General features: G+C 57.9%; 12 protein-coding genes and 1 long non-coding RNA gene across 18 annotated transcripts in view; 8 read left to right on the forward strand and 5 right to left on the reverse strand.

The window, feature by feature from the left end:
• Positions 1 to 76, forward strand: part of LOC139000060 (leukocyte immunoglobulin-like receptor subfamily B member 3) — a 9,994-nt gene extending 9,918 nt beyond the window's left edge. For all 3 annotated transcript variants that reach the window (XM_070402325.1, XM_070402326.1, XM_070402327.1), the window contains exon 15: positions 1 to 76. This exon is cut by the window's left edge and continues 636 nt beyond it. The gene's annotated coding sequence lies outside the window, so the exon portion shown is untranslated.
• A 7,761-nt stretch (positions 77 to 7,837) lies between these two features.
• LOC139000068 (leukocyte immunoglobulin-like receptor subfamily B member 4) lies at positions 7,838 to 13,848 on the forward strand. Its single transcript, XM_070402336.1, has 7 exons — positions 7,838 to 7,949; positions 8,163 to 8,198; positions 8,387 to 8,674; positions 8,829 to 9,134; positions 10,572 to 10,688; positions 11,646 to 11,698; positions 12,498 to 13,848. The coding sequence occupies exons 1-7, from the start codon at positions 7,901 to 7,903 to the stop codon at positions 12,642 to 12,644; spliced, it is 996 nt and encodes a 331-aa protein (XP_070258437.1). The 5' UTR covers positions 7,838 to 7,900; the 3' UTR covers positions 12,645 to 13,848.
• Positions 13,849 to 15,341: 1,493 nt separating this feature from the next.
• RPS9 (ribosomal protein S9) lies at positions 15,342 to 19,335 on the reverse strand. Its single transcript, XM_070402341.1, has 5 exons — positions 19,272 to 19,335; positions 18,893 to 19,008; positions 18,517 to 18,639; positions 16,638 to 16,824; positions 15,342 to 15,590 (listed from the first exon to the last, which is right to left on the reverse strand). The coding sequence occupies exons 2-5, from the start codon at positions 18,987 to 18,989 to the stop codon at positions 15,413 to 15,415; spliced, it is 585 nt and encodes a 194-aa protein (XP_070258442.1). The 5' UTR covers positions 18,990 to 19,008; positions 19,272 to 19,335; the 3' UTR covers positions 15,342 to 15,412.
• Positions 19,336 to 19,621: 286 nt separating this feature from the next.
• On the forward strand, positions 19,622 to 26,893 carry LOC139000075 (uncharacterized). The gene is made up of 3 exons (XR_011469518.1): positions 19,622 to 20,421; positions 20,874 to 21,043; positions 26,736 to 26,893. It is a non-coding gene; the product is annotated as an uncharacterized lncRNA (long non-coding RNA).
• TSEN34 (tRNA splicing endonuclease subunit 34) lies at positions 23,163 to 28,741 on the reverse strand. Of its 2 annotated transcripts, none has more exons than XM_070402337.1 (5): positions 28,496 to 28,741; positions 27,642 to 27,888; positions 27,244 to 27,487; positions 26,830 to 27,087; positions 23,163 to 23,659 (listed from the first exon to the last, which is right to left on the reverse strand). In XM_070402337.1, exons 2-5 carry the CDS (start codon positions 27,882 to 27,884, stop codon positions 23,472 to 23,474), a joined length of 933 nt encoding a protein of 310 aa, XP_070258438.1. In that variant the 5' UTR covers positions 27,885 to 27,888; positions 28,496 to 28,741; the 3' UTR covers positions 23,163 to 23,471. The 2 variants fall into 2 exon arrangements, with proteins under 2 accessions (XP_070258438.1, XP_070258439.1); XM_070402338.1 differs by lacking the exon at positions 28,496 to 28,741 and adding an exon at positions 28,183 to 28,353.
• MBOAT7 (membrane bound O-acyltransferase domain containing 7) lies at positions 28,241 to 42,324 on the forward strand. Of its 2 annotated transcripts, XM_070402333.1 has the most exons (9): positions 28,241 to 28,319; positions 29,002 to 29,495; positions 30,051 to 30,129; positions 30,224 to 30,353; positions 30,907 to 31,033; positions 34,053 to 34,212; positions 35,974 to 36,334; positions 38,107 to 38,283; positions 41,511 to 42,324. In XM_070402333.1, exons 3-9 carry the CDS (start codon positions 30,054 to 30,056, stop codon positions 41,896 to 41,898), a joined length of 1,419 nt encoding a protein of 472 aa, XP_070258434.1. In that variant the 5' UTR covers positions 28,241 to 28,319; positions 29,002 to 29,495; positions 30,051 to 30,053; the 3' UTR covers positions 41,899 to 42,324. The 2 variants fall into 2 exon arrangements, with proteins under 2 accessions (XP_070258434.1, XP_070258435.1); XM_070402334.1 differs by lacking the exon at positions 28,241 to 28,319 and having other exon boundaries at positions 28,879 to 29,495.
• A 189-nt stretch (positions 42,325 to 42,513) lies between these two features.
• TMC4 (transmembrane channel like 4) lies at positions 42,514 to 53,995 on the forward strand. Its single transcript, XM_070402329.1, has 15 exons — positions 42,514 to 42,631; positions 44,408 to 44,618; positions 46,255 to 46,400; positions 47,253 to 47,485; positions 47,572 to 47,693; positions 49,386 to 49,533; positions 50,440 to 50,607; positions 50,837 to 51,000; positions 51,724 to 51,850; positions 52,034 to 52,131; positions 52,420 to 52,600; positions 52,939 to 53,069; positions 53,171 to 53,326; positions 53,556 to 53,634; positions 53,738 to 53,995. The coding sequence occupies exons 1-15, from the start codon at positions 42,553 to 42,555 to the stop codon at positions 53,804 to 53,806; spliced, it is 2,112 nt and encodes a 703-aa protein (XP_070258430.1). The 5' UTR covers positions 42,514 to 42,552; the 3' UTR covers positions 53,807 to 53,995.
• A 60-nt stretch (positions 53,996 to 54,055) lies between these two features.
• On the forward strand, positions 54,056 to 57,646 carry LENG1 (leukocyte receptor cluster member 1). The gene is made up of 4 exons (XM_070402339.1): positions 54,056 to 54,448; positions 55,680 to 55,859; positions 56,464 to 56,723; positions 57,365 to 57,646. The coding sequence occupies exons 1-4, from the start codon at positions 54,317 to 54,319 to the stop codon at positions 57,576 to 57,578; spliced, it is 786 nt and encodes a 261-aa protein (XP_070258440.1). The 5' UTR covers positions 54,056 to 54,316; the 3' UTR covers positions 57,579 to 57,646.
• Positions 57,615 to 73,206, reverse strand: CNOT3 (CCR4-NOT transcription complex subunit 3). Its single transcript, XM_070402328.1, is given in 19 exon segments — positions 57,615 to 57,979; positions 59,262 to 59,387; positions 59,952 to 60,029; positions 60,031 to 60,085; positions 60,361 to 60,559; positions 60,648 to 60,747; positions 62,107 to 62,305; positions 63,097 to 63,217; positions 63,295 to 63,664; positions 64,891 to 64,947; positions 65,307 to 65,440; positions 65,533 to 65,752; positions 67,560 to 67,655; positions 67,747 to 67,875; positions 67,968 to 68,057; positions 68,196 to 68,270; positions 68,472 to 68,539; positions 68,643 to 68,720; positions 72,980 to 73,206. Coding segments are annotated over 18 exon segments (2,241 nt in total). The 5' UTR covers positions 68,668 to 68,720; positions 72,980 to 73,206; the 3' UTR covers positions 57,615 to 57,880.
• A 4,086-nt stretch (positions 73,207 to 77,292) lies between these two features.
• Positions 77,293 to 89,901, reverse strand: PRPF31 (pre-mRNA processing factor 31). Of its 2 annotated transcripts, none has more exons than XM_070402332.1 (14): positions 89,829 to 89,901; positions 87,661 to 87,848; positions 87,510 to 87,570; positions 85,799 to 85,882; positions 84,880 to 84,977; positions 83,946 to 84,052; positions 83,218 to 83,387; positions 81,722 to 81,879; positions 80,630 to 80,719; positions 79,141 to 79,268; positions 78,979 to 79,051; positions 78,370 to 78,498; positions 77,690 to 77,788; positions 77,293 to 77,505 (listed from the first exon to the last, which is right to left on the reverse strand). In XM_070402332.1, the coding sequence occupies exons 2-14, from the start codon at positions 87,835 to 87,837 to the stop codon at positions 77,380 to 77,382; spliced, it is 1,500 nt and encodes a 499-aa protein (XP_070258433.1). In that variant the 5' UTR covers positions 87,838 to 87,848; positions 89,829 to 89,901; the 3' UTR covers positions 77,293 to 77,379. The 2 variants fall into 2 exon arrangements, with proteins under 2 accessions (XP_070258433.1, XP_070258431.1); XM_070402330.1 differs by having other exon boundaries at positions 87,661 to 87,845; positions 89,829 to 89,899.
• Positions 89,902 to 89,974: 73 nt separating this feature from the next.
• TFPT (TCF3 fusion partner) lies at positions 89,975 to 94,448 on the forward strand. The gene is made up of 6 exons (XM_070402340.1): positions 89,975 to 90,397; positions 91,002 to 91,260; positions 91,644 to 91,714; positions 93,618 to 93,687; positions 93,772 to 93,990; positions 94,323 to 94,448. The coding sequence occupies exons 1-6, from the start codon at positions 90,375 to 90,377 to the stop codon at positions 94,440 to 94,442; spliced, it is 762 nt and encodes a 253-aa protein (XP_070258441.1). The 5' UTR covers positions 89,975 to 90,374; the 3' UTR covers positions 94,443 to 94,448.
• A 76-nt stretch (positions 94,449 to 94,524) lies between these two features.
• On the reverse strand, positions 94,525 to 97,399 carry NDUFA3 (NADH:ubiquinone oxidoreductase subunit A3). The gene is made up of 4 exons (XM_070402342.1): positions 97,293 to 97,399; positions 97,004 to 97,078; positions 94,902 to 94,979; positions 94,525 to 94,690 (listed from the first exon to the last, which is right to left on the reverse strand). The coding sequence occupies exons 1-4, from the start codon at positions 97,300 to 97,302 to the stop codon at positions 94,599 to 94,601; spliced, it is 255 nt and encodes an 84-aa protein (XP_070258443.1). The 5' UTR covers positions 97,303 to 97,399; the 3' UTR covers positions 94,525 to 94,598.
• Positions 97,400 to 98,253: 854 nt separating this feature from the next.
• OSCAR (osteoclast associated Ig-like receptor) lies at positions 98,254 to 105,314 on the forward strand. The gene is given in 6 exon segments (XM_070402335.1): positions 98,254 to 98,293; positions 98,997 to 99,029; positions 102,735 to 103,330; positions 103,332 to 103,566; positions 104,034 to 104,312; positions 105,078 to 105,314. Coding segments are annotated over 6 exon segments (1,344 nt in total). The 3' UTR covers positions 105,239 to 105,314.
• Positions 105,315 to 113,528: the final 8,214 nt, after the last annotated feature.

Below are 113,528 nucleotides of genomic sequence, written 5' to 3' on the forward strand. Positions count from 1 at the left end.
TGGGTGAAATATGAACCTGAAGTGCCATGTATGTTAAATACATTGAATCTGTAATTAAAACTTTCCTGCAGCCCTAGCCAGTTTGGCTCAGTGGATACAGCATTGGCCTGTGGACTCAGGTTCAATTCTGGTCAGGGGCACATGCCTGGGTTGCAGGCGTGATCTCCAGTGGGAAGCCTGCAGGAGGCAGCAGATCAGTGATTCTCTCTCGTCATTGATGTTTCTCTCGCTCTCTCTCCCTCTCCTTTCCTCTCCAAAATCAATATATATATATTTAAAAAAAGAAAGAAACTTTCCACCCTAACTGGTTTGGCTCAGTGGATAGGGCTTCAGCCTGCAGACTGAAAAGTCCCAGGTCCGATTCTGGTCAAGGGCATGTACCTTGGTTGCAGGCACATCCCCAGTAGGGGGTGTGCAGGAGGCAGCTGATTGATGTTTCTCTCTCATCGATGTTTCTAACTCTCTATCCCTCTCCCTTCCTCTCTGCAAAAAATCAATAAAATATATTTTTTTTAAAACTTTCCTGCAAATGACCTTAGAGTTCAGAAAGTTTCTCTGCTAAATGCTTCTGAACACTTATGCACATATGAAATACACCCACATATATACCTGCATGTATGAAATCCACACATATATACATGGACATACACATGGGCACACATGGGCATATACACAAACATACACGGACATATACATAGGCACACATGGACACACACACCAACATACACACACAGACATAGACATGGACACACACATAGACATACACACACACACAAAATCTAAAATAATATAAAGAGCTATTATTCTAATTTGAAAAGGATGTATCCAATGTCACTGGATACATCATTAATATCTAAAAACCAATTGTGTTTCAGACTTCCAATTTTAGACCAAGGGGAAGCAGACCTATGTCTCCCTCACCCCTCCTAGCAAAACCCCTGGTTATTGCACATACATCAAACAAAACCCCACGCCTGGCTTGGGCCTAGAGCTGGGAGGTGCGGCCTCCTGACCACAGCAACCTGGACACCAGAAGTGGAGCTGGCAGCTCCTGGGACTCTCTGGGAGTTACCATGTTCTATAAGCAATATGCCTACTTTTAAAAAAAAATTACTGATTAAGTTATTACATATGTGTCCTTATCCCCACATTACTCCCCCATCCTGCCCCACTCATGCCCTCACCCCCCTGTTGTCTGTGTCCATTGGTTAGGCCTGTATGGATGCATATAAGTCCTTTGGTTGATCTCTCCCCCTTACCCGCACCTTCCCCTACCTTCCCTCTGAGGTTTGACAGTCTGATCGATGTTTCTCTGTCTTTGGATCTGTTTTTGTTCATCAGTTTATGTTGTTCACTATATTCCATAAATGAGTGAGATCTATGCCTACATTTTGAAATCAAATCAAGACTTCTCAACAATCAATGTGTGAACTTAGAACAAAATAGAAGCGAGAGAATGTTTTAAGTGAATGAGGGGCAGCAGCTGCCATGCAGATTTCAAGGTGGAGGCAGAGTATGTGGAAGCTACTACACTCACCTCCTCCCAGGACCAAACTGGAATTACAACTAAATAAAAGAGCAATCACCCTGAATAACCACCTGAACACTAGCTGAGGAGGAGTCACAGAGCCAAGGATTTACAGAAGCCACATGGAGACTGGCAGGAAGGGCAGGCATGAGAAAAGGGTCGCCCCGTCTCACAGGCAGTGGCTGACCTTGGCTTGCACCAGAGTCCCTCCCAAAAGGCCCAGAACCAACCCTCCAGTGGCCAGCTTCACACGACATCAGAGCGGGACCCAACTAGCCTCACAAGTGGCACATCCAAAGGGAGATCTCCCAGACCACAGGCCCTGCTGAGGCCAATGCCGCTTAGTCTGGTCAGCATCTGCCCAGCAGTTTGCCTCACATTCAGTCAGCCTGAGGGTCGATCCCAGCACAAACACAATAGCCATCAGGACTCAATTACACAGGTCTGGTGTGGAGAGCCCCTCGCCATTCTTGGGGAACCTGGTGCGAAACCATTCCTAGACGACCTGCTTTTGAGTTGGGGTTTCGTATGTAGCAGAGCAGCTCCCTCGCTGGCTGGGGGAAGGCCAAGGGGGGGAAAAAAGGAGACATATGTACTACTCTTTGTAATATTTTAAGCAATAAAACAAAATTTAAAAAAAGAAATAACATAAATATAGATTTTAAATTCAAAAAGTAAAAAAAAAAGAGAGAGAGAGAGAAGAAGGAGTAGAAAGTCAGCCCTCAACACAAGGGTTTGTCCTGGCCTCTCTCCTTCCCCTGAGAAGGCTGCCCGCCAGCCTAAGTGGCAGCCCGGTGGTGGAGGGAAGGAAGGGGGCGAGGGGGGGAAGGAAAGGGGGGAACGCGCCTGTGGAGCCAACAGCGGCGGCATCCGTTCCTTCCTTTCGCAGCACGGGGACCTTCGCCTCCTCTCGCGACCCCGCCGGGCTGGGACGGGGAAGTGGGGGTGGGTGGCGGCGGACGCGGCCCCTTTCCCAAGGGGCCCGAGGGCCGGCACCCTCCTCCCCATTTTTTCCTCCCCCTCCAAGGAGCCTGGTCGACCAGCACGCCCAAAACCGCAGGCGCAGGACGGCCGCGAGGACGAACGTTTGCGCGATGGCTCCGGTGGACCAGATGGCCCGGACTTAGACTCGAGTAACAGCAAGAGATGGGGTCGACCAGATAGCTGGCCCAGATTTAGTCTCTTGCGGTAGTGGAATTACAAGTGATGGGGTCAACCAGATAGCCTGGCCCAGACTTTATCTCTGGCATTGGGTCAGAGTGATGGGATTGACCAGTTGTCTGTGGAGAGATTGAAGACAAGGGACTGGTGATCCAGCAAGGGTAGTAGGCCAGGGGCGGGGCAGGAGGCGGTGCCAGGGGAAGGGTGGGGCCGGACCAAAAAAGGAGGAAGAGCAAATAAATGTCGACAGAATATATATATATATATATATATATATATTTTTTTTTTTTTTTAAAAACATTCTATTACAGTCCTAGCTAATTTGGCTCAGTGGATAGAGCGTCAGCCTGCAGACTCAAGGGTCCCAGGTTCGATTCTGGTCAAGGGCATGTACCTTGGTTGTGGGCACATCCCCAGTGGGGAGTGTGCAGTAGGCAGCTGATCGATGTTTCTAACTCTCTATCCCTCTCCCTTCTTCTCTGTAAAAAATCAATAAAATATTTAAAAAAAAAAAAAGACTGCCCTAGCCTGAGCAGTCTCTGAGTGAGGTTTGGCTCACTGGATAGAGCGTTGGCCTGCGGACTGAAGGGTCCCAGGTTCGATTCCGGTCAAGGGCATGTACCTTGGTTGCAGGCACATCCCCAGTAGGGGGTGTGCAGGAGGCAGCTGATCAATGTTTCTCTCTCATCGATGTTTCTAACTCTCTATCCCTCTCCCTTCCTCTCTGTAAAAAATCAATAAAATATATTTTTTTAAAAAGATAAAAGACTCAATTACAAGAGGAGGGCCCACATAACCCACTAAAGGGACATCCCTAGAGCACCCAGCTTAGGTGATCAAAGAGACTAGGCCACTTAGTCCCACAGGACACCTACCACATTAGGCCACCCCACCAAGCTGGGAGTCATGGCAGACCTAGCTAAGACACAGAAACAAACACAAAGATGCAGGCAAAATAGGGAGACAGAGAAACAGACCCCAAGTGAAAAAAAAAAAACAGTAGAAATCTTTAAAAAAAAAACAAAAAACAGCTAAATCAAATGGAAGCAAGCAGTTTATCAGGTATACAGTTCAAAGTAATGGTTATAAGGATGTTCCAGGAACTTAGGGAAAGTTATAACAGCATGAAAAAAAACTTTTTTAAAAGTCAGAAATGAAGAATACAATATATGACATCATGAATACACTGGCCGGGGCTGGGTGGCTCATTCAATTGGTGCATTATCACATACACCGAAAGGCTGTGGGTTCAATTCCTATTCTGGGAACATACCTAGTCGTGGGTTTGGTCCCGGGTTAGGGTGCCTATGGGAGGCAGCCAATCAATGTTTCTCTCTCCCTCTCTCCTTCCCTCTTGTCTCAAAAATCACTTTTAGCCTTGACTGGTGTTCCTCAGTGGGTAGAGCATAGGCCCCTGCACCACAGAGGCTCAGGTTCAATTCCAGGTCAAGGGCACATACATAGGTTTCAGGTTTGATCCCCAGCCCCAGTTGGGGCATGGAAGGGTGTAAGAGGCCATGGGGCTCCAGGAAAGGCCTGACCGCACTCCAAGTCATGTAAAGGACATGAACTTGGCTTGCACCCCAGTTCTTGTGATCTAGGCAAGCAGACATTTTTGTCATAGCAACTGTTTGTCATAGCAACTGTCAAACATAGATGGAACTAGACAAAGCTTGCCCAGTCTTGCCCAGTCTGTAACGATCTGCTACTTCCCCATGAGAGGCCAAGCCCTAGAGTGATCTATGAAGCATGACCAGCCACAGCTTAGCTATAAAACAGTGTGTGTAAAAAATAAAGTGGCTGGTGCCTTGTGCCAGTCCTCCTAAACCCCGGTCTCTGGTGCTTTCATCCCACGCCGCCATTACCCTAAGGGACCTTTTGGGAGCGGGTCTCCACAGGAGGGAGGCAACCAGTTGATGTGTCTCTCTCACACTGATGTTTCTCTCTCCCCAAGCCCCCCACCTCCCTTCCACTCTCTGAAAAGCAATGGAAAAATTATCCTCTGGTGAGGATTAACAAAAATAAAATAAAATAATTTTTTAAAAATATCCTCAGTTGCCGAAACCGGTTTGGCTCAGTGGATAGAGCGTCGGCCTGCAGACTGAAAGGTCCCAGGTTCGATTCCGGTTAAGGGCATGTACCTGGGTTGCGGGCATATCCCCAGTAGGAGGTGTGCAGGAGGCAGCTGATCGATGTTTCTCTCTCATCGATGTTTCTAACTCTCTATCTCTCTCCCTTCCTCTCTGTAAAAAATCAATAAAATATATTTTTTTAAAAAAAATATCCTCAGTTGAGGATTTTGAAAAAGAATACACTGGAAGGAATAAATAACAGGTTAAATAAAGCAGAAGATCAGCCAAAACCGGTTTGGCTCAGTGGATAGAGAGTCGACCTGTGGACTCAGGGGTCCCAGGTTCGATTCCGGTCAAGGGCATGTACCTGGGTTGCGGGCACATCCCCAGTGGGAGATGTGCAGGAGGCAGCTGATCGATGTTTCTAACTCTCTATCTCTCTCCCTTCATCTCTGTGAAAAATCAATAAAATATATTTTTTTAAAAAGCAGAAGATCAAATGAGTGATTTGGAAGACAAGGAAGAATAAAAAAAAATCAGAGTAGCAAAAAGAAAAAAAGTTAAAAGAATGAGGATAGTTTAAGGGACCTTTGGGACAACATGAAGTAGAACAACATCAGCATCATAGGGGTACCAGAAGGAGAAGAGAGAGAGCAAGGGATTGAGAATTTATTTGAAGAAATAATGACCAAAAACTTCCCTAAACTAGAGAAGAAAAAAGACACACAAGTCCCAAACAAGAAAAATCCAAAGAGGCCCACACCAAGCTACATTATAATTAAAAAGGCAAAGGTTAAAGACAAAAAGAGAAACTTTTAAAAAAAATTTTTATTGATTTCAGAACGGAAGAAAGAGGGAGAGATAGAAAAACATCAATGTTGAGAGAATCACTGATCAGCTGCCTACTGTCTGCCCCACACTGGGGATCGAGCCCACAACCGGGCGTGTGCCCTCACCAAGAATCAAACCACGACCTCATGTTCATAGGTCAACTCAACTACTGAGCCACACCGGCTGGGCTTTAAATATTTATAGCTGAGTACCTTGGATGTGTAAATGTATGACTTTCAACAAATGTTTGAAATGGTCACTATCTAATTGTTCAAATCTGTTTTTTCTTCATTGACATCATTCTCCTTTGCTGGGAGATCAATAACATAAATTGTCATACAGGTCCCCGAGTCTGTCTGTCTGTCCATGTTGAAATCTGGATTGCCTCCCATGCAGGTGCTTGACCAGTGCTGGAGACCAAATTCCCAGTGTGAAGGAGGAGCTCTACTCAGGGGTGGAGGGGCTCAGAAAAGGCAGCAATGACTCAGAGGTTTCTTTCGAAGGAGAGCCATGAAGAAACAGATGGTGCTGACCCACAGAAACAGGAAGTCAGTGAAGGGAAGTGTGTGGGGAAAGTCCACAGTGCCAGTGGGGCCCTGCTTTCCTCTGAGAAATGGAGAACAGTCTTCTCAGCACCTCCCAGGCCTCCCTCTCCTTTGGGGTGTCCTCCCTGGGATGGCCCCACTGGCTCCTCGAGGCACCAAGGAGTGTGGAGCAGCCTTCACTTCCTCATTGGAGCACTTCACATCGACCATCAACTCACTCCATGTGCCCCATTGAGCCCCTCTGAGCAGTGCCCCCACCCACCACAGACTCAAGATGTGTCATCTGTGTCATCCAATCAGCCTCCTTCCTGGTCCTCCAACCCAGGCCACACTCTTTCTCCTCTCCCCACCTCCTGAGGACCCTTCCTGTAGCCCCACCTGGTCTCAGCTCAGCCAGCCTGCTGCACCCCTTCCACTAGTTTCCACCTTCAAAAGAGATCCAAGTTGCACATCTGACATTCAAGGCTGTGAATGGTCAGGTTGAGCTAAAAACACCAGCCCCAGCAAACAGGACTCTCTCTCCACAACCCAACTCATCCAGTTACCCACACTCCCCTCCACACCAAACCACACGCAGAAACTGAGCTGTTTAGAAATTCTGTGCCTTCCTCTGCTGCTCCCTCAGCCAATGGGAACCTAGCCACCTCCTTCCCAACCTGCTGGACCAAGCCTGTCCTGTCTCATCACACTCAACTGAAAATGTACTTTCTGTTACAGGTTTGTGTAAGAGTTATACGCAGAAACCACATGAATGACTTAAAATACTGATCAGCATGCCCTCCAAGAGCCAGGTGAACGTTGGAGTTTTATTACTGATGGAGTGAATTTTCAACAGAGCAGGCCTGCATAACATCTTCACATAGTGGTAGCCTTTAAAAACCGAAATATCTTCGTTCAACCTGTTGCTAAAAATTTTTCCCATTGACTTCAAGAATATATTCCAAATATTTGCATGGTGCGCTAGCCTCTGTGTAACCACCCTGTGCCTTCGCCTGACTGCTCTCATTTCTGACAAAAGATCCAGATCTTTCTGGTCCTCTGGGCTGGTCACTGCTTATGCCTTGGGTCAGTCCATCCCCAAGAAGGACCCCTGCAGCCAGAACCCAGGTTGCATGGCCTCTACCAGTTATTGAACTTCACTGTCTCGTTTCCTTTATTCTCCCAACGTGTACACGAAACTGTAACTGAACTGTCTGCTGTCTAAATATCTGTAACATCTGCTTCATTCATCTCAGCCCCATGAGTCCAGGGAAGGGATCCCTGAGCTTCGGCTACGACTCTCCAGAGCCTGGCCAGTGACAGCCCAGGGTCACTGCTCAGTACGTACTGCCTCATTGCCTGGCCAGTGAGAGAAGGGAAGAACAATTGCATTTACAGAGGCTCAGGAAAGGGAAGTGTCTTACACAAGCTCACAGAGGTTCTAGAAAAGGCAGAGTCAGAATTGGGCCAGAAATTGGGTGGGGTCCTCTCCTGCCCTGTTCCTCCGCCCTCCTCACCTGGGACGGCTGTCACCGTCTGGATTTGGGTTTGGCATGAGGTGGAAGCAGAGCATGTGGGGTCTGGTGAGACTCAGGTCGGTCTCAGAGGTCCCACGGCTTGCTGTCCCCTAAGGCCCACCCTTCAGGGAGGGGCTACTTCCCTTCCTGTGAGTCCACTGATGAGGAACCAGTGACATGTCACATGAAGCCTGGACCCTGTCACACCCCATTCACCTATCCTGGGAGGCTCTGCGGAGTTTACACATCGTCTGCACACTGGGGACCATGGGAGGACGATCCATGACTTCTACCCTCACTGCCCTTCTCTGTCTCAGTGAGCTCTGGGGAAAGGAGGTGGGATGGGGTCCCCTCTCCTCCCAGGTCCTGGCCTTTCGAGACCCCAGGACTCAGGAGGCTCAGTGGGGACAGGACTCTGGGGGGAGGAGACGTGCCCAGCCCCAGGTCTGCCCCCAGTGCTCAGGGGCCCAGACCAGGCCTGGAGATTCTGTGTCAGTCGGGGACGGTTCTCACAGGGACTCTCTTCCAGGGCTGTGTCAGGGCCCGTGGGACCAGGTCCAGGCAGGTGAGTCTCCCCCCCCCCTACCACCCCCTGTCCTCCTGACCTCCTGCTTCAGCACAGTCCCCCCTGGGCAGCTGGGGAGACACAGGGTTTGGAATAATGGTGACCAATCTGGGAGGAGCCTGGGAGTGACAGCTGGGGAAGGTGGGGAGAAGGACGCCCCTTACATTTCATGTCTGATTCCTTTCCAGGAGACGTCCCCAAACCCTCCATCTGGGCTGCCCCAGGCCCCATCGTCACCAATGGAAGCCCCGTGACCATCTGGTGTCAGGGGTCTCTGCAGACTAGTGCCTACGTTCTGTATAAAGAGAGGGGCTCTGAGCCCTTTGATACAAGGACCCCACAGGACTCCGGCAACAAGGCCAGTTTCCTCATTGAAAACACGACCCAATCCCATGCAGGGCTGTACCAGTGCGCATATTACATCACTGGGGACATACTCTCAGAGCGGAGTGACCCCCTGCTCCTGGTGGTGACAGGTAAGGGAGACACCGGGTCCCCTCCCCACTGTGGGCTCCAGGTCACAGGCAGAGGGAATAAAGTGTGGCCTCAAGGGACCTCACCCCTCACAGAACACACCTGGGGCATGAGGGTGACGGTCCCTTTAACACAGACCCTTTTCTCCTCCCTCAGGAGTGTACAGCGCACCCTCCCTCTCAGCCCAGCCAAGCCCTGTAGTGGACTCAGGAGAGAACGTGTCCCTCTCCTGTAGCTCTAACCTCACATCAGGCCTTTTCCATCTCCTGAAGGAGGGAAGGGCTGACCCACCGCGACACATGGAAGCAAATCCCAGGACCTATGATGGGAGATGGAGGGCCATCTTCCCTCTGGGCCCCGTGAGCACCTCCCATGGGGGGACCTACAGATGCTATGGTTCTTCCAGGTCCTACCCCAACGTGTGGTCACAGCCCAGTGACCCCCTGGAGCTCATGGTCTCAGGTGAGGAGTCCTATCCATGTGTCCTCAGGTCAGTTCAGGGCTCTGTCCCCAGGGGATCTTGGGGTGCAATGGGTGTGCAGTAGTACCAAGAGGAGGGCCACCCAGAGGGGACTCTCACCTCCCAGAGGAATGGAAAGAGCCAGAGCCACTCACATCCCTGCCTCATCCCCATCCTCCTCTCTGAGGCCCAGACATGCTCCCGTGGGCAGAGGGAGGCTGGAGAGGATGGGGCTGATCGGAAGGAGAAAGGCCAGAGGCGCCCATCCCCACCCTCTAGTCCCCAGTCCTGTGGCCTCAGCCAGAGAGACCAAGACAGGAGTGTGACCAGCAGAGGCCGGATCCCCAGAGAGAGCAGGACACCCTGCTGGGGCTCAGCCTGTCTCCCAGAGGGGTTGAGGGGCGGAGACGCTCAGGGCACCAGGGCTCTGAGGCTGACAGGTGACAGGTGGGTGGTCATGCAGAGGGAGATGCTGGGGGACCACCAGGGGAGGAGCAGCCCCCACCCCTCACCTCCCATCCTGATTGAGGAGCCTCTGAGGATTGGTCCCCCAACAGAAAGTCAGGCCCGCAGAGGACTAAGAGAGGGTCTGGGGGGAGGTGGTGGGTGGGAGGAGCTCAGTGTTGGTCTTGGCTCAGCCACTTCCTGGGTAATGGCCTGAGGAACGTTCCTCCTCCTCACTGGGACCAAGTTCTCCAAAAGCTGAATATTTAGTGTGGCCGTGTCTGTGTGCGCATGTGTGTGTGTGTGTGTGTGTGTGTGTGTGTGTGTGTGTGTGTTGGGGACTCAGGTGGTGTCTGAGTCTCCTCCACAGCCTTCCAAGGAGCAGCCGTGGAGTCAGGAGAAGCAGCCTCAGCCCTGGTTCAAATCCCAGCTCTGCTCCTTCCTGCCTGTAGGACCTTGGACACGTCTGTTCCTCCAAGTCCTGGTCCATGGGCTGTGGGTCAGGCCCCCACCTCCCTCACAGGGAAGGCCCTCAGCACGCAGCCCGGCCATGGTTAGAGCTTAGAGAGGACACAGCCCTCCCTCCTGCCCTTTCCGGAGGTGCCCCACATGCACAGGCCCCACTGTGGGTTGGGGTCAGGCTGCAGAGTGGGACAGGGATCTGGGGTAGAGAGGGGTGGTGACTGGGTTTGGTAACAGGTCTCTGCACTGGTGTTCTACTGGGAAGGACAGAGACAGCTTAAGTAATAACAACAACAACACGTAAGGGAATTCACAGTCCTGGGTTCCAGGCCCAGCCTGCCCCGTCCAGGCTGGGTGACCCAGGGCACATGATTAACCTCTCTGAGCCTCCGTGAAATGGATGAGGTCAGCAATCCTGGTGGATGACTGTTGTGAGGGTAAAATTAGTGACAGACCCCAGCAAGTGCCTCGCACACAGTAGGTGCTCATTTGATTGCATCACTGGCTCATTCATGATGTCACTCATGTTCAAGGTCTCAAATGGTACCTGATTGTCCTGATCGGGGTCTCAGTGGCCCTGGTCCTGCTGCTCTCGCTCTTCTTCCTCCTCCTCCGACACCAGCGGCGTCAGAGCAAAGGCAGGACATCAGGTGAGTAGGGATGACCTGGGTCACAGAAGGGGGGGTGGGGGGCTTAGGGCGCCAGCCAGCGTGAAACCAAACAGATGAGGAAGGTCAATGGTAAAACCTCCTGCAGCGTTTCCCAAGGGAAATTAAACGTGGATGTGTAAGTAAGTAGTCTCAAGTATTCTTTTGGCTTTTTCAACCTTATCAGGTGTGTGGGAACATGTGCAAGTTTTGTTTTTTATCACTTAGAATGGCTTTCTCTTCATTTTTAAAAAATATATTTTATTGATTCTTTACCAAGAGGAAGGGAGAGGGATAGAGAGTTAGAAACATCGATGAGAGAGAAACATCCATCAGCTGCCTCCTGCACACCCGCTACTGGGGATGTGCCCGCAACCAAAGTACATGCCCTTGACCAGAATCGAACCTGGGACCCTTCAGTCCTCAGGCCAAGGCTCTATCCACTGAGCCACACCAGTCAGGGGCTTTCTCTTCATTGTGAGGTGAGAGGGGATGTGACCTTCTCAGTTGTTAGGTCCTCTGCTCATCTTAGTGCAGCCCCAGGGGAAGGCTCTTGGGGGCTGGAGGCTGACCCCACCTTCCCGCAGTGGCTGCAGCATCAGAGCAAGAAGACAGAGGCCTGCAGAAGAAGTGCGCCCTCTCCCTAAAAACCCGAGCCCCACCCGTCCGGTCCGAGGCCCCCTCTCAGCCCCCTAATGCTCTGTCTCCTCCCTCAGCTCCCGCCCAGCTGCTGAGGTCCAGGAAGAGCGTTTGTGTAATAGAAAGCAGCTGGAGGGGCAGGTCCAGGGAACATGGATGGGCTGTGGAGACCGGGGATCGGTTGGAAATGCTTCTGGGCTTGGTGGTGAGACAGCTAGAAGCTCCTACTGTGTGTCCTTGGCCACGTCACTGAGCCTCTGCCGGGTGAGATCTCAGGGAATCTTGGCAAGAGATGAGATGGTCTTGTTCTGTCCCCACCAGATGCTGTCGCGAAAGACACACAGCCTGAGCGGGACAGACAGCTGGACAGTCAGGTGAGCTCCATCTGGCCCTGAGCAGGGCGCCCACACCTTGTCCACACACTACATCCAGTGAACGCAGGGGCAGTCTGAGCCCCACACAAGGGGCTGAAACCCAAGCTCTGGGCCTGCAGAGGATGCTTCTAAAACCCACACACAGGGTCCTAAAGCCTCCCTCAGCCCTCGCTGGGTCCACCTCCTGCCTGGCCCAGGAGCCACACAGGTGCCAACAGGCTCTGTACATGGCAGGCTCCCTCAGCTCACCTTAGGGCAGTGATGGCGAACCTTTTGAGCTTGGCGTGCCAGCATTTTGAAAAACCCTAACTTAATTCTGGTGCCGTGTCACATATAGAAATGTTTTGATATTTGCAACCATAGTCAAACAAAGACTTATATTTTTGATATTTATTTTATATATTTAAATGCCATTTAACAAAGAAAAATCAACCAAAAAAAATGAGTTCGCGTGTCACCTCTGACACGCGTGTCATAGGTTCGCCATCACTGCCCTAGGGAATGGACGGCACTCCGTTGAGGGCAGCAGTGGGGTCTGGCCCCCCATGGTGACGGCTCCACGCCCAATTCCTGTCTCCCCAGCACCAGACTCACACCTCCAACCTTCCAACCTCACATCCCTCCTCCCCTAGACCCCCGAAGACACGATGACTGGTGCAGGGCAAGACTAGAACCAAGGAGACCACCCCTCACTGTGTCCAGCAGAGCCCTGGCCACTAAGGCCCCAGGACTGTGTCCTGTCCTCCCTGGCCTCAGGCTCCCCCACCCCAACCACGGGTTTTCATTCTCCCCACCACAGGCTGCGGCAACTGAAGACCCCCAGGATGTGACCTACGCCCAGCTCAAGCCCTTGACCCTCAGCCAGGAGTCAAGTGCACCCCCTTCCTCCCCATCAGAGGAGCCCCGAGAAGAGCCCAGCTTGTATGCTTCTCTGGCCATGCACTAGCCCAGCAAAGACCCAGACCCCACACTCCAGGGAGGTCCCTGCAGGGACCCTAAAAGGCGTGAAAGCTGCCGCCATGGACACTCAGGTAGTGACCCCTGCCAGCCTGGAGACCTGACGTGGCCCCAGCAGCTCCTGGAAGTTAACTGCTTCCAGGAACTGCGTCGTTACTCAGCTGACTTACGGACCCCACCACTGGGACCCCGCTGACTGCAAGGACCCCAGGGAACTGCCATTGAGGCAGTAAGTATACAAGTGGCAATCTCAGGCTGAGGGAGGGCCTACTGCCCGGCCACTGTCACTGTGCACTTGACTGAGCCCAAAAGTTCCCAGACGGGGACCAACCACAGGACGCAAGGTGGCTGCACCACAGAGGGGTTGCTCAACTTCGTGTTCCTCATTTCCCAAGACTCAGCCACTTCCTCCCCTGTCTGAGAAAGCGTCTCAGCCAGGAAAAGGGAAGCCTGCTCCCTCCTGACCACTTCTTCATCCCCCCAGACCCAGGGGGAGGGGCGCTTCTCCATAGGCCACTAACCATTCCCCACTTCACTTAAATCTCAAGACAGAACTGGGAATCCACCCATCAACCATCCTGTAACCAGCTGTGAAATGAGCCTGTCGATCTTGTCAATTAAAACTCATCAGCAAACCAAGGTGGATGGATCCGGAACAGCTCTCAGCTCCCACCCCCTCCTCACCCAGACTTCTTGCCAGGGACCAGGGTCAAAAGCTGTAAGTGGGAGCTGACCCGACCTCCACTTGCTACTTCCTCTACATCAGTGGTTCCCAAACTTATTTGGCCTACCGCCCCCTTTCCAGAAAAAATATTACTCAGCCCTGGAAATTTATTTTTAATTTTAATAGCAGTTACTCATCGCCCCCAAATGCACCTGTGGCCATCACCGCACCCCTGGATCGCTGCAGCGCCCACCGGGGGGCGGTAGCGCCCACTTTGGGAATCACTGCTCTACATGCAAATGACTCCAGCTTTCAGAACTTCCTGGTTTTTATTCAGAATGCTCATCTTTAAACTTAAAATGATTTCCACCATAGCTAATTTGGCTGTGGCTAGAGCGTCAGCCTACAGCAGTGATGGCGAACCTTGACACGCGTGTCAAAGGTGACATGCAAACTCATTTTTTTGGTTGATTTTTCTTTGTTAAATGGCATTTAAATATCTATATATATAAAAGACTAATATGCTGTGTCCCTCCCACTGTCTGACTGGTTGCTATGATGCACACTGACCACCAGGGGGTACTCACTGCAGGAGTTGCCGAGCTGCAGTGACTTGACAGCTGCATTTCTCGGGTGACGCACCCCAAAACCAGAGAGGAGGGAGCCCAATTCCTCAGGGGGCTTCTCGATTCCCCCTTTGGCCATGGGTTACGTTGCTGCTGGGGCACTATCAGCCCAGAATCTGGTTCACTGCACACTTGTGTTTGTGTTCCACACCCTGTAGGAAAGCAACTTTGCAGAGTGCCCTCTTACCCTGGGACCCCTCGGGGGATGTTGGAGAGCTGGTTCTGGCCTGATCTCTGCAGGCCAGCCCAAGGGACCCCACCTAAGGGACCCCCGCTCACTCCACAGATGCCCGCGAGGGAACTTAGGAGGTTGGTTTCAGGGAATGTCCCACCTGTCTCACCCAGTCCCGCCCCGCCAGCCACCTTCTAATTAATTCCTGTTCAATGTGCACGAACCTGTGCACCAGGGTCACTAGCATAAAATATAAAAAATGTCTGTTTTACTATGGTTGCAAATATCAAAAAATTTCTATATGTGACAGGACACCAGAGTTGTTAGGGTTTTTCAAAGTGCTGACACGCTGAGCTCAAAGGGTTCGCCATCACTGGCCTACAGACCATAGGGTCCCAGCCTTGATTCCAGTCAAGGGCATATACCTGGCTTTGTGCAGGCAACCAACCAATGTTCGTCCTTCCCTCTCTCCCTAAAAATCAAATTGAAAAATACCCTCAGGCAAGGATTAACTAAAAATTTGCTTGAAAATAGTTATCAAGTTTTGATTTCAAAGAACCTTCCCGTTATAGCCTTGGTCTCCCTGCTGTGGTGTGAATGTTTTGTTCAGTAGCGCAGGCCCCACCTTAAGACAAGGACTGGCACCTACAGGCTGTCACAAGCACCTACAGTGGTGGCTTCAGCAGCAGCACATACTAACAGTGGACAGACAGATCAGCATGGCTCCTGGCGAGGATGACATGCAGGTTCATGAAGCATCCCCAATTTTTTGATGAACAGCAACTAGACTTTAGGTCAGGGGTGGGCAAACTTTTTGACTGGAGGGCCACAATGGGTTCTTAAACTGGACCGGAGGGCCGGAACAAAAGCATGGATGGAGTGTTTGTGTGAACTAATATAAATTCAAAGTAAACATCATTACATAAAAGGGTACGGTCTTTTTTTTTTAGTTTTATTCATTTCAAATGGGCCGAATCCAGCCCGCAGGGCCATAGTTTGCCCACAGCTGCTTTAGGTGGTGATAACTTTGTAGTGTACATGAATGTTGAATTGTTTTACACCAGAAATAAAAGCCCACACGGATGTGACCAAACCAGGTTAGCCAGGCCCCCTGTGCAGAAAGCAACATTTGACAGGTGTGTAACCTGGTGAAGAACCCAGGCCACGCTTTTCCCAGCTACAGACTATGTTCGGAACAGGGAGGGAAAGAGATCACCAGAGAGAGCAGTTTCAAAGTGTTTTATTATCTGAATGAAAAACTAGACACCCCCCCAGTCCAGGGGGGATGAGGGGACCTAATCCTCCTCCTCGTCATCACCGGCTCCAGCCCCGCCCTGGCCCTTCTTGGCGTTCTTCCTCTTCACTCGGCCTGGGCGGCCACCCCCGTATGGAGACCGGAGGGAGAAGTCGATGTGCTTCTGAGAGTCCAGACGGACAATGAAGGACGGGATGTTCACCACCTGCTTGCGGACCCTGGAGGGGGGATGGCAGGTCAAGGGGGAGTAGGACCCCACACTGGACAAGACACCAGTCTCCTCACTTGTGCCTCAAGCTGACAGGTTTGGCATTTACAGCTGCACTCACACAGCTAAGCTGGCCGGGCCTCCTGACCCTATGGCCTCCGGGTCCATCTAATCTAACACATACAGATACTCTGTGAGATGAGCTTCTCTCATTTCACACAACAGGGAGATTCAGAGGTAACCACACAAGGCCACAAAGCCAATGAGGTGAGGTGGCAGTGTATAAATCCGAGATCTGATTTTCCAATATTCTGAATTTTGCCAGACACGGAGCTTCGTTTTCCTGCAGTTTCACTGCCCTGGAAGCAGCAGCCGGGAGGCTGGGCTCTATGAAGTCATTTCCAACAAGAATGTGACTGAGGCTCTTGCCCGTGGGTCGTCGCAGGCCCACAGGGCTAGGGAAGGGCTCAGGCAGCAATTCCATAAAGCAGCATCCTGGCCACTTACTGCATAGCTCCCCCCGAGTGGTGCCCATTTACAGAAAGGGCAAGACCCGCTGCCCTGACTGTCTTCACTGCACCAGGCACCACCCTGAGCCAGCATCTGCGCCGCACCAGACCCTGGACTGTGGTCCATTAGCCAAGTTAACACCCACAGTGCAAGAATCCAAGAGGATCAGGGTCTGGAACAACTTCACGAGTGGGCCCGGGATCCAGCTGAGCCCACCCAAGCAAACTGAGGCCCAATGACTTCTCTCTCAACTGGGACACCAGAGCTGTTACCTGTCCAGCTGCCTGCATGCCTGGCAGAGGCCTTCGCAAGGTGTACGGCTCAAGCCGCAGTGACCCTTGCGCTGGGCTATGGGGGGGTGAGGCGGCCCCCAGCTCCCCACAAGCTGTTTGTAGGGGTCACTCAGTACCCTCAAGGTGAGCTCACACCTTTGTCACCTCCGAGGGCTGCACAGGAGACAGGGACAGCAGGCTTAGTCAGAGCAACCTTCAGAAGGGGTGGGGGTGGCGGGGGCTGAGGGATGCAGGGAGCCTGGCATAGGTGGTACCTGATGTGGCGCTGGCGGATCAGCACACGGGCATGGTGGATGGACTTGGCCAAGCCGAGCTTGAAGACCTGGGTCTGCAGGCGCCTCTCCAAGAAATCCTCGATCTTCAGGCCCAGGATGTAATCCAGCTTCATCTTGCCCTCGTCCAGCACCCCAATGCGGACCAGGCGCCGCAGCAGGGCATTGCCTGGTGAAGGGGAAGCATGAGCCACGGTTCTGGCTGAGCTCACACTTGATGGGTGCAAGTCCTCCCCGCTGCGCTGACCGTGCTGGTGGGACATCAGTGCACGTACGAGCTAATTCTGACATAGGAGTCAACATGCCAGCCACCATGTGACTGGTGTGACCCTCACACAACCCTAAGGCAGGTCCCTATGGCTGCATCCATCTCACCAGCGAGGGCATGTGACCACATACAGCTATGTCCTCATCTGGAAAAAGAGAGCCTTCCTCAGAGTTGTCAGGAAGGAAAATGACAACCCACTAAAAGGGCTCAGCATTCACCTTCAAGACTAAGGGCTGCTGTTATCAAACTACGACCCAGGACAAAGCACGGGGTTAAGCTAATATTCTGCAGTTAAGAAAGCCCTACCAGCTTCACAGCACAGGCTATAGCTAATTAGCACCTTAACATGGAGATAAAAGCCCAAAACTTTCGTCCTTGGAAAGGTTTAGCTTCACTTCTCCCCCTCCCTTTCCTGTGGCTAAATGGCTTCATTTACTAGAAAGTGAAGGTCCTGACTTCCCCTTGCAATTTCCATTTCTACCCTGGAAAACCACAATCCTTGGACACCTACAGATCACCTGTCATCTCTGCCACATGACTGTCATCTAACTACAGCCTTGAATAAGTTTCACTGTGACTAGCTATGAGTCCTGAAACCAGAACCAGCAGTGGCCTGCTCCCTACAACCTCCGGGATTAAGTCTGACCCAATACCAGTGTCATGAGACTGTAAAAGGGAGGCCTCTCTCACCATTTGTTCTTACAGGTATCAGTAGCCATCGCTATGAGGTGCTGTGCAGATTAAATAACACATACTGCCAAAACCGGTTTGGCTCAGCCTGTGGACTGAAAGGTCCCAGGTTCGATTCCAGTCAAGGGCATGTACCTGGGTTGCGGGCACATCCCCAGTAGATGTGCAGGAGGCAGCTGATGGATGTTTCTCTCTCATCGATGTTTCTAACTCTCTATCTCTCTCCCTTCCTCTCTGTAAAAAATAAAATATACTTAAAAATAAAAAATAAATTAAAAAAACTCTGAGTTCTTTAAAAAATAACACATACCAAGATCTTAGAAAAAAGTACTTAGCCAATCCTTATAAAATATCAGCTATTTTATAATTATTGCCACCTTACAATCTAAGAGGTGCTATTAAAATTTGAGTGTGATCGTGTCCATCTTCCACTAACTTCCCATCTCAAAGCAGAAAATTAAGACCTTAAGCAAGAGTCTAAATGTCTTCCCTGTGACATCCACAAGTCCTCTCCTGTTCAGGCCTTTGCTAAATGTCACCTGAATGTCCCCGACCGCCTTATTTAAGCAGGCAAATGTAACAGCCAAGTGCCCCTCCCTGCAGTCACCATCAGAAATTCCACTGTCTATCCCCACCAGAACCATGTCACATTACACACATACCGCTATGGCCAGGTGCCCCAGCTTGGCGGGCATTATTGATTTTGGTCAACAGTAAATTAGGCTCCATTAGTAAAACAAAGTCACTCATAAGGGACAGTGTAGGGATTTGTATCCAGAGGCACTTCTCCACCTCCCTCCCCCCACATTCCCATTGAACGCCAAGGATCCACTGGGCAGGCTCGCCTAGAAGCACCGCAGTGGCCCTGCACCTCATGGCTGTCCTGTCGGCTCCCACACACACCTTCAAACAAACGCCGCTGGTCTTTCTCGTCCAGCGTCAGCAGCTCCCGGGCAGCCTTGCGGATCTTGGCCAGGGTGAATTTGACCCTCCAGACCTCACGCTTGTTTCGGAGCCCATACTCTCCTGCAAAAAAAAAGGGGGGGGGGGGTGAGGAGAGTAGGAGTTAATGAGCGAACAGGCTGTCCCCACGGACTAGTGCCAAAGCTGGATTGGTGGCCCCGGGGTGCACAAAAACCTTCCCAAACCACTAAAACTTGGGGGAGAGGGAAGAGGACACACCGCGGAGAACTAGAACAGACAGAGCACGTGGCCGGCCTCACCCACGCGTTCGCCTCCCCCCGACCCCGGAAGCCGAAGCCCTGCGTTGGCCCCTCACCGATCAGCTTCAGCTCTTGGTCGAGGCGGGACTTCTCGAAGGGTCTCCGCGGGGTCACATAGGTCTTGCGACAAACCCAACTCCGGGCAACGGGCATGTTGGCGGCGCTGCTCCGCCTGCGGAGGAGAGAAACGCGGCGGTGAGGAACGCGGTTGGCGCCTGCGCGGTCCCACGACTACGCTAGAATCCCGTGGCGGCCAGAGATCTCGCGAGAACATCCCCAAAACTTCCAGAACCTTCACTCCACAAACGTGTAGCCGTCCTGTCCAGCCATCCTCATCTCACCGCCCGCCCCAACCTCTTCACTGTTTTTATCCGAGTTTAAGAGGCCCACGCGGCCTTACAACCCACACCAGAACCAGAAAGCACCGCAACCCACCTAACCCAAGCGCGGACCCGGCTGAGAAAGAGGAGCGCACGCGCCGCGGCCGCGCTTTTATAGCAACGCCGCCGTCGCGTGACGTCATCGCGCACGACGCCCGCCTGCACCAATCAGAAGAGGCGTTGGCGGGCTGTGGCGACGAGAGGCGGGGCCAGAGCGGCTTTAATAAACCGGGGCCCGTTGCTTTCGGCCTGACAAGGACTCGGGGCACAGACGACTCCGGAAGTGGGCACACTCTTCCGCCACCTAGTGGTGCCCTAAGTCCCGCCTGCTGGCCTCCGAGTAGGTGTAATGCTGGAGGCGTTGCCGCCACCCTCTCTAGACCTCAGCCGGCTCCCTCTCACGGGGCTCACAGCTTCTTCCAGAAGATTCCCCGTGGATTCGGTGAACAATGAAGTCGTTCTTTCCTCAGAACAGCGTCACCCCGAAGCCAGCGGCTCCGGCTGCCTCGGGACGGCCGCCCTCCCTCAGCGGGCGCCAGGATTTGCTCCTCACGGTGACAACCGGGAATGCACAGCCCCTCTGCTCACGGAGCTTAGAGTCTTAAGGGAACGGGGAAAAAAAAATAGCAAATTGAAGAAAGTAAATCCCTTCGGAGCGGGAGCCATGAAAAAAATATAAATTTCTAATAATGACTGAGGGGAAATGGTACTTCCCATAGGATGGTTCCGGCGGACTCTGAGGAGGGGGCGTTTGTTTTTTTAAACGTAAGACCCAAGGATAAAAAAGCTTTGTGCCAATTTTTTTTTCCTTCTAATTTTCTGTGGATTTTTGGAAATGAAAGAAGACAGATACATCGACTTGCATGCTCTCACTGGTTGATTCCGCCTGTGCCCCGGGCGGGCATGGAACCTGCAGCCCTGGCGCTTCAAGACGATGCTCCAAGCAACTGAACCACCCCGGCCAGGGCGGCTGGTGCCTCTTTCCCCAAGACAGCAATTTCTTTTTCATTTTTAATTATTTTAATCCTCACCCGAGAATATTTTTCCATACACACACCCCGACTAGGGTCCCTGGTCGCCGCCAGGGAGGAGTCTACAACCAAGGTACAGGCCTTGACCGGAATCGAACCCAGGACGCCTTCGTCCACAGGCCGACGCTCTATCCACTGAGCCATACAGGCTAGGGCAGCAGTTTCTATTCTGAGGTTGGTTCCCAGGACCCGGTGACGGTTGGGCAACCTCTCCCTGCAGAGTCTGCTCCACCGGGACACCATTTGTCACCCGGAGGAATTGGCAATTTTTTATCTCCTTTGCCCACATCTTACCCTCAGGGTTATTTCCTCTGGTCCTTTTCTCCCTGGAATAATCCCATTCACACCCCAGGGCTTTGCTTGTCGTTGTTAGATTTATGTTTATGGAGCTCTTTAACTGTGCTAGGCTTTGGGCCAAACACTGGGTTTTAAGGATTCTAGTGGCCCGTGATTGTATTAAAAATAATAGGTGGCATTCTGAAATGCTTACTGCACAGGAGGCACTGTTTTAAGAATTTTATATGAATTGATGTATTTAATCCTCAATGCATGCTTATGAGCGCTCTCAGAGAAGTTGCCCGGCCTCATTAAGGAGCACTAACACTGTTATCAATCCTATTTCACAGAGACTGTCCCGAGGCACCAAAAGGTGGTTACAGAATGTGTGCAAGACTGCACAATGTGGAAATAAGTGAAAACAAGCAAAGGATATTTATTCAGAGTGAGAGCATCAATCACCGTCATTTGCATTTTGGCAGAGTCCAAGGCAGGCAGAAGGGTTTTATAGTGCAAAAAGGTACAGTTTTATTTTTTGTTGTTTTTTTAAAATTTTTTTATTAAGTTATTACATATGTGTCCTTATCCCCACGTTACCCCCTATCACCCCCCACACTCTGTTGTTGTTTTCTTTAATATTTTTATTGATTTCAGAGAGGAACAGCGAGGGAGAGAGATAGTAACATCAATGATGAGAGAGAATCATTGATTGGTTGCCTGCTGTGCCGCCCTCCTCCCCCTTACTGCAACCCAGGCATGTGCCCTGATCAGGAATCAGCCAGGATCTCTTGGTTCCTGGATGGACCCTCATCCACTGAGCAACACCAGGTGTGCCCTGATTGGAGGCTGTTGGCCTGGGGAGAGCTGGAGGTGGGCTATTTTCATGTGTGCTATCTGAAAACATTTTTTAAAATTTTTTATTGATTTCAGAGAGGAAGGGAGAGGGATAGAGAGTTAGAAACATTGATGAGAGAGAAACATTGATCAGCTGCCTCCTGCACACCCCTTACTGGGGATGTGCCCGCAACTCAGGTACATGCCCTTGACTGGAATCGAACCCAGGACCCTTCAGTCCGCAGGCTGATGCTCTATCCACTGAGCCAAACCAGTTAGGGCCAATGAGAATCATTGATTGGCTGCCTCCTGCATGCCCCCTACTGGGGATCAAGCCTGCAACCTGGGCATGTGCCCTTCATTAGAATTGAACCCGGGACCCTTCAGTCCATAGGCCAATGCTCTATCCACTGAGCCAAACCAGCCAGGGCCTGGCTTTCTCTTGATCTTAAATTGGAACCAGGGACAAAAATTAGGGAAGCTATCAGTTTCTAATCAAGTCCTGGCACTGTTACAGGGATCATTGTTTCATCCATCTGCCCACCCCCGTCCCATGGATAAAGCGTCCGCCCATGGACTGAAGGGTCTGGGGTTTGTTTTTTGTCAAGGGCACATGCCTGTGTTGTGGGCTCCATCCCCAGTAGGGGGTGTGCAAGAGGCAGCCAATCAATGATTCTCTCTCATCACTGATGTTTCTCTCTCTCCCTCTCCCTTCCTCTCTGAAATCAATAAAAATATATTTAAAAAATAATAATAAAGGAGCTAGAATATAAATGTGTGCTATTCCAGAAGACAAAAGAGCATTTCCTGAGATTCTCCTCCCCTTTCTAAACCCCTGTTCTGAAACAACATTCACCTCCTTCTTCTCTTCATGCATTATTTTTATTTACATACTAGAGGCCCAGTGCACAAAACTCATGCATGGGGGGGGGGGGGGGGGGGGCGGTGTCCCTCAGCCCAGCCTGCACTCTCTCACAATCCAGGATGCTACATGCACCAGTGACCATACTTTTCATACAGGTCAAAGACATCTTGCTGTTGTACGGGCAGCTACATTTTTTTGCCCTGATTATAAAAAGTACATAACACGTTCCTTCAGAAGCAGTAGTACCATTTTCCCCATCTTATGGGTAGAAAAACTGAAGCAGAGAGAAGTAATTGGCTTTGTCACACAGTTATAAGTGTCAGAATCAGGGCTGACCACAAAGTGTGCAAGCCAGAGGCCATGCATGTCATCACTGCATCATCCTGTTTTTTCAGTGTTAGAGTAGCTTTGCCAGGTTTTAATTTTTTAAGTCTAAGAGACTGTTCCCAATATATAGGGTAGGGTCCCTAGGCCTGGCTGGCGGTCAGGGCCATCTGTAGGGCAACTGGTGGTCAGGGTGATGGGGGAGGTTGATGGGGGGGCAAAGGGCTGCTACTGCCGGTTGCCTCCCTCTGGGGTGGGAGCGGGGGGCAGTCGCTCAACACAGGAGCTGCCCCTGGTGGTCTGTGCATGTCATAGCAACCAGTCATTCTCCAGTAGTTCCCCCGTTCAGTTGATTTGCATATTAGGGTTTTATTATATAGGACGCATCTGAAATGTTTCATTAAAACATTTTCAAAAGGAAGTTTAACACGGTGGGAATAGCCCAGACTTTGTTCAGAGTGAGAAAGACCAGGTCCTAAATCCCAGCCCTGTTACTTACTAGCTGTGTGACCCTGGGCAAGTCATTTCCCTCCTCCAGACGTTTGCTCATGAAAAGCAGATGCAAATGGCCACACTCCCCAGGACTGTCCTAAGGATCCAAATCACAAACTCCACATTTATTCAACAAGTTTATTGAGATCTCTTGGGACCTGAGCCCTGTAGAAAACAGAGATGAATCAAACCGAGTCTTCACTCTCAAGAAGCTCGCAGTTTGGAAATACGTAACTACAAAAACAACACAGCCAGTAAGTGCTTTGAAACATGGAGGGACACAAGGAGGATGTAGTGTTCATAAATCTGGAATCAAAAACTAGCCGTAGGCAGAGGTAGGAAGGTGTTCTCGTCTCCCACACAGAGATGAACTTGGGACCGTGTCGAAGGGCTCTCGCCCCAGACACAGCCACGCCCTGTAAGTCTCTGGAGTTCACTGCAGGCTGGCCCACTGCAGGGAGGTGTAGACCACCTTACCATCCGGCTGCGGAGAACAGAGCAGCAGCGTCTTCCTGACGCTGGTTCCCAGGCGGCCGGCAGACACCAGGTCCTGGAGTGGGATGGGGTCCCCAGGAGCCCAGCACTGGGCGATGTAGTGGGCATGGAAGCGGAGCGGGTCACCTGGGTGAGGAAGAGAGCCATGCAGCGGTTTCCAGTGGCAGAGGCTGGGAGACACCGGACGGCCCGCTGACGTTTTAGCAAACACTGTAACTTTTTTTTTATCCTCACCTGAGGCTATTTTTTCCATTGCTTTTCAGAAGGAGTGGAAGGGAGGGAGTGGGGAGAGAGAAACATCAACCGGTAGTCTCCCCCATGCACCCCAACCTGGGGATAGAATCCAAAAACCCAGTACTTGTCCTCGAGACCCTTTGGTGTGCCACTGATGCTCTAACCACTGAGAACACCAGCTAGGGCCACTGTGAGTATTTTTTTTTAATTATCTTTTTTTTTTTTTAATATATCTTATTGATTTTTTTACAGAGAGGAAGGGAGAGGGGTAGAGAATGAAAAACATCGATGAGAGAAACATCAATCAGCTCCCTCCTGCACACTCCCTACTGGGATGTGCCCACAACCAAGGTACATGCCCTTGGCCGGAATCAAACCTGGGACCCTTCAGTCCACAGGCCGGTGCTCTAGCCACTGAGCCAAACCGGTTAGGGCCACTGTGAGTATTTTTAAAATAGATACCCTTAGCCCTGGCCGGTGTGGCTCAGTTGGCTGGAGCATAATCCCATATATCAAAAGTGGAGGGTTTGATTCCAGTCAGGGGGCAGCAGATCAATGTTTCTCTCTCACATTGATGTGTTTGTTTTTGTTTTTCTTTTGTTAATGCTCACCAGGAGATACTTTTCCATTGATATTTTCAGGGAGAGTGGAAGAGAAAGGGAAAGACAGTGAGAAACATCGGTGTCAATTGGTTGCCTCCTGCATGAGTACCAACCAGGGCCCAGGCCAGGGAGGAGCCTGCAACCAAGGTACATGCCCTTGACTGGAATCATTCAGTCTGCAGGCCTACACTCTATCCACTGAGCCACTCTCTCTCTCTCTCTCTAAAATAAATTTTAAAAATTAAAAAATAACACCCTGGCCGGAGTGTTCAATGGTTAGAACACTGGCCTGTGCACCGCCAGAGAGTCTCGGGTTCAATTACCAGGCAAGGGCACATACCTGGTTGCAGGTTTGATCCCCAGCCCTGGTCAGGGTGCATGCGGGAGCAACCAATCAGTGTCTCTCTCACAGTGATTTTCTTTCTCTCTTTTTGCCTCTCTCTCTGTCTCTGTCTTTCTCTCTCTTACCCCTCGCTCCTTTCCACTCTCTCTAAAATAAAAAAAAGCAGCCCTAGCTGGTTTGGCTCAGTGGATAGAGTGTGAGCCCACAGACTAAAGGATCCCGGGTTCAATTCCCGTCAAGGGCACGTAACCTCGGTTGCAGGCTCAATCCTTGGCCCCAGTGATACTCTCTCCCCCTCCCTTCCACGCCCTCTAAAAATCAATGGAAAAATATCCTCGGGTGAGGATTAACAAAAAAATAAATAAATGATTTTAAAAGTATTAAAATTAAAAAGCCACAAATATCCTTAGACCCAGATATTCATCTTCTCGAAAAGTATAGAAGTACAGCAGAGGGAGAAGAGGGTCCTAATATATGATGACAGGAGAAGATTTGACTTTGGATGGTGGGCACACGGTGAAATACAGATCTTGTAACATAGAAACCCACACCTGAAACCTATGTCAACCAATGTCACCCCAATAAGTTTAATTAAAATGAAAAATAAAATGTACAGCGGCATTAAAATCTACCTACATACATCACCTAGTACTAAGACTCTCCCCTCAGCTGTAGAAGACTTAGTGTGACAGTCTCCAATCAATAGCTGAGCTCTGACTCCTTATCAGAAAGTTCTACCTTTTCCCGTTCTTAGGGGGAACAAAAAGGGTAATATTCTGCAAACTTCTTTCTTTAACCTTTTATTTTTTAATATTTTCATTTATTGATTAATTTGAGAGAAAGAGAGAGATTAAGATTTGTTGTTCCACTTATTTATGCATTGATTGATTGATTGATTCTTGTATGTACCCTGACCCCGAAAACCTTGGAGTATTGGGACAGTGCTCTAACCAACTGAACTACACAGCCGGGGCCTAAATTTTTTAAAATTTTTAGTTAAATAATAGAGGTACCCTTACTACAAACTCAAAAATTAAGTGATTCATCAAGTCCCTTTACCTGTACCTGATGCAAATTCCCTTCCAGAGGTAACCACTGTAGCTGGGCTGGAGTACACCCTTTCATGCCTCTTCTACTTTCTTGAAAGGATTCTTAGTCTACTTGGTACTCCATTTTATTCTAAGTTCTTTTCATAGTCTTTCACTAGAGCCACAATCTTTACGGCTACTTAAATAATGTGTATATAACTGTATAACAATATAAAACGTGAATTACTTTTTACTAAACATGTTTACAACAAGCTATTCCTTTTTTCTCTCTTTGGTCATTTTTATTGATTTTTTTTTTTTTTTTTTTTACAGAGAGAGGCATCGACCTGTCATTCCACACATCCATGTATTCATTGGTTGACATGTTATGTGCCCTGATCCAGGATCAAACCCACAACCATAGCTCATTGGGAGGATGCTCCAACCAACTGAGCCTGCAGGCCAGCGCACTCCCTTAGGTCATTTTTACAATAAATGTACATGGACCGCCCTAGCCAGTTTGGCTCACTGGATAGAGCGTTGGCCTGCGGACTGAAGGGTCCCAGGTTCGATTCTGGCCAAGGGCACATGCCTGGGTAGGAGGCAGCTGATCAATGATTCTCTCTCATTATTGATGTGTCTATCTCTCTATCCCTCTCCCTTCCTCTCTGAAATTAATAAAAATATATTTTAAAAAATAAAATAAAGTAAATAAATGTACATGGACCTATATCAGTCTGACAACTAATGGTGCTTCTCTGACAACTACCAGTGATGTTTAACCACTAACTTATTAATCATCATCCTGATTATTATCTAACTTTTGAATACTGTAAAAAAAAAGTCCTGCAATTATTATTTCTTATATGTTTGATATACCTATCTAAGTATTTTTAAGTGAAGCTTCTGGATGGAAGTATTAATAAAATTTACTATCCTGTCCTCCAAAAAACCTTGGGGGTCCCAAGTGTCTCCTGTCCTTCCATGTGTTTCAGACGCTGAGAAAATGAGACAAAAAAAGAAAAATGCAGAATTGTGGTGGGACTGTGAAGAAAGCGCCAGCAACCAGAGGCCCCGGGCCAAACTCACCAGGATAGACCAGGAAGTCGCCCCCGAACTTGCCAGCCGCGCTGAGGAAGAAGCCTCGCTCCCACAGGTCTCTGTAGATGCTGTAGCGCAGCTCATGGGCCGGGCGGCCGGCGTGAGGCCAGTCCTTGGACTGAACCCTCCAGTCCAGCGGCCTGGCCTTGATGGGTCGAGGCCTAGCCGTGGCCAGCTGGACGAGCAGGGCAGACCTGGGCAGGGGGGCCGCCCCCTCGGAAGGCCCTGGTTGGGGAGAGGAGGAGCCTGCGGAGGTGAACCCCAGAGTTTGGTGAATCCAAGACGGAAGGTCTTCTTCCCATCCCCGAGGGAGACCCAAGCCCTAGAGTCCCAGCCAGAATTCCCCAAAGATCTCCCTACCCTCCCCCAGGTCCCGGGCTCCACTCCCACTCCCACCCGCACCTGCTTCCTCCTGCTCTCCAGAAGCCTGGCTCGCATCGTCCTCATCCTCCGCGGCTGCTTGGTTCTCACTGGCCTCCTGGCTCTCGCTGGTCCCGGAGCCCCGGTCCAGCTTCTGCTTCTTGGCCGCCTGGCCCTCTTCGATCTTCTCCAGGAGCTCCTGGCGGCGGGTCTCCCGGGCCTCGGCCGCCAGGGCGCTTTGCTCCTGGAAGCCCTGCTCCTGCTGGCGCTTGAAGGATGCCAGAGCCTGCGGAGTAAACTTAGCTGGAACCTCGGGGTCCAGGTATGCCCGCCCCTACCCCCCCGCCTTAGGGTCGAACCCGGAGATCCCAGGTGCCCAACCCCCACCGCATCCCACCCGCACCGGTCCAGGGAGTTCGCCCCGCAGCCCGCCCCCTTACCAGGCTGTGTTGGCGGGGATCCGGGCGCGGGGCGCTGACCAGGGTGACGGCGCCGATCTCGGCCAGGAGCCGCGCCTCCTCCGGCATCAGCAGCAGCGGGAGGCCCAGGCGCGAGTTCTGGCGGGGCCCGCGGGGCAGGGCGCCCACCGTGCGGCCCCCGACTCCCAGGCGCTCCCGCAGCGCCTGCACCGCCTCGGCCCCCCACACCAGGGAGCGGCCGTTCGCCACCTCCACCACCAGCATCCTCCTGCGGGAGCCGGGGCACCGCGGTCACCGACAGAGACGCCCGGAGCGATCCCACCGCCTCGGGGGTCTCGGCGAAGTGCCGCCCCTGGGCCTCTGGGGGCGGGGCCTCGCTCCCGCCGCGTTCGCCACCTGCCGAGCCGGAGGGCCAGGCCCCGCCCCCTGGCGCCTGGCCCCGCCCCTCGCCGAGCCGTCGGAATCAACATTCGGTCCCGGCCAACATTCGCGCCTCCAGGCCCCGCGCCCCCAGAAAAGCCTCCGAGCGGAGCCACGCCCCTTTCGAGAGGCCCATTTGTACCGGCCTCTCGCGAAGCGGGCGTCTCCCTTCGGCCGTTCCCGTCAGGTGCCGGGACATCCCGAGGCCAAGGCCACGCCCGATCCGGATGCCTCCGAACTTGGCTCCTTTCACGCACGAGGCCCCGCCCCTTCCCGAACGTAAGCAGTTCGGTGTTCGGTAGTCTCAGCTCCCGTCAACCCGCAGCCTGAGGCCCCGCCCCCTCCTGCCGCCAGCGCTCCCCTATTGGGGTGTCCCCGCCCCAGGACCGAACCCCACGGCCGGAGGCCCCGCCCCCTGGTCGCCCGCCGTCGGTTCTCCGCTCGGACAGGCTCACCCCACTCGTGGGCGCGCGGTCCGCCGCCTCGCTCCCCTTCAGAATGTGGCGGCGTCCTCCGATGGAACCAGCTGGTCACCTCGTAAACACCAGCTCCCAGCGCCGGCGGGGCCGCCCCCTAGCAGCGCACCACACGCGGCTTCCTCCACCGCCGCCCCATGCGGACCCCCTGCGTCAATTTCGTCACGCCGCCACCTCAGCGGAGCGGGAAGCCTGGGACCCGCCCCGCAGGACCGTAGCCCCGCCTTCCCCCTGAAGTGAAACACCTTAGCCCCGCCCCCCGGGACGCACCTCCCTAACCTGAAGCGTATTACCCTGGCCCCGCCCTCCTCGGCGACGCAGCCTGGGGCCCCGCCCCTTTACGTCCGGACTCTGTCGGCCTGGCCCCCTGAGAATGTCCTGTTACCGCCTCTTTCCTGTGGTCTAAGCCGGTGGCCCCGCCTCCCTAAACGTGAGACTCCGCCCATCAGCCAATCCAGTTCACTTGCACCCAACTATCTCCTAAGGAAAACGAAGCCCCGCCCACCTCCGGTCGAAGTTCTTGGCCCCGCCCACTTCCGAACACAGACCATCGGTATTCGACCATCTCCGAAGAACACCGAAGCTCGTAGCCCCGCCTCCACGCTGCCTCGAGACTGAGCCAGAAGGAACCCGAAGCGGAGGCCCCGCCTCCTTCCCGGACCAGTCCTGTTCCTCGGAGCCCGAAGTCCTGGCCCCTCCCATTTCCGAGCACTAAGCCCCGCCTCGCTGTGTATTCTGGTTCGGTGGTTCCGGAGTCCAGGTCCAGTCGGGGACGCGTGCTCCCGGCGCCCAGTGCCAGCTCCTCCACTGCCTCCGAGCCTGTCGGGGGCCGCGCACCCGGCTCCAGATCGCTCAGCCCGTCCGGCTCCCGAGAGAGGCGGGGGCGCGCGGCGGGGAGGCGTGGCTGGCCCGGGGTGGACCGCGGGCCGGGACTGCTCAGCCCCCTCCTGCCTGGCGGGCGGCGCGGACGCGGACCCAGGTGGGCCAGAGTGGGAGCGCCCGGCGAAGCGGTGGGGTCGCTGCCCATCTGAGGGTAACGGGGGCGGGGGCGGCGCCGGAACGCGGCCGAGCTCGGGATGGCGTAACTGCCTGTGGCTTCTCCGGGCGGACCTGACCGCGCCGGGTGCGCACAGCCCGAGTGGGGCTGGGGAGGGAGCCTGGAAGACCCTCGGGAGGCCCGCCCTCGGGGCTGGAGGCAGGAGAGGGGGAGAAGGTGTGCAGGCTGGAGCCGGGCTGGGGGTCGGGAGACCTGCGTGCTCGAAGAGGGAAGTGCTGGGGGACCAGATCCTCGTAGGAGGAGGGGGCTGGAGGCCTGGGTTCCCGAAAGAGGGGGCCTAAGGGTGGAATCTATTCTTGGAGGAGGTAGGGCCTGGAGGTCCGGATTCTTATGTTCTCAAAGGAGAGGAGCTGAGGGTAGGGCTCTAGGCTCCTCGACAGCCGGGGACCAAGGAGCAGATTCCTGGATCCCTGCAGGGGGAGCGGCTGGGGGTCCCGACTCCCGGGTTCTCACTGTGAACCTCTGCCCCTCCCCCAGACCATGTCGCCAGAGGAGTGGACATATCTAGTGGTTCTGCTTATCTCCATCCCCATCGGCTTCCTCTTTAAGAAAGCTGGTGAGTCAGGTTCCCTCCCCAGTGGAAAATAAGGAGGGGGGGGACCAAGAGGGGTGAACCCCTGGAAGGCTTATGCTCTCTCTTCTCCCTGCAGGACCTGGGCTGAAGAGATGGGGGGCGGCCGCCGTGGGCCTGGGGCTCACCTTGTTCACCTGTGGCCCCCACACTTTGCACTCTCTGATCACCATCCTTGGGACCTGGGCCCTCATTCAGGCCCAGCCCTGGTGAGGATGCGGTGGGGGAGGTGGGGGGAGAGGTAGCAACCTGTCTCTTCTCTTGAGTCTTGCCTGACCTCTGCCTCACTCTGTGGGCGTCTCTCATTGATCTGTTTCTTTGGGTCATTGGTGTTTTCCTCTCCTGCCTTCCTGGGCCTTGTTCCTGTGTGTTTGTCTGGGTCCTCAACAGCCTCATCATGGATTCAGGAGAGGGCGAGATTTCTCCTCTGCTGGCCCTGCCACCTCTCATTTCATATTCATATTCATATTCATATTCATATTCATATTCCCTCTCCTTCCTCCCAGTAAAAGGTGGATGGAAGGGTGTTCACCCCGAAGCTCTCTCAACCTCTTCCCATTCTCTTCATTTCTGTGCATTTGTATGTGGCTATGCCTCTTCTCCCGCTGTCTCAATCTTGTTCATTCTGCCCACACCCCCTGCTCCCCAATTTCTGTCTCTGAAGGTGGGGAGGTCGGGGAGGGCTTGTAGCTAGTACGTGGGGAGGCGGAGGCCGGGTCAGCTCCCAGAGCCCGGCACCACCTCCTCCTACCTCTGCCCCAGCTCCTGCCACGCCCTGGCCCTGGCCTGGACCTTCTCCTACCTCCTGTTCTTCCGCGCGCTCAGCCTGCTGGGCCTGCCCACTCCCACGCCCTTCACCAACGCCGTGCAGCTGCTGCTGACACTGAAGGTCAGACTCCCCTCCACCCTCCCGTGTGCCAGTTAACCCCCCAACTTCACCTCCTCCTCCCGCCACTCCCAGGAGGAACGGGGAGGCGGGATTTGATCTCCCACGCACCCTGGGCGGGGCCTCACCTCTCAGTTCTCACCCTGGGGGAAGAGGTACCTTCAATACTGCATACCTGGGAGGCCGGAGGCGGAGCTAAGTGCTCACCTACACGCCTTCCTGCCTCTTTGGGGCAAGCTGTGCTGTGAAAGAGGGAGACCAGCTTTGGGGGAAGGCACTTATCCAAGGACAGGAAACCAGGACACCCAGGTCTGGCGCTAAGTCACCTGGCAAGATCGGTGTAAACAGCCTCCCAGGCCCCATCCCAGGTCAAAAAGCCTGAGCTCCCACGGGGCACAGGGCTCGAGTGGAACAGGCACCCCAGCTAGCGGACCGGGTCCCTTCAGGAGGGAGTTGGGGACAGCAGGTGATGCTTAGCATGGCCTTCATCGTGCAAGGACAGCGCCAGTGGAGGGAGCAGCTGCTGGCCAGCTGTGTGCCGGCCACACGGACAGGTCCCAGAAGGAAAGAGGAGTGGCAGGGACCATACCACGCAGGGCCTTGCTGGCCGATGCGAGGAGTTTGGGCTTCTTCCTGTGGGGCCCAGATCCCTCGGAAGAGGTTTTTGGTTTGTTGTCAGGAGGAGTAATGTGACCAAATTTGCATTTTTTTTCAAATTTTATTGATTTTTAGAGAGAGAGGAAAGGGGAGAGAAACAGTTTATTTGTTGTTCCAGGTATTTATGCATTCCTTGGTTGATTCTTTTTTTAAATGTATTTATTGATTTTAAAGAGAGATAGGAAGGGGGAGAGAGAAACATCGACTTGTTCCACTTACGCATTCCTTGGTTGATTCTTTTTTTTTTTTAATGTATTTATTGATTTTAGGGAGAGAAGAAGGGAGAGAGAGAAACATCGACTTGTCGTTCCACTTATCTGTGCATTCATTGGTTGATCCTTGTCTGTGCCCTGGCCAGAGGTCAAACCGCAACCTTGGCGTAGGGGACGATGCTCTAACCACTGGCCAGGGCAGCTTTGCGTGTTTAGAAATCTCGCTCTGAGTGCTCCCAGGCGATTGCAGCAGAAAGGGCGAGATGGGATGCGGTCCAGCTGGCGGCTCAATCAGGCTGTGGGCAGGTCGGTCAGTCCCAGTCCCAACAGGAGACGCCCAATTTAGGATGAGTACGTGCAGGAGCTGAAGGGACAGCTCAGAAGGAACCCGGGCCCAGCCGCCAGGGGACTAGAGGAGGGGCAGGCAGAGGAGCCCGGAAGGAGGAGGCTGCAGAGAGGCGCTCCCCCAGTGGTATCCCTGGGGTCACACCAGCCCAGAGTGGAATGAAACCCCAGCCCCCGTGCCTTCCTCGTGACTGGGCAGACTCTGCCCCATGGTGGAGGTGGAGGCAAAACTAAAGGATCAGGGCTTGGGCTCCAGAGACCTGAGGGAATAGATCTGGGGCCTGAACAATTAATGGGATGGGGGCGCCATTGCCTGAGGGGAGAGTCTCGAAGCAGATCTGGTTTGGGGAGTGGGTAATACCGGGTTCCTGTGCATGTGCCAGGCAGACATCTGAATATTGGTCAGAGGCAACTTGATGAATAGGTTTGGGGGAGAGAGATCCCAGCCAGGAGTAGAGTGTTGTTGGGGTCCAGCCCCAGCAGGTCCAGGGGTTCCCAAAGGTGTGGACAGAGTCGGCAAAGAATGAAGGACACGGAGACAGCATTCAGATGACCTGCATAGCCAGGTTCTGTATTTATTCTCTCGTTACATCTGTATTTATACCATTTGTTCCTATAAGCATGCCTCTATAATCACGTCATGGTATGTTTTGGGTAACCCTCTACAGTTCCTTGTTTTCATTTCCATAGTTTCTTATCCTACCTTTGCCAAAAATCCTGTCTCTATCTAGTTCTGTTGATTTTAATCTTGTCTATGTTAATCTCTGTATTCCATTATAAGGGCTATTCCAAGGTCACTGCTCTACTGATAAGCTACAAGTGACTGAAGGAGATTATCCTACCCAGTAAAGGTTATGTCCTCCCAGCCTCGCTGCTTGCCTTCCCTGGGACTGCCCTGTGTCGGTGGGTCTCCAGGGGTATAGACTTTGGTGCTTTCCCTGGTGGGCAGACCCCTGGGAATGTGGGCCCAACAGTCTTAGTCCAAGTTCTTCATAAGTAGTACATGGTATTTCTGTAACACTAGGGGGTTTTACTGATTCATTCCCTTCCTTAGTCCTGTTAATCCCTAACTCCAGGGAAAAATCTCCAGCTGGGGAAACAACCTTTCTCGGGGAGGTGGTCCTGGTTAAAACACATAGCGCTAAGAGGGGGAGCAAACATATGCCATATACGCCAGGTCCCTTGAAACATATGCTGTGCAGATGTTTCTTCCCTGCAGCGACTGTGTCAAGCAGCAAGGGTGGACCGGCTTCCAGCAGAGTGTAGGAGTCATGAGGTGAGGGTGAGGGGTATCTAAAGCCCCAGGCAGCAGGAGAAAAAAGAAGGAGGGAACACGGAGAAAGAAGACTGGCCAGTGAGCTCAGTGGTTAGAGCATTGGCCTGTGCACTGAAGGGTCATGGATTCAGTTCCCGGTCAAGAGCACACACCTGGGTTGTAGGTTTGACTCCTGGCCCTAGTCAGGGTGCGTGTGGGAGGCAACCAATTGATGTGTCACTCTCACATCAATGTTTTTCTCTCTCATTTCTTCCCTCCCTTCCACTCTCTAAAAATCAATGGGAAAATATCCTCGGGTGAGGATTAACAAAACAGAATGACAAAAAAAGAAGACAGGTGGGCCCAGAAGTGAGCCCTGGTGAGCACCTGCCATCGATAGAGACTCTAAGATGCCAGATGCTGCCCCAGGGAGTAGAACTCGGCTCCCAGCTGCACCCCAGCATCCTTGGCTGCCGAGAGGGGTAGCTTAAGGGAGGCGGTGTGAGGCGGAACCGAGTCTGACTTGTTCCCCACCCGCACCCCTTCCTCCCAGCTGGTGAGTCTGGCCAGTGAGGTACAGGACCTGCACCTGGCCCAGAGGAAGGAAATGGCTGCGGGCTTCAGCCAGGGGCCCAGCCTGGGGCTGCTGCCCTACATCCCCTCTCTGATGGAGACACTCAGCTACAGCTACTGCTACGTGGGAATCCTGACCGGTGAGTGCCTGCTCCCCGGCCGCCTCTCCCCGCCTCCCCTGCCCCCTCTCTCCACCCAGCATCCGCCGCTCCCACGGTGAGCTTCTACGTCAGACCCTCCCACTGGACCCAGGGCTCCTCCAAGGGAGACTCGGCCGGTTCTCGGCCTGTGGTTCCCTGTAGCCTTTTGGGAATGACAACTGTATGGAGGTATAATTGACACCTTTTCCCACCATCGCCACGGCCAGTTCACTGGTGTTCAGTGTGTTCACGGAGTTGTGCAACTGTCCCTGCCGCATAGTGGTAGAACAGTTTCATCACCTCACAGAGAAACACCACGGCCCTCGCCGGTCTGACTCAGTGGCTAGAGCATCGGCCTGTGGACTGAAGGGTCCCAGGTTCGATTCCGGTCAAGGGCACATGCCTGGGTTGCGGGCTCCATCCCCAGTGGGGGGTGTGCAGGGGGCAGCTGATCAATGATTCTCTCTTGTTGCTATTTCTGTCGCTCCCTTTCCCTTCCTCTCTGAAATCAATAAATATATATTTAAAAGAAAAAAGAGAGAGCCCTAACCGGTTTGGCTCAGTGGATAGAGTGTCGGCCTGCAGACTCAAGGATCCCAGGTTCGATTCCAGTCAAGGGCATGTACCTTAATTGTGGGCACATCCCCAATAGGGAGTGTGCAGGCGGCAGGTGATCGATGTTTCTAACTCTCTATTCCTCTCCCTTCCTCTCTGTAAAAATTCAATAAAATATATTTAAAAGAGAAAAGAAAAAGAGAGAAACACTTCCCTTCAGCCATCATCCCCCAAACCTCCTCCAGCCCCAGCACCTGGAACCACTGATTACTTTCTGTCTGCACCGTCCTGCTCACCGTGAGCATTTAGAATGAACACACGTGCTGCACGGCCTTTATGACGTGCCAGGCTCCTGACAGCTGTCACCTCTGTCACCCACTGCTCCCTCCCTCACATGGGCTGTCATCTTATCTGAAACAGCCTCCCATTCTCCCATCATCCTCCCTCTGCCGGCCCCGCCCTACTCAGTGGCCGAGGAGTCCTTGTGAAAGGTGACTGGTGCTGTCCAGCCCCAACAGCTCGCCAGGGTTTCCTAGCACTGAGAACAAACCCCAGAGTCCTCCTGGGTTCCCGGGACGGTCGGTCGGTCGGTCTGTCTGTCTGACTCCGTTTGTGTCAGAGCCTCTGTGCCCCTCACTGTCAGGGTCTTTGTCCCCCTCTACAATTGTCTGTCCCACTTTTCTTGTCTTTGAGTCCCTTGTCCTCCCCTCTGCTTCCATGTCCCTTTTATTTTAGTTTATTTTTTGTTAATCCTCACCTGAGGATATCTTTCCATTGATTTTTTTTTTTATTATATTTTTATTGATTTCAGAGAGGAAGGGAGAGGGAGCGAGCGATAGAAACATCAATGATGACAGGGAATCATTGTTTGGCTGCCTCTTGCACGCCCCCTACTGGGGATCAAGCCTGTAACCCAGGCATGTGCCCTTGAATGGAATCGAACCCTTCAGTCTGCAGCCCCATGCTCTATCCACTGAGCCAAACCGGCTAGGGCCCTTCTTGTCCCTTTTACTCTGGGTCTCCGGCCCCTCCCTCTGGGTTTCCCTCCCCCACCCCTGTCTCTACTTTTCTCTCGGTCTCTGTCCCCCTTCAGCCCCCAGATCTCTGGCCCTCGCCTCCCCCCAGACTTGAGCCCTGCCCTCCGTCCCCGGTCCCTGGTCCCGGCCGGGTAGGTCTCTGACCGCTGCCCCTGCCCCTCCGCCACAGGCCCGTTCTTCCGCTACCGCACGTACCTGGACTGGCTGGAGCAGCCGTTCCCGGGCGCCGTGCCCAGCCTGCGGCCCCTGCTGCGCCGCGCCTGGCCGGCCCCGCTCTTCGGGCTGCTCTTCCTGCTGTCCTCGCACCTCTTCCCGCTGGAGGCCGTGCGCGAGGACGCCTTCTACGCGCGCCCGCTGCCCGCCCGCCTCTTCTACATGGTCCCGGTCTTCTTCGCCTTCCGCATGCGCTTCTACGTGGCCTGGATCGCCGCGGAGTGCGGCTGCATTGCCGCCGGCTTCGGGGCCTACCCCGTGGCCGCCAAAGCCCGGGCAGGGGGCGGCCCCACCCTCCCATGCGCACCCCCCAGCAGGTCAGGCGGCGGGAGGGCGGTGACCCCAGACCTGGCAGGCCCCATCACCACGGGCTGGCCCTGCCCCTAGCCGGGAGGATAGCGGGGATCGGGGCCAGGGCCACCACCTGTTGTTGTCACACTGTTGCCCCTGGGCCACCCACAGTTCGCCTTCCCCTACCCTAGGGAACAGCATTTCTGATACCTGTGGATCGTCCCTTGTTGCTAGTGCTTATCACCCCTTGGGATGGCGAGTTGCTCTCTGTCGCTAGGGAAAGAAAGGTAGTATCCTAGCAACCATGTCTGGCCCCTCGGTTGCCATGGAAGTGTCACTCCAATAACCCGATTGTTCCTGGTTGTTCAGGATGCCATCGTTAGGCAGTGATGGGTTGCCCTTTGTTGCTAGGGAAACGGTTCCCTAGCAACCATGGTCCACTCCTTCCAGCCAGAAGGGTTGCTCTTTGTTGCTATAAAAATGGCACCAACTTGCCCCTTTGTGGCTCGGAGCCAGCATTTCCCTTTCCCCTCCCCCTACCCCCCAAAGGGACGTTATCACAGCCTGCAGTTGCCCCTTTTTCTAAGGAAATGGCATCCCTGAGGCGCTGGCCTCTAGCGGAGGGGACACCATTCCCAGCAACCGCAGGTCGCCTTCCTATGTTGCTAAGGAAGCCAGTTCCCCTGGTAACAATGGATTGACATTGTTGCTAACAAGGCTACACCCCCAACTCCTTCACTGCTAGGTAAGTCACACTGCTGGTAACTATGGGCTCTCTTGTTGCTAAGGAAGTGTTGCTCCTATATTGCTAGGGAAATGGTGCCCCTAGCAACCAGGAATGGACTTGCCTCTCTATTCCTAGCAACCGCAGTCATCTCAGCCAGGACTGGGGGAGCAGCCACTCCTCGGTGTAAATTACGAAATATTCCTTGATCGGGTGGGGCCGTGCCCAAGCAGACATGAACTGCCATTCCACATGGGGGAGGTGGCACCCCCACGGGAATTTATTCCACTGCCCTTCTAACCATGGGTGGACCTCCAGTGGCTGGAGAGGACGTCCCCCAGAAAATGCCCGGTGGGAACCAAAGGCTTTTCTAACCCTGCTTGCCCCCCTCGGAGTGGATGGCTCCCCTCCCATTATCAGAAGCCACCAGGCACCCAGGTGGGCCAAGGATGCCTCCCACTGCTGGGGGTGTTGGCACCAGTAACCAGGAACCACCAGATTGCTGGGGATGACACTTCCTGAACAATTGTAAGAACCAATAGCCAAAGGCCCTTTCCGGAACCTTTTCTAAACATCCTAGATCTTGTTAAAGAATGACCTTTCCCTAGCAACAGAGACCATCCAGGCCTCGAACATCTCCCTAGCAACCACGGACCACCTCGTTAAGGATGCTACTTCCCTAGCAACTGCAGTGTCCAACAACTCAGAGGGGACAGCACTTGGAGGCTTCTCTGAATACACTGAGCTTGGTTGCTAAGGAATGGCCTTTCCCTGGCATCGGAGACCAGTGAAGGGTTGGGTTGCTAAGGACTCATGGCCTTCAAGGCTTTTTCTCAGGGCCCTGTGGCCAAGAGAACACGATTGTTGGTGAACTGTGCGCCCCACCACCTTCCTCACCAAAAAGGCTCCCTTTGGGCTTACCCTCCCCTGTTGCCCGAGCCACTGTGACAGCCAGGGGGCTGTCACCTGGCCTCCACCCCCTCCTTAGCATCGGGGCTGGGACAACAATCGGCATCGGGAGGGGGCCTGGCTGAGTTGCATGTCTGTCCCCCACCCCCACCCTCCACCCCCCAGTCTGGAGGAGGCGGCTGCCCTGGAGTACGACTACGAGACCATCCGCAACATCGACTGCTACGGCACAGACTTCTGCACGCGGGTGCGGGAGGGCATGCGGTACTGGAACATGACGGTGCAGTGGTGGCTGGCGCAGTACATCTACAAGACTGCGCCCACTCGCTCCTACGTCCTCAGGTGAGCCTGCCAGCCCCAGACCAGACGGAACTACATCTCCCAGCAGCACACAGGGCAGCCTGCCGCTATCCCTTGAGGGTCAAGGGAGTCGTAGTTTCTTTCTTTTTTAATATATATTTTATTGATTTCTTACAAAGAGGAAGGGAGAGGGATAGAGTTAGAAACATCAATGAGAGAGAAACATTGATCAGCTGCCTCCTGCACACCCCCCACTGGGGATGTGCCCACAACCCAGGTACATGCCCTTGACCGGAAACAAACCTGGGACCTTTCAGTCCGCAGGCCGACACTCTATCCACTGAGCCAAACCAGTTAGGGCTCATCCAATATTTCTTCAGTGGAGAGTTTGTGCAATACATTATCTTTCAAACCTTAGGAAGTAGGAACTGTTATCCCCGTTTGAAGGGTGAGAGTAAGGCTCAGGCAGGTATGGCAACCTCCAGAGTGTCACTCAGCCTTCCTGGAGCCACCAGATGGGGTCAGGATACCCAACGAAGCTTTCTCATGATGAAGCCATTACAAAAAATGGTAGTGGCAGTGTTACAAAAATAACACACAGGGTTGGCAGCCTGCCACAAGGAAAGCCCAATTCATGAGGCAGGTGCTGGTGCAGAAGGAAAGAGGTTTATTCAGGTGCCGCACAACCGGCCGGAATGGTGGACTCCCATCTCCAAGACCATCTCCCCTTCCTGCTCAAGCCCACAGTGCTGACAGGGAGGGGAGGACTTTTTAAAAATATCCAATTATTTTGCTAGCTTTTGATGGGCCGGGGTTCTGTCCATTCATCTTTCTGGCTTTTGGCGTGCTTGGCGTAAGAACCTCCCCCTGAGCCCTCGTGGCCACTGGGGGAGACTGCCCAGAGCTCCCTGAGTACCTGCAGCAACAGTGGGACTTCTGGAAGCAGACCTACCTGAGTGTATAATCCGATTTACATTATAAAGACCACCCCTGGCCTTGTGTGGGGAATGGAGTGGAGGGGGAGAGAGGCAGCAGGAGGCAAAGATGGGGGACAAGTTCGGAGGCCTTTGGGGCTGGCCGAGTGGGAGATGATGTGCCGGAATAGAAAACAGAAGCTGAAGAAGTGGGTGGATTGGAGAGCTGGACTCAGGCTTGGCATGGACTGGATGTGGGGCATGGAAAAGAGAGGAAATGAAACACAATGCGGGGGGCGAGGGGGGGTGTCACCGAGGGCAGGGAAAGGCCGTTTCCTCAGAAGGAAACACAGCAGGAGGGAGTTCCAGGTGTGGGCGGGTGTTAGGTTCCCAGCTGGGGTTCGTGGAGAGGCAGTCAGTGATGTGGTCCTGGGGCTTCGGGGAAAGGCTGGTGGGAGAAGTGGACAGTGGGGCATCCTCAGGTAGAGGCGATATTAAAGCTCGGAGGCTGAGTGTGAGGCCAAAGCCCGGGACGCTCCCGTGTTTAAACCAGGGGTTCTCAACTGGGGCGCTGGTGCTGCCCCCAGGGTGCGTTTGCCCATGTGTGGGGATGTGCTTGTCATAACTGAGAGGTGCTTCTAGTGGGCGGAGTCCAGGGTGCTGCTCAGCATCATAGGATGCTCACAGGACGGTCCCACCACGAAGAACCCCCCAGTCCCCAATGTCAGTGGCGCTGAGACTGAGAGAGCCTGGTGTGGACCAGGAACAAGGGGGAGCAAAGACGCAGCCATGAGATCCAAGGTCAGGCAAGTGTTCATTCCGGAAGGGAGCCGGATGTTTCAAGGAGGAATCCTTTGTGTCGGATGCTTCCAGGGGCTCAGTTCCATGAAGGCAGGTGGGGCCTCTGGGTTGGGCATGATGGGAAGCAGCAACCTTGCCCGGAGCAGTGAGGAGAGCGGAGGTGAGAGCCCGGTTGGGTGCGTTCAGGAGAAGGAAGGAGTCCTGGCCGGTGTGGCTCACTTGGTGGAGTGTTGTCCGGTACACCCGAAGGTCGCAGGTTCGGTTTGCAGTCGGTGTACATACCCGGGTTGCGGGTTTGATCCCTGGTCAGGGTGCTCACGGGATCAATGTTTCTCTCACATTGATGTTTCTCTCTCCCTCTCCCTTCCTCTCTAATACAAAATAATAACCATCAATTAAAGAGAATGGAAGGGAGACCTTGAAGAAGAGCACGGACAAGTCCTTGGAGAGTCAGGGAGGCAGAGGAGGAAGCAGATCTGATAGAGGACAAGTTTGCGATGCTGTCCTGTCCCTCCCCGCCCTCCATGGGGAAAACATCTTTACATTCTACCAACCCAGGGAATTCTCTCTCCACTGTCAGTAGGAGAGAAAGAACACAGTTCTGTGGACTGAAGGGCCCTGGGGTTGATTCCGGTCAAGGGCAGGGACCTCGGTTGCAGGCTCGATCCCCACCCGGCCCTGGTCGGGCATGTGCTGCAGGCAACCAGTGGATGGGTCTCTCCCACATTGATGTTTCTCTTTTGTCTTCCACTCTCTCTAAACATCAATGGAAAAATACCCTCTGGTGAGGATTAACAAAATACGAGAGCAGGAAGAGGTCTCTCCTCCTAATGGCAACAGGGAAAATTCTATCTTTCATGGTCTCTACGCCCCCAAGGATGGGGCGGTCAGCACTGTGTCCCCCATGAGGTGGTTTTTGACACTCACGGAGGGAAATGTTGATGCCATGGGCAGGACAGAACACACACACACACACACACACACATACACACATCCCACAGGCCACACTCAAGCTAAACAGAAGAGTTCCAAGTCCTCCAGAGAAGTGGAATCAGAGCCAAAACTGGTTTGGCTCAGTGGATAGAGCGTCGGCCTGCGGACTGAGGGGTCCCAGGTTCGATTCCAGTCAAGGGCATGTACCCTGGTTGTGGGCACATCCCCAGTGGGAGATGTGCAGGAGGCAGCTGATCGATGTTTCTCTCTCATCGATGTTTCTAACTCTCTATCTCTATCCCTTCCTCTCTGTAAAAAAAAAAAAAAGTCAATAAAATATATTTAAAAAAAAAAAAAAAAAGAAGTGGAATCAGAGCCCAAATATGTGGGCTTTCAAGGGCCCGCATTCAGGGTGCACAAGGGAGGGGGTCATAGCTAGAGATGTCAGAGCCATCACAGAGCAGGATTGTAACCCTGGGTCCCCAAAGAGGAAGCGGGTGCTGAGGGGGGTTAACTGGGTTCCTGAAAAGAAAGCAGAGCCTCCTGGTTCTGGGGGAGAAGGGGGGCTGAGGCCTGACACCCTCCTTCCCCCTCCCCCCCCCCGCACCCCCTCCCCCGCAGGAGCGCCTGGACCATGCTGCTGAGCGCCTACTGGCACGGCCTGCACCCTGGCTACTACCTGAGCTTCCTCACCATCCCGCTGTGCCTGGCGGCCGAGGTCCGGCTGGAGGCGGCGCTGCGGTGGCGGCTGGGCCCGGGCGGCCAGCAGGCCTGGGACTGGGCTCACTGGTTCCTGAAGATGCGCGCCTACGACTACATGTGCATGGGCTTCGTGCTGCTCTCCCTGGGCGACACCCTCCGCTACTGGGCCTCCGTCTACTTCTGCATCCACGTCCTGGCGCTGGCGGCGCTGGGCGTCGGGCTGGCCGTGGGGGCGGGCGGCCCCGGCCGGCGGAAGGCGGCGCCCCAGGCCGCCGGCCTCGCCCCCGAGAAGCTGCGGGAGGAGTGAGCTGCCCCCGCGCCTCCGCCCGGTCCGGCCGCCAAGCTTCTGCCCGGGATGCCGTGACCCCGGCAGCCGGCTCCTTCCCGGGAAGCCCTGGATTCGGGGCCGGGGCCTGGAGAGGATCCCGCCCCGCGCAGCACCCGCCCCGCCCCGCGCAGCCCAGCTCCCCGGACCCTGGGCCCCAAGGCGCTGCCCAGACAGGACGCCCCGCCCCGCAGCACCTCCCGGTTTCCGGGCTCCCGGACAGCAGGGCCCGCGGCCAGGCCCTCGGGGTGCGGGCACCGCTTCCCCGCGGCTTCCGTTCCACTTCTGTGTCCTCACACCCGCGTCTCGGGCCGGGAGGGAACATCGCCTCCGGTTTCCCAAAGGGGAAACTGAGGCCGCGCCCGCGCGCATGTGCGGTTCTCTCCCAATAAAGCGTTGTGCACGGACTGTGTGGAGTGTCTGGGGGGTCCCTCCATGTGGGGGGGCGGGGGCCCCGAGCCCCGCGCCGTGCCCGCCGGTGCCGTGGACTCCAGTTCCCAGCACCCCGCCCGGAGCAGCGGCGCGCAGGTGGAGGAAGTGCCGCTCCCGGCGGCCCAGGTGCACCTGCCCCGGCCCCGCCTCCCGGGCGGTGCCCGCCGCGCTGGTCGCCAAGGACGGAAGCAGCCGCTCGGGGCCATGGAGGAGAGCCCGGCCTGGGAGCCCCCGGGCTGGGACCCCCCTGGGAGGTGGCCGGCACCCCGGGAGGCCAGAGCAGGTGGGGGCCACCTGGGCCCGCGGGTGGGCGGGAGGCCCTGATGAGGCCGGACAGCTAGGTCCCGCGGGCAGGAGTGGGAGGGGCGTCCATTCCTTTCCCAGGTTTCTGGGGGGAAGGGAATCCGAGGCTGGGAATCCAGGGCCCAGCGGAGGAGTGTGGGGTAGGGGCTGGACTCAAATATCTGAAGAGTGGGAGGGGCCAGGGCCCAAATAATCAAAAGGGGAAAGGAAGTTGAAGAGTGAACTCCCGGGGCCTGGAGGGTGCGCGCTGGGTCTGAGAGAGGAGGGGCTGGGGGCCTGGGCTCCTGGGTCTGAGGGAGGAGGAGGGACTGGGGGCCTGGACTCCTGGGTCTGAGGGAGGAGGGGCTGGGTGCCTGGGCTCCTGGGTCTGAGGGAGGAGGAGGCCGGCGGGCCTGGGCTCCTGGGTCTGAGAGGAGAGCTGGGCCTGGGCTCCTGGGTCTGGACTCCTGGGTCTAAGGGAGGAGGAGGGGCTGGGGGCCTGGGCTCCTGGGTTTGAGGGAGGAGGGGCTGGGGGCTGGACTCCTGGGTCTAAGGGAGGAGGAGGGGCTGGGGGCCTGGGCTCCTGGGTCTGAGGGAGGAGGGACTGGGGGCCTGGGCTCCTGGGTCTAAGGGAGGAGGAGGGGCTGGGGGCCTGGGCTCCTGGGTCTGAGGGAGGAGGGACTGGGGGCCTGGGCTCCTGGGTCTAAGGGAGGAGGAGGGGCTGGGGGCCTGGGCTCCTGGGTCTGAGGGAGGAGGGGCTGGGGGCCTGGGCTCCTGGGTCTGAGGGAGGAGGGGCTGGGGGCCTGGACTCCTGGGTCTGAGGGATGAGGGGCTGGGGGCCTGGACTCCTGGGTCTGAGGGAGGAGGGGCTGGGGGCCTGGACCCCTGGGTCTGAGGGAGGAGGGGCTGGGTGCCTGGGCTCCTGGGTCTGAGGGAGGAGGAGGCCGGCGGGCCTGGGCTCCTGGGTCTGAGAGGAGAGCTGGGCCTGGGCTCCTGGGTCTGAGGGAGGAGGGGCTGGGGGCCTGGACCCCTGGGTCTGAGGGAGGAGGGGCTGGGTGCCTGGGCTCCTGGGTCTGAGGGAGGAGGAGGCCGGCGGGCCTGGGCTCCTGGGTCTGAGAGGAGAGCTGGGCCTGGGCTCCTGGGTCTGAGGGAGGAGGGGCTGGGGGCTGGACTCCTGGGTCTAAGGGAGGAGGAGGGGCTGGGGGCCTGGGCTCCTGGGTTTGAGGGAGGAGGGGCTGGGGGCTGGACTCCTGGGTCTAAGGGAGGAGGAGGGGCTGGGGGCCTGGGCTCCTGGGTCTGAGGGAGGAGGGGCTGGGGGCTGGACTCCTGGGTCTAAGGGAGGAGGAGGGGCTGGGGGCCTGGGCTCCTGGGTCTGAGGGAGGAGGGGCTGGGGGCTGGACTCCTGGGTCTAAGGGAGGAGGAGGGGCTGGGGGCCTGGGCTCCTGGGTCTGAGGGAGGAGGGGCTGGGGGCTGGACTCCTGGGTCTAAGGGAGGAGGAGGGGCTGGGGGCCTGGGCTCCTGGGTCTGAGGGAGGAGGGACTGGGGGCCTGGGCTCCTGGGTCTAAGGGAGGAGGAGGGGCTGGGGGCCTGGGCTCCTGGGTCTGAGGGAGGAGGAGGGACTGGGGGCCTGGGCTCCTGGGTCTGAGGGAGGAGGCTGGGGGCCTGGACCCCTGGGTCAGAGGGAGGAGGGACTGGGGGCCTGGACCCCTGGGTCAGAGGGAGGAGGGGCTGGGGGCCTGGCCTCCTGGGTTCTCCCCTCGCCTGCTTTCTTGCCCAGGCCCGACGCTGTCCTCGGTGCTGAATGAACTGCCCAGCGCTGCTACCCTTCGGTACCGAGGCCCAGGGGTGCTGCCCTGGGGCGCGCTGGAGGAGGACGAGGATGAAGAGAGGAACATCCAGGCCTTCGCAGAAGCCGCCCAGAAGGAGCTGCAGGACCCTGGCCCTTCCCGGGAGCTGCCCTGGCCCATGCAGGCCCGACGGGCACACAGGTGAGGCCTGAGCCTCCATCCTGCCCTGCCTCTCAGAGCTGCCTCTCTGGGGTCCTCTTCCCCGTCTGTGTCTCTGCCTCTGGGGCCGCCAGGCTGCCTCTCCCTGTGGCTTCAGCACTCACTCCTTTCCCGCCCGGGCGCCCAATCTCACAGGTCTCTCCCTCCGAGCCTCTCTCCACCGTCACTTTCTCTCCGTGTCTGAAATCTGATTAGTGTTTCTTCTGCTTATGTCCTTCCAGTCCTGTCTCTCTCTGCTCCTTTCTCTCCTCCCTCCCTCCTCCAGGGACTTGCAGGGCCCGGTGAAAAGTGAAGAAGCTGCTTCTCGCCGAAACCGGTTTGGCTCAGTGGATAGAGCCTCAGCCTGTGGACTGAAAGGTCCCGGGTTCGATTCTAGTCAAGGGCATGTACCTGGGTTGCGGGCAGATCCCCAGTGGGGAGTGTGCAGGAGGCAGCTGATCCATGTTTCTCTCTCATCGATGTTTCTAACTCTCTATCTCTCTCCCTTCCTCTCTGTAAAAAATCAATAAAATATATTTAAAAATCAACAAAATATATTTATGAAAAAGAAGCTGCTTCTGTTGTCAAGTCCACAACAGAAAAGCATTAGAAACACATGTGGGGGGGGGGGGGGTGGGCACCCACGAATGGGGCCCGTGTGGCTACTCGGGTGGCTCTTGAAACTGACCCTTGTTTCTTTCTATAATTCTTTTTTTTTTTAATATATTTTTATTGATTTCAGAGAGGAAGGGGGAGGGAGGGAGAGAGACAAACATCAATGATGAGAGAGAATCATGGATCAGCTGTCTCCTGCACGTCCCACACTGCGGATCGAGCCTACAGCCCAGACATGTGCCCTGACTGGGAATCGAACAATGGCCTCCTGGTTCATAGGTCAAGGCTCAACCACTGAGCTATGCCAGCTGGGCTCTCTGTTTCTTTTTTAAAGTTGATTTTTAGAGAGAGAGGAAGGGAGAGGGAGAGGGAGAGAAACGTCGATGTGAAATGGAGAGATTGATCGCCTGCCTCCTGCACACCCCCTGTTGGGGATTAGCCCAAAACCCGGGCATGTGCCCTGACCAGGAATCAAACAGGCAGTCTTGGTGCACGGACGCCGCCCAGCCAACTGAGCCGCACTGGCCAGGGCGTTCTCTGTTCCTTTCTGTGTTTGTTTTGTTTTGCATGTTTACTTTATGATGAGATTTGCCTGCAGGAAAGGTGATGGACAGACTCAGAGAGTTTTCCTATAGTGAGAGCCCCGGGGAACCCGCCCATGGGGAGAGGCATTGCAGCCCCTGAAGCACCCCGCATGTCCCTCCCCTACCCCCCCTGTCCAGGAGAATGCCTTTCCCACGCACACGTGACCTCCCCTGGCGCTTCTGCAGAGCTGGCCGCAGGGTCTGCTTCCCTGAAGGGCAGGGTCCCCCGCTCGCTCTGGGACTGTGTGAATAGAGGCCCGCAGTCTTGGGGTTCTGCCGGCTGCCCGTGCTTAGCGTCCCGTGTTTCCTTTAATTGCTGTGGGGTCCGTGTTAGGAGCCACCACAGCGCACTGTCGGGGCGTCTCCGCCTCGGGTGGGTGGTTTCCATCCGGGGCAGCCAGGCCCTTTCCTTTTCTGTCTCTGACTCTGTTTCCTTCCAGGCAGCGCCACGCCAGGGACCAAATGGCTCAGGGGTCCGGGTCCAGGGTGGCCAACTGGGCCCTGCGGCTTCAGAGGGCCAAGGAGAAGATTCGAGAAGGCTTGCACACCCTGGAGCCCTGGGGGTGGACACTGAAGAGGATCGGGGGTGCGCTGGGCTGGGGTCCTGGGTCCGAGGGAAGAGGGGCTGGGGACCGGACTCCTGGGTCTGAGGGAGGAGGGGCTGGGGCCTGGACTCCTGGGTCCGAGGGAGGAGGGGCTGGGGGCCTGGGCTCCCGGGTCAGAGGGAGGAGGGGCTGGGGGCCTGGGCTCCAGGGTCTGAGGGAGGAGGGCTGGGGGCCTGGGCTCCTGGGTCTGAGGGAGGAGGGGCTGGGGGCCTGGACTCCTGGGTCTGAGGGAGGAGGGGCTGGGGACCTTGACTCCTGGGTCTGAGGGAGGAGGGGCTGGGGGTCTGGGCTCCTGGGTCTGAGGGAGGAGGGGCTGGGGGCCTGGGCTCCTGGGTCTGAGGGAGGAGGGGCTGGGGGCCTGGGCTCCTGGGTCTGAGGGAGGAGGGGCTGGGGGCCTGGGTCTGAGGGAGGAGGGGCTGGGGGCCTGGGTCCTGGGTCTGAGGGTGGAGGGGCTGGGGGCCTGGACTCCTGGGTCCAAGGGAGGAGGGGCTGGGGGCCTGGGTCCTGGGTCTGAGGGAGGAGGGGCTGGGGGCCTGGGTCCTGGGTCTGAGGGTGGAGGGGCTGGGGGCCTGGACTCCTGGGTCCGAGGGAGGAGGGGCTGGGGGCCTGGGTCCTGGGTCTGAGGGAGGAGGGGCTGGGGGCCTGGACTCCTGGGTCTGAGGGAGGAGGGGCTGGGGGCCTGGGTCCTGGGTCTGAGGGTGGAGGGGCTGGGGGCCTGGACTCCTGGGTCTGAGGGAGGAGGAGGGGCTGGGGGCCTGGACTCCTGGGTCCGAGGGAGGAGGGCCCGGAATCCCGACTCAGCAAGGACCCGGGCCTCCTGCCGCCCCCTGTAGGCCAGTTTGGTGCGGGCACCGAGTCCTACTTCTTGCTGCTGCGCTTCCTGCTGTTTCTCAACGTGCTGGCCTCGGTGCTGAAAGTCTGCATGACGCTGCTGCCCACCTGGCTGGACGGCGGCCCCCCGGATCCCCCGGGCCCGGGCCCCTCCTCGCCCTGCGGCTCCTACAACCCCCACCCCCAGGGCCTGGTTTCCTTCCCCTCCCATCTCTTCAACCTGCTCTCGGGAGCGGTGAGTGCCGGCCCAGCTGGAGGCCCAGCTCCCTGATGGCCGCCCACCAGCCCCGTGGTGACCCCGCTGCGCCCCTCCCTCCGCAGGGCTTTCTGGAATGGTCCCCCCTCTTCTACGGGTTCTACCCGCCCCGCCGGCGCCTGGCCACCGCCTACCTGTGCTCCACCTTCGTCATCGGCCTCCTGTCCCTGCTGCTGATCCTGCGCCGGTGAGTGACACCCCCACGCAGACCCCGGGCGGGGGGTGGGGGTGGAGGGGTGGGGAGGGTGGTAGAGCCCCTGCCCCAGGAATCCTGAGTCTCGTTCTGGGACCCCTCTCTCTCTGTTTGAGTTGAAATCCATGTTTAAAATGCTTCGTAAGCCCTGACTGGTTTGGCTCAGTGGAGAGAGCGTCCGCCTGCGGACTCAAGGGTCCCAGGTTCGATTCCGGTCAAGGGCATGTACCTTGGTTGCAGGCGCATCCCCAGTAGGGTGTTTCTAACTCTCTATCCCTCTCCCTTGCTCTCTGTAAAAAAATCAATAAAATATATATTAAAATAAATAAATAAAATGCTTCGTAAGTGCTCAGGGCCAGGGATGAAGACGGAAGTCCCCCCTCCCCCTGTGGCTAGTGGGGTTGGTGCTATTTACAAGGAAGCAAATGAATTACAGCTTTTCTGGAAGGGAGAAGTGCTGAATAGAAACCAATAGTAGTCGTTTGTTTCATTCATTCATTCATTCATTCATTCCTGCAACAAATACTGATCAGCTGCTGTGTGCCATGCGCTGTTCTAGGCAGTTGGCAAAACAGACCATAGAACAAACCAACGGCCCTAGCCGGTTCAGCTCAGTGGATAGAGAGGGTCAGTCTGGGGACTGAAGGGTCCCGGGTTCGATTCAGATCAAGGGCACATACCGTGGTTGCAGGCTACCTCCCCGGCCCTGGTCAGGCTCGTGGGGGAGACAACCAATCGATGTGTCTCTCTCACATCGAGGTTTCTCTCTCTCTCCCCCTCCCCTTCCACACTCCCTAGAAATCATTGGAAAAATATCCTCGGGGGAGCATTAACAATAAGAACAACAAAATAATAAAGTTACTCTTTTAAAAAAAACACAAAAAGCAGTAATACATAGAAAACAGATGGGATGGTATGAAAGAGGAGAGATCAGCTCGTTTGTTGTTTTATTTTTTATTAAAATAGAGTAAAGACCAGGTAGGAAACATTTTCATCTTTTTTCAAAAATATTTTTTATTGATTTCAGAGAGGAAGGGAGAAGAGTGGGATAGAAGCATCAATAATGAGAGAGAATCATTGATCGGCTGCCTCCTGCACGCCCCCTACTGGAGATCGATCCCACAACCCGTGGATGTGCCCTTGACCAGGAATCAAACGCGGGACCCTTCAGTCCACAGGCTGACGCTCTAGCCACTGAGCCAAACCAACCAGGGCCATTTTCAGCTTTTTAAAAAAATATATTTTTATTGACTTCAGAGAGGAGGGGAGGAGAGATAGAAACATCAATGATGAGAGAATATCATTGATCAGCTGCCTCCTGCACGCCTCCCCCACTTGGGGATCGAGCCTGCAACCCGGCATATGTCCTTGACCAGAATCAAACCATGACCTCCTGGTTCATAGGTCGAGGCTCAACCACTGAGCCACACCGGCCGGGCCTCATTGAGTCCTTTTATGTGAATCTCTGACCCTTTGGGGTCTCAGTCCCCATCTGCATCTCAGGCTCCCAGGTCTGGGTATCCCTGTTGGGTGCCTGACCTCGGACTCTCTCTGGGCCGGTGGCTTCCACTCTTCCTCCACCAGGTGGCAGCTCGCCCAATGCCACGGCTCGGGGTGCATTTTCCCTGTCCCTCGGCCCCTGCCCCGATGGCCCTGACCCCGCCCCCCGGGCCTCCCCTCTCGCAGCTCGGTGTCGGGGCTGAAGCAGACGCTGCTGGCCGAGTCCGGCGTCCTGACCAGCTACAGCCACCGGGTGTTCTCCGCCTGGGACTTCGGCCTCCGCGGGGAGGTCCACGTGCAGCTGCGCAGACGCCGCATCCGATTCGAGCTGCAGGTGCGCTCCGGGGGCGGGGTCTGCAACCCGGGACCGGGGAGGGCGGGGCCTGGGCCTCCCGAGGGGACTTCGGGGAGAGATGCTGGACGGGGCGGGCCTTGGGGAATGAATGGCATCTGAGGAGGCCGAGGTGCAGCCAGAGGTCAAAGGATAAGGGGACGCGATCGCTGTAGCACAGAGACGGGGCCTGGAGCTGCTGGGCTCAGAGCTGAGGAGGGTGTGGCCGTGAATGGCTGGATGAAGTTGAGCTGGAACTTGTACCTGGGGGAGCACTGGGTGTGGCCTCGGGGGGCGGGGCCAGGAGATCTAAATTGTCACCTGGAGCCGGGCAGGTGCGGCTCAGCGGTTGAGCGTCAACCTATGAACCAGGAGGTCACGGTTCGATTCCCGGTTGGGGCAAGTGTCCGGGTTGCAGGCTCGATCCCCAGTGTGGGGCGTGCAGGAGGCAGCCGGTCAATGATTCTCTCTCATCGGTGATGTTTCTCTCTCCCTCTCTCTGAAATCAATAAAAAAAAAAAATATTTAAAAATAGCCCTGACCGCCCTAACCGGTTTGGCTCAGTGGATAGAGCGTCAGCCTGCGGACTCAAGGGTCCCGGGTTCGATTCCGGTCGAGGGCATGTACCTGGGTTGCGGGCACATCCCCAGTAGGGAGTGTGCGGGAGGCAGCTGATCGATGTTTCTCTCTCATCGATGTTTCTAGCTCTCTATCCCTCTCCCTTCCTCTCTGTAAAAAAATCAATAAAATATATTTTAAAAATAAATGAATTGCCCCCTGGAGAGGCTGAGGACAAGGTGACAGCAGTCCCGGGCAGGGTGTTGCTGCCTCCCTCGTAGTGGAGCCGGGGCTGTGGGCCGCGGGCTGGGCCTGGGAGCCGGCGCCCCAGGGGACTGTCTCCCGGTCCAGGTGGAGCTGGAGGAGGCGCAGGTGCGGCGCCAGGCGGCCGTGCGGACGCTGGGCCAGCAGGCCCGGGTGTGGGCGGTGCGGCTGCTGCTCAACCTGCTGGTGGCGGCGCTCCTGGGGGCGGCCTTCTACGGCGTCTACTGGGCTACGGGGTCCACCACGGAGCTGAAGGTGTGCAGGGGTCCGGGGAGGGGGGTGGGGGGGGGGGGTCCTGGAACCTACATTTCCAAGGGCGGAGGGGACTGAGGCCTATGACGCCTGGGATCTTAGGGAGGAGGGTGGCGGCTTGGGTTTGGAGCTCAGACTTTGGGGTGCGGAAGGAAGAGGCCGGGGAACCCCCTCCAGCGTGGGGGCTCCTCCGGGACCCCAGCCTCTCCTCGCGGCCCCCTTTCCCTCCCAGAAGTTGCCCCTTGTCAGCCGGACGCAGCTGCTCCAGCTCGGGGTGGATTACCTGCCGTCCATGTTCATCTCCGGGGTCAACTTGGTGCTGCCGCCCGTGTTCAAGCTCATCACCCGGCTGGAGGGCTACACCCGGAGCCGCCAGATTGTTCTAATCCTGCTCAGGTTCCAGCCTGCGGGGGCGGCTGTCGGGGGGGGGGGGGGGGGGGGGGCGGAGGGCGAGCGACGGGGGGCGGGCAAGTCCCGGCGCCCCGGTGGGGTCCAGGCAGTGAGATCTGGGTTCAACCCCGGCTCCTTGTCACTGAGCCTCTGTTTCTTTTTTATTAATTTTTAAAATATATTTTATTGATTTTTTTACAGAGAGGGAGAGGGATAGAGAGTTAGAAACATCGATGAGAGAGAAGCATCGATCAGCTGCCTCCTGCACGCCCCCCCACTGGGGATGTGCCCGCAACCCAGGTACATGCCCTTGGCCTGAATCCAGCCTGGGACCCTCTAGTCCGCAGGCCGACGCTCTATCCACTGAGCCAAACCGGTTACACCAAAGCTCTCTTTTTAAAAAAAATTAATTTTTTTTATTGATTTCAGAGAGGAAGGAAGAGGGAGAGAAAGATAGAAACATCAATGATGAGAGAGAATCATCGATCGGCTGCCTCCTGCACCCCCCCCCCCCACTAGGGATTGAGCCCGCAACCCAGGCATGTGCCCTTGACCAGTATCGAACCCGGGACCCTTCAGTCCGCAGGCCGACGCTCTATCCACTGAGCCAAACCGGCCAGGGCGAGCCTCCGTTTCTTCATCTGTAAAACGGGGAGACTGGGGAGTCCTGTCCGCGCAGGAGGGTTCGGCACTCGGCCCGGGCTGACCCCCCCTCCTCTCCCCGGCCAGGACCGTGTTTCTCCGCCTGGCTTCCCTGCTGGTCCTGCTCTTTTCTCTCTGGAATCAGATCACGTGCGGAGGCGATGCAGAGGATGAAAAGTGCAAAGCCTGTGGCTACAATTACAAAGAACTTCCGGTGAGGAGGACGAGGGGCTGGGACCCCAGGTTTGGGAGGACGAGGGGCTGGGGTGCCAGAACGTCGTCGCTCGAGGCCTGGGGTACGGGTGCCCCCCCAAAACTGAAGGCCCCCGGAGGAAGTCTCTCATACGCTTGGTGCCCGGGTCCTGTGGGCATCCTCACCCCTTTCTTCCGCCCTTAGTGCTGGGAGACTCGGCTGGGGCAGGAGATGTACAAACTCCTGATCTTTGACCTGCTGACTGGCCTGGCCATCATGCTGCTCATCCAGTTCCCGCAGAAGTGAGAGCCCCGCCCCCGCTGTGGCCCCGCCCCCTTTTAGAACAGGCCACGCCCCTTTCCGGTCCCGCCTCTGGCTGCTCCCTTTCTTTGCTCTAACTCCGAAGACCCCGCCCCTTTCCACGTGATAGGTAGTTACTCCCTTTGGCCCCGCCCCCTGGACACACCCCCTCCAGGACCTTGACGGCCCCGCCCCTCAGATAGGCTCACTTCTGATTGGTGAGCACAACGGTGGAGGCGGGGAAACCCCTAGCTGGCACGCCTCTGACTCCGCCCCGCCCCGCCCCTCAGGCTGCTCTGTGGTCTGTGTCCCGGGCCGCTGGGTCGGCTGGGGACCCAGGAATTCCAGGTGCCCGACGAGGTGCTGGGGCTCATCTACGCGCAGACAGTGGTCTGGGTGGGGAGTTTTTTCTGCCCTCTACTGCCCCTGCTCAACACGGCCAAGTTCCTGCTGCTCTTCTACCTGAAGAAGGTGAGGGGCGGGTGGGGGGCACCCGCCTGGAGTTGGAGATGGGGAGGAAGGGGGGGGGGGAAGGGACGGAGGGATGTGACTGGGTCCTAGGAGGAGGATGCTAAGGTCCCAGACTCCTGGATCCTGACAGAGGAGGGGTGTGTCTGCAGGACTGATTCCCAGATGTGGGAGAAGGAGGGGGTCTAGGGCACCCCAACGTTTAGGTCTTAGGGAAGAGGGGACCCAACTCCTGGATCCTGAGTGAGGAGGGGCCAGGCACCAGGACTCCTGGGTGGGGAAAACAGACAAACTAGAGAGTTCAGACGCCGGTGCCTCAGACCCCCTTCTTCCCTTGTCAGCTCACCCTCTTCTCCACCTGCTCCCCGGCCTCCCGCACCTTCCGGGCCTCCACGGCGAACTTCTTCTTCCCCATGGTCCTCCTCCTGGGGCTGGCCATCTCCGCCATCCCTGTGCTTTACAGCATCTTTCTGTGAGTGTGGGAGGCAGGCGCCTGCCTCCCTGACCCCCTCCGCCTTCACCCGGGAACCCGACTCTCGGCCATCCTCGAACTCTTCCTGTCTCCGACGGCAGGATCCCGCCCTCTAAGCTGTGCGGTCCATTCCGGGGGCATCTGTTCATCTGGGACCAGATCCCGGAGTCGATTTCCAGACTCCCTCAGATCACGCAGGACTTCCTCTTCTTCCTGGGGACCCAAGCTTTTGCTGTGCCCCTTCTGCTGATCTCCAGGTGAGGGGCCCGGACTCTCGGTTTTTCTCAGTTTGAATGTGTGTGATCGGGGCGCCCCGCTGCCTGCGTCCAGGTGAAGAGGGGGAGCTGGAGGGGGGCCCAAACTCCTGAACAAGGGAGGAGGGGGTGGAGCCACAAACTCCTGGGTCTGAAGGAAGGGCGGGAGACCCACACATTGAAGCTATTCTAAGAGCCTTCAGGGAGTGGCTCTGATTCTTGTCGCCCCCAGCATCCTGATGGCCTATACCCTGGCCCTGGCCAACTCCTATGGAGGCCTCATCTCGGAGCTCAAACGGCAGGTGGAGAAGGTGAGCCAGGCCGGGTCCCTGGGCAGGGGTCCTGGGGAGCGGAGACAAGGACATGGCGGGGAGCAGCTGCCTCACCTCCACCTCTCTTCACCCTTTATCTCAGGAGGCGCGGAACAAGGTCTTCCTGGCACAGCGCGCCGTGGCGCTGAGCTCGGACCACGGGGCCCTTTGACCTCCCCAGCCTGGCTCAGACCCAGACCTGCCCCCGAACCTTTGTAAGCCTCGGCCACGTCATCTGTAAAATGAGAGAATGGAGAGGACCGTCCTTCCTTCCGGCCCTGGGACTCTGAGATTTCCGGGGCCCTGCACCCCTGACTGTCCAGGGAACCCCATTCTTGTATCAATAAACACAGCGGAGTCAGCCGAGCGCTCTTTGAAACTGGCGAGCGGAAGCCGGGGGCAAGGCTTCCGCGGCACAAGCCAATCACATGTATTGGCCCTGACGGGCGTGCCAGCCAGTCAGAGGCCGCGTCAAAAGTGGAGACACTGTGATTGGCTCAGGGCGTTGACGCGAGGGGGTCGCTAGGCGACAGCACGCATGATTCGAGGCGTTGGAAGGCGGGGCGTGTCAGTGAATCCACAACCAATCCGTGGCTGGGGCAGGTATGATAGGGCGGGGCATCCTCTCGCCAATCGGAAGTGCTAGGGGGCGCGCCTGCCAGTCTGTGGACGTCACGGCACCATGAACATCTTGCCCAAGAAGAGCTGGCACGTCCGGAACAAGGACAATGTCGCCCGCGTGCGGCGCGATGAGGCCCAGGCCCGGGAGGAGGAGAAAGAGCGCGAACGGAGAGTGCTGCTCGCTCAGCAAGAGGTAGGCTCCGAAAGCGGCCGGGCGGGCCCCTGGGCCCAGCGCGCAGGCGCCGCGGTAGGGACCGGAAGTGGAGGCGGCGCGCAGGCGAAGTGCGTCCCGCGCGGAATTGGACGCCCGCGCGTTGGAAGCCGCGGAACCTTCCTCGGTCTAGTTTCCTCGGCTCTTGTTCGCGAGGCCGGAGCGCTGCCGGGCACAGAGCAGGAGCGTATGAATAAAGGAACCCCCGAGCAGTTCCAGGAAGCTCGGGCCACTCTTTAGTTTGCTTGTAGTGTGTTTATTGAGCACCTTCTGGATGCCCGTCCCGCGCAGAGCGCTCCACTCGCGACATCCCTGCAGCTCGGGTGGTGGTCGGAGGGGGGCTGATGGAGCAGAGGGCAGAGGACGCCGCGCCGGAGTGACGGGCGCGAGCCAAGGCCTCTCCGTGGGGAGCCTTTGCACTGCCGGTCCACCCCCCACCCCCACACATCAGGCGCGCTCCCTGTGTAGCTCCTTCACCTGTCCGGTGCACACCTGGTGGTCCTCAGCGCTGGCTGGGAGGTAGCCTGGGCTTTTTAAATTCACGTGTCAGTAGAGATTGGAAACCGACTGGGAGCCGGCCAGGTAGCTCAGTTGGTTACAGCGTTGTCCCCCATATGCCAAGGTAGTGGGTGCGATCCCCAACCAGGGCGCATACAAGTAACCACCAGTGAATGCATAGGTGAGTGGAACAACACATCGCTGTATCCCGCCTTGGCTGGTTTGCTCAGTGGATAGGCGTCGGGCTGCAGACTGAAGGGTCCCGGCTTCGATTCCAGTCAAGCGGGCTCGATCCCCAGTGTGGTGCCTGGAGGAGGCAGCCAATCAATGTTTCTCTCCCTCTCTAAAATAAAAAATATATTTAAAAAATCAAGGTATCTCTCTCCCTTTCTGTGTTAAAAAAATTAAAAGTTCGACTTGGGCAGTGACTTGGAGCCCTGCCTGGAACTCAGATCGCCTGTCCTGATGTTTTGGCTGCCTCCATGGTTATCTGTTGTGTCACTGAGACTGGGAAACCCTCTGGCATGTGGTTGAAAGGCATCTTAGGTAGGGGGCATCTTACAAACCAGCCGGCGCCTCATTTCCCCTCCTCCCCAGGCTGGGAAGGTGCTTCTCCTGGGCCGCCAGCACAATTCTCTGTGGCAGCACCACACTCGCGGTTCCTCTGATCACATCTAGGTTCTGAATGTTCTGCCCATAACTTTCTCCCCCCCAGGCCCGCACAGAATTCCTGCGGAAGAAAGCCAGGCATCGGAACTCACTACCGGAGCTCGAAGCAGCAGATGCGGGGGCCCCAAGTTCTGGCCCTGTGGACCTGTTTCGGGAGCTGCTGGAGGAGGGGAAAGGGGTGACCGGGAGCAACAAAGAGTATGAGGAAGAAAAGCGACAGGAGAAGGTAAGCCGGCCTCACTCATGTCAGGCAGGGAGCAGGGGGGAGGAGCACTCTGCCCTCAGGTGCCTGGGACAGGTGGGGACCAAGTGAGCTAATGGAGACTCAGAACAGACTGAACTGGGCACAGGGAGTTCTGGTCGTAGCCCTCCAGGCCGAGGAGGCTTGGGAGTGGAAGCTGGTCACTCCCGCCACCCCACCCCACCCCAGGCCTGAAGCTGCAGGCACAGACCTGATGTCAATACCGGGAAGGGATCTGAGCTTTGTAAAATGAAGTCAGCTCCTGTCACTCGCCTGCCCTCAGGGATGAACATGTCCTCCCCCTGCCTCAGCCACTTCTCTGCCTGGCTTGCTTGTTCAGATTTCTGTCCTCCAAGTGCCTCCCCCTCCCCGTGCTTTCCGTTAGAGCCGCCACTGCGCCCGGTGCAGGATCCCACCTGTATTGGTCTCCTGTGATTCCAGCATGTAGCAGAGTTGGCTCACGACAGGCCCTCAACACTTGGCTGAACGACGGGTTTCACCCTCCCGGCCATGGGTGTCCGTGTTACCACACCCAGGGCTCCCTGCGGGGAGACACACTTGACCATCCTCCGGTTTCCTGTCCCCTCAGGAGAAGCAGGAGAAAGCTCTGGGCATCCTGACGTACCTGGGCCAGAGCGCAGCGGAAGCCCAGACTCAGCCCCCTTGGTACCAGCTGCCCCCAGAGCGAGGGGCGCCCCCACCCGGGCCAGGACCAGATGTGAAGGTCAAGAACCGCCTGGACCCTCTGCTGGAGATGCAGAAACATTTGGGGAAGAAGAGAAGGCACAGCGGCGACCACGGCGGACGCAGCAGAAAGGAAGCGAGGCCTGAGAAACAGCGGCCCAAAGAGTAAGGAGGGAACCCACGTGGGCCCCAGGGGCTCTGGGACAGGCTGGTTGGGCAGAGGTGGTTCTCCGCGACCCTGGGGGCTCGGCAAGGTCAAGCCTGTTTTCACAGCAACACCATTTAGCTTTTCACTTTGTAGTGGTTCCCAGGGGCTGCATGAGTGACGTGGAGGTTCCACTGCTCTGATGGCCGGTGGGACACGTTTGTTTCCAAGATTTGTTTTCACTTCTAATGTTAACATTACCAGAGGCTCTACAACCCAGGGACACAGGAGTTCTGTGGGGTCCTGGAGCTTTGAGAACCGCAGGGTTAGAGCAGAAGCAGGCCTGTTGCTAGGATGGCAGACCCGAGCACAGGAGGGGAAACTGAGGCTGAGAGGCCCGGGTGTGTGCAGTGTCACGCAGCTGGTTAGCAGCAGCCTCTCCTGATCTGAAGGGGCACCTCACTGTTGAGACTGGGGAGGAGGACAGAGGCCCACAGGGCAGCACAGGTCCTGGCCCCTGGCGGGAGGTCCGTTTCCTGGTCCCAGAGGCTCCAGGAGCCAAGGCCAGGAGCACGTCTGATGCAGGCAGGGGGGCCGGTGGCTGCTCCCTCTTGGGGGAAGGTGGGGCTTCAGCTTTCTAACCGGATTCTCCTTCCCCCAGATCCCCGTCCCTGGACCAGCTTCGAGCTGAACGCCTTCGGCGGGAAGCCACTGAGAGGGCGCGGGCAGAGGCCCTGCTGGCCCGGGTCCGAGGGGGGTCACAACAGGAGGAGCCACCAGAAGAGACAGACGATCGGCGGAGGCGGTACAACTCCCAGTTCAACCCGCAGCTGGCCCGGCGCCCCCGCTGGCAGGACCCCCCTCTGGCTCACTGACTCCTGAGGGGTACAGGAGAGGCTGTTGCTGCCAGCCGTCATATAAAACTATTTATTCATAAATATTTTCCAAAATGAAAATAGGTTTACCAAAAAATGTCCCTCAACTCGAGAGGGGAGGAGGGGGCAGCCCTCGCCCCCAGGCCCCCAGGGTGGGGCTGAGAGGAAGAGAAAGCCTCCCGGCCCCTCCTTGCTTCCTGGGGGAGGGGGCTGCCCCATGGCCTGGGGCCTCCCCATCTTCCAGGGCAGAGCCCTCGGGGCAGGGGGTCAGCATGCTGGGGTGGGGTGGGGGCGGGCCGGTGTCACTGGAGGTCCCGGTCCTCCAGGTAGCGGTACTCGAAGGTGAAGCCTTCCTTCTTCCGCTGGCCCCACTTCTCGTAGTCGAAGTAGATGTAGGTGCCCTGGCCGGGGAGAAGGCGGTCAGTGAGCGGACGGGAGGTGCTTGGGGAGCGGGGCGAGCTGACAACGGGGACTGTTGTCAGGGCCGTGGAGGTGCCAGGCCCTGACCCTGCACCGTCCGGCATGGCACGCCCTTGGGTAGGAAAGGTTACCACGCCCACTTTAGAGGAAGCAGAGGGAGGCGCAGAGGTCACATGACAGAGCAGGGCCAAGGCCCCGCACTTTGCAAAGTCCTGCTTCTCAGGAGGCCGTGGCGTCCTAGCACTGCATCTCCACCCCCCGAGGCCAGCACCCGGCTAGAGAGGGACAGGCTGTGTGCGCACTGACGTCACTGGTGCCCGGTGGGCGGGTCTTTCTGGAGGAGTGATGCCTGGAAATACACTAACTCAGTGGGTACTTTGGACCCAACCAGGAGGGGACAGGTCTGGAGGTCAGAGAAGGCCTGTGGGGATGAGGCTGGGCTCTGAGCAGCTGAAATGCTTCAAAGAACCTGCAGGAACCGAGGGGAGCGGGCTGAGTCCTCTGAGGACATGACCATCAGGCACCAGGTGAAAGCCGCTGGGACAAGTGCAGCACGCCCAGGACCCTCCGTGGCAGGCACCCGTCATGTACACACGTGACTGACTCGTTTAAGCCTCACCACTGCGTAAGGGGGGCCGTCACCCCGTTTTTACAGAAAATGGAAATGGCACAGGTTTCAGTGCCTTGCCCGGGCCCCGCTGGAGGTGGGGCCACACCCAGGTTAAGTCCCCTGAGCGTTTTGTAAGGAGCCCCATCCATCATTGGAACTGGAGAAGGCCGTTCAGAAAGTAACAGCTTCCTGTTACTTCGCACTTGCTGAGTGAGTGCTAGGCACACGCAGAAAGGAGGCGGCAAGGCCCTGGGCAGCGTGGCCGTGGGGGGCGGACAGGCACAGGCTGTGTGGCTGGGGGAGGCTCCCCGAGGAAGGGGCGTTTAGGCCAGGACTTAGGGCAGTGATGGCAAACCTATGACATGACATGCGTGTCAGAGGTGACGCTCAAACTCATTTCTTTTTCTTTGTTATATGGCATTTAAATATATAAAATGTCAAAAATATAAATCTTTGTTTTACTATGGTTGCAAATATCAAAAAATTTCTATATGTGACACGGCACCAGAGTCATGTTAGGGTTTTTCAAAATGCTGACACTCCGAGCTCAGAAGGTTTGCCATCACTGGCCTAGGGTGACCAGGAGCTGCTTGGTGTGAGTGACAGGCGGGGTGGGGCGGAGCTGGCCCGGGTGGTGAGGGGAGGGGCCTCACCTGCTCGAACTCGTCCGTGATGGTCTTGGGCTCCTCGTGCCTCTGGAACCACATCATGTACTTGGTGTGGAACCGCCACGACTGCTTCTTCAGGGCCTTGGCTGCCAGGTACTGCGCCTTAGTGCCCTGGGGGAGGAAGGGTGCAGGGGGGGTCAGGGGACCCCCCAGATGGGAGGGGCAAGGGGGATGGGCAGGGCATCAGGGCTGACCCCGGGCCCCGCCACAGACCAAGATGGGCTGGACCCTCCAGCAGGAGCCAAGAGCCGGGCGGGGCACAGAACATACCAGTGCTGGCCAGAAGGAAAAGGAGACAGGAGGTGGGAGTGCTTCCAGAGAAGCTTGGAGAAGGAAGAGAGACTAATGCATGAGGAGTGCTCGGAGGAGGCGGCCTAGGCTTCCCAGGCGGGAGGAGGGCGGAGGCTACATGTGACGCCCGCAGGGACAGCTAAACGGGACGGGCACGGGGAGTGGGGAACCTAGCCCTCCGCCTCGGCCGTTCTGACCCCCCTGTGCTGAAGTGGGGACTGGGATGGGTTTGGTTTGGGGGGGCCCAGGACTGGGGGAATGGGGAGGGGTGCGGTCCCAGTGGCCGCAGTGGGGCACCCACCTCACCCCTCCAGCCCGAGGGGGGACAGCGGCGGTGGCGGCGAAGCCGGGGGGCCCGAGGCTGCCCCGGGGGCCCTGCTGTACCTCCAGATAGTAGAAGATGAAGAAGAGCGTCTCGGTGGACAGGCGCTGGTAGAACTCCACGGTGTCCGAGTGCGGGGGGTGGCATCTGGTGGTGGTAGGGGGGCGTCGGGCAGGGGTTCCGGGGGAGGTACTGTCTGTGGGGGACCGGTGTGTTAGTGCCAGTGCCTGCCACCCCTGCTGTATCGGGGTGGCAGAAGGCCCCCACCCCTCTCACCTCTCTCCCCCGCCCCACCGCTCGGGGACCAATGGGAGCGTCTGTCACCTGATCACCCAGCCTGAACTGCTCATCCCCACCGACCGTGGAGCCCACATCAGGTGCCCGGCAAGCTTTATGGGTCTCAGGACTGGGGACCAGATCCCCACCCCAGCCTCCTCCCTAGACCTGGGTCCCCTCCCCGCAGCCCCTCACCTGATCCGCTCAGAGTCTGAGGGGTGGGGCATGTGGTGCCAGGCGGCCTCTTCCATGGCCTGCTGGTAGAGCTGCTCCTTGGTGAGGGGCACAGGTCCCAGGGGGCACACCCCCAGGGACAGCGGGATGTTCACCTCTGAAAGCTGCAGAGGCGGCTGGGCCGAGGCCGGAGGAGCTGCCGTGCTGCTCAGGATGATGTCTGTGGGGAGGGCAGGGCCAGGCCCTTGGGTGAGGCTGGGTGGGCGCCCTTCCTCGCTGGGCTGCCCCCACAGCACCGGGACCCTCACCTCGCTCAGTCAGGTGCAGCGTTGGCACGGGGTCCTCAATGGCGGAGCTGAGAGCTGCCCTTTCTGCCATGGACTTCAGGGAGCTCAGGGGCTCGGGGGCCTGGGGAGGGAACAGGTGCCTCAGGCCCTGGGCAGAGGGCTGGTGCAGGGACTCAGAGGCCGCCGGCACCCACGTCTGCTTGGGGGAGAGTGGCACAGCCAGAGCCTTTAGTGTGAGACAGTGTTTGCTGCGGCCCTAACGGGGGGGACTGGCCAGGGAAGCACCCCCCAGCAGAGCCGGACCTGCGCTGATGCTGCAGACACTGTGCAGGACGGGCACGCAGAGAAGAAACCACCTGCTATGCACACGTGCGACACCCCTCCTTCAACGCACGGAGCACCTCCTCCTGCCTGCGTCTCCCTTCGCGCCCCAGCCCGGCCGTCCTCGCTGCCCAGACCTTCACAGCACCTCCGTCCTGTTCTCCCCGGGCCCCGGGTCCTCTCCAAGGCTCCCACCACTCACCCCAGCAGCCCCTCCCTGTGGGGCCCTCCCAGCTGAGGACCTGCTCCAGGAACATGGACACGTGAACTTCCTGCCCTTGCACCTCTCGGTGGGAGTGCTCGCTCTGGGCCAAGCTCCCAGGAGCCTGACGAGGTTCCCAGCCTTCCAGGCAACGTCACCCATGGTGACTGCCGAGTCGGGTGGAGGGGGAATAGAGGGCAACGCGGGCTTGGACCCGGGTCTAACCCGCAGTGTCCTGCTGGTGGCGATCAGGACCCCTGCCCTCAATGGCGACACCCCACCAGGTCAGGCAGATGGCCTGCACCCCCTCCTGCAGAGAGGACACCCCTTTCCTCCTCTCTCTGCTGATCCCCCCCACCCCAGCCTTCTAACGACCACTCCGACACGAGCCTGCCTAGAACTCCGCAGACACCCACTTCTCTTCCTCCGTCAGCATTTCCTGCCACTGTGACCCCACCTGCCCCATCTGGGTCCCTGCTTAGTCACCCCCCCAAGAGGCCTTGCAGGGCCGTCGCCACAGGTTAGACTACAGGGGCCAAGTGCACTCCCACCCAGCGGGGGCTCTGTCCGCACGGAAGGCGGTACTGGGTGCGTTCACGCAGCACAGACGCCCAGAGCAGACGTCAGCAGGCGTGTCCTCAAGGGAACAGGAGGGCCGTGAGCTGGACAGTGTTTGTGTGAATAAAGTACAATGTGTCTTAAGAGGAGAAATGGCGACAGAACTGGAAGGAGAGAGGATGGTGGGCACCCGGAGAGCAGGCAGCAGGCGAGTGAGCACCACCAGGCACAGGACAAGGCTGGGGGAGCAAGAGGGCGGGGGAGACCCCGAGACGATGAGGGTGCAGGCGGAAGGGAAAGACCAGAGAAAGCAGTGATGGCGTGAGGAGTGGAGCCGGGGGTGGCAGCGAAGGTCTGGGCAAAGCTGGCAGGGGCAAGACACACAGGCTTCCCACCCACCTTGATCTCCGGGGCGGCGCTGAACTGCGGGGGTCCGTTGAGCAGGGCGCCAGCTGCCTTGGCATCACTGAAGCTGGGTGTCGGGGAGCTGGGAGGGTTCACAGGAAGTGGCACGAGAAGGCTGGGTCCCCCAGCGTTGTTCCCTGAGCCTGGGGCTACGCCCCCAGCGCCTGCTGGGGCAGCTGCACTGGATTCCTTCCTGGAGAGAAGACAGAAGAGGGGGATCATGGGAGTGTCCCCACGGTGAGACGGACAGGAAGGGTGACGGCGGGGGGCGGGGACGGGAGGAGGCCAGCAGCAGCAGAGGAACCGCAAGGGGTGGGCTGAGGGACGGAGAGAAGGCTCTCTGGGAGGAAAAGCTGCCGGGTGGGGAAGACTCGGCGCTCCCAGGAGACCGTGCAGCCGACATCCACTAGGAAACAGGGCGGCCTCTGAATGGTCCATGGAGCAGGTGTGAGAGCGGGTGTTCCAGCCACAAGATGTGGTGCCTCAGGCAGACGCCCCCTTGGGAGCCCCCAGAGAGGTGGGCTGAATGTCTGGGAGCAGGCTCCCCGAGGTCCCACCATGAGGGGAAGCTCTCGTGGGGCGCTGTCCTGGGCATCGGGGACCAGGGGAGGGTGGCTGGGGACGGGAAGGAGGACTTTGGGGTCTTTCACTTTGGGAAGCAGACAGAGCCCTCCATGGAGTCAGGTGACGGTGGGGCAGGAACAGAAAGGGGGGGCTGGGGCCAAACCAGAGCTCCTCCGGGAAAGAGGAAGTCGGAGTGCCCAAGGGAGTGTGGGCTGAGAACCCTGTCAGTGAGGAACGCTTTACGTCGCAAAGGGCAAAGCTGGGGGACCCGTGCCCCGTGTCCCAGACCGAAAGAGGTGGGACATGGCTTGTGGGGGTGCCAACGGGCCAGGGCAAGGCCTGTGTCCGCACCATGGGCAACAGTGGGTACCCCGTGCCTGTGCGTGCCTGTCCCCAACCCCGACGGAGGCCAACACTCACGAGGTGGAGGGTGGGTTGTGGGTGCCAGATGGGGGGCCCAGAGCCTGGCTGCTGGCGTTGCTGCCCCCACTGCTGCTGAGAGCCACCTCCGCCGGGCTGTCCGCTACGACGGAGCTGTAACCTGGGGAAGGAGGAGGGGATGAGAGAGGCCTCCAACAGCTCCCCCCGCACCCCTGCTCCCCAGCAACCCCCACTTACTGGTGGCACCGTTCTGTTTGCTGGCACCTCCACTGCCACTGCTGTTACTGCTGCCGCTGCCTCCACCACCTCCCCCGCCGGGCTGGACGCTGGGGGGCCGGGGCTGGGCAGCATTGGGCCCACTGGGGGCTGGTGGGGCCACAGCCTGGGCGTAGGGGGCGGGGGTGCCCGAGTTGTGGCTCGGAGCTGGGCTGGCCTTGGGGCCCAGGGCACTTGGAGGTGCTGCCGGGGCGGGGGCCCCATTGTTGCCAGAGGTGTTGCTCAGAGCTGAGGTGGCGGGCGGGGGGCCGGCCGGGTAGCTGGGCGGCACGGCGGGGGACTGAGGGTGCTGGCTGCTGTGGACTGGCTTGGAGCCGTTTTTGGCCGGAGACTGCAGGTGGGAGAGAGAAGAGGGTCAGGACCCGCAGGCCAGCAGGGATGTCATGCCGAGCCTCCGGCACCCCTTCCCGGGGACTGGGCGACCTCACCGGAATGGCTTCCACAGCCACCTTCCTGCTTCAAACACTGATGCCTTCCTAGCCCCACCCAGCGCCACGCCCTGCCTGCACCTGTCCCCACATCCCCCAGACAGAGGGGTGTGACACACAGGAGAAACCCGCTGTCCGTGACACGGCCACATGGGAACACCTAAGGCCTCACATGAGGCGAGACGGAACCAGCCCGAGCCCAAGAGAAGGAAAGAGAGCTGCACTGGACAGTGACCCCACACGTCACACAGAGGGCCCCTAAGCACCTCGTGGGGCGTGTGAGCACCACCCCAGGAAGCAGGCTGGCGGCGCGCCCACGGCGCTCCCGAGGCCAAGCTGCTGGCAAAGACTTGCTCTTGGCCACCTGGGGCTGCCATCCTGATGCCCCGGCCCCTGTGCTCCCCACACACCCAGCGGGACACGTGCGGACTCCTTCCTGGCACCTCACAGCCTCACCACTGCCTGCCTCCGGCCCGGACGGCCCTCCCGTGGCCCACGGAGAGCCCGGGCCTGGGCCTGCTCCGCTCCCTCCTGGAGACACCACTCAAGCAGCGTCTCCCAAGGTGTGCTGCCCGGGAGGCGCTGATTCTCGGGGCCACCAGGGGAGAAAGGAACCCCGAGTGCTTCCCCCCTGGGAAACCCACCAGACCCGGCACAGCACAGCCGAGACCCAGCACCTCCCAGAGAAAGGGCCCGCCTGACGCTGACCCGGTGGGTCTCGGGCTGGTCGGGCCCTTTCCGAGGCTGCACAGGGTCCCTCTGGGCTCTTGGCCCGGCCACCCCAGGCCCTGCGTTCGCAGCTGGCCTTGGACACCTGGCGGGCTCACCGCGCGGCACTTTGGGTTTCACTGACGACGCCTGTGTTACCTGCCACCACCTGGCCCAGGAACGTCACCTTCCCCACTGGGCAAGCTCGTCTCCCCCTACACCCAGGGCTGACATGCCCTCCGGAGCAGCCTCTGGCCTCCCTGCCAGGAGGCGCCTGGCCACACCTGGACCACAGCCCCTGCCTGCCTGCCCCTGGCCCCTCGGGGCAGCCTGTCCCAGAGCCCGCACTGCGGCCATCCTCAGGCTTCAGCGCACCTTTGGGAACCAAAGAAGGAGCAAGCGACACGCCCCTCAGACCCACCTGGCTGACTTCACTGTCCGTGGAGCGTCCCCTCTTCTTGTCATCTTCAGAGTTTTCCTGAGGTGAGGGAGGCACAGTCAGAAACGCGTCATCTCTGAACCCCAGGGACCTGTACCCAACTGACCCCTCGGGCCTCAGAGCATTCAAGTCCCTGTGCCCCTCTCTCACTGGGAACCGAAGCCCTGCTCCCCAGGTCGTCTCCCAGAGCCAGCACCGCCCGCCAGCCTCCTCGGGGATGCGGCCCGACCTCTGCCCAGCCTCCCACCTCCACACCCAGCACCCCGTGTGGCCGTCCATCTCCTCAGCTCTCTGGGGCCCTTGGACCCAGACACTGGATGCAGAGATCCTCGCTTCCTCGCTTCCCTCCCGCAGGCCCTGAGACCCCGCCCCCCGTGCCGGGCGGGCCCAGGCCTCACCGTGGTGCAGTTGGCTGGGCTGGGGGGGATGGGCGAGCTGGAGGTGGTGGAGGTGGGCGTGCTGCTCGACTGGTTGAAGATCTCGTCCTCCATGTGACTGTGGCTGGGGGGGGAGGTGGCGACCAGCGCCTGTGCTGTGGGGCAGGGGAGGGGTGTGCTGAGCTGGCTGGGGCGCCCCCTGCCCGGCCCCACCGCCCTGCGCACGCAGGTCACCCCTGGGCCTCACGAATGTCCTCGAGGTCCAGGTCGTCGTAGAGGAACTCATTCTCCTCGAAGTCGGGGTCCTGAGAGGAGTCGACGTAGTACTCCACGTCGTCCTTGATCTTGCGGATGGCGTCCACCAGGATGGAGTCGTTGTCCAGCATGCGCAGGATGGTCTCCAGCATGCGCACGTGGTAGCGGTGCTTCTCGATGTGCCGCTTCAGGCCCTCGATCCGGTCCTGCTTCTGCTGGTGAGCCCAGGGCCAGCTCAGGGGCTGCGGGCGCCGCCCAGCCCTCCTGCCCCACAGAACCCGTCCTCAGTCCCACTCGGGCCCCTCCTGGCGCGGGCAGTGTGGAGCCTGCCCGCCCTGACCCCTACGGGATCCCACAGCTGCCCAGACGTCCCTGCAGACCTGGCGAGGACTCGGAGACCCTGTGCCTCCCACAGCCTGGTCCCCGTGTGTGCCTCCTGACTGCCTGGACCTCCCACCTCTGCTGAGGCCCCCACATCCTGTCTGGCTCCCACAGTAATAATGATGACCCCACTCGAGGGAGCTTGCGGTTTACAATCACAGCCCTTGTCATGCCATGCCCCCCCCCGCCCAGCTGTGCCCGCTGAGGAGCCCAGAATCTGAAGCCTGGCTCCCAGGCACTCCAGGTACCTCCTCCCAAGGATCCCATTCCCTTTGGGATTTGACACCTTAATCCCAAGTCTAACCCCCTCTCTGAACGGACCTATTACATGACCATGCGTCACTTAACAGGGACATGTTCTGAGAACGTGTCGTCAGGCACTGACGCAGACCTGGAAGGTCTGGCCTCCCCCACCCCAGGCTGCCTGGCACAGCCTGGTGCCCAGGGCTACAGCCTGTCCACCACGTTATGTGCTGAGCGGTGTAGCTACTGTAGCACCACGTAAGTATTCGTGTATCTAAACATCCCCACAGGAAAGGCACAGCAACAACACAGCGCAAAGCATCAAGTGTGCAGGTGCCTGTGTGTGTGCACGCATTGGAGTAGTGGGGGGAGGGCTGTGGTGAGAGTTAGTAGCGGGAGGAAGAAAGGGTAGAAGGGAAGGGGAGAGAAAGGGAGAACAGAAATCAGGAGACCCAGGAAGGTAAAGCTAGAGATGAGAACAAAGGGAAGGGGCTTGGCAGGGGGAGGGGTGATGGGGATGATGGGGACGGGAACCGGAGGGGAGCAGTACTGCTGGGAGCGAGAGTGAACCAGGAACCAAGGGAAGTGAGTGCACACGAGTATGTGCATGTGCACGGTGCGGGCAGGGGGCAGGCTCCCGGGCGCCCCTCCTCCCCAGCCCACTCCTCGCACAGGGAGGGAACAGCATGCGGAGCCTCCTCCTCCACTTAAACCACCGCTCAGGCAGTAACTTCATCACCGTAGTTGGGCTGAGCCTTTCCTTCCAACATCACAAGTAAGCCTTTAGGTTACAACGTTATCAGCTCATGGACCACCAGGCACACAGACCCTCGCTGACCGGAACATTATTCAGCACGTGGCTCTGGCCCCCTCCGAACCCGGTCCCCAGAGCCCTCGGCGCTCACACCATGTCTGCACCTCCCTCGCAGGCCATCCCCGCGCCAGCTCTGAGGACAGCTCTGTTCCGTGCTTCCCATGCCAACAAGCAGGGGTCTGCACCCTGCGAACTCACAACCTGCATCCTGGGTTCTGGAACCCGAGGCCCGAGCCTCTGGCCGTCCCAGACCTCACTGCTCCTTGGCCCCATGCACTGTCCCTCGTGCCTCGCCCTGCCTGTACCCATGTCCCCGCCTGAGGACCCGGGGCTGCAGCTGCTGGGCCTCCCACCCCGGTCCGTCGGGTCTCACACTGTGCGACCCAGGCAGAACTCCTCGCCTTCCCCCCACTGCTCCTCTTCCTCCTCCTCCTCCTCCTCGCCGGCCCCTGTTCACCCAGAAGGGACCGAGCCTGCCTCACCTCCTCCTGCGCCAGCCCAGTCAGCTATGCCCTGAGCCCGCCCGAGCCCCCGGCCCACCAGCCAGCCCGCCCCACCCTAAGGCTGCCGGCCCCACTCACATCCTTGTCGCCCTTCTTCTTGCGCGTCTGCACCGACAGTGACTCCACTTCGCTCTCAAACTGGTCCACCTGCATGTTTAGGGTGTCGATCGTGTTCTGGGGGAGGAGGAAAGGCGGGGTCAGCCAGCGTCCCCTGCGATGCCTGGGGCAGGGCCCCGAGGTCACCTCCTGTTCTCGCCCGACTCACCGTGAGCCACTGGCCGACCTCCTCCTTCTCCTTCTGGGCGGGGTCCACCTTCTGCGCCAGGCCCAGGCCCTCCTTGCTGTAGGCTTTGGTTTTGGTCTCTCGCTCCACGACTTTGAACCGCTCCATTTGCTGTGGAGAGCGCAGTTGGCAGCCTGTCCCCTTCCCTTCTGTTCCCGGGACCTCGGGGCCCTCCCGCCTCAGAGGCCAGGCCCGGCTCCTACCGTCTCAATGAGCTTGCGGTTGTCTATGAGCTGCCTCTTGTCCTTGATCTCGTTGGACGCTACCCATGTCTTGATCTGGTCCCTCAGCCGCTGAAGGGAAAAGCAAGACAGTCAGACTCCTCGGCACCCGGGCGCCGAGGCCCCGGCCCTCCTCTTCCTGGGACCCAGCAGTCCACTCTCCCGTCCTGCCTCCCGCAGGACACAGCGTCCCGGCCCCCAGCCCCTCACTTGAAGCTTCTTAATCTCCTTCTTTAGGTCAGCCTCATACTTTTCTTTCTGGTTCGCGTTGGCTGCATTGTGGAGCTGGAGGAGGAGAGAACGCACGCCGTCAGTGTGGGACTCGCGGCCCTAGTGCCCACGCCAGTCTGTGCCCGGGACTCTGAGGACACCCCCAACCCATCTCAGAGCTGCTTCCCTCAGGTCCTCAGCATCCCCTCCTGACACCCCGCACCTCCTCCTGGCTCTGCTCGCTGGAGACCCAGGTTCGTAGGCCCAGACCTGTACCTTCTGCCAGATGTCTTCAAACTGCTCGACGCCCTCGGACACCTTCTTGAGGCAGCGGTCAATCTCACCTGCGGAAGGAAGGAAGGAGGGCAGTGAGCGCCTGCCGAGCAGCAGGCACCCAGGAGGAGCTCCGAGGGCACGAGGCCGCAGGCGTGGGCCGCCGCCGAGTACCTTGGAGTTTGCGCTTGTCCGCCATCTTCCCTGCCCTATAGGCGCACTCTCTTCATACTCTCGTGGAGACAGACGCTGCTGGGAGAGGGGGAAGGAACACACATTTACTCTCTGGTGGGCGCAAACCCAGACAGGAACAAGGCTGGGAAGAGGGGTGCAGGGGACGGGAAGGGGATGAGGAATCTACTCGAGGACAAGGACCTAGCCCAGTTCTCCACGCTGCCTCACCTGCCCAGCACAGGCCTGAACTTTATTGAAATGAAGAAACAGAGATACTTTTGTCTACGTCTGACCCAGGAAGTGGAAAATTCCTAGAGTGCGGGGCACCTTGCCCCAGATGACACCCCAATGCCTTCTTCAGAGCAGAAAAGAGCCAGCACACAGCTGCCTGCCAGGGACGAAGGTGAGACCTGGAGGCCTCACTTCCTACCGAGGGGTCGGGGACGCAGGGGACTAGCCCCCAACACCTGAGAGGCACCTTCAGCCACGTCGGGAGGCACAGAATAGCTGTGCCCCCCAGAGAAGGGCCGGCACTGAGTGTGTGAGCTGTCAGGGACAGAGGGGGTGTGGGGGGCAGACATGCCGTAACCAAGCAGCGCTAACCCCCCACACCGACAGGGCTGGGTCCCAAGTAGGAAAAGTCTACCCCAGAGCGAATGCTGAAACCAAAGGAGACAACATGCCCACCCCAAGGGGCGCCAGCCAGAAGGGCTGGGTCTGGGGCAGACGGCGACCCAAGAGGCCGGGAGGAGAGCTCTGGGGAGCCGAGAGGGTGAAAGGGGACCTTCGCCGAGAGGAGCTATCTGCAGGCAGGAGGGAGTTACATATCAGAGCATCGGAAATGGAGACTTGGAAACACACACCGCCAGGGCAAGCACCCAGGACCCAGAGGGGCACCTGCACCCTCAAGAACTCGCAGGCACCCCAGGGGAGCTGAGGCCGTCAGGGGTCACCAGGAGCTTTGCCTGGAGGAGGAAGCTACACCTTAGGGCCCGACATCAAGACCAGGGGAGCGGGGCCTGGCAGCGAGGGTTACACACGAGGACTCCCGACGCCAGGCTGCCCCTCGAGAGGCGGCCTCTGCTAAAAGGCCCAGCTCCCCCGGCTCCGAGGTGGGGGACGAGGCGGAGGGAGCCCTATGCCAAGGACTGAGCCTCAACCCGAGCAGTCCCTGCCCACAGGCGGACACTCAGCACTCCACTCTCGAAGTGGTCAGAACCTGTCACTCCTAAGTTCACAGTCAACACTACCTCCCACGTGGGCAGTAGCTGCCCTGGAGGGGGGGAGGCGGGGGACAGGGTGCCAGAGAGCAGGCCTTGGACCGGGCGGGGGCCCATACAGACGGGCAGGTCCCTAACCTCAGGGAGGCTGTGCTGGCCCCCCACAGGGCCCCCTCTGCATGGGGGTAGTGGCTGTGGCACCTGAGGCTTGCGAGGGCGAACATTCCTCTGCAACAGGCGCAGCCAGAGAACCTGCCGCTCTCAGCCCAGGGCCAGCTGACCCGCCAAGTGTGGGGGCCAAGCCCAAGCAAGGAAAGCCCAGCTCCAGGACGGGAAGCAGCCGTAGAGCCCAGGAGAGGGCTGCCCAGGGGGAACTCAACCAAGAAGCACACGGGGCCCAGACCCCAACATGAGGCTGAGGGGCCCAGAAAAGCCTCTTGCTGCCCAGGGTGGGATGAGGACAGGACGTCACACGGGAGTGTGTGCTCCCCGCCTCTCCCCAGGACGCAGACACCGCTGATGCCCCTACACAAGGTGCTGCACGCCTCCTCCGTGAGGGAGGCCTCTCCACCCCAGAGGGTCCGAATGCCTGGCAGGGAGGAGCTGACCCCCCAGATCAGTGGTTCTCAACCTTCCTAAGGCCGCGACCCTTTAATACAGTTCCTCATGTTGTGGGGACCCCCAGCCATAAAATTATTTTCGTTGCTACTTCATCACTGTAATTTTGCTACTGTTATGAATCGTCATGTAAATATCTGATATGCAGGATGTGTTTTCATTGTTACAAATTGAACATAATGAAAGCACAGTGATTAATCACAAAAACAATATGGAATTATATATGTGTTTTCCGATGGTCTTAGGCGACCCCTGTGAAAGAGTCGTTCGACCCCCAAAGGGGTTGTGACCCACAGGTTGAGAACCGCTGCCCTAGAGGGTACGGACTGTAGGGACTGCAGCCCCGAGTCCTGAAGGAGTTGGGAGCCCGGCGCCAGGGGAACAAGGGGAACCAGAGCCCGAGCCCGGGGAGAAGGTTTCAGGCAGAACCTCCAAGAGACACAGCTGAGACCCGGACAGGACACACGTGACCTGGACAGCAGCTCCTCCAGAGAAGGGCCAGCACAGCCCAGGACACCTGTGCCCTGGAGACCGGGCCCTACAGCGGGCGGGGGCCTTGGCCAGAGGAAAACCCCACACCGAGGTCCCCAGCAAAGGACAAACAGAGAGGAAGCCGGCCAAGGAGAGCCCCACCGCCCTGGGAACCACCCCCCCCCGCCCCGCCCCCACGGCAGCAGGTCTGCAGTGGTTCTCAACCTTCCTAAAGCAGCAACCCTTTAGTACAGTTCCTCATGTGGTGGTGACCCCCAACCACAAAATTATTTTCGTTGCTACTTCATCACTGTAATTTTACTACTGTTATGAATTGTCATGTAAATATCTGATATGCAGGATGTATTTTCATTGTTCGCGACCCACAGGTTGAGAACCGCTGGTCCAGAGGAAGGCTCATCCCACCATCAGGAGCCAGCGCTGAGGGTGGGCGACTGCGCAGCTCTCCACCCCGGGGGCCAACTCTCAGGAGATGAAAGGCCCGGACTAACAGCCCCCCGACTTCCCCTGGGGGGGGGGAGAGCTGTCACAAAGGCCCCAGGAAGAGCAGGGCTGAGTCCAGGGGCCGGACACCAAGCCGCCCCCCCAGGACGAGGACCAGGACGCCCGGGCCACTGCGAGGTGATGCTGGGAGGCGATCCTGGACCCGATCCGGGAGGCGCTGCCGCGGCCTCGCAGGGCCTGAGCCCCTGTCCTCTGTCCGGCAGGTGTGCTAGGCCCTGGGGGCCCACCTGGGAGAGGGGACACCACAGGACTCTAGTCCAGGGAAAGTGACAACACACAGGGGGTCGCTCCCCCATCCCAGGCTCCTTCCCCCACAGCGAGGAGCCTGAGCCATCAGCGCCCAGCAGACGCACTAGCCCTGCGGCCCTGCCCCCCTGCCCCTGGGAGGGGGGGGGGCGCTCAGCAGGGACAGACAGAGGGGCCAACACCCAGGCAGGCGGACCGTCCCCACAAAGGTCCCCTGCCCTGGAGAGAAAGCACAGCCCCCCCCCCCCCCCCCCCCCATCGCACAGCACAGGAAACTTATTCCCTGAGGTGCCAACAGGGTGGGTGGGGATGAACCCCGGCTCTCGGACTGGGGACACCGAGAGGGCTCTTTGGAGCTGCGAAGCTTACACGTCCACAGGATGGGGGGGGGGGGGGGGGGGGACCCCTGCCTCCGTAAAGACTACACGCCAATGGAAGGACTGATGTGAACGGGGCGGCGAGTGCGGTGCGGGCCGGGGAGGAAGGTCCCAGAGGTGACAGCCCCCGACTCGGCCCGGGGGGCAGGCACCAGGCTCAGGAGAGGGGGCGCCCGCCCCGCGCACACCGGGAGGCGGTGAGCAACGAGGAGCAAGTGGCAGCCGACGGGGTGTCAGCAAGTCGGGACCAGCTCGTCCCCGAGACCAGCACCATCCCCGCCCGAAGGGAGTGGCGGCAGGAGGTCCCCACACCTGGGGCCGGTTCCCCGGCTCCCCAGCGCGGACTCGGGGCTCCCCCTGCGCCGGGAGCACGAAGCGCGAACTGGCTGGGGCTCCGGCGGCGGCGTCCCGCGTGCAGGGGGCTCCCCCGCACCCCGTCTCCGAGGAGCGGGCACCGCGCTGGGCGCGAGTGGCGGGAGCCCGGCCGCCGTCCCTGCCCGGAAGGGGGTCCGGCACCGGCACCGGAGGAGACCCCACGCCCGCAGCCGCGCGGACGCGGAGGGGCGGCACCTCGCCCGGGCTCACTCCCCGCACCCCGCGGGGCAGACGCGGACGCCACGCGCGGCCCGGGTCGCGGGCGGACTCCGGGTGACGCGGAGGGGCGCGGAGGGGGGAGCGGCGGAAGGAGGGGCGCGCTCGGCTGGGATGGCGGACGCCGGACGGGGGGCCGCGCCGCGCTGGGACCCCGGGCGCCGAGCGGGGGCGGCCATGTCGAGACAGGAGGCGGTGTGGCAGGGGCGGGGGCGGCGGGGAAGGCGGTCGACGGCGCCGGGGGGGAGGAGGGGAAGGGGTCCGGCCCAGTCGAGCCTGACGCTCTCACCACAGGAGCTGGCGCCGCCGCTGAGGAGCGTATCGCGATAGGCGAGGGAGGCGAGCGCCCGCCGCCTTTTTCTCGCGCCCCGGGCCCGGGCGCTATCGCGATAACGGCGCGGAGCGGAAGTGGGGTGGGGGGAAGTGGGCCCGGGGTTGTTCTGACGACGGGGTCGGGGCTCAAGGGAGGCCGCGGCGTCTGCCGATGGCTCCGCGGAAGCTGACGGGCCCGGTCCAAGATGGCGGCGGCGGAGGAGGCCTCCCCTCCTCTCTTCTCGTCTCTGGCGCCGGCCCGCCCCCAAGTCCCGAATGGAGCCCTACCATTGCTCCTGCTGCACGTCGCTCCTGCCGCTTGGGCGCGTCCGATTGGTCTTTGGCAGGGATGCGTTCGGCCCCCTCCCACCGATTGGACAGTTGCTTCAAGGCGCGGCGTTCGATTGGCCTCCCGCGCAGGCTACTAGGATTGGCTCAGGTTTTGTTCCCCGTCCCTCCTCCTCCTCCCGCCTCAAGGCACAACACGCCAGCGCGAGGGCTCGCGCGTCAATCAAGAGGCTGGTGTCGTGCTGATTGGACACACCCGCCCCCCTTTCCTAAACCAATTGGCAGGGGGGAGGAGCTAGGCTGATCAAGGGAGGGAAGTCGTCCGTCAAGTTTAGAGCCATTTTTAATTGGTTGGGAGGGAATATTCCATCCTGAAGCCATTGGTTGGTGCTGGAAGTGGGTAGGGAAAGTGGAGGAAGGCATGCTGAGTGGGGAGTTAAAGACCGAGCACCTAATGGGATACAAACAGGTGCCTTCAAAGCTGAAGTCACCTGCCAATCAAAACATCCCCTGGGCCAGGGGGGAGGAGCTGAGCGAGAGGGCCCACCCCTTTCCCCTCGTTGGCCCTGACTGTTATCACTCATGCCAGTCTGTCCAATAGTGTAGCGAGGGGGCGGTACCCGCTCCTGCAGCGTGTGAAACAGGGCGTAGCAGGCAGACCTGGGGACTGGGGCGCATCTCTCTCTTTCCCCAGCGTCCGGGCTGTCGCTCCGCAGCAAGGTCCGTCTCCAGGTGCCCGTGCTGGGCAGAGCGCTGAGGCTCAGTCCCTGATGGAGGAGGCACGAGACAGCGCCCCAAGTCACTGGCACCACGCGAAGCTGCATTTGTGGGGAAGCGCCGCGGAGGCTCGGAGTTTTGTCCTGCCTCTGAGTGCTACGTGGCTGTTCCTCTCCTCTGCACCCTCGTTTCCTCGGTGCAGAAGGTGCAGGTGACATTAGGTTTACCCTCCCACGGTTGCCACCTGATGCCTGTTGCTCCTTAATATCTCAGCTCTGTGCTCTACTCTTGGGAGGAAAACTTCCCTGACATCCCACACCACGGGCTCAGGTGAGAGCCCTGTTGGTTCGTTGGAATTGCAGCTTGCACGTCTGACGTCGTTTTCGTCATCATTCAACTCTCTCCTTATGGGTTTTGCATCCCCAGGAGGCGCTGAGTTAACGCTTTGCTAAACAGATGAATGAATGCAAGGAATGACTGTGGTTAAGACTTGCTAACAGCGGTTCTCAACCTGTGGGTCGCGACCCCTTTGGCGGTTGAACGACCCTTTCACAGGGGTCGCCTAAGACCATCCTGCATATCAGATATTTACATGACGATTCATAACAGTAGCAACATGACAGTGATGAAGTAGCAACGAAAATAATTTTATGGTTGGGTCACAACCTGAGGCACTGTATTTAAAGGGCCAGAAGGTTGAGAACCACTGCTTGCTAAGCACCCGTGTTTCCATGAGCCTCCAGAGCCCACACCCATCAAGATGGGAAGCCAGAGCTGCCCATTATCTCCAGGTGGAGGAAAGTCAGATAAAAGCGAGTGAGAACTGATCAGAGTCACCTGTGACAAGGGAGATAAGAATGCTTGTGAAAATGCAAGGTTGCCCTGGCCAGTGTGCTCAATGGTTAGAGCGTCGTCCCGTGCACCGAAGGGTCACGGGTTTGACTCCGGGGCAGGGCACATACCCAGGTTTCAAACTCAATCCCAGGTTGGGATGCATGTGTGAGGCAACTGATCGGTTTCTCTCTCACATCAATGTTTCTCTCTCCCTTCCTCTCTAAAATCAATGAACATATCCTAGGATGAGGATTAACAAGAAAAAAGCCATGCTCTTAGGGCCACACAGCCTCAGAGATTTGTACTTTTACAGACTTGCCAGGTGATCCCTGTGCTCATTAGAGTTTGAGTTTTGCTGTGGGGCTTTGCTATTCAAAGTGTCCCCCTGCACAGGGACTTCCCAGGAATCACTTGGGGGGAGGGGGGGGTATGGTTAAAACACAGATCCTGATCCAGGTCCCAGGTTTTGCTTCTCTAACAAGTTCCCAGGTGAATGGAGTGTCCACAGTCCCCACGTCGAAGAGCAAAGACCGAGAGTACTGGTTCTCAAACGTGGCTGCACCTAGAATCACCTGGTGGCTTTTAAAAAATATATATATATTTTATTGATTTTTTACAGAGAGGAAGGGAGAGGAATAGAGAGCCAGAAACATCGGATGAGAGAGAAACATCGATCAGCTGCCTCCTGCACACTCCCCACCGGGGATGTGCCCGCAACCAAGGCACATGCCCTTGACCGGAATCGAACCTGGGACCCCTCAGTCCGGAGGCCGAAGCTCTATCCACTGAGCCAAACCAGCCAGGGCCACCTGGTGGCTTTTGAAAAAACCCAGTCAGGCCTCACCGTAACCAGTGGAATAAAAATAAATAAATCTGGCGCCCGGCCAGTGCTGCTTAGTGGTTGAGTGACAACCTATGAACCAGGAGGTCCTGGTTAGATACCTGGTTGGGCACATGCCGGGGTTGTGGGCTCGCCCCCCAGTGTGAGGCGTGCGGGAGGCAGCCGATAAATGATTCTCTCATCGTTGATGTTTCTCTCTCTCTTTCCTTCTCCCTTCCTCTCTCTGAGAGCAATAAAAACATGTTAAAAAATAAATCTGGGGGTCAGAACCAGGTAGCAGGAATTGTAAAACTTCTGAGATGATCCCAACATGCATCTAATTTTCCGGAGCCGTGGCTCTGAGTGTGGCCCCTACATCAGCAGCGTAGACATCACCTGGGACCTCGTTAGAAACGCACAGTGTTGAGCCTAGGACAGACCAACGGAATCCCAAGCTCTGGGCCCAGCAGTCTGTTTTCATCAAACCTTACGGGCAGCTCTGAAGCAGAGTGAGCGTGGAGGATCTTTGTTGTAAGTGTACACAGGACAGGACGCCTGACTGGATTCTGTCCCGATACCTACCCCCGCCCTCCCCCCCCCCCCCCCCCCGCGCGCGCGCACGCGCGCACGCGCACACACACACACACACACACACACACACACCATTAGTCACTCTGGCCAGGGGAGATGGGATTCCGAAGGGCCGTGCCCAGAGGGACAGAGGGCCCTTCCCGGCAGAGCCCCAAGCAGACCAGCCAGGGCTGTCACTTTTATTTACACAGGACTTAGGCTCAAGCATAAACTTGGGGAAAGAGCTGTGACCCGGGGTACTTTGGCCGGTAGAAGGAAGCTCCCAGGTGGAGGAGATTCAGAGAGCTCCGGGGTCCGCGGGAGGCACTGGGGTTCAGGGACACACACCGAGCCCTGAGTGGGGGTGGGGCAGCCCAGAGGGGAACAGACAGCGAGATTGCAGCCCGGTCCCGGAAGTGACAGACCCGGCAAGAAGCCTGGACTGCCCAAGCCATTCCCCAGGGAGGCCTTCCCACACCGGCCTTTCAGCCTCTGCTTCCAACCCAGGGGACAGGCCTTGGCCGGCCCACCTCCCCCCAGACTGGGGGCTCCTCTCACACCTGGTGAGCTGAGCTTGGCACAGCAGTGGGAGCTCCCCGCAGACGGGAATAAAAGCAGTGCCAGTCCCCGGGCGGGGCCATCCTGTGCCGAGTGCCTGCCGACATCCGGTGGTGTTTGGTGACCTCCCAGGTGGCCCACACGGGAGCTGGGCTTCCGCAGGCTCCTTGCTTGGGTGTGAAATGACAGGTGCCCCGAGGCATGTGGGACGGAGGGGGTGCTCCTCTTCCTGGGATCCATGATGGGGACTGACTGGGCTGGGAGCCCACCTGGATCGGGGGCCCAGGCTCTGTCCCCCAAACCCAGTAGCTCTGACTCCTCCAGTGCCTGACAATCAGATTCAGACAATGTGCTTTTAATCACACTTTTCCCAAAAGTATCTGCTTTCCCAGTTAAAATAACAAAAACGAGGTGTGGTGGGGACCGCTCTGCCAACTGGGGCGGCGATCTCAGTGCGGGGGCCTCCGCACCCCCCTGGACAGTCTGGGCACTGGGCACTGGCGGGCTCCCCCCATTGGAGCCCCCAGCCCTGACCCCTTGGGAGCACATGGCCTCCACGTCTGCCGTGGGCGGCCACCCAGAGTGCGCCCTCAGGTGGACATGATGCCGTTCTTCTCGCCCTTGACCTTGAGGAACTCGGCCATGCTGGAGAAGTACTTCTGGTTGGCCTCGGCCACCTTCTTCTCGGCCGCTTGTGGGTTCACAATCTCCAGGCCCTGGGCAGGCGAGGGGGACGGGCAGCTGGGTGAGATGGCCTGGCCCCTTGACGTCAGCCCCCTCTTCCCAACACACACACACACACACACACACACACACACACACAGACACACACGCACACACACACTCTCTCTCCCCTGAGTGAACAGGCGAAGCCCAACCCGGGGAGGGGGTTTCCGGTACCTGGAGCGGGGTGAAGGCCACACTGGAGGCGGTGCCCGAGGAGCGGTCGCGGATGGTGGACTTCCCGCCGTACACCACACTCTGCTTCTGCAGGGTCCGCTGTGGGCGGGAGGGAGGGCGGGAGGGTGGGCGGGCGGCTGTGACCTGGGCCCTCCCTCCTGGGCCGCCTCAGCCGCCCCCACCAGGCCCTCCCTCCTGGGCCGCCTCAGCCCCCCCCGCACCAGGCCCTCCTTCCCTGGCCGCCTCAGCCCCCCGACCGGGCCCTCCCTCCTGGGCCGCCTCAGCCCCCCCCACCAGGCCCTCCTTCCCGGGCCGCCTCAGCCCCCCCCACCAGGCCCTCCCTCCCGGGGCGCCTCAGCCCCCCCACCAGGCCCTCCCTCCTGGGCCGCCTCAGCCCCCCCCCCCCACCGGGCCCTCCCTCCTGGGCCGCCTCAGCCCCCCCACCGGGCCCTCCTTCCCGGGCCGCCTCAGCCCCCCCCCACCAGGCCCTCCCTCCCGGGCCGCCTCAGCCCCCCCCACCAGGCCCTCCCTCCCGGGGCGCCTCAGCCCCCCCCACCAGGCCCTCCCTCCCGGGCCGCCTCAGCCCCCCCCACCAGGCCCTCCCTCCCGGGCCGCCTCAGCCCCCCCCACCAGGCCCTCCCTCCCGGGCCGCCTCAGCCCCTCCGCCGGGCCCAGCACACCTGCAGCGTCTTGGAGATCCTGGCTTTGGTGGCCTCGTTCACCTGCGTCTGCCGCACGCGCCCACTGCCCGACTTGCCCAGGTGGCCCAGGCTGAAGCCCAGGTCCTCCTGGTAGGCATCCTCCTCGATCTGGGGGAGGGAGAGGCATCTGGAGTCAGTCACCCCGATCAGCTAGAAGCCCCATCCTCTGTCCCACCAGCCAGTCCTGGGGCCCCTGTTCAGGCGCCCGCGGCCCCGAGAGCAGTGAGCCTTGCTGAGGCCCCAGTAGCGGGGCCGTGAGGAGCTGGGTCCTGTGACTGCTTCCCAAGCTGACAGGTGGGGGGTGTGTGCGGTTCTTGTGGGACCGGGAGGGTGCTCGGAGGAGACTGGGGAGGGGCATGCGACGCAGGGCATGGGAAGGGCAGGGAGGAGGGGCCGGGGTGGCCAGCAATGCCCAGACCAGGATCCTGGGTCAGTGCAGAGCCTCGGGGTGAGGGGCCCGGAGCTGGGGGTGGTGTGAGTCCCTTGGGGCTGGGGGACCAGGGAGGAGGCTGGGTGGTGCCCCAGATCTGAGGGGCCATAGACAGGAGCGCAGCAGGGGCGGGGCCGGCTGGGAGGGCCGGGGCCCACCTCTCCGAAGCTCATGCGGTTGGCCTGCTTCCGGATCTCCGTCAGCCCCAGCCGCTCCTTCATTTTGCGATACCTGAGGACAGGGCACCCGGGAGTCAGCTGGAACGGGGAGCCCCTCCCCTCCCTGCCCGCCCAGCGCCCAGCCTTCCGCCAGCGCCCCACCTGCGGCCGCCTCGCTTCTTGCGCTGCCCATCGAGGGGCGCAGGCAGCGGCTTCACCTGCTTCACGGGGGGAGGCTCCTGCCACTTGTCGAACTTCCGCTCGATCTCGTCCTTGAGTTCGTAGCCCACCTGCGGGGCACGGGAGGGGCTGCGGCTGCTGGGACCTCAGCCGCCCCTGGCTCTCGGGGGCGAGCTCCACCCAAGACCCGCCGATCCCCGACTGACCCCCCGAGACAACTGTCTCCTCGACACCCGGATACCACAGCCCGAGGACGCCTGCCCGCCCCAGCTCCCACCCTCGCTCCCTGCAGGTCAGCAAGGGGGGACGCCCGGGGGTCGGTCAGCCTCCGCCCGCTTCTCTCTGACCCCGCCCATCCCAAGGGCTCTTCTTCAGGGAAGACCCCAAATCGGCCTCTGCTCAGCCTGTCCGCTGAGTCCGAGCACCCCGAGGCCCACAGCCCCTGGTCTGCCCGCGGCCCCCTCCCAGGCTGGCTGTGCACCCGCCTCAGGGCCTTGGCACTGACCTCCCCAGTGCACACAAGGTTCGAGATCCGCCTGCCAACCTCACTCAGGTCCTCGTGAAGCCCTCCCTCCCTGAGGCAGCCTCTCTGGGACCCAATGCCCTGGCTTCTCTCCTGGCACTGACCTGGCACACGGGACACACCCATAGGTTTACCTACTGTCTCCGCCCCCTCCCCCAACTGGAATATGAATGCCCCAAGGCGGGGCTTTTGTCTGTGCTGCTCACCTTGCACCCCAGCCTCCAGACCAGAATTGGGGGGAAGGGAGAGAGAGGGGAGAGAGGGGGAGAGAGGGGGTGAGAGAGGGGGTGAGAGAGGGGGAGAGAGAGCCTGGAGCCCTGGCTGCCGCCAGGCTGGGTGCTTGGGCAACAATGCACAAGACAGCAAGCGTCTCTCCTCTCTCAGAACAAGTCAGCCTAGAAGACGGGGGTTAGCTGGTGGGGGGACAGGTCCTAGCCCAGCAGCAAAGAATGGCGGCCCCCACCCCGTCCCCAAAGGTCCACGTGGGAGTCTCGGTCCCTGTGAACATGTCAGGTTAAGGTCAGGAGATGGGGAGAGATGGGGAGGGTGTGGGCCAGTGTCACCAGTCCTTCCGAGGCAGCTGGGAGGCCACACACTGGAGGGAGGGGCCTCTGGAAGTGGGAGGGCACGGGACCCCCCCCCCCCCCCCCCCCCCCGCCCCGCGGCCCAGAGGAACAACTCGGAGACACCTTGGTCTAACCCAGCAGAACCCATTCCGAACCCTGACTGAGGCCTGTGAGCTCCTGCCCCTGTGCTGCACTGAGCCAGGCGTCTGGTCATTTGCTAAGAGCAGCGGCGACAGGAAGCAGATGGAGGGGGTTTGAGGGGGGGTAGTTGACGGGGGTTGGGGGAGGTGGTGACCTTGGGGCCACAGTAGACACCGCCCGTCAGGACAATCGCTCTCCCTGGACAGCCCACAGCCCACGGGCTCAGACGCCGGTCCCTCACCTTCCCCTCCGTGCTCTCGTGGAAGCTGTCCACGCGGGCTGCCAGCGTGCACTTGGCGGCCACCAGGCGGGCGGCTTTCCGCCGCAGATCCTGGAAGAACGGAAACGGAGGCCGAGTCACGGCGAGGATCACCGAGGCCACGGGGCTCCCGAACGCTAGCCCCCGGCCCGTTCCTGCCTGGCCGCGGCCACCCTCGTGCCGTGCGTCACCGTGACAGCGTGTTGTGGCAGCAAAGCATCGTCGCCAACGCTTTCTTCAAACTACTCTTTAAAAGCTTAACCTGGTTTGACAGACAACCTACTACACTGCTCCGGACGGGAACTATCACAGACCTAAGGCGAAGTGTGTTAGGATTAAAACAGGAAACGTGCAGGTAGCACTGAGAACACCAGAGAAAAGGCGGCCTGTGCCTTGGGGACACCATGATGCACGTGGGAAACCTGTGGCCACAGGTCTCGTTAGTGGTAGTTACACCGACAATGAAGTCAGCAGCAGCTGGTGCAGCGAAGACCTAGCCTGCCCCTACGGGGTCTGGTCTGGCCAGGCAGGAACCCTGTGAGTTAGGGGGGTCTTTGGGTTACAGGGTCAACCCGGAGACGGGGCTCAGCCACGCTGCGTAACCAAGCCCAGCAGACTGCGGGCGCGGAGCCCGGCTGGGGGTGCTCTGTGCTGTGGTCACACATCGGTGCTGGGAGAGGACCGTGCCTGACGGCGGGCACTCCTGGGCCCTGCCCTCGGGCTTCTCCCCTGGACTGACGTTACTGCCCTCTCCTGTGGTGAACTGTGACCCCGAGTGGGTGGCTGAGCCTGAGGGCGCTTTGGGGAAGCCCGGAGCGCAGACTAAGGCTGACGTCACTTGTCAGGTGCGAGGCCACCCGGATGAGTGGGCATCATGACTGAGAAGCAGGCTGTTCTCCCCACTTTACAGACGGAAAGACCGAGGCAGAGCTCAGGCCTCTTGCGTGAGGTCACCTAACCAGCAAGTGGCGCTGCCAGATCCCAACCCCAGCGCATGTGTCCCAGCGTCCCTGTTCTCACCCCCGAGCCACCGTCCCAGTGTCCCCACCAGCCCTCGCGGACGGAGGTGCTCACCGGGGGCAGGGACTGCACGATGTCGCTGTGGTAGATGTAGCCGGTGTGGGGCAGCACGGACGTGGACGAGAAGCCCGACAGCGTCTTGCGCTGGGCCCCCAGCAGCATGATGTTGCAGGCGGGCATCTTGGACAGGTTGGTCAGGCCGCCGGCCACCCCTGCAGCGGGCGGGGAAGAGGGGTGAGGCGGTGAGGAGAGCAGGGCCATTTGTCCACGTGCCTTTACCGCGTCTCTGGTTGGATGCCATGGCGGCCCCGCCAGGGAGGGCCTCTCATTTCAGAGGGGGATGTGGAGGAAGCTCAGAGAGGTGAGCAACTTGCCCGAGGGCGCACAGCGAGCAATGGCCCGAGAGGAGCCTAACTCAAGTCAGAGAAGCAGCACAGCCCGCCCTGGGGCGCGCCAACCACAGGGCCTGGTGTGCAGCACTGGGGTCCCCTGAGCTGGTCTGCAGGGGGGGCGGGAAGAGGGCTGCCTGAGGGAAATAGCTCCACCGCTGAGGGGCCTGCTGTGAGCTGGTGCTGGGTGTCTTTAAGGGAAACTGTCATCAACCACACGAACCCCTAAAGTGAGCCTCAAACACAGCGCGCCAACAGACCCGAGAGGCCATCGCAATCCTCTGCAGGCCATTAAGGTAAGGACCCCGAGTTGGGGTGATTGCCCTGGAGGAGCCGGGCTCAACGCCCCCACAAAGGGCCCTTCGAGGTGGAAGAGGAAGGCGGTGTCAGTCACAGACGTGAGAGCAGGAGGGAGGGGCATGAGCAAGGGACGCGGGCACCTCCAGAGGCGGGAACAGGCCAGGAGCCGGGCCTCCGGAGCCCCCGTGAAGGAATGTCCAGAATCACGAGGTGACGGAGGGGGTGGGAGGCTGCCTAAGGAGCTCAATTTGTGGTCATTTGTTGCAGCCGCCACAGGAAACCAGCGCACCCCAGTCACCCCAGGGAAACTGAGGCACGTGAGGTCGCCTGCCCAAGGCGGTGGGGCCAGTGAGAGGGAGCAGGACCCACACCGAGTTCCCACCTGCGACTGCACACACCTGCCCTGAAGGCGGCTGGGAGGGGCCCAGCTCTGGCCCCAAACTTCACCTGCTGGTGTCCTCACCCCACCCCGTGCTCAGAATGAGACGTATCTAGAGGTGATTAAGGTGACGTGACATCACAGGATTGGCCCCAATTCAATCTGCCTGGTGCCCTTAAAGGAGGTTGGGACACGGACACACACAGAGGGACAGCATGTGACCGCACGGGACCAGCCCTGCCCGCACCAGGATCTCAGGCTCCAGCCGGCAGGACAGGGCGACAATAAGTCTCAGTGGTTGAAGCCTTTCTGGTGGCAGACCAGGCCCGAGAACAGCTGCTTTACCCAACTCCCTGCGAGTGTTTCTGGTTAAAGGGGCCAGGAGACCGGGGGCGGGGACCCCCCTGCAGTGGGGACCCCCTGCCAGGACCAGGCCCCACCTCACGGAGGACACGGGGCCCCCCTCCCGGCCCCGGGCTCACCCATGATCTTGGCGGCCGTGGACGCCCCGATGATGATGGAGAGGTTGGGCGCGATGAAGGACATGCGGGACTCCACGTACTCGTAGATGCGGTGCTTGGAGGCGTTCAGCTCCAGCGCCATGTCGCAGGCCTCCTCCAGCCGCTCCAGCTCCTCCTCCGACAGCTGCTGCCTGCAGGGGAGGGGGGACCACATGGCTGGGACCCCTGCCTGACTGCTGTGGGAGCCCCGCCCCCAGCTGTGTGCACATGTGTGTTTGTGTGCACGCATGCAGGCGTGTGCAGCCTCAGGACAATCACCCCTCGGCAGTGGCAAGCGGGGGGCCTGCTGTTCCCCCGCAGAGAGCTCGGTCCAGCCTGTGGCTGAGCCACCCCCTCCAGGAAGGCACCCGACCCAGCCCCTCCTGTGTCTGACATGCGCCCTTTGGCCTTTGACCTGTGCATGCACCTCCCTTCTCTCCGACAGGAGCTGAGAGGGCAGGGTCACCTCCAGCTGCTAGTTCTGTAACCCCATCCGGGGACCTGCCAACACTTGTTCATTTGTTCGAGGACCAGGATGACAGCCGAGGGAGACCCCATCCCACAGGACCAGGCTGGCTCCTCACTCAGTGGGGACCCCCGAGCCCAGCCTGCTGCCTGGCTGGCACCGAAGTGAACTGTCCCCCAAGACCGACACCTGTGCCACTGGGACCCCGGGATCGCGCCTCCTCCCCTCCCCGCGGCGTACACACCCCTGGGTGGTCGAGGCGGTCACGCTGACCACCATGATGGTGGCGTTGGTCAGGATCTGCTGCAGGTTCTCGTTGTTCTTGCACTTGTCCAGGCTGTTGCCCAGCTCCTGGGGGTGAGGAGGCGCCAATGGACGGGCGGCACGGAGGCCCAGGGAGGCTCTGCCCCCGCTCGGTCCCTTCCGGGTGCAGGGAAGCTGGGTCTGTACGCAGGTGCCTCTCCCGCCCCCACCGGCTCCGAGAGCGTCAGTGCTCCAAGCACCAGCTCCGCCTGCCCCGTGTGGCTGATACGGAACGGACCCGAGCAACTGGCCACTCAGAGCGCGAATCTGACCATCGCCTCCCTGCACGGACGCCCCTGGCCGCCGCCCTCACCTCGGGACACGTGGGAGCCTCCGGGCGGGCGTCCCTGCCTTCACCTCCGGGGCTTAGAGGTCAGGTGTGACCAGACCTTGTCAACTCGCCTCCTCACTTCCTGTTTCTCGTTCCCTGAACCCGCAGGGCACCTTACCCTCTCGGGGTCCTGACACTTCACGCTCTTCCCCCGAATCTCTGCACAGCTGCCCCTTGTCAGCTCTCCACACCCCCTGCTCCGTCCACCAGAGGGAGTGGGCGCCCCCATCTCCCTCCCCGCTCCCTGGGCCAGTCCCCCCTTGGGAGACCCCTCTCCGGAGAGCCAGGGAGCCGAGGGTGGGGCGGAGGAGCCGTGAGAACCTCCTTTCCAGGCTCCACAGCTGGCAGCAGCTGGACCAGCCGTCAGTCACCCCTCCAGAGCCTCCAGGCCCCGAGGGCGAGGGAGGTGGCTGGGGCCTCCGCCGTCACTAACTGAGCTTGTCCCCCCGGCTCCTGTGCTCACCGTCTTGGGCAGCCTTTCCCCGCCAGGGTCCCAGGGCGGGGCCAGCCTCCCCCCCAACCCACGGAGCCCACCCGCACCCACCTTGACCGTGCGGATGTAATCCAGCGCGTTGGGGACCAGCGACTCCAGCTCGGGGAACCGCTTCGAGTACTTGTCCCGGATGAACTTGTGGATGATGTCTGAGGTGGGCGGGGCGGGAGGCGTCTGATGAGGGGACAGGCGGGCGGCTGGCTGTTCCCCACACCCACTTCCCCCTCTCACTTTAGTAACCGAACCCCTGAGGTTCACGGGGCACAAGGACACCCAGAATACAGGGCCCACTTCCCGCTCCCTCGCTGCTGGACCGGCTGGAATGAGCTAGTTCTGGTCTAGAGCTGACACGTGCAGCTTCCAGGGCACCCCTTGAAGAGGAGAGCTGTGCCCTCTGCTCCGCCCCGTCTTGCTGGTGGGGATGTGGAGGCGATGGCTGGAGGTGGGCAGTCACCTTGGACCACGAAACAGGCAGCAGATCAACAAGATAACAAGAGCCTGGCCTGGCCGGTGTGGCTCAGAGGTTGAGCGTTGACCCATGAACCAAAAGGTCCCTGGTTCGATTCCCGGTCAGGGCACATGCCCAGGTTGTGGGCTCCATCCCCAGTTTGGGGGCGGGGGGAGGGGTGGGGAACACACAGGAGGCAGCCAATCGATGTCTCTCTCTCATTCATGTTCCTATCGCTCTGTCCCTCTCTCTCTAAAAATCAATAAAAACATATTTAAGAAAATAAATAAATAAAGAGCCTGGGCAGCAGACACTCCGACACCAGGGCCCCAGCCTGGACTTCCACGCGAGGGGAAAGTGCACTTCCTTCTTCGTCCAGCCCCTGCCACAGCAGCAGAGGCCGGACTCAGGCAATAGGAGGGGCTGGGGAGAGGCCAGCGGGATCCTGCCTGTCCCCCGACCCCCCACCCCCACCCCCCACCGCAGGCAGGGAGGGCTGTCTGCTTCCTCTCCCACACTCACTCAGCTCGTTCTCAATCTCCACGGTCAGGTTGTTGGCGTCCACGATGACCCGGTATTCGGGCGCCGCCTCCACGGGTCCCATCACTGTGAGGGCGAGAAACAGCCGGTGGTGCCCCACGCCCGGGGCTCTGCCCACACAGCTCTTCCCTGGGCACACATCCCCCACCCCCCCAATGCGCCTGACACATGCATTCGCACTTCCACGTCCAATCCAGGTACCAGTTCTTCCCTGAGCCCCAAGGCAGGGTCAGCTGGCCCTCCGGGGGCTCCAGAGGGCCCCCAGCTCCCTCCCTCCCAGCAGGCACTGCCCCCCAATTGCTGTCTGGGACCTGCTGCCCTCAGCTGACCCCTCGGGGTGCCCAGCACCCACACGCCTGGCCCCGAGGTGCCTCAGTCCTTCCTTTGCAGAAAGGAAGAGTGAATGTCCCTGAAACTCCGCGCTGATGACACCACCCCTGTGCCTGACAACCTCCCCGGCCACCGAATCCCAGAGAGCCGCCCCCCCCGGGAGGAGAATGGGCTGTAACAGGATCACCCCCCAGAGCTGGTCTGGACGGCCAAGAGCTAACCCGGCGCCGCCCTCAGCTGGGAGGGAGAGGCTTTAGGTGACGCGTTAGGAATCGCGCACGTCTGCGGCTACTTCCTGTTTACCAAATGGCACCAGTCTTCTACTCACAGTAACACAGCTTTCCTTCTGAGATACAGTTAATGAAAAAAGTACGCTGACTTAAAGCAGTGGTTCTCAACCTTCTGGCCCTTTAAATACAATTCCTCATGTTGTGACCCAACCATAACATTATTTTCGTTGCTACTTCATCACTGTAATGTTGCTACTGTTATGAATCGTCATGTAAATATCTGATATGCAGATGGCCTTAGGCGACCCCTGTGAAAGGGCCGTTAGACCGCCAAAGGGGTCGCGACCCACAGGTTGAGAACCGCTGATTTAAAGACAATGTGGAGTGGGGGTTGGGAGGCTGGGTGGAAAAGGTGAAGGGACTAAGAAGTACAAACTGGCAGTTACAGAGCAGTCAGGGGGAGCCCGGCCGGCGTGGCTCAGGGGTCGAGCCTCGGCCAATGAACCAGGAGGCCACGGTTCGGTTCCCGGTCAAGGGCACATGCCCGGTTTTCGGGCTGGAGCCCAGTGATTCTCACTCATCACTGACGTTTCTATCTCTCTCTCCTCCCTTCCTCTCTGAAATCAATAAAATATATATTTAAAAACCCCCACACAAAAACAAAATAGTCAGGGGGACGCAGAGCACAGCACAGGGAACATCGTCAATAATATTATAACTGTGGATGGTGCCAAGTGGGCACTAGACTTATCACGGGGGTCGCTCTGTAAGGTCTATGTGTATCCACTATGCTGTACACCTGAAACTAACATAATACTGTATGTCAACTGTAATTGAAAAATAAAAAATAAAATCGGGTGCTAAAAAAAACAACCACCAAACAAAAAATGTGAAGTAAACAGGACAAGTAGCGAAACCCCAGGAACTGGTCACGTGACCGCTTAGAAACCCGGACAGATTGGCGAACGCTGTAAAATGCAGCATCTATTCGGGAGAGAAGGGGACCGGGCTGGGATGGAGGAGGAGAGGGCTCGGAAAAGGCCGGGAGGGGGAGCGACCCAGCTTTCAAAGCCACAGGCAGCGCAAGGCAGGGGACCAGGCGGTGGGCGAGGCCGAGGGGAGGCAGGGGGTACCTTCCGAAGCTTTGGCTTGCTTGCTGATGTACTCCTCGATCTTCATCATGATCTCAGCAAACTGGGGAGGAGAGGCGGGTCAGCTCCCAGGACGGCCGGAGAGAGGCCCTGCCCGCCGCCGCCCTCCGAGCTCCCGCCCGCGGCCGCTCACCATCTTGCTGTCCCACAGCTTGGCGATGCTCTTGACCGAGTCCCCGGAAAGATCCAGCTGCGTCTCCTCCTGCACATCCTCGATCGCCGGCTCCTCTTCCTCCTCCCCATAGCTTCCTCCTTCCTCCTCTTCCGCCGCCTCCTCGAGGTCGGCCAGGAGCTCGTCTGCCAGAGACATCCCGAGGCCTACTGGGGGGAGAGCAGGGGTCCCCCCATTACCGAGAGGGGCTCCCCCCCAGGAGGCCCTGGTCCACCCTCATCCGCCCCACTAGCACGCAGGCTCCACAAGGACCGGCGTTTTCATCTGCGTTGCTCTCCAGCTCCTCACTGTGCCTGGCACATAGTAGGTGCTCAATAAACACCAACTGAATTAATCCATGAACAAACCCCCCAGAACCCAGATAATCTCCAGCCGCAACTCACACCACCTACCCTCTCACATTCACTTCACTGATGAGACACAGCACCCTCCCTCATTAAGGCTTAAAAGATACATCCTCCTGCCCGGCCCGTGTGGCTCAATGGTTGAGTGTCGACCTATGAACCAGGAGGTCAGGGCATATGCCCTGGTTGTGGGCTCGATTCCCAATGTGGGGCGTGCAGGAGGCAGCCAATCCATGATTCTCTCTCATCATTGATGTTTCTATTTCTCTAGCTCTCTCCCTTCCTCTCTGAATTCAATAAAAATATATTAAAAAAAAAAAAAGAAACATTGGGTAAATGAATCAACAATTTCATTTAGTCGTTACACCCACCAGATTATGGTCTCTTTTCTCCAGGTCTTTGAATAGATTATTTTCCATATATGGTAGAGGCATAAACATTATGTCTGGCGACATGGTGGGTTTTCTGTGACACCCCCCCCCCCCCCCCCCCCCCGTCCCAAGACTGGATCCTACTCTCCTGTTTATACATCTATGAACTCACTCGATTGCCTCAACACTTAAGAGACCCTAAATTCCTAACATTTGTCATCCTGTGTACTGAGGGGTCTCGGGTTCGAGTCCCGGTCAAGGGCTTGTCCCTGGGTTGCACGTTGGATCTCTGTCGGGATGCGTGTGGGAGGCAGCCAATAGACGCGTCTCTCTCACATTGATGTTTCTCTCTCTCTCTCTCTCTCTCTACCCTCTCTCCCTCCCTCCCTTCCACTGTCTCTAAAAAGCAACAGGGAAAACACTCTCTGGTGAGGATTAACAACAAAAAAGTTAAATTTCTAACACTTTGGGTTTTTTTTTAAATATATTTTTATTGATTTCAGAGAGGAAGGGAGAGGGAGAGAGAGACAGAAACATCAATGATGAGAGAGAATCATTGATCGGCTGCCTCCCGCACGCCCCCTACTGGGGATCGAGCCCGAAACCCGGGCCTGTGCCCTTGACCGGGAATCGAACCCGGGACCCTTCAGTCCGCAGGCTGATGCTCTATCCACTGATCCACACCGGCCAGGACTCTAACACTCTGTTTAAGGCCCGCCTTGCCCATGAAGCTCCCGTTTCCTTAAGAACAGGGCCCGTTTCACTGTTCACTCTACCCCAGCGCCCGGCGCGGAGCAGGTACCAGGACGTCGCCTGACCCCCACCTGCCACCATCACCGTTAGGGGCTCAGCCCCTCCTCAGCCTCCCATTCGCGCCTGGTACCCCGGCTCCCTGACCCCCGCACCCCGCGGCAGCCCGCACGCCCGCGGCACCCCATATACTTGTGATTAAGCCGTGACTTCACCCGTTCCCCCCAGGCCAGTGGTTCTCAACCTTCCTAAAGCCGCGACCCTTTAATACAGTTCCTCATGTTGTGGTGACCCCCAACCATAACATTATTTTCGTTGCTACCTCATCACTGTCATGTTGCTACTGTTGTGAATCGTCACGTAAATATCTGCTATGCAGGATGTGTTTTCATGGTTACAAATTGAACATAGTTAAAGCGTAGTGATGAATCACAAAAACAATATGTTTTCCGATGGTCTTAGGCGACCCCTGTGAAAGGGTCGTTCGACCCCCCAAGGGGTCGCGACCCCCAGGTTGAGAACCGCTGCCCCAGGCGGAGGGCGCCGAGGGAAGGCGGTGCTGAGGCCGCGGGCGCCCCCGGCCTCAGGGCGGTCGGCCTGGCAGAGGCCGCCCGTGTCCCCCCCTCGGCCGGCCCCGCGCTCCCCCCGCCGCCGCCACACTCACCTCCTCCTCGATCCGCGCGCCTCGGCTCCTAGGAAATCAGCTTCAGACGCCGTTCGACGCGCGCTGATGACGTCTCGCCCTCGCGCCGCGGCCGACTCGGAGCTGCGCTCTGATTGGTCCCTGCGCCTCGTCCCTCAGGCCCGCGGTTGGAACAACAACTTTATTGGCACCGACCGCTAGTCGGAGACGGGCTGAGCAGGCGCGAGGCGAGGGGCTCCCCCGGCCCGCGGCCCGCCGAGGACCGGACCTCCCAAGCGGAGGGTCGCCGCGGTCAGACGGCGCGGTACCGGGACCGGAATCAAGACGCAGGCGACTCAGACGCCTGGCGGCGGCGTTAGACTAGCGAGCAGGGCCTTTCAGCCGGGACTCGGGGTGGGGGTGGGGCGAGGGGGGCGAGCCGGAAACAGAGGACTACAACTCCCAGGAGGCTTAGCGGCCGGGGCCCGGGTGCCTGGCCGTGGAATCGGATGGGGCGTGTTGTTTTGCGAGCCGCTTTAACCTAGAGGTTTGCAAGGTTGGGAGTTCCGCGCCGGGAGCCGGGGAGAAATGGAGCTGGAGCAGAGAGAGGGGTAAGTGGGGGAAATCCCAAGAGGCAGTGCAGCTGTAGAATATGCAACCTTCCGCGCTTTGCCCTGAGGGCTGATGGGGGTTGTAGTTCGTGCATTGGCTTTGGGTTAGAATTCTTATTAGGGACTGGGGTCTGTACGCAAGCATCCTGGGGGATGAGGCTGGGGGTCTAGCAGCGGTTCTCAACCTGTGGGTCGCGACCCCTTTGGCGGTCGGACGACCCTTTCACAGGGGTAGCCTAAGACCATCCTGCATATCAAACATTTACATGACGATTCATAACAGTAGCAACATTACAGATATGAAGTAGCAACGAAAATAATGTTATGGTTGGGTCACAACATGAAGAACTGTATTTAAAGGGCCAGAAGGTTGAGAACCACTGGAGAGGTTGGAGGCCTGGACTCCTGGGTCTCAGTGAGGGGTTGGGGGCCTTGAACTTCCCTAAAATACTTGGGAGGAGGAATCTGGGGTCTGAACTCTCTCCGGGGTCGGGGCTTGAACTCTGGATCCCCTGACGGAGAGGCTGGGGGCCTGGGCTCCCGGCGTGGAGGGTGGAGCAGGGGACCGGAGGTTCGGGGTCCCTGAGCGCCCCTGACCCTACAGGACCATGGCAGCCGTGGGCTTTGAGGAGTTCTCAGCACCTCCCGGCTCGGAGCTGGCGCTGCCCCCGCTGTTCGGTGGTCACATCCTGGAGAGCGAGCTTGAGACCGAAGTGGAGTTCGTGTCTGGGGGTCTGGGCAGCTCCAGCCTCAGGGAGCGAGACGAGGAGGAGGAGGCAGCCCGGGGCCGGCGGCGGCGCCAAAGGGAACTCAATCGCAGGAAGTACCAGGCGCTGGGTCGGCGCTGCAGGGAGATCGAGCAGGTAGGTGAGTGTGGGGTCCGTTTTGGGGTCCCCCGGCCTGAGTGCTCACCCCCTCCGAGGCTCTGCCTGTGCGCGGGCACAGCCTCTCTTGCTCAGCAGGATGAGGCTTTCATGCATCGTTCGTTTATTCCGCACCTGTGATGTGCATGGCCCCTGGCGTGCTGTCTCCTCTAGGAGCGCCCGGGACAGCCCAGATCAGCTCGCTGATGCCTCACAAGTGCCCGTCCTGCATGGTGGAGGCCAGTGTGAGCAGATGCAGGAGGGACAGCCTCTTCCGGTCCACAAGATGACCCTGGGCTGGCTCCCTGGTCCCCAGCAGGGCTGGCTGCACTCACCCTCCGTTGCATGGGTGCAGCTGACCTGTGCTCTCCCCCTCCCTGCAGGTGAACGAGCGGGTCCTGAACAGGCTCCATCAGGTACAGAGGATAACACGGAGACTCCAGCAGGAGCGGAGGTAACCCTTGGGCACTGCCCTGGCCAGCCTGCCTCTGCCCCTGACCGCGTCTCCACGTGCGTCTCCTTTCTCCACCGTCCAGGCCCAGGAGGAGACGAGGCTGCAGAGATGGGCGGGGGGCTGAGGCCAGCAGGGACCAGGAGTGGGACTGGGTCTTGCAGCAGGAAAGAGCTGCCGGGGCCTGAGGGAGCAGGTGTGCACCCTCTGAGTGGAGAGGGCAGCAAAGGAAGGGGTCCTGGCCTTAGGAGTTGCAGACCCAGCCCTAGCTGGTTTGGCTCAGTGGGCAGAGCATCAGCCTGTGAACCAAAGGGCCCTGGGTTTGATTCCAGTCAAGAGCACATAGTTGGTTGCAGGCTCCGTCCCAGCCCAAGCCCTGGTCGGGGCTCCTGCAGGAGGCAACCAATCAGTGTGTCTCTCTCACATCGATGTTTCTCTCTGCTCTCTGTCTTTCCCTCTCCCTTCCACTCTCCCTCAAAATCAGTGGGAAAATATTCCAGTGTGAGGACATACAAAAAAAAGTCACAGACCCCGTTTCAAGCTCTGAGCCAGTTGACACCCCCTCTCAGAGCCCCAGTTTCCTGACAACTCAGGGTGACGCAAAGGTCATGCCGAAGCCACAAGGCTGCTGAGGAGCAAGCGGGGGGTCCCAGGATGAGCTGAGCTCAGAGCATCCCGCCTCGGGACAGGGTGGGTGTGAGTCTGGGGCCGACCGCTGGGGATCTGATGCCGTCTGTCACTCTCTGTGTCCCCCTCAGGAAAAGGGGGAGAGCCTTCCCCGGTGAGGTACTTAGAGTAACCGAGTCAGAGAGAAAGGAGTGGTGGTTGCTGGGGGCAGGCGACCGGGAGTCCTCGTTTCACAGGGACGGAGCTGCCCTTTGGAAAGATGAAGAGAGTCTGAGATGGACGGGGCGATGCTTGCACAGCAGTGTGAGTGCTACCTCACGCCGCTGCGTACACACTTAAATACGCTGACCTTAGGCCAGTGTTGCTCTGGAGGGTCTTGTCTTGGGTTCGATTCCCGGCCAAGGGCACGTAACGGGGTTACAGGTTCCATTCCTGCCCCTGGTCAGGGTACGTGCAGGAGGCAGCCTAATGATGCATCTCTCGTTGAAGTTTCTCTCTCTCTTTCTTCCTTGCCTTCCCTCCCTTCCACTTCCTCTAAAAATCAATGGAAAAAATATCCTCAGGTGAGGATTAATGACAACAGAAAATGCTTAAATTAGTAAATTTTGTATCTTACTGCAATTTTGAAAAATAAATGATTTTTTAGAGAGAGTGGAAGACAGAGGGAAATATCGACGTGAGAGAAACACATTGCTTGCTTCCTGCACGTTCCCCAACCAGGGCCTGAGTCAGGGAGGAGCCTGTAACTGAGGTACAGGCCCTTCACCAGAACCGAACCCGGGACCCTTCAGCCTGCAGGCTGACGCTCTACCCATTGAGCCAAACTGGCCAGGGCAAGACAGGAAGCTTTTAGAAGCAGGAACGGGGAAAGAGGAGCCGGCAAAGTCCGTGAGAGCTGAGGTCGCCAGGGGTGCTCTGCACACGCTTCTCTGGCCTTTTAGTTATTAATAAAAACGACGGCCACGTGAACGTTGGCTCAGCCAGCATCCCCCCAGTGCTCTCCGGTCAGGTCTGGTGGTGGTGTCCCAGCCGTCCCTGCAGTTGGCGTTGTCCCCTCCCCTTGACAGTGGGAAGCTAAGGTGTAGAGTCACCTTCTCCTGCCCAAAGTCCACTGGGTGGTCAGGCGCTTGGCACCCAGGCCTCTCAGACCCCAGAGCTCCAGCCCTTCTGGGTCAAGGGCACGTTGGTTTCAGAGGGAGTCAGAGCCGGGCTGTCAGGGGCCCCCTCCCCTGATCACCAGAAACGAAGGGGTCCCCTGGCGGCTCCTTTCCGGGCGCAGGTTCCTCATGAGGGTGCTGGACTCCTACGGCGACGACTATCGGGCCAGCCAGTTCACCATCTTACTGGAGGTGAGCAGCGGGGCTGGGGGGCCGGGGGCTGGGGGAGCCGGGAGCCCAGGACACAGTCTTCACCTGCCTCCCGTCTCCCTCCAGGACGAGGGCAGCCAGGGCACAGACGCCCCCACCCCAGGCAACGCTGAGAACGAGCCTCCGGAGAAAGAGGGGCTGTCCCCGCCCAGGAGGACGCCAGCGCCCGCAGAAGCCAGCAGCCCGGCCCCCGGCGAGGGGCCCAGCGGGCGGAAGAGGCGGCGAGCGCCCCGGGAAGGACGCCGAGCGGGAGTCCCGCTGACTCCGGAGCTGGCCCCCGTGCAGGTGGGAGGCCCAGCCCAGGGGCCAGGGTTTCATGGTGGGGCCAGCAGGGAGGGGACATAGGTGAAGCAGGATCGGAGGGTTGGAGTTGGAAGGAGGAAGTTGGGGAAAGCCGGGAAGGCTGGGGTGGAAGGAGGAAGACCTGGAGGAGGCTGTGGGAGGAGATGGGAGGGGAGACGGCGGCTGGAGCACCTGGAGGCCACGGGGACCCAGGAACACTGGGACTTTCTGGGGTGCACCAGGAGGCTGTCTGGCCCCGGAGTGCAGGAATGGTGGGCCCCAGGAGCCTTCCCCAGACCCAGGCCCACTCACACGGAGCTTCCGCCCCCCCCCAGATAAAGGTGGAGGAAGACTTCGGCTTCGAAGCGGACGAGGCCCTGGACTCAAGTTGGGTTTCTCGGGGGCCAGACAAGCTGCTGCCCTACCCCACCCTAGCCAGCCCCCCCTTTGACTGACCCCCCCAATAAACGGACCCCATGGTCTCCTCGGCCACTGTCTGCTGCTCCCACCTCTAATCACACACACTGGACTCTGGGGTCGGTTTTCACATTTTATTGGCCACCGGGGAGGGGACCGCCCCCCTGTCAGTAGGGGGGGGTGGGGCGTGGAGTTCACAGTTTCTTCAGCCACTCCAGGTTTTGGCCCTGGGGGTCCTGGGGGTGGCTGGGCACGTCGGGCATGTTCCCATCATCTCGGACGGGCACTGCGGGACAGGAGGGCGGGCCACTGAGACCAGCAGGTCTCCGGGGCCCCAGAGAAGGGCTGGCCCGTCAGTGAACATTCAAAGAGGGAACTGGGGCCCCAGGGGAGGGAAGACAGGAGAGCGAGGGTCAGAGCATCAGGGACACAGACAATCAGGGCGATACGGAGACCTAGAGACCTGGGAAGCCAGGGAGACTGACAGCCCCACTCACCTGGGTAGTTGTAGGGTGTGACCTTGTTGATCATGATGGCGTACTTGGTGAAGGGGCTGACCAGGGGCAGAAGCAAAGCTGTGGAGACACGGGGGTGAGGCCCGGGGAAGATGGCTCCAGAGGGGGGAGGGGCAGGAGCCAAACCCTGGCAATGTGGGGGCTGAGTGCATGGGGGGAGGGGAGCAGGGTGGGGGTACAGCACCTCCAGGAGGCCCCTGGGCACCCCAGGGTCCCCACATTTCAGGATTTTTAAATTTTTTGGAGGTGGGGCTGCGAGCCAAGCACTCGAGTACGGGACCTAGAGGGCACAGAAGGGGGTGGGGGTGGGGGGGGCTGAGGGCTGGCGTGGAGAGGGGGTCCCGGAGCATGAGGTGGGGGAGTGTCTTGGGAACGTTCCAGGGGAACCCTGGACACGGAGGGAGAGTGGCTGTGCAGGAACAGCCCACCAGGGTGGGAGCCAGGAGTCCTGGGGGTGGGGCAAGGCACAGAAAGGGACACTTTAGGCCAGTGGTCGGCAAACTGTACGTGCGCGCCCGCATGTGGTATTTTGTGGAAGAGCCACACTCAAGGGGCCAAAGAGCCGCAAGTGGCTCTTGAGCCACAGTTTGCCGACCACTGCTCTAGGCCAGCACTGTCTGACATGTGACTACATTTCTAATAGCCACATTGTGGTTGAAACAAGTTAGATATCCTCCTATATAATAAAAGGCTAATATGCAAATTGTCCCCTCAATATGCAAATTGGCCTCCCCTCCCCCGGCTGGCCTGATCAGCCCCAATCAGGGCAGGCCAGCCAGACCTCACCTGTGCACGAATTCGTGCACTGGGCCTCTAGTATATAGATTTTTTGTTAGTCCTCACCCCAGGATATTTTTCCCATTGTTTTTTATTTATTTATTTATTTTTAGGGAGAGTGCATGGGAGGGGGAGAGACAGAGAAACATTGATGTGAGAGAGACACATCATTGATTGGTTGCCTCCCAGACCGGGACCAGGATGGAGCCTGCATCCGAGGTTACGGGCCAGTGCCCTTGACGAGAATCGAACCCCTCAGCCCACAGGCCACGCTCTATCCGCTGAGCCCAACCGGCGAGGGCAAAACAGGATGATATTTTAAGGTGTATTTAACCTTAAAATCGTTGTTTCAACACGCCAGACATTCTATATACCTTTTGTCATAGCAAGTCTAGCCTTTCAAGGGCTGCTCCATGGCTAACGGGACAGCTGTCTTCTAAGAACCTGGCCCAATGGCCTGCAGACACAGCGCTGACAAGACTGGGGACACTGAAGGGCAGTATTCCAGGCCCTTCCGCCCTGAATCCGAGCCTGCTTTTTTTTTTCTTTTTTAACATTTTTTAAATCCTCACCCGAGGACATTTTTCCATTGATTTTTAGAGAGTGGAAGAGAGAGGAAAAGGCAGGAACATCAACGTGAGAGAAACACATGGGTTGGGTGCCTCCTGCACGCGCCCGACGGGGGAGGAGCCTGCAGCCGAGGTGCGTGCCCTTGACCGGAATCGAACGGGGACCCGCGCCCCCAAGTGGTCCCCGTGCACCTTCAAGTATGTGCAACCCTGTCCAAGAGCAGAGGGTCGCAATGGGGCGCACACTGAAGTCGCTGGGGGGTGGGGTGTGAGGTGAACGCGGGAGGATTAGGACATTATTGCTCAGGGGGTTTTTCCTGCGCGGCCAGGGCTGGGCACCCCTCCTTGAAAGGGGTTGTGGCCCTGGCCGGTGTGGCTCAGTGGATAGAGCCAAAGGGTCCCAGGTTCCATTCCTGTCAAGGGCACATGCCCGGGTTGCAGGCTCGATCCCCAGTAGAGGGCGTGCAGGAGGCAGCCAATCAATTATTTAAAAGAAAAGAAAAAGAAAGGGACTGAGGACCTCGGGGTGGGGAAGGGGTCATAGTATCAGGGCTGGGGGGCGGCCAGGGGACCCCAGAGGGTGTTGACACACAGGTGGGAGGGGACACGAAACCACGAGGGCGGCCAGGGCCCGGGGTCAGGACGGAACCCCGGAGGGGGCCACGGGACCTTTGGGGCGGGACGCCGGGGGGGGGGGGGGGGGCGGGGGAGGGGTGACGCACGCTCGCTCTCACGCACAGAGGCTCCCGATGGCGAAGGACGCGACCAGCACCGGCTCCTTGGCCCAGGCATCCCTGATGAAGGTGGCGAGTCCTGGAGGGGTGTGCGGGCAGGTCACTCCCGCAGGGAATGCCCGCGGTGACCTCTAGCCCTCTCGCGCCACCCCGGCCCTGGAGGAGCCCTCTCGTGACCTCGGGGACCCCCTCCGCCCACGACCCCACCGCCCCCACGGGGGCACCGCCGCGCCCCAGTCCCGCCCCGCCCGGGTTCTCTCCGCGCCCCGCGCTCCAGCTGCACCAGAACTTACTCCCGGCCATCTTGGTCTCGGCGGTGGCGGCGGCGGCGGCGAGGGCGCGGAGCACCCTGGGTATTGTAGTCCCTGCTCCCGAGGCTCGGCGGTCTGAGTTTGCGCGTGCGTACTGGCGCAGAACGGCAATCCAAGGCAGCGGCGAGGGCGCGGAGCACTCTGGGAGTTGTGGTCCCGGTACCCAAGGAGCCCTGGATTCCGCGCGTGCGCACTGACGCAGAACAGATGTCTGGGGCGGCCGCAGGAAAGGAAGCGGCGTTCCTCATTTAAGGGCAAGCCCGTCTTGCACACCTGCCGCCGCCCTCTTTTCTCTCGCAGCCTAGACATCGCTCTAGAGGAGTAACTTCTCCCCACTCCTGCTGCTGCATCTCACCCAAGGCGGACTGCAGTAGTCCTCATTGCATAGTTTACCTGTGAAAGCCCATTTTACAGATGGGGAAGTGGAGGCTGGGAGAGGTCGAATGACCGAGTTTCCATTTGAGGTCTTAGCTCAAAATCAGTTCGTCCTGAAACCCTAACTCTCATCACAGGGGTCTTCCGTGGACGCTCACAGTGCCCTGGGGGGTCTCCATCTCCATCGTAGCGCACATCACTTATTTTTAAACTGGCCTGGTCCGCACCTGTCTTTCCGACAGACTGGGAGCTGCTGGAAGGCAGCAACCGGGTCTTGACTCCTCTCTGTGCCCCAGAATCACGCAGCAGGGTCTGGCACAGATCAGGTGCTAATTGTTTTTAAACTTCAATGAATGAACACAACGAGTTATGCCTGCCCCGATCCAGCTTTTCCCACAGCACCATGGGGCTGTGACACAGTCCTCCGTCCCCCCACCCCCACCCCGCCCCCTCCCCTCCCTCAACAGGGTTCTGACTCTGACTTTCTGATGTTGCCTCACTTCCTGGGAGGTGAGAGGGCCCGGCTGAGCCCTGCCTTCTGCTCCAGCTCCAGCCAGACCTGCCCACCATGGCCCTGGTACTGGTCCTCCAGCTGTTGGCCCTCTCGTGTGAGCTACCCCACGCCCTCTCTCTGGGTCCCCAGCGGGGCTGGGGTTACAGAAAGACAGGCTCTGGGGACCCAGACACCTAACGAGGGGGGTGGGAGCAAGGGACCCAACTACTGGGTCTCCCTGGGGGCAGGTGCAGGGTGATCAGGCAGAATTAGCTGAGGGTTCAGAACTCCAGGCCAGAATAATGGGGGACAGGAAGGGGGGCCCAGACCCTAGAGTCCTAAAGCAAGAAGACACAGGAGCCCCGAATCCCCGGGTTCCTGGAAGAAGAGGAAGTTGGGGGCAGGATTCTCTGGCTCCTGAGGCAGGAGAGAGCTAGACGCGTGGACTCCTGGGGACAAGGGAGTATCAAGTCCCGGATTCTGAGGTGGGTGGGGAGGTGGGAGCCAGGACACCTGGGTCCCTGGGAACGGGGAGCTGAGGCCCAGACTCCTGAACCCCAGCAAGGAGAATCTCTGGGCTCAGATGACTGTCTCCTGCAAAAGGTGGAGTCCAAGAGCTTACCTCTTGGGTACAGAGGCAAGGGGGTCCTGGGTCCAGATTTCTGGCTTAAGCAGGTGGGGATCGGAAGTCTTTCTACGGAGAGAGGAGGAAGTGTGGCCGGGATTCACCCAGAAGAAAGAGGGCCTGGGGACTTAGATTCCGGGGTGGTCACTGACATGGGGCTTTGACAAGACCGACCCCCCTCAACCTTCCACAGGGCCTCTGTGCCACACAGGCGTCACTTCGAATGGTGAGTACACCCCCCCCCCATGTTGCTGACACCCCATTTCCAGCTGCTCATATTTTATTTTTGGTGCCCATCTCACCCCAAGATTTCCTTAGTTCTCTCCCTCCTCCTCCTCCTTTCTTTCTTCCCTTCTCACTCCCTTCAGTGACCAGCATAGGTGAGTGGTGAGACCATGAACTTTGGAGCTAAAGAGATCTAAACTGGAATGCCACTTCCACCGTGTTATTCACTTATGAGCTTGAACGAGCCACGGCACGCGAAGACTCAGTCTCCTTCTCTGTGAAATGGGCCATCGTGAGGGTTTAATACCACCACGTGTGTCAAGCCCGAGGCTCAGAATCTGGCAGAGCACAGGGCTCGAGAGATAGAGTTTCTGGCAACGCTAATTATTCCCTTATTTAGAAAGGAGGATCCCTCACTCTGAAGTAGCCTTGGGTCTCTTTCCAGATCTTCTGAAAGTGAGATCTCTTCTTTCTCTCACACCTCCCCCCCAACCACAACACTCAAATTTCAAATAAGAACCACCTGGAAAACCATGAATACATAAGCTATCAGTTTATTTTAAATTACGATGTTTAAAAGACAAAGCGAAAATATATTCATGGTCTTAAAAAAATCCAATCATTGCTGGAGGACATAAAACAGTCTCTCTCTTCCCCTTCCTCCTCTTCCTTAAATAATCTCTGAATCCTTCCCAAAAAATTTCCAAGCATTCAAACACACACGCGTATTTACATACTTCTTGGTTTTTCTTGCCAAGGAAAACTTGACGTTTCGTGACTCACTCTGTTCTGCATCTTACTTTTTCCACTTTACAATCTCTCTTGGAGATATTTCCATGTCATTTAACTAGCTCTTCCTCCCCCTCCCTCCCCCCACTTTTATTTTATTTTTTGTTAATCCTCACTCGAGTATATTTTTCCATTGATTTTTTTTTAGACAGTGGAAGGGGGGCGGACACACACACACACACACAGAGAAACATGGATGTGAGAGAGATACATCGATTGGCTGCCTCCTGCACACACCCCAACCAGGGCCCGGGATCAAGCCTGCAACAGGGGTACATGCCCTTGACCTCGATCGAACCCGGGACCCTCAGTCCACGGGCCAACACTCTATCCACTGAGCCAAACTAGATAGGGCTCCCACCACCTCCCTTTTAACTGCTGTCATTCAAGCAGTTGCCATGGTATGGCTGGATTCTCATTTGTTTGGTCCTCTTGATGTATATTTAGGTTGTTTCCACTTTCCCCCCTCCCCACCAGTGCTGTAGGGAATGCGTCTGGTTGAGCTTTTTCGTGTGCAACTGGGGCATGTGCCCTTGACTGGAGTCGAACCCGGGACCCTTACGCCCGTAGGCCGACGCTCTGTCCACTGAGCCAGGCCGGCTAGGGCCTCTTTGTGTATCTTGCTAGAAACTGGCAAACTGCCTTCTCACAAGGCACACTCAGTGCACCTAAGGGCCTTCGCCCACGTGGAATACTGCCGTTGTTTAAAACCGGATCCTCAAAAATATCTTACTGTCGTTCCCATTTTTTGTTGTTGTTGTTGTTCACCCTCCTCTGAGAGTGGGAGGGAGGGAGGGAGGGATGGCTGGGGGTAGAGAGAAATATCAATGTGAGAGGAACACACTGATGGGTTGCTTCCCCCACAATCAAACCTGCAACCCAGGTACATGCCCTTGACCAGGAATTGAACCCATTACCTTTGGTGTGCAGGCCGGTGCTCTAACCACTGAGCAGCACCACCCAGGGCCTTTGTTTTAATTTTTAAGTTGATTTTTAAAGCGAGAGAGAGAGAGAGAGAGAGAGAGAGAGAGAGAGAGAGATATTGGAGACACTGATTTGTTGTTCCACTTATTTATGCATTCAGTGGTTGATTATTGTATGTGCCCTGACTGGGAATCGAACCGGCAACCTTGGCGTATTGGGATGACACTCTGACCACCTGTGCGACAGAGCTAGGGCCTGTTTTAGTTTTTTAAATGATTGCTAGTAAGGTTGGACAGTCCTTCCCAGCACCACCAAACGTGTGTTGGTCAACTGTACTTCCTGTTGTGGGAAATGCCTCGTCATATGTTTTACCCAACTTTCAACTGGGTTGGCCTTGGAGTTCTTTCTCTAGACTCTTCTTTTGTTTGTTTATTCACCCTCACCCGAGTATATTTTTCCCATTGATTTTTAGAGAGAGTGGAAGAGAGGGAAGGAGAGGGGAGAGAGAGAAACATCAATGCGAGAAAGACACACAGATTGGTTGCCTCCTGAACCTGCCCCCAGGGTGATGGGGGATTGAACCTGCAACCCAGGTACATGCCCTTGACCCTGTGGTGTTCAGGCCAACGCTCTAACCGCTGAGCAACACCGGCAGGGCTCTTTCTATACCAGTGATGGCGAACCTATGACACGCGTGTCAGAGGTGACACGTGAACTCATTTTTTTGGTTGATTTTTCTTTTTTAAATGGCATTTAAATATATAAAATAAATATCAAAAATATAGATCGTTGTTTTACTATGGTTGCAAATATCAAAAAATTTCTATCTGTGACACGGCACCAGAGTTAAGTTAGGGTTTTTCAAAATGCTGACACGCCGAGCTCAAAAGGTTCGCCATCACTGCTCTATACTCTTACTCTACATCATTTATGAGTAAGTCATTTCAGCCAGTGCTCCGATTTATTTGACTTTTCTCAGACACGACTTGAAAATGTCAGAGAGGTCAAATTTACTGGCCTTATTCCTTCCGAATTTTTCATTTTGTATTTTAAGGCAGCCTTCTCTCCCCCAAGACAAATATATTTTCCTGCATTTTCTTCTGATACTTTTATTGTTTAAAATACATGTGGGTCTTTAATTAATTGGGAGATTGTTCTGGGAAAGGGCGTGAGGTGGAGAGCCAACATCCCCTCCTTCCTCGAACCTGAGAGCAAGTTTGGCAGCTGTTGACTTATGTTGGATGCGTTCCAAATATTCCGGAGAACGGTTTAAAATGATAGGTTTCGGGGACCCAACTCCTTGACATGATGTTTGAAAAACGGGGAGGAGCCCAGCGGGTGAGCGTGGACCTGGGAACCAGGAGGAGGCCACGGTCCCATTCCCCGTCAGGGCACCTGCCTGGGTTGCGGGCTTGATCCCCAGTGTGGGGCGAGCAGAAGGCAGCCGATCAATGATTTTCTCTCATCACTGATGTTTCTCTCTCTTTCTCTCTCTGAAATCAATTTTATTTTATTTTTGAAATATATTTTATTGATTTTTTAGAAACATCGATGAGAGAGAAACATCCATCAGCTGCCTCCTGCACACCCCCTACTGGGGATGTGCCCGCAACCAAAGTACATGCCCTTGGCCAGAATCGAACCTGGGACCCTTGAGTCCGCAGGCCGACGCTCTATCCACTGAGCCACACCGGCCAGGTTAACTTGCTCTCGGGTTAGAGGGAGGAGGGGATGTTGGATCTCCACCTCACTCCCTTTCCCAAAACAATCTCCCAATTAATTAAAGACCTAATTTAAAACCTGTCGTTTAAAAATTTTTTAAATTTAAAAAAATATTAAAAACACACACACACACACACACAACAACCACCCACACGTGGAGGACAGCGTGGGAGTGGATGCCTGGCTCCTGAGAGGGAACCGAGGCTGAGGAAGGGACCGTGGTTGTCCAGGCGACAGTCCTCTCACCCCAGCTTCCCCTCCATGTCCGCAGGCACCCAGGAAGCCCAAGGACCCAGGCCGCCCATGTATTCAAACGCCCGCACCATGTTCCCCAAGGACAGGCACAGGCACAGGGGAGGCCTAGCTTCCTTCTCCCTAGACTCATTCCCCGGGACCCCACCACCTAGGCCCAGCTGGCCCTCCAGGCCCTTGCCTCCATTCCTCCCACCCTCTTACCCGGAGATCAGGGGCCCCAGGCCCTTTCCTCCATTCCCCTCACGCTCTTACCCCAAGATCAAGTTTCCCAGGCCCTCGCCTCCATTCCCCTCACCCCCTTACCCCGAAATCAGGAGCCCCAGGCCCTTGCCTCCATTCCCCTCACTCCCTTACCCCGAAATCAGGAGCCCCAGGCCCTTTCCTCCAGTCCCCTCACGCTCTTACCCCGAGATCAGGCGTCCCAACCCCTTGCCTCCAGGCTTCCCACTCCCATACCCCAAGCCCAGGCAGCCCACTTATTCAGTCCCCCCAACCTCACCCCCCAAACCCCTACCACCCCGGTTCAAATGGCCCATTGATGCAGACCCCACAACCTCACTCCCCAAGCCCCCCAAGCCGTCACTGGCGGCTCAGCCGGCCGCGGTTGTAACCCCCCGGCACCAACGTGACTTTGACGTGCCGGGCGCCCCAGCCCGCCTGGAGGTTTCTGCTCTACAAGTCGGAAGAGGGCGCCCCGGTGCAGTACCACTACCCGGACGAGTCCCTGGCGCTGGCCCGGTTCTTCCTGGAGGCGGTGACCGAGGCCCAGGGGGGCAGCTATCGCTGCGAGTACCACAACCACCGGGGGAGGTCCCACCCCAGCGACGCCTTGGAACTGATGGTGACAGGTGAGGTCCCGGCGGGGAGGGGGCCTCAGGTGGGTGAGGGAGGGGGAGGACGGGCAGGGGCGATCAGACCGGCATAGGCAGGCCAGGCGTGCACACACGGGGGGGGGGTGGGGGGGGGGAGGGAGGACGGGAGGGAAGGAGGAAATTTTCAACCGGGGGCGTTTGTGCGCCCCCCGCCCCCCGGAGCTTGGCTGGACCTGGGACCTGCCCAGTGGAGAGCCCGCAGGCGCTGCCAAACAGCCCCCCGCGCGCAGGACAGCGCCGCCCACACAGCAGGGAGCGGCGGTGCCGGGTGGAGGCCCGGGGAGGGTCACGGGCGCGGGGAGAGGAGGTCGGGGACCTGCCCCGGGGGCGCGGGGGAGAGCGGAGCCGGCGGGGGGCAGGGGCGCTCCCGGGGAGAGGACGGAGGGCGGGACCCGGGCCAGGGCGGCGCCCACCCGCTCCCGCCCGTTTTCCCCGCCTCGCAGACCTGCTGCCGCGCCCGTCGCTGGAGGCGCTGCCCGGACCCCGGGCGCCCGGCGCCCCCGTGAGCCTGCGCTGCACCGGCCGCGCGCGCAACATGAGCTTCGCGCTGTACCGCGCGGACGAGCCGACGCCGGTGCAGTTCCGCGAGTCGGAGCAGCCGTGGGCCGACTTCCCGCTGCCCCGCGCGCAGGCCCCGGGCACCTACACCTGCTACTACCACACGCCCACCGCGCCCTACGTGCTGTCCCCGCGCAGCGACCCGCTGGTGGTCAGCCTGGAGGGTGAGGCCCCGCCCCCAGCCAATCCACCTCCTCCCGACCCAGGAGTCCCCGCCCCCAGCCAATCCACTTCCTCCCGACCCAGGAGGCCCCGCCCCCAGCCAATCCACCTCCTCCCCGACCCAGGAGTCCCCGCCCCCAGCCAATCCACCTCCTCCCCGACCCAGGAGTCCCCGCCCCCAGCCAATCCACCTCCTCCCTGATCCAGGAGTCCCCGCCCCCAGCCAATCCACCTCCTCCCTCAGACCCAGGAGTCCCCGCCCCCAGCCAATCCACCTCCTTCCCGACCCAGGAGTCCCCGCCCCCAGCCAATCCACCTCCTCCCTCAGACCCAGGAGTCCCCGCCCCCAGCCAATCCACCTCCTCCCTCAGACCCAGGAGTCCCCGCCCCCAGCCAATCCACCTCCTCCCTGACCCAGGAGTCCCCGCCCCCAGCCAATCCACCTCCTCCCTGACCCAGGAGTCCCCGCCCCCAGCCCCTCCTCCCTCAGACCCAGGAGTCCAGGCCCCCAGCCCCTCCTCCCTCAGACCCGGGAGCCCAGGCCCCAGCCTCCTCCCTCAGACCCAGGAGCCCAGGCCCCCAGCCCCTCCTCCCTCAGACCCAGGAGTCCGGGCCCCAGCCTCCTCCCTCAGACCCAGCAGTGCAGCTCTCCCACTACTGTGTCCCCCTCATCGACCCTCCTCAACTTGGAGGGAGTTGGGTCCCCACTTGACCCTGGAGGTTAGGGACCGGGATGCTGACCGCCCGCCTCCCTCGCCGGCCCGCAGGCTCTGGCTCCAAGGACTACACCATGGGCAACGTGGTGCGCCTGGTGCTGGCCGGCCTGGTGCTCATCTTGCTGGCCGCGCTGGTGGGCTGGGAGTGGCGCAGCTGGCGGCGAGCATCCGACCGGAGCCTGGGAGGCCTGGAGCTGCACCCTGCGGCGTGAGCAGACTTCGCGGAGGGGCAGAGAGGCAGCAGGACGGCCGGGCCTCCGGGCTGAGCCCAGCTGAGCCCCGCTTCCCCCCATCACAGTAATAACAAGCTCTGTCCCGCGCACGCCTCTTCCAATGGCTCATTCCTCCAGGCCGCAACGGTTCCCAACCTGTGGGTCGCGACCCCTAAAAATACATCCTGCATATCAGATATTTACATGACTATCCATAACAGCAGCAAAATTACAGTGATGAAGTAGCCATGGAAATAATTTTATGGTTGGGGGTCACCACAACATGAGGAACTGTATTAAAGGGTGGCGGCATGAGGAAGGTTGAGAACCACTGTTCCAGAGCCTCCCAGATCTGGGAGAGCTCGATCGTCGCCAGAAGGCCTGGGTTCCAATCCCAGGGCTGCTGCCCACCCACTGTGTGCCCGGGGGAAAGGGACCTTCTGTGCCTCGCCTGCCGTGGCGGTGAGACGGGCGCTTTGTTGCTACTCACCGCTTAGGACCTGTGCAGGGTCAGGTGGGCAGGGCGCCGGAAGCATTTTAAACAGCGACTGACCCGTAGTAAATGCTCAGTAAGTGTTAGCGCCTGTGTAACAGGTTTCTAGCAAAGTCTCGTGGTTTTGCCCTGGCCCGTGTGGCTCAGTTGGTTGAGCAACAAGAGGTCACGGCTGGATTCCTGGTCAGGGCACATGCCCGGGTTTCGGGGTGCATCCTCAGTAGGGGGCGTGCAGGAGGCAGTCGGATCAATGATTCTCATCGGTCCCCCCCCCCTTCCTCTCTCACTAAAAAAAAAATATATATATATATAGAACATTTTAAATAAAAAGTCTCAAGATCTGAAGGAAGTTCGAGTCTTTGTCCCAATGCTCCAGCTCACCTCTTAAGCAACTCAGTGATGTCATTCCTGTCGTGGTGTCACATCTGGTTCGGTTCCCAAGCAAACTCCTTAAATGCCTCCTCATACCTTCCCTGAAGGTAAACACAGATGGCCCTAGTAGCCCTGGCCGGTTGCTCAGTGGGTAGAGCGCGGGCCTGCGGAGCAAAGGGTCCAGGGTTCATTCTCGATCAAGGGTACCTATCTCAGTTGCAGGTCTGATCCCTGGCCCTGCTGCAGTGCCTGCGGGAGGCAACCAATCAATATCTCTCTTTCACATTGATGTTTCTTTCTCTCTGCCCCCCCCCCTGCCTTATTCTCTCTCTCTCTCTCTCAAAAAAATAAAAAGATCTCAGCTTCATTTGCTTGAACCGTTATTTTCGTTAAGCGGGGGTCCGTTGCCATGGCAACAGCAAGTAGCGTGTCCGCAGCAGAACCTTGAGCCGTGGTATGGACACAATAAACTTCAGTTGGTCTGCTTGGGGCTGTGCTCTTGGCTGCCCTCACGGTTGCGCTAAGACTAGCGCAGCCTGTTCGCTCTCCTTGTCTTGCCTCTTGTCTTCCGAGGCCGGGCTACACGCACAGTCTCTTCTGAATCCATTAATTTAAGTTCTGTTTCCATCTGCCAACACCGATGCCTTTCTCATGAACTCCATGGCGCATGCCAAGCAGGCAGGCTCTACCTCGTCTGAAAATTTACTTATTTGGGCTTCGTTTAAAATAATTGGCTATGTAAACATTGGCGTTGGAGAACAGTGTTACAGTGTTTTAGTGCCCTAGAGAGAAACAAAGCAAGCAAATTCTTAACGCAGGTTAAGGGGGATATGGGCCTACACGGAGAGTTTAACTAAGGCTTTTGCAGAAAATTCTTCTTAGGTTATTTTTTAAAGTATTATTATTATTAATATATTTTTATTGGTTTCAGAGAGGAAGGGAGAGGGAGAGAGAGATAGAAACATCAATGATGAGAGAGAATCATTGATCTGCTGCCTCCTGCGCGCCCCTCACTGGGGATGGAGCCTGCAACCCAGACATGCACCTTTGACCAGAATCGAACCCAGGACCCTTCAGTCCATAGACCAACGCTCTATCCACTGAGCCAAACAGGCTAGGGCTAATAATATTTTTTAATTCATTTTTGTTGTTGTTGTTAATCCTCATCAGAGGATATTTTTCCATTGATTTTTAGGAGTGGGAGAGAGAGAAAGACAGAGAGAAACATATATGAGAGAAACACATCAACTAGTTGCCTCCTGCATACACCCGACCAGGGCCTGGGCCAAGGAGGAGCCTGCAACCAAGGTACGTGCCTTTGACTGGAATCGAACCCGGGACCCTTTGGTCCATAGGCCGATGCTCTATCCACTGAGCCAAACCGGCCAGGGCCCTTCTTAGACTCTAATGTCCATGAAGCCAGGCCCTTACTTGTCAGGCTTCTCTCTGAAAAACACATGCCCAGCTCAGACGTTATTATAACAAAGGGCAGCCTGGCTGGCGCCTCAGCGCTGCCTTCCTACATTTCTCTCATCTTTGCAGTCTCTGGTTCAGCCACGCTGACCATCTTTCCAGTGGGGACCTGCAGGGAGTTCAGAATTTCAGCGCTGATGTAGGAAAGAGATGTGGCCACTAGGTGGCAGTAAGCGCACAACATTTAGTCCCTCAGCACAGTCCCACCTGGCGGTCCTCCTGTCAATGCCGTTCCCTCTGCCTGGAACACCCTTCCAGCCCCTCTTCACCTAGTTAACGTCCGCCCAACTTTCAAATCTCACATCACTTCTTCAGCCGAGCCATCGGCGATCTCCCTGACTAGCTCAAACCCTCCAACGACAGGCTTTCAAAACGTTTTCTCTTTCAACCAAAGGACTTGTATGCATGCATATAAGCCAAACCAATGGACATGGACAACAGGGGGATGAGAACATGAGTGGCGGGGGGGGGGGGGGGGGGGGGGTAAGGGGGGGGGGGGATAAGGACACATTTGTAATACCTTAACTAATACAGAATTTAAAAATAAATGAATAAATAAATAAATAAATAAAGTTTTCTCTTTGCTATAGCTGCAGTGGTGGACAAGGCTAACGGTTTCCCAGCATCCCAAGTTCCCGTCTTCCTTTCTTAAAAAATAATTAGATCTTTATTGTTCAGATTATTACAGTTGTTTCTCCCCCATAGCTCCCCTCCACCCGGTTCCCACCCCGCCCTCTGCCCTCACCCTCCCCCCCCCACTGTCCTCATCCATAGGTGCCCAATTTTTTAAAAATATATTTTATTGATTTTTTTACAGAGAGGAAGGGAGAGAGATAGAGAGTTAGAAACATCGATGAGAGAGAAACATCAATCAGCTGCCTCCTGCACATCTCCTACTGGGGATGTGCCCGCAACCCAGGTACATGCCCTTGACCGGAATCGAACCTGGGACCTTTCAGTCCGCAGGCCGACGCTCTATCCACTGAGCCAAACCTGTTTCGGCGGTGCCCGATTTTTGTCCAGTCTCTTCCCACATCCCCCTCCCTTCTTCCTTTAGCTCAGAGAAAACTCCTTTCCCATTTTTTTGGAAGGACACACGCAACAGCCCGTATTCCCCCAATCACTTCTGCTGCCAGACCTTCCCTCTCCCTCCCCCTCCTCCTTCCTTACCCATCGTCTCAGAACCAGATCTCAAACCTACATTTTGATAAAAAGCAAAGCTGTTGATAAGCAGCCCTAGATTTTTCAACTACACACTGTTGAGTGAGAGAAATTAAATTAGATCTAGTTTTCTTTTCTTGGGGTGTCTTTGTTAGACCAGCTTCCAGTGCTCCCTAATCAACACAGTGAGTTGTCATTTGGTTCCTGCTACGGTTTCTCTGTGAGCCTCATGAGAGTAGAGTTCATGTCTGCTGTTACTCCTCACTGGGTCCCCAGCACCTGGCACGGCGCCTGACACACTGAGGGTCTTAATGTGTGAAAAGTGGGCAGGGACAAAAGTAGAAGTCCCAAGGGTGAGTCCCTGGGTTTGTGGGATAAAAGGGGCGACACAAGTGAAGCTAATAGTATTCATTATTCTTTCTTTTTAAAATTCTCACCTGGGGCCGAAGCCGGTTTGGCTCAGTGGATAGAGCGTCGGCCTGCAGACTGAAGGGTCCCAGGTTCGATTCCGGTCAAGGGCATGTACCTGGGTTGCGGGCACATCCCCAGTGGGAGATGTGCAGGAGGCAGCTGATCGATGTTTCTCTCTCATCGATGTTTCTAACTCTCTATCTCTCTCCCTTACTCTCTGTGAAAAGTCAATAAAATATATTTTTTAAAAAAATAAAAAATAAATTAAATTCTCACCTGGGGATACATTTATTGATTTTAGAGAAAGAGGGAGGGAGAGAGACAGAGAGACAGAGAGACAGAGAGACAGAGAGACAGAGAGAGAGGAAAATCAATGTGAGAGGGAAACATCGATTAGCTGCCTCCTGTACATGCTCCAACCGGGGACTGAACCTGAAATCTAGATATGCCCTGACTGGGAATTGAACCTGCAATCTTTTGGTGCATGGGACAAAGCTCTAACAAACTGAGCCACCTGGCCAGAGCAGTATTTATACATATATATATATATATATATACACACACACACACACACACACACACACACACACACCTCTATATATAAAAGCCTATTATGCTAAGTGTCCAACCATTCGACTGGTAGCTATGACACACCCTGACCACCAGGGGGCAGATGCTCAACGCACAGGCATGGAAACATGGAACAGACTGATGAATCTCAGAGGGAAGGGGGGTGGGGGGGAGGGTGGGAAGAGATTAACCAAATATCTTATATGCATACTAGAGATCCGGTGCACACATTCATGCATTGGTGGGGTCCCTCGGCTTAGCCTCCAGGGATCGAGCTGAAACTGGCCCAGTGCATGGATTCATGCACCAGTGGGGTCCCTTGGCCTGGCCTGCAGGGATCAGGCCGAAACCGGCAGTCTGACATCCCCCGAGGGGGTCCCAGATTGTGAGAGGGCACAGGCCAGGCTGACGGACCCCATTGGTGCATGAATCCATGCACCAGGCCTCTAGTGTGTGTGTGTGTGTGTGTGTGTGTGTACACACACACACACACACACACACACATATATTTCAGAGAGGAAGGGAGAGGGAGAGATAGAAACATTAATGATGAGAGAGAATCACTGATCAGCTGCCACCTGCCTACTGGGGATCGAGCCCACAACCCAGGCATGTGCCCTTGACCAGAATCGAACTGGGATCCTTCAGTCCACAGGCTGACGCTCTATCCACTGAGCCAAACCATGGTGGGCTGTGCCTCCCTCTTACAAGAACCCTAGTGATGACATTAAACCCACCCAAGTGTCTCCTCTGATCTCTTCACCCAGATAATCCAGGATGCTCTCCCCGTCTCATGAGTTTTCATTTAATCATATCCGTGAAGTCCCTTTTGCCAGATTAACATCCACAGGTTCTGGAAATTGTCACTTCACATGTTCAGCAGATCCACTATTCTGCCCACCACTGAAGGGCAAAAGTATGGAGCCTGCTATGGCATCCTCAGCGTGGTGAGCTCATGCAGCCACACTGGGCATGTTTCCCAAGCCCTGGGGATAAAACAACCTGGTCCCTTGGGAGGAGCTTGTGGTCTGGTCCAGGAGAGAGAAAGTCAGAATACAGTACACTAGCCCTGGCCAGTGTGGCTCAGGTGGTTGGGCTTCATCCCATACACAGAAAGCTTGCCAGATCGATTCCCAGTCAGGGCACACGCCCAGGTTTCCGACTCGATCCACAGTAGGGGGTGGTGCAGGAGGCAGCAATCAACGTGTGCTCTCACATCTATGTTTCTCTCTCCTTCTCTTTCTAAAAATCAATTTTTTTAAAAGAATACAGCATGCTAATTACTCAGTTAGGGTGTGATAAGGCACCAGGAAAGCACATATGGGTCAGGCAAGAGTTTGCAGGGGAAACAGCATCTAATCTGAGACCTGAAGGGTGAGCAGAGTTAGCCAGGCAAGCGGGAATAGAGGGCAGAGACCAACTCGGAGCCTTCATGAGTGAGAAATAAAAGGAACCACTGCCTCAAAGATCATAAATTGCTCTGCAATTGTTAAATGTTAAACACTCCCCTAGCTCTGCCTCACTTAAAAATGAAAGTGAAAGAGGAGACTCAAGCCAGTAAAACCCAGAAGTCTTGACTCAACAAACTGGAAGAGGTTGTGGTGTTGATTAGTTCTTGTTTCGAAGAGGCAGCCACAGGGAGAAAAAGAAACCCAACAGGTTAAACCCCTGTATGGATCTTAGAAGACTGACATAGCGTGTGGACCGCCTGGCAACAAAGACTGGGACGGAGACATGATCAATGGCAGCCAGTGAAATTTGCATTATGACTGCTATCCACTCAATAAACATTCATTGAACACTTGGTCTTTGCCCATCACTGGGAAAAATATTGGATAAATACATAAGTAGATTGATGGATATTGAATAAGGAAGAGAATGGGTGAGTAGATTAACACATTGATGAATTGATTAATGAAGGGAGGAATGGATACATGGGTGTGAGAATGAATGCCTGATGAGTGGTTGAATGAATGAGTGAATAGATGAAGTCAAGCTGAAGTACAAACTTGACTTTGCAGCCCTTCTAAGGCCTGGTTCTCTCTTTATACCTCAGGTTCCTTCCTCTCCCTTGATCTCCCACATCCACGTGTACCAGGGGGATTGCCCTGGATACGTCTGCCAGGGTCCCCCGTTGGTACTAAGACCAAACCCAGGAAGTTCTGCTCCAAGTGTCTCCTCTGATCTCTTCATCAAGTCAATGCACACAGGCAGCTAATTTGACTTCAAAATTCCGTTCTGCTTAACTCACGACTACCCTAGTCTCGTTCACTGACAGAACTGGGTGTTGAAGGAGGAACATGTCAGCCTGGTGTGGCCCAGTTGGTGGAGTATCATCCCGTGAACCAACAGGTCACTGGTTGGATTCCGATTCCCAGTCAGAGCACATGCCAGCGTAGCAGCCTCAATCCCCAATAGGGGCTGTGCAGGAGGGGGTATTTCTATCTTTCTAAAATCAATAAAAACATTATATATATATATATATATATATATATATATATATATATATATATATATATATATATATATAATTTCAGAGAGGAAGGCAGAGGGAGAGAGAGATAGAAACATCAGCGATGAGAGAGAATCATTGATTGGCTGCCTCCTGCACGCTCCCCATTGAGGATCGAGCCCACAACCGGGTCACGTACTCTTGACCTGAATCGAACCTGGGACCTTTCAGTTTGCAGCTCTTATCTGCTGAGCCAAACTGGCTAGGACAATAAAACACTTATATATATTTTAAATGACATCATTTTATACCATTTACTCCTATTATAAATTTCCCAATCAAAATACCTGTCCTGGTTTAGGTCAGTTTCTGAAACAAAAGCCCACCCCAGCAGAGATTGCTCATCCTTCCGCAAATTGGGCACCTGCACGAGTGTGTGTTACACATGGGGGGTCATGATTCGAGAAGGCAGCATTATTAATAAAATAGAATATGTTCATGTGCATCCTCATGGCGGTAAATATTGCTTTGAGCCCACAACCTGGGCATGTGCCTTTGACCAGAATCAAACCAGGACCCTTCAGTCTGTGGGCCGGTGCTCTATCCACTGGGCCACACCGGCTAGGGCAAAGTTGGAAAATTTAATAACAAGATGTGTGCCCCATTGAAATTAGGCAAAGTCACGAAAGGAACACGGGAGTGTTGAGTGGTAAGAAGCTCGGTGCTGCTAGTGCCAATCCTGCTGGGGCTCAGTATGGCTGGTACCTAACACTGTGGTACTTAGTGCTGATTGAGCAATAGAGGCTAGTCAGGAACACACACTTCACAGGCTTTTTCCAACGGTCAAGGGGGCTGAGGTATTTATATATCCACTTGTGGCCAATGTTGCTAAGGGGCTGCTCCCAGGTCAGGAAGTCCCCAGCACGTCCACAAGGAACATGAATTTATTGTTCCACTTATTTATGCACTAGAGGCCTGGTGCACAAATTCGTGCATGGGTGGGGTCCCTGGGCCTGGCCGGTGATCAGGGCCAATCGGGGCCGTCTTGCCCAGTCTGACTGGGCTGGCCAGCCAACCTCCCTGAGGGGGAGGGACCACAGGAGGTTGGCCAGCCACAGGAGGCTGGCTGTGGGAGTACACTGAACACCAGGGGGGAGCTCCTGCGTTGCACAGCTGCCCCCTGGTGGTCAGTGCGTGTCATAGCGACTGGTCATTCGGTTGACCAGTCATAACAGTCGCTTAGGCTTTTATATATATAGATTCATTGGTTGCTTCTTATGTGCCCTGACCAGGGATTGAACACTGACCTCCTGGTACACAGGTTGATGCCCAACCACTGAGCCTCACTGACTGGGCAA

Source organism: Myotis yumanensis, unplaced genomic scaffold, assembly GCF_028538775.1.
Source record: "Myotis yumanensis isolate MYYU_CA2020_CCGP unplaced genomic scaffold, mMyoYum1.0.hap1 SCAF_23, whole genome shotgun sequence".
In the NCBI taxonomy this organism is placed as follows: domain Eukaryota; kingdom Metazoa; phylum Chordata; class Mammalia; order Chiroptera; family Vespertilionidae; genus Myotis; species Myotis yumanensis.

Bases quoted from the DNA above. Each gene is read 5' to 3' on its own strand.
- PRPF31 (XM_070402332.1), bottom strand. From the start codon at position 87,837: ATGTCTCTGGCAGACGAGCTCCTGGCCGACCTCGAGGAGGCGGCGGAA. The intron at 78,499-78,978 runs GTGGGCCCCGGC...TCCCTCCCCCAG, and splicing joins ACCGCATGAGCTTCGGAGAG to ATCGAGGAGGATGCCTACCA. The intron at 77,506-77,689 runs GTACCGGAAACC...TCGCCTGCCCAG, and splicing joins TGGCCTTCACCCCGCTCCAG to GGCCTGGAGATTGTGAACCC.
- NDUFA3 (XM_070402342.1), bottom strand. The intron at 94,980-97,003 runs GTGCGTGAGAGC...GTGTCTCCACAG, and splicing joins CTTCGCCATCGGGAGCCTCT to CTTTGCTTCTGCCCCTGGTC. The intron at 94,691-94,901 runs GTGAGTGGGGCT...CCTGTCCCGCAG, and splicing joins CACACCCTACAACTACCCAG to TGCCCGTCCGAGATGATGGG.
- LOC139000068 (XM_070402336.1), top strand. From the start codon at position 7,901: ATGGGAGGACGATCCATGACTTCTACCCTCACTGCCCTTCTCTGTCTC. The intron at 8,199-8,386 runs GTGAGTCTCCCC...ATTCCTTTCCAG, and splicing joins GTGGGACCAGGTCCAGGCAG to GAGACGTCCCCAAACCCTCC. The intron at 9,135-10,571 runs GTGAGGAGTCCT...CTCATGTTCAAG, and splicing joins CCTGGAGCTCATGGTCTCAG to GTCTCAAATGGTACCTGATT.
- MBOAT7 (XM_070402333.1), top strand. From the start codon at position 30,054: ATGTCGCCAGAGGAGTGGACATATCTAGTGGTTCTGCTTATCTCCATC. The intron at 30,130-30,223 runs GTGAGTCAGGTT...TTCTCCCTGCAG, and splicing joins CTTCCTCTTTAAGAAAGCTG to GACCTGGGCTGAAGAGATGG. The intron at 36,335-38,106 runs GTCAGGCGGCGG...TCCACCCCCCAG, and splicing joins CCATGCGCACCCCCCAGCAG to TCTGGAGGAGGCGGCTGCCC.
- TSEN34 (XM_070402337.1), bottom strand. From the start codon at position 27,884: ATGCTGGTGGTGGAGGTGGCGAACGGCCGCTCCCTGGTGTGGGGGGCC. The intron at 27,088-27,243 runs GTGCGGGTGGGA...TCACCTCCGCAG, and splicing joins TGGAGAGCAGGAGGAAGCAG to GCTCCTCCTCTCCCCAACCA. The intron at 23,660-26,829 runs GTGAGTTTGGCC...TTCCTCACCCAG, and splicing joins CGACTTCCTGGTCTATCCTG to GTGACCCGCTCCGCTTCCAT.
- TMC4 (XM_070402329.1), top strand. From the start codon at position 42,553: ATGGAGGAGAGCCCGGCCTGGGAGCCCCCGGGCTGGGACCCCCCTGGG. The intron at 42,632-44,407 runs GTGGGGGCCACC...TTTCTTGCCCAG, and splicing joins ACCCCGGGAGGCCAGAGCAG to GCCCGACGCTGTCCTCGGTG. The intron at 47,486-47,571 runs GTGAGTGCCGGC...CTCCCTCCGCAG, and splicing joins TCAACCTGCTCTCGGGAGCG to GGCTTTCTGGAATGGTCCCC.
- LENG1 (XM_070402339.1), top strand. From the start codon at position 54,317: ATGAACATCTTGCCCAAGAAGAGCTGGCACGTCCGGAACAAGGACAAT. The intron at 55,860-56,463 runs GTAAGCCGGCCT...CTGTCCCCTCAG, and splicing joins AAGAAAAGCGACAGGAGAAG to GAGAAGCAGGAGAAAGCTCT. The intron at 56,724-57,364 runs GTAAGGAGGGAA...TCCTTCCCCCAG, and splicing joins GAGAAACAGCGGCCCAAAGA to ATCCCCGTCCCTGGACCAGC.
- RPS9 (XM_070402341.1), bottom strand. From the start codon at position 18,989: ATGCCCGTTGCCCGGAGTTGGGTTTGTCGCAAGACCTATGTGACCCCG. The intron at 18,640-18,892 runs GTGAGGGGCCAA...TTTTTTTTGCAG, and splicing joins CCAAGAGCTGAAGCTGATCG to GAGAGTATGGGCTCCGAAAC. The intron at 15,591-16,637 runs GTACCACCTATG...TCCCCCCTCCAG, and splicing joins ATCCGCCAGCGCCACATCAG to GGTCCGCAAGCAGGTGGTGA.
- TFPT (XM_070402340.1), top strand. From the start codon at position 90,375: ATGGAGCTGGAGCAGAGAGAGGG. The intron at 90,398-91,001 runs GTAAGTGGGGGA...CTGACCCTACAG, and splicing joins GAGCTGGAGCAGAGAGAGGG to GACCATGGCAGCCGTGGGCT. The intron at 91,715-93,617 runs GTAACCCTTGGG...TTCCGGGCGCAG, and splicing joins AGACTCCAGCAGGAGCGGAG to GTTCCTCATGAGGGTGCTGG.